This window comes from Ostrea edulis, chromosome 4 (assembly GCF_947568905.1).
Source record: "Ostrea edulis chromosome 4, xbOstEdul1.1, whole genome shotgun sequence".
Taxonomy (NCBI): domain Eukaryota; kingdom Metazoa; phylum Mollusca; class Bivalvia; order Ostreida; family Ostreidae; genus Ostrea; species Ostrea edulis.
The window spans coordinates 30,053,736-30,197,914 of NC_079167.1; the positions used below are offsets into that span (position 1 = coordinate 30,053,736).

General features: G+C 34.6%; 3 protein-coding genes, 1 long non-coding RNA gene and 1 pseudogene across 20 annotated transcripts; 3 read left to right on the forward strand and 2 right to left on the reverse strand.

The window, feature by feature from the left end:
- The first annotated feature begins 11,107 nt into the window (after positions 1-11,107).
- On the forward strand, positions 11,108-67,978 carry LOC125671785 (regulator of G-protein signaling 17-like). Of its 6 annotated transcripts, none has more exons than XM_048907692.2 (8): positions 11,131-11,255; positions 15,615-15,675; positions 31,104-31,206; positions 46,392-46,567; positions 58,053-58,130; positions 60,506-60,567; positions 64,741-64,907; positions 65,548-67,978. In XM_048907692.2, the coding sequence occupies exons 1-8, from the start codon at positions 11,243-11,245 to the stop codon at positions 65,716-65,718; spliced, it is 831 nt and encodes a 276-aa protein (XP_048763649.1). In that variant the 5' UTR covers positions 11,131-11,242; the 3' UTR covers positions 65,719-67,978. The 6 variants fall into 6 exon arrangements, with proteins under 6 accessions (XP_048763651.1, XP_048763649.1, XP_056017145.1 ...); XM_056161170.1 differs by having other exon boundaries at positions 46,392-46,543; XM_048907694.2 differs by lacking the exon at positions 15,615-15,675 and having other exon boundaries at positions 11,108-11,255.
- Positions 67,979-74,434: 6,456 nt separating this feature from the next.
- On the forward strand, positions 74,435-110,294 carry LOC125671775 (uncharacterized). 12 transcript variants are annotated; one of them, XM_056161173.1, is made up of 31 exons: positions 74,435-74,573; positions 79,450-79,544; positions 81,036-81,155; positions 81,688-81,789; positions 82,294-82,434; positions 85,008-85,101; positions 86,621-86,694; positions 89,363-89,497; positions 90,356-90,446; positions 90,522-90,556; positions 92,874-93,014; positions 93,705-93,792; positions 93,939-94,006; positions 94,771-94,893; positions 96,340-96,439; positions 97,680-97,753; positions 97,904-98,038; positions 99,222-99,321; positions 100,708-100,781; positions 102,231-102,365; positions 102,839-102,938; positions 103,113-103,171; positions 104,447-104,584; positions 104,901-104,991; positions 105,892-105,986; positions 106,157-106,288; positions 106,513-106,653; positions 106,747-106,843; positions 108,475-108,605; positions 108,754-108,816; positions 110,016-110,294. In XM_056161173.1, exons 1-31 carry the CDS (start codon positions 74,528-74,530, stop codon positions 110,118-110,120), a joined length of 3,123 nt encoding a protein of 1,040 aa, XP_056017148.1. In that variant the 5' UTR covers positions 74,435-74,527; the 3' UTR covers positions 110,121-110,294. The 12 variants fall into 12 exon arrangements, with proteins under 12 accessions (XP_056017148.1, XP_056017149.1, XP_048763622.2 ...); XM_056161174.1 differs by having other exon boundaries at positions 74,442-74,573; positions 85,008-85,113; positions 86,621-86,679; XM_048907665.2 differs by lacking the exon at positions 94,771-94,893 and adding an exon at positions 94,584-94,730 and having other exon boundaries at positions 74,459-74,573; positions 85,008-85,113.
- A 1,361-nt stretch (positions 110,295-111,655) lies between these two features.
- On the reverse strand, positions 111,656-116,363 carry LOC125671330 (uncharacterized). The gene is made up of 2 exons (XR_007368618.2): positions 116,263-116,363; positions 111,656-112,319 (listed from the first exon to the last, which is right to left on the reverse strand). It is a non-coding gene; the product is annotated as an uncharacterized LOC125671330 (long non-coding RNA).
- Positions 116,364-116,649: 286 nt separating this feature from the next.
- LOC125671327 (hairy and enhancer of split-related protein helt-like) lies at positions 116,650-118,896 on the forward strand. Its single transcript, XM_048906958.2, has 4 exons — positions 116,650-117,092; positions 117,201-117,308; positions 117,994-118,090; positions 118,349-118,896. The coding sequence occupies exons 1-4, from the start codon at positions 117,066-117,068 to the stop codon at positions 118,816-118,818; spliced, it is 702 nt and encodes a 233-aa protein (XP_048762915.2). The 5' UTR covers positions 116,650-117,065; the 3' UTR covers positions 118,819-118,896.
- A 21,460-nt stretch (positions 118,897-140,356) lies between these two features.
- Positions 140,357-141,433, reverse strand: LOC125670519 (uncharacterized; annotated as a pseudogene).
- Between the last annotated feature and the right edge of the window lie 2,746 nt (positions 141,434-144,179).

Genomic DNA, 144,179 nt, shown 5'->3' on the forward strand with positions numbered 1-144,179 from the left:
TCCCCAGTTTACTTGCGGAAGGTCTTGGGTCTCTTCCCAGGTACATTGTATCTGGGTTCTCTCTTCCACCAATAAAAACCTGGGCGCCACCATATAACTGAAAAATTGTTGAGTGTGGCGGAAAACATTAATCAATCAATCAATCACCTTTTCCATTGTGGTTCACCACCTCATATACCCAACAAACCTGACAGTGATCCCAACGTATCAAAAATACTGTCTAACAGAATTGATATGCACATAGAATTCCATGTTAATTTCCATAGTGATAATTTTTCCTGCTGATTGGTTGTATGAGGAAAGTAATACATGGATGCTTCAAGGGGCTACCACAGAGAAAGCAGCTGAAAATGTATGTATAGAACGGCCTAACAATTGGTAAGATAGAAAGCATTCAACCTGATGACAGGTTGAACTTGCAAATCACATAATCATAACAATATAATTTGCGATATTTTGGTTGATTGAATATTGTTTAACGTCCCTCTCCAGAATCTTACACTCATATGGAGACGTCACTATTGCCGGTTTAGGGCCCACATATATGCACGGCACTTACGGCCTTTGAGATGGGAGGGATCTTTATCGTGGCACATCTGCTGTGACACGGGACCTCGTTTTTTGCGGTCTCATCCGAAGGACCGTCCCATTTAGTCGCCTCTTACGACAATCAAGGAGTATTGAGGATCTATTCTAACCCGGATCCCCACGGGACCGAAACTGTTGAAACCCCTGTAACATTAACTTATTTGTCAGTAGTCTGTCGCGATTTAAAATCGGTCATGTGCAGATCATGTCCTCACACACCGAATCTGTTGAGATACATATACATCAACGCCATATGAAAGTAATACTGGCATATTGCTACATGGGTATATGGGAGGTTGAGGATGGAGAAAATTATATCGGGATGACTGTCATAAAGTTTATTTGTTAGTTTGCCGCTAACGTCTATGATCAATAAAATATCCAAAATGAAAGACGCTACAGTGTCTTTTATCGGAGTTAATTGAGATATATCGATTCGACATACACTTTATGAATGAAAATTATTATAATTATTAACAGATATAACGTCGTCTAGTTGAAGACCACAACAAGAGAATTTTTTCTTTTCATGTAGAAGCTTTTGAATAAATTTTGCCTCGTAAGAATAGGTTAGCTAATAAAGGAACACAATTCGTGCCCATGAGAATTCCAACAGACTGATGGAAGACCTGAACATCTAAAACTATGCAGATATTGTCAATGAGGAACTCCAGACTACCGGTATTTTGAACATCTACTTCAAAGTATTTCTGCTTAGAATCAAATTGGTGTTTAACAAAGTACTGATCAAAAATACGAAAGTAACTTATTTACTTTGTACTTATTACTACATTATGATATATTTACTTTGTACTTATTACTACATTATGATATATTTACTTTGTACTTATTACTACATTATGATATATTTACTTTGTACTACATTATGATATATTTACTTATTACTACATTATGATATATTTACTTTGTACTTATTACTACATTATGATATATTTACTTTGTACTTATTACTACATTATGATATATTTACTTATTACTACATTATGATATATTTACTTTGTACTTATTACTACATTATGATATATTTACTTTGTACTTATTACTACATTATGATATATTTACTTTGTACTTATTACTAAATTATGATATATTTACTTATTACTACATTATGATATATTTACTTTGTACTTATTACTACATTATGATATATCTACTTTGTACTTATTACTACATTATGATATATCTACTTTGTACTTATTACTACATTATGATATATCTACTTTGTACTTATTACTACATTATGATATATTTACTTTGTACTTATTACTACATTATGATATATTTACTTTGTACTTATTACTACATTATGATATATTTACTTTGTACTTATTACTACATTATGATATATCTACTTATTACTACATTATGATATATTTACTTTGTACTTATTACTACATTATGATATATTTACTTTGTACTTATTACTACATTATGATATATTTACTTTGTACTTATTACTACATTATGATATATTTACTTATTACTACATTATGATATATCTACTTTGTACTTATTACTACATTATGATATATCTACTTTGTACTTATTACTACATTATGATATATCTACTTTGTACTTATTACTACATTATGATATATCTACTTTGTACTTATTACTACATTATGATATATCTACTTTGTACTTATTACTACATTATGATATATCTACTTTGTACTTATTACTACATTATGATATATCTACTTTGTACTTATTACTACATTATGATATATCTACTTTGTACTTATTACTACATTATGATATATTTACTTTGTACTTATTACTACATTATGATATATTTACTTTGTACTTATTACTACATTATGACATATTTACTTTGTACTTATTACTACATTATGATATATTTACTTTGTACTTATTACTACATTATGATATATTTACTTTGTACTTATTACTACATTATGATATATTTACTTTGCACTTATTACTACATTATGATATATTTACTTTGTACTTATTACTACATTATGATATATTTACTTTGTACTTATTACTACATTATGATATATTTACTTTGTACTTATTACTACATTATGATATATTTACTTTGTACTTATTACTACATTATGATATATTTACTTTGTACTTATTACTACAGTATGATATATTTACTTTGCACTTATTACTACATTATGATATATTTACTTTGCACTTATTACTACATTATGATATATTTACTTTGCACTTATTACTACATTATGATATATTTACTTTGTACTTATTACTACATTATGATATATTTACTTTGTACTTATTACTACATTATGATATATTTACTTTGTACTTATTACTACATTATGACATATTTACTTTGCACTTATTACTACATTATGACATATTTACTTTGCACTTATTACTACATTATGACATATTTACTTTGCACTTATTACTACATTATGATATATTTACTTTGCACTTATTACTACATTATGATATATTTACTTTGCACTTATTACTACATTATGATATATTTACTTTGCACTTATTACTACATTATGATATATTTACTTTGCACTTATTACTACATTATGATATATTTACTTTGTACTTATTACTACATTATGATATATTTACTTTGTACTTATTACTACATTATGACATATTTACTTTGTACTTATTACTACATTATGACATATTTACTTTCTACTTATAACTACATTATGACATATTTACTTTGCACTTATTACTACATTATGACATATTTACTTTGCACTTATTACTACATTATGATATATTTACTTTGTACTTATTACTACATTATGATATATTTACTTTGTACTTATTACTACATTATGATATATTTACTTTGTACTTATTACTACATTATGATATATTTACTTTGTACTTATTACTACATTATGATATATTTACTTTGTACTTATTACTACATTATGACATATTTACTTTGTACTTATTACTACATTATGACATATTTACTTTGCACTTATTACTACATTATGACATATTTACTTTGCACTTATTACTACATTATGACATATTTACTTTGCACTTATTACTACATTATGATATATTTACTTTGCACTTATTACTACATTATGATATATTTACTTTGTACTTATTACTACATTATGATATATTTACTTTGTACTTATTACTACATTATGATATATTTACTTTGTACTTATTACTACATTATGATATATTTACTTTGTACTTATTACTACATTAGGATATATTTACTTTGCACTTATTACTACATTAGGATATATTTACTTTGCACTTATTACTACATTAGGACATATTTACTTTGCACTTATTACTACATTAGGACATATTTACTTTGCACTTATTACTACATTAGGACATATTTACTTTGCACTTATTACTACATTAGGACATATTTACTTTGCACTTATTACTACATTAGGACATATTTACTTTGCACTTATTACTACATTAGGACATATTTACTTTGCACTTATTACTACATTAGGACATATTTACTTTGCACTTATTACTACATTAGGACATATTTACTTTGCACTTATTACTACATTAGGACATATTTACTTTGCACTTATTACTACATTAGGACATATTTACTTTGCACTTATTACTACATTAGGACATATTTACTTTGCACTTATTACTACATTAGGACATATTTACTTTGCACTTATTACTACATTAGGACATATTTACTTTGCACTTATTACTACATTAGGACATATTTACTTTGCACTTATTACTACATTAGGACATATTTACTTTGCACTTATTACTACATTAGGACATATTTACTTTGCACTTATTACTACATTAGGACATATTTACTTTGCACTTATTACTACATTAGGACATATTTACTTTGCACTTATTACTACATTAGGACATATTTACTTTGCACTTATTACTACATTAGGACATATTTACTTTGCACTTATTACTACATTAGGACATATTTACTTTGCACTTATTACTACATTAGGACATATTTACTTTGCACTTATTACTACATTAGGACATATTTACTTTGCACTTATTACTACATTAGGACATATTTACTTTGCACTTATTACTACATTAGGACATATTTACTTTGCACTTATTACTACATTAGGACATATTTACTTTGCACTTATTACTACATTAGGACATATTTACTTTGCACTTATTACTACATTAGGACATATTTACTTTGCACTTATTACTACATTAGGATATATTTACTTTGCACTTATTACTACATTAGGATATATTTACTTTGCACTTATTACTACATTAGGATATATTTACTTTGCACTTATTACTACATTAGGATATATTTACTTTGCACTTATTACTACATTAGGATATATTTACTTTGCACTTATTACTACATTAGGATATATTTACTTTGCACTTATTACTACATTATCATATATTTACTTTGCACTTATTACTACATTATGATATATTTACTTTGTACTTATTACTACATTATGATATATTTACTTTGCACTTATTACTACATTATGATATATTTACTTTGCACTTATTACTACATTCTAACATATTTACTTTGTACTTATTACTACATTATGATATATTTACTTTGCACTTATTACTACATTCTAACATATCTACTTTGTACTTATTACTACATTCTAACGTATTTACTTTGTACTATATTTATACCCCCGAACGAAGTTCAGGGGGGGGGGTATATAGGAATCACTGTCTGTCCGTCCGTCTGTCTGTCCATCTGTCTGTCTGTGCAGATTCGTGTCCGGGCCATAACTTCTTTGTTCTTTGACTTAGGCATACCATATTTGGCACACAGGTGGATCACCATGAGACGATGTGTCGAGTACCTTCATGATCTCTATATGACCTTGACCCTTGACTTCAAGGTCAAAATTAAAGGTTGTTTTTTTTACAATGGATTCGTGTCCGGGCCATACCTTCTTTGTTCTTTGACATAGGCATACAATATTTGACATATGAGTGTATCACCATGAGACGATGTGTCGGGTACCTTCATGACCTCTATATGACCTTGAACTTTGACCTCAAGGTCAAAATTGATTATAGGTTTTGACATAGTCATACCATAAGACATGGGTGTATCACCATGAGACTATGTGTCATGTACATTCATGACCTCTTTATGACCTTAACCTTTGATCTCAAGGTCAAAATTATAGGTTTATGCCATGGATTTGTGTTCGGACTATATCTTCCATTTTCTTCTACAAAGGCATACCATATTTTTACACTCAGGAAAGAGGTAATTTATACCTATTAACAACACCCTTTGGGAGATTGGGGTAAGCGGGGGGGGGGGGGGGGTATTCTTAGTGAGCATTGCTTACAGTACCTCTTGTACTACATTATAACATATTTACTTTGTACTATATCATAAAAAATTTATTATATGTACTTATTACTACATACTATTCATGTGTGAAGTTAAACCTTTAATATGCATAATTTGTTATAAGGAAGTGAATGACTAATTTTTTATCATACATTTAACAGTTTAAATCTATCTAATATGAATAGTTTTCATTACATGTATATTTTAAAAGTATGCTGAAAACCTAATTTTAAATTTAAAGAATGTAGACCCGAAAGTTTTACTGCGTGTCTCAATTGAATTGGTTTTCAATCAGCGATTTCATCGGTTCTTTGAATTTGTTGGTTATTTTCATGAACTGTTTCTAATCAGATGTCATTTTATTTGCTTATTTTAGTTACTGTTTTTACCTGTGTCATATCGAGAGGTGTACTACGTTTCTGAATTTTTATGTTTAATGTCTTATCTGCATCAATTGTACCTCATGGTATGCGATTTTGAATATTTACCTACATGTATATTTCCATTAACAACAAAAGTTTCGATATTTGATATCATTTTCATAGCTAAGTTTTTGAATTAAAAATAAAATTACTGTTTACTTTGTTACATATGCTTATTATATCGTATAGCTGGATAAGGGTATTTAGAGTCACTGAGACGACTGCATGCACGAGGACAGACAACGATCTGTATTTCCGGTCACTCTACCGTGTGTATACATGTGTGTGGTATATGTTCTAAAATTAGAGATACCTTAAACAAATTTTTACATCATTCTATTATATACCTTGATGTTTGAGATGTGAGAGAGATGAATGAGAGAGATGAAGAAGATAGAAAGATGAAGGGAGAGAAATGAAGTAGATAGAGAGATGAAGAAGATAGAGAGATGAAGAAGATAGAAAGATGAAGAAGATAGAGAGATGAAGAAGGGAGAGAGATGAATAAGGGAGATAAAAGAAGAGGATAGAGAGATGAAGAAGGAAGAAAGATTAAGAAGATATAGAGATAAAGAAGATAGAGAGATGGGGAAGATAGGGAAATGAAGAAGATATTAAGATGAAGAGGATAGAGAGATGAACAAGATAGAGAGATGAAGATAGAAAGATGAAGAAGATAGAGGAATGAAGAAGGGAGATAGATAAAGAGGATAGAGAGATGAAGAAGGATGAAAGACTAAGAAGATATAAAGATAAAGAATATAGAGAGATGGGGAAGATAGGGAGATGAAGAAGATAGAGAGATGAAGAAGATAGAGAGATGAAGAAGATAGAGATAAAGAAGATAGAGAGATGAATAAGGGAGAGAGATGAAGAAGATAGAGAGATGAAAAAAGGAGAGAGATGAAGAAGATAGAGAAGACAATAGAGAAATGAAGAAGATAGAGAAGACAATAGAGAGATGAAAAAGGGAGAAAAATGAAGATAGAGAGATAAAGAAGATAGAGAGATGAATAAGGGAGAGGATGAAGAAAATAGAGAGATGAAGAAGGGAGAGAGATAAAGAAGATAGAGAGATGAAGAAAATAGAGAGATGAAGAAGGGAGATAGATGAAAAAAATAGAGAGATGAAAGAGGGAAAGATATGAGGAAGATAGAGAGATGAAGATACATGATAAAGGGAGAGAGATGAAGGGAGAGAGAGAGAGATGAAGTATGAAGAAGGGAAAGATAGATGAAGAAAAGAGATGAAAAAGGGGGAGAGATTTGCCCAACGTTAAAGTGCGGAGTTTGTTACACAGTTTAACACGTAACAAAATGAATATAAACATTACAGAATTTATCGGGTCTAACTAAATGTTTTTCATCAAAGTCGACGGTAAAGTACATAACCCTGATTTTCGCGGAACATATGATGTAAGATTAAAATGTAAATAGTCCAAGAAACGATGGTATTTTCCTTCAGTTTACACAAATCTTGATTAAAGTTTTAAACACGAAGCTTAGAAAGAAGAGAACTTTCTAACCCCTCCATGATAGATGAAGGTGTAATACACGCAATCGAATGATCTGGTTTTCAACAGTAGACCAAATGAAAGAATGTCCTTAATCGACATGCCAACGGCATATGAAAACTAAAAACATATTATCATTAAAATTGCGAAATGATATTAGACAGCGTCTTGGGCGAGTTGAAAGATTTAATGCAGCTCCTAAATGGCTAATTCTAAGCTTATAATCTCCAACAAATATACAGAACTAGTGTCCATAACGATGACCAAATGACCTTAATTCATGACCATACCACACTGTACATGTAGTAAGCAACCATTTGGTCAAGTATAGGCCAATCTTGATGAACTATGCAAACCCACAATACCAACTGCAATAAATCGCAACGGGGCCACATTTCAAACTTTGGGTTGGATAACACATGTTTGTTTCTTTAATCCAGATGCTTTGATCTTTCATAGATGTAACTTTGAAACTCGGTAGGAAACAAGGAATTGTTCTTACAAGTCTGACAAATGTGGATAAAAAAACATTAAATCTTGTACAAAAACCCCGCATGGTTTATTTTGCAACGTATGTATAATACAAACGTGAATTCATGAAATATAAATATGTTTTATACATCGTGTGTATGTTAGAAAAGTTGAATTATAAAATACACATGGTTTACTATAAAACGCGTATATAATACAAATGTTAACTTATAAAATCCCATTAAGTTTTATATAATGCGTATATTATACAATGTTAACTTAAAATACCATTAAGTTTTATACAATGCGTATATAATACAAATGTTGAATTATAAAATACCGTTAAGTTTTATACAATGCGTATATTATACAAATGTTAACTTATATAATACCATTAAGTTTTATACATTGCGTATATTATACAAATGTTAAATTATAAAATACCATTAAGTTTTATACAAAGCGTATATATTATTCAAATGTTAAATTATAAGATACAATTGGTTTATTATATATCCCGTGTCTTAGATTCAAATGCTAACTTATTTGATAGATATGGTTTATAACACAACGCGTATATGATAGAAAAGTTAACTTATAAAATATAAATGATCTATCATACAATGCATATATACATATAAAATGAATATGGACAAAATTAAGAAATACAGAATTTCAAATCTGAACCATACAATGCAAATAGAAAACTGTACAACACAAATAGAGAAATACAAATGAAGAAGTAGGAACTCAAAAGCTTCTCGAATAGACAAACAGTTTTATATAAAATTTATTTCCAACATCTGCAATCAAATGCAGAAATAAAATAAACATTACTTCAAAGTGTTTTGTTGTTTTTTTACCAGAAAAAAAAATCTTGTTCAGATGTGCTCGAATCTAAGATCAATCAAATTTATATATGCATATCAATTAGTTGATAAACTGCTTATCAAGCAATTTCACCCTTGTCTTACAATATAGTAAGCGGGAAAAAGTTATCTGGAAAATAGTTTCCGTGACAGTAGGTCCCAACGTGTTTAAGATAAACAAATTACCTTCTTAGAATTAATTAAAGCGTCACACGGTCTGTTCTCCCCCTACACCCAGCGCGAGCGTTCGATCGATACTTCACACAGCTAGTCGGTAGATATCTATAAATATCGTCCATTTTCATCCCAGTATTTATACAAAAAGTTTACAAGTAATCAGGTATAAAAGGATTACAACAATAAATCGATAGTATGGGGAAACTCCTTCTCCAATTAATGTATTGATTGTCGTGTCGTATGCGTTTGTCACATTTTCTCTCTCTATGCTGAGCAGAAGCTGCAGACGATCAGAGCCTCGTTTTCACTTCGAGGGTGATTTATGCATGGATGTGTTGATGCTGTTTTGAAGAACAAGTAGTCAATGTTGCAATTTTTTTTCTACCATTTTGCTGATTTTCAAGTCCAGCACTAAAGCCTATGTATGATGTCAAGTGATTTAGTTCATTGCGAAAAAAGCTTCGATTTTCCTTGACGGGAACACTGAAGAGGCACCTAGCCATGGGCTTCTAGATTATATTTTCTTAATTATCATTTTGGGATATTCCTTATATACTGATGCTTATACGAGTGAAAGTGATTCCATCAGCTAGTTTTAATGGTAAGTATTCATACGATCTCGGCATTCAATAACCAGACAAATACACTGAAGCGAAAAAGAAAATTCTGGCATTAAAACAGCATTATCAGCTGTTTCAGCATGCGTGCATAAATTGTTATGTGTGATAATGTTATTGATTTTAAGTAATCGATCACATCTAGATATGTAGGTCATTGCAAATCAAACCAATGCTTAATGGCCAAGGCTCCATCTTTGTCGTAGGACCATTGTGTAGGTAGACGTAACGGAGTATTAATTAACTCTCAACAATAAGATCAATTCATACGCCATATCAATTTTATCAGGAGTATTAGCTGAACCCGTTGCTACTTTTGATGAAGACTGATGTATGTTGGTATTTAATGTGTCGATAAAATTCCTACTTATCGAAAAATTTCATTATTAATTACCATTATCTGAATCTAATCAACTCCAAATGTCATAATACAAGGAACATGTGCTCCTGAATCGATTAACGAAATGTCGTGAGAGACGGTGTGCTCCTGTAAACGTCCATGTTACAGACGGGGGTGTGATAATCACCTCGTTGGGGTACTCCTAAGTTCCTCGTTTCCACCGCGTTACATTTTGCATCTTTCACATTTTGACAGTATCTTGGGGGTAACCTTTATTCGCGAAACCATTGAGATAGACGGCTTAAGATCTGCTGCATCTTAATGTTTATTTACATTTTAGCCGTCCGATCGATTCACGTGAATCCGCGGCCCTCCATTATAGCGCTGCAGCTGCCACCGTTATATTTTGATACGATTAAACACTTCTAAATCGCTGATGGAATATCATTGTACTCATAATAAGGATAAAGAGGTGGCGGATCTCAAGATGGAAGATACATTTCGGTGTTCTGGGATTAGAAAAATATCAGTTATAATATCTAATAAGAGGGCAATCTAAACAGTATCAAATAATCATAATTTCCCTAAATTTTGATCTAATCCATTGTGCCTGAAATCCGTTACCGTAAGTTAATTGGATTTTTATCAGGTAAATTCACACGCTTCCATGCAGATCACCTTCCTTCTATAGTCTCTTTTTGTAATCAGTCACTTTAAACTTCCTGTTTTCTTTAAATGATATCAGGGTGAAGTTTGTCTTGTGTATTTTAACACAGGGAAGTAATTATCATCTCATGTCCTGTTTCATAATAGCAAGAAAGGAAACAACGAAACGTTGTAATTTCCCTGTACTTTGGATCTAGTCGTAAATCCTATGTAAAACAAATGGCTGGCATAGGTAAGTAAAGCTCTGAACTCGTACAAATATAGATTTTTTTTCTCTATTTTTCATTATAATAGTGATCAATAGAAGAAAAAAGACAGATAAATCTCTTTTATGTTTAAAGTCGTGAGTATCTAAATCATGAAATTAGAAGCTGAAGCTATGATGGAGGTTCAATAATAGATCATATTTTTTGTATCTATATAACATAGTATTAAATTTATCATGGCAAACTATCCGTCCCTTAGAGACTGAATGGTGTGGAAATAACGAAGATTTGATACCCCCACCATTGTACATCATAGTAATGTTCTAAAACAAGTTGTTGTAAATCCAATTATAAAGATTCTCTTGTAGACCTAGTCTTAGAATACGTCATATTTACAGAGCTGTATGTGTCAGACAGGACAATGGCTCTCTTTTCTCTTGACATGCTCACGACTGGGGGAATTCCCCTTATCATATTCAGTGACTGACATCTACTTGAAGTCACAGAAACACCAGGGACAGTGTGTATTACATGTATATACATGTGTTACAAAGATGCATGATGATTATTCTTTATTTCAATTAAAACTAAACTGTCATTAGGCCAAAAATAAAATGCTATTTGTCTTCCCTTAGCGACCACCAATTTTGGCCTATAGACGTAGATGGAAATAGGAAGGTAGGGAAATGGTTATTTTTGGACAGAAATTTGCAGTGACATTGAGCGAGCTAGTCAGTTATATACAGCTAATCCAGTTTTCAATTAAAGCACTGCATCATTTAGTAAACAATTCTGGAAAAAAGGTTCGTATTCTAAGATAGAATTAATTTCATAAATTTGGAGACAGAGCAATTTTTTCAGGGGCGGTCGAAATAGGAAACCATTTTTTTTTCTTTAAGTTTAGCTAATATTTGTATCAAGCAGGGAATTTACTTTATCATAAAAGGTGCATACACTTTAAGCGTGCAGTTATGTTTTATACAGGTATTATTTTGTACATGATGTGAAAAGATCGATTATGTGACAAATTATATAACAATTTACATATCTCTCTCAATCTACTTCCATGAACCCTCCTAATAATTCACTCAAGGTCATCAATACGGCTAGACGTGGTTGTGTATGATCAAAATGTGTTTGTGAAACTCGGATGCCCACTTACGACAGTTAAATAATTCTGGAATCCAAAAAAGGTCTTTTCACAGGGAATACACATGTGAAATATGAAAGTCCTAGAGCGAACAATTCTAAAGTTATTGCCAAGGATAAGGTTTTTTTAAAACTAAACCAAACCCCAAAGTCATGGGGAAAAACATTTTACTACCAAAAGAAAGGTCTTGGCAAAAGGAATGTACATGTAAAACATGAAAGCGCTATCACCATCCATTCAAAAGTTATGACGAAGTTTAAAGTTTCTGCGGACAGACAAACAGATACACACAGACAGACGGACAGACCAAAATCATATGCTCGAATCTCCGATACGAGGCCATAGAATATTGGCAAAGGGTTGGAAGGTCGTTGATATGGATCATTTTTCATCTAAAGACATTATCTCTTTTACGTCACTTTTGTTTATTGCTTTTTATTTACAAAAACGTGGAAGAATACACGACAATTTTGGCACGCATACATGTACTCACTATAGGGACGGTTAACCTGAGTGTACTCACTACAGGGACGGTTAAATTGGGTGTACTCATTATAGGGACGGGTAAATTGAGTGTAATCACTACAGGGACGGTTAAATTGAGTGTACTCACTAAAGGGACGGTTAGATTGAGTGTACTCTTTATAGGGACGGGTAAATTGAGTGTAATCACTACAGGGACGGTCAAATCAAGTGTACTCACTTTAGAGACGGGTAAATTGAGTGTAATCACCATAGGGAAGGGTTAAAAGGGTGTAATCACTCTAGAGACGGTTTGATTGAGGTGCCTTGACATGTTATATGGATAGTTAAGGTGAGGCGGTAAGGAGATAGTAATTAAACAGTTGGGTGAAGGGCCAAAACTCACTATACAGATAGTTAGCGTGAGTAGTCATGAGAAGTCTTGACTTACTATAGGAACGGTATGATAAGTAGTCATGAATTATTATAGGAACGGTTAGGTTGAGTAGCCATGAGTTACTATAGGAACGGTTAGGATAAGTAGTCATCAGTTACTCTAGGAACGGTTAGGGTGAGTAGCCATGAAATACTATAGGAACTGTTAGGATAAGTAGTCATGAGTTACTGTAGGAACGGTTAGGGTGAGTAGTCATGAGTTACTATAGGAACGGTTAGGATAAGTAGTCATGAGTTCCTATAGGGACGGTTAGGATAAGTAGTCATGAGTTACTATAGGAAAGGTTAGGATAAGTAGTCATGAGTTACTATAGGAAAGGTTAGGATAAGTAGTCATGAGTTACTGTAGGAACGGTTAGGGTGAGTAGTCATGAGTTACTATAGGAACGGTTACCCCTGGGTCGAGGCCTCTGCTGGTGGACTGTTAGTCCCCGAGGGTCGCTACAGCCCAGTAGCTAAGTACTTCGTTACTAGCTTGAAAATACGGATGTATATTTAATTACTGTTATAAAATTCAGAAATTCATTTCAAAATTAAGGATTATCTCCCTCATGCATAGCTCTTATCCTTGGACGAATTTGGCTCCACTTTTTGGCATGCTGTTTTTGGCTATATTTAGCTCTAAAACTTCATAGTTATTTCGGATTTCAAACATTTCGGTTGAGCATCACTGAAGAAACATTATTTGTCGAAATGCGCATCTGGTGCATCAAAATTGGTACCGTATAAGTTTTACATTGGGATAAGTAGTCATGAGTTACGATAGGAACGGTTAGGATAAGTAGTCATGAGTTACTATAGGAACGGTTAGGATAAGTAGTCATCAGTTACTATAGGAACGGTTAGGGTGAGTAGTCATGAGCTACTATAGGAACGGTTAGGATAAGTAGTCATGAGTTACTATAGGAACGGTTAGGATAAGTAGTCATGAGTTACTATAGGAACAGTTAGGGTGAGTAGTCATGAGTTACTATAGGAACGGTTAGGGTGAGTAGCCATGAGTTACTATAGAAACGGTTAAGATAAGTAGTCATGAGTTACTATGGGACGGTTAGGTTGAGTAGCCATGAGTTACTATAGGAACGGTTAGGATAAGTAGCCATGAAATACTATAGGAACGGTTAGGATAAGTAGTCATGAATTACTATAGGAACGGTTAGGATAAGTAGTGATGAGTTACTATAGGAACGGTTAGGATAAGTAGTGATGAGTTACTATAGGAACGGTTAGGATAAGTAGTCATGAGTTACTATAGGAACGGTTAGGATAAGTAGTCATGAGTTACTATAGGAACGGTTAGGATAAGTAGTCATCAGTTACTATAGGAACGGTTAGGGTGAGTAGCCATGAGTTACTATGGGGACGGTTAGGATAAGTAGTCATCAGTTACTGTAGGAATGGTTAGGGCGAGTAGTCATGAGTTACTATTAGAACGGTTAGGATAAGTAGTCATGAGTTACTATAGGAACGGTTAGGATAAGTACTCATGAGTTACTATAGGAACGGTTAAGATAAGTAGTCAAGAGTTACTATAGGAACGGTTAGGGTGAGTAGTCATGAGTTACTATAGGAACGGTTAGGATAAGTAGTCATGAGTTACTATAGGAACGGTTAGGATGAATAGTGATGAGTTACTATAGGTACGGTTAGAGTGAGTAGCCATGAGTTACTATAGGAACGGTTAGGATAAGTAGTCATGAGTTACTATAGGAACGGTTAAGATAAGTAGTCATGAGTTACTATAGGAACGGTTAGGATAAGTAGTCATGAGTTACTATAGGAACGGTTAAGATAAGTAGTCATGAGTTACTATGGGGACGACTAGGGTGAGTAGCCATGAGTGATGAGTTACTAGAGAAACGGTTGGGATGAGCAGTCATGAGTTACTATAGGAACAGTTAGGATAAGTAGTCATCAGTTACTATAGGAACGGCTAGGTTGAGGATCCATGAGTCATGAGTTACTAGAGAAACGGTTGGGGTGAGCTGTCATGAGTTGCTAGAGAATTGGTTGATGGAGGAATCAGAATTGGTAATCCAAAACAAACTGACTAGCGTGGGATTAGCGGTTATTTCTTGGGGATTGGATGATTCTGATGGACCAAGGAGATCCCTTCAGATCTGCAAATCTGTTGGTAGATATCAGTTTTAAACAATCAGTTTGCAAACTGAGCGTGTCTGAAATACTTAAGAAATATTAGTTATACTCTTTCAACAGTGTGTTACATAGTGTGGCGTTTTCGATGAATTATTTTCCAAGACGTTTAAGGTACGTTTATGATAGAATGATTATTTGAATATATATTTTTTCTGTTTAGATCCATTCTTTGTCTTCCACAGAGAAGAAACTGAAATGAAGTTGGAAACTGATGTCACAATGTGAATGTCTCTATGTATTCTACATCAATTAAAAATATTTCATAATGGTTATAAACAGCAAATATGTAAATTTCAAAGGCTTCAACCGTTTCATTGCAGTATAGTTTATAGTAAGCCATAGACATGTAATAGAACATTATCTTCCTTTGATCAAATAACTTTTGATGGCGTTCTGTCCTCTTACGAGTACACACAGTAATTGAAAATATACTTTAAGACCATCTACTATATACTTTATTAGAAGGTTGAATATTAAAATGGTACCTTGCACAGACAAGATTATCGCCATTTATCAGGAATTGTTTCTACTAATTATAAGCCAAGGACCAAAAAGACTCTAAAGCGTGTATATTACGTAACTACGTAAAAAGAGTAGCGAGTTGAACACGCATAACCGTTCAATCAGGATCAGTTTTAAATCGAACCGACATTGTCTATGCTATAACAATTAACTATTTGACTTGAAGCAGCTAGTACATACTAATTATTAATGGCAGTGAATCAGTTTATAAACACCATTTGACGAATTAAAAAACCCATCTAAGTCTTTAAAGTTCAGTCAGAACGAAAGATAAAATGCAATAGTTTCTCTCACAATATTGGGATAACATGCAAAGTGTAACGGAAAAACTAAATACATGCTTGGTTTATCAAATTTTGAGAAAGTTATACGAACGTTTCATAGATATCAAATTATTTTCATGCAGTTTTGCACAACGATGTTCCTATAAATTTGAAACTTTCTTTGAAATTTCTGAAAGGACAGAATCATATCCAAGCAAGAAATTGTGAAACTGCTAAAATGGATTTTAAGCTTGATTGTTTTCATCGTAAGCAGTGCATAGACTGCAGGAAAAGGCAAGTAAATTTTGTTTTATTTTATTTTCTGAACATTTTACGAGAGGAACACACTCGCTGACAGGTGACATAGCGATATGAATATTATCTAGATTTCAAAATCACATTCCTTGCTCATTGGTAATGTAAGCGGTTCGAATCCTGGGGTAGTTAATTTTCTGTAGACTGGTATCGCTTTGGGACTGGCATTTTACACTAGAGCTGTCTTTGACTTGTATCAGCTTGGTGACACAGAGGCCGTACTAAGGACTGGATTTAGTTGCCTTAAAGCTTAATGTAAACAATATTTTATCAAAACTGTGTTTATATAGAACTGCTAAGTAATTACTGAATGATCATATATCAGATTAGAATAGTATGATCTTACATCAGTACGTGTCTATCAGTTCGTTTACAAAGATATATTAGACCTGTCCATATTGGGGCGATGCGCAGTATGTTACATTCTGCATATGATTGACAAACAATTAATAAAATTAACCAATCAATTAAAGGTAAATGAAGAGAAAATACTATGCATGATAAACGAATAATACACAGCAAGTTGGGGAGAACTAAAGCTTTGAGATGACTTTAATTATGTTCCCCAATATAGTTTTGGATCATGGTTTATTCTGTTAGATTGTGTAAAGCTTAGATTGTTTATTTATATACATAGACCAGTTTTAATAATCATAGAGGGCGAAGCCCTCTCATGGCCCGAAGGGCCGTGAGAGCGGAGCTCTCCCTATAGGTAACACGTATATACATGTTTAAAAGGAAAATATAGGAAAATAATGAAAAATTAAACCATACCTATGGAACTTGAAAAGTTTGGTACCAATGGCGTCGATTCGAATATTAGCGCGTGGAGATGTATTCCTCCATTTTGAATCTCGTCTACCCTAGTTCACGTCGTTCTGAGATGTTACACATAAAATCCGTAAAAGCATGCAAATCTTATTTTCTTAATCATATATAATCACTCCACGATTAACGCCATGTTTTTTTGTTGTGGTTCAAACGCTTTGTTTGTAAATTTGCTAAATAACGACGCTGAATTTGACGTCACAATGTACTGTTTACATCAATTGCGTTATATTTCCCGCGTTCAATATATAGGTGGATCAAATGTCCAAAAATTAGGATGCTTTGATACAGCTCTGCCCGCGTGCTAACTTCGGGTTGTTTTTGTCCTGTTTTGGATATAGATACTAATGTCAAAACTTTTTTGCTTCGCCCTCAAACACGGTCACGTCGTAAAACATATTAAAATATGTAAATAAATATGTTTAAAATATAGAAATATCTTAAAACTGGCTTAAAGAATTGAATTGTCAAATAATTGAATCCCTTTTAATGTAATCAAATCAACAAGCCAGTAGACGGAACAATAGTAACATCTCCGGTTAGTCCGACAAGTTTCGGGAAAGAAGCCTCGCGGTTGTTTCTCCGAAAGCACGAGAATGCGATTCTACACGAGATTGCTTGTCTTTTTCTAATTTTTTAAAGATTGGAAACCTTGTAAAATTGTTAAGTTGTACGTAAATTAGATCAGCACTAAAATAATTCCCTTGCAACTTTAGAACATCATTTCAAACACTGAAAATATTGTGGATTTTCACATCATGTATTTTCCACCAATCATTATTGAGAGGAAATGCATAGTCTGGAGACAGAAAGGAATTTCACGGAAGACTGATATAGGTATATAGAAGAACCTACAATGTAAGAAGTTTAGTAGTGATGAAATAGATGCACATGGTGTGTGTGTGTGTGTGTGCGCGCGCGCACGTGCATTGTTTTGGACCTCCTAGTTTGTTCTCATGATTTCCTCATTCTTCATTGAAATCTTTTAAATTCCTTAATCTTATCTTGATTTATATATGAAGACGAATTGGTGCTTAATTTTGAATAGATACTAGTTAAAACTTCTATACATTTTGTTTGTCAATGAAAGGTTTAGAAAGGTATACTGTATATATCTACTGTAAAGATTGACAGATTGGCATGGGGGGGGGGGGGGGTTACTGACCAGGAAGTGATGCACGTTGGATTGGATAACGTTTTAACTTGTATAACTCTCCATCAAATGACGGAAATAAAGTAAAAAAAAAATTATTGCATATAATATCTACTGGACAATTTGATAGAACTTACTACCGGTATTCAAATGGCACAACGTTTTGTATGGAGGACGTTAAGGGGGGCATCCGTAACCGTCCCGTTACAATTAGTTCTAGTTTTGAATGAATTAGTTTGAAAATTATACCGTAGAGTTTAACAGATTGACTTGGTTAAAATTACTGACCAGCATGTGCATGCACGTACAATTTATTTTGATTGGATAAGGCTTTGAATAACTTACAAAGTTCTCTTTTATAACTCAGAGAAATAAAGTGAAAGTTATACTGTTTTTGAAAAAGTGTATGTTAAACGATTCGATGGAACATGCTCAAACAAAGTGGCACTGTTTTGTGAATAGGGAAAGCTTGAAAGGTATCTGTAACGGTCCTCGTTACAATTAGAACTAGTTCAAAACAAAATATTCATGAGTAAAGGTACAGATTAGGCGTAATTTTCTCCTCGAAAATTCATGTGAAATCATTGAGAGCGAAAACCATAAACATATTTACCTGCGCTTTTGAGTCATTTGTTGCGATATGACATCGAAAATGAACTATTTTACTGTCTGACGGCGATTCTTTTTAAAGAAAAATAAATTGCTTTAGAAAATTCAAGTCATTTCTTTTGGGGATTTTTCTTTTTTTGGGGGGAGGGGGGGGGGTAAATTAAACGCAGTCCATATACAGTTCTTTTGTATTCAATATTGTAAATATGTTAAAAATCACGAATATGACATGCCATGCTATTCCTCACCTTCTTAAGCAAAATTATATCTTATCTCTCCATCTCTCAGTCTTATCTAGATAGACATAGTGCTCACGGCAGGTATGACCGTTCGACAGGGGATGCTTACTCCTCCTAGACACCTCTGGTGTGTCCAGGGGTCCGTGTTTGCCCAACTCTTATTTTGCATTCCTTGTGGGAGTTATGAGATTGATCACTGTTCGTTATCTTCACCTTTCATAATTTACATGTAATAAAATCAGTAGATTAAATACAGATCTTAAAAGCATACACTGCTAGATTGAATCAAGAAGTTGTTTAACCACTCAAAAACAGTAGTAATCGCAATCAATTCAAGATAACATTAAATCATTGGAAATAATCAAATTAAAACTTTTTTTTATCTCTTACTACCTACAGTATATAAAACCGAAATATTCCCACACTTGGATTTAAGCGACATAGGATAATCTTTGAGCACTGGATTGTCCTCATGCTCCTCCATCTTGTTTGTTTTAGTGACCTAATTGTTGATTAGACTTTTTCTAGCCAATCAAAGGCATGTCATTTTGGCTTTAAAAATAATGAGAGTCATTATATGATTTAATAATTCCGTGCGTTCCGGTTCGCTTAGGGGAAAAAAAGAACATTTCATTAACTTTCACGTGCCATCGAGATAAAAATAACATTTGGTTTTTCCAACATCGGGCAAAATAGAAATCGGAAATTTAAAAATGAATACGTGTGGTACAATGTATGTTATTTTGTGGGTACTCAATGAAAAATCGTTTTTCTACTCACTTCCTATTTCCATGCACTAGTTGTAAAGAAAGATTTACTTCTATCACGAACTGAGTATACAAGGTATCACATCGGTAATTGAATATGAACGTAGTCAATTGTAGTTCCACATGTATTTGAAAGAATAGCATTTTTCATGTGCGGTTATCATTTCCCCTTATGAAAGGTGAAGATAACGAAAAGTAATCAATCTCATAACTCCTATAAGCAATACAAAATAGAGAGTTGGGCAAACACGGAGCCTTGGATATGCTAGAGGTGGGATCAGGTGCCTAGGAGGAGTAAGCATCCCCTGTCGACCTGTCACACCCGCCGTGAGTCCTACATCTGTATAATTATTTTGATCAGGTAAACGGAGATATCCGTAGTCAAAATTATGTGCCAAGAACGGCCTAACAATCGGTATGACACTTGTCAGACAGCATTTGACTCAATGATAGGTTGTATTGGCAAACTAGATTGTTATAACGACAATAGAATTTGCGAAATGCTGACTGTAAACGCTGACTTATTCTTTTCTCTGAAATTTTTAACCCTTAATTTGGAATGTTAGTGTAATTTGTAGAAATAATCACTTGTTACAAAGGAACTATCTGATGTTGGTAGCTGAGGTTGCTTCCTGAGGGTGCACTCATGCTGTTTACACACATGTGAAAAACACGTGGATTTAAGGGTAGTCTTGTTTGCGGGTAAAACCTTTTAGAAAATCCCGCGTAGGGTGTTGTTCTTTCCATTGTCGACAATCGAGACAGGTATGCTAGAACATTTACGTCTGCATTATTTGGCATCAATGTAACAAACTGGCTTTAGGGATTTTCCCCCCTCTATAGTAGTATATAGTGAAAATAATTACCGGTGTGATACCTTGAAACAATAGCTGAATTGATAACAACGAACCCGATCTAAAAATGGCCGATCATGCATCGCTTGGTAAGTTTTACATGTTGTAGTAGCCGGTGTCGATGTTTTAAATCATCAAGTCATAAAAACTCACATCTCTTATCACTTTGAACTAGGTCTAGCTTTATACGATTCCTGAATATGCTTGACTAGGTCTTACTGGATACAAATATGCCTGACTAGGTCTTACTGTCTACAAATATGCTTGACTATGTCTTTCTGTATACAAATATGCCTGATTAGGTTTTACTGCATACAAATATGCCTGACTAGGTCTTACTGTATACAACTATGTCTAACTAGGTCTTACTGTATACAAATATGCCTGACTATGGTATCATTTCGTAGGCTCGAGTATCCAGTCTAGATGTTTTAAATTGAATCATATAATAAAAGAGATATTGACATTTTTGGTCAATACAATGCTTTAATGTATTCGGAGGATTAACGTGTATTTTAAGATTAATTACTACATGTATATGTTTTTAATTGCTGAGTTTATTGATAAATATTATCTGATTATTTGCTGTGACTTTAAGAATAATTTGTATGATTTAAAAATAGTTACTATGAGTTTGAGTATAACTATTCCGAGTTTAAGAATAATTGCTGTGAGTTTAAGAACAATTTCTATAAGTTTAGATTTAATTACTACGAGTTTAAGAATTATTGTTGGGACTGATGGAATAATTACATGTACCATGATTTAGGAATGACTGCTATCAGGCTAGGAATTATTGCTATACTAATAATTACTTTAAGTTTAAGAATGAATTTCTTTGAATCTAGGAATAATTACTATGAGTTTATGAATAATTACTATGAATTTTAGAATATTTACTAAGACTTAAGAAATAATTACTATGAATTTATGAATAATTACAAAGAGTTCATGAATAATTATCATGAGTCTAGAAATGTTTACTATGACTTAATAAGAAATAATTACTATGAGTTTATGAATAATTACTATGAGTCTATGCATAATTACTATGAGTTTGGGAATAATTACCATGAATTAAGGAATATATACTAAGGCTTAAGAAATAATCACAATGAGTTTATGAAAATTACAAAGAGTTCATGAATAATTATTATATTGCTCTTTTTACTGAAATATTAGATCCTCATATTAGCCCATGTTCAAACTATCGTCTACAATCTCTTTTCTTACATGTATGTTTATTCAAAGATTAATATTTCTTATTGGAAGAAGTTGGTATTGATGATTTTGTCACGTGACTAATCCAAATAACACGTCATATAAAATGTGTGTGTCAATTTGATATACATGTGTTTATTAGATATTATAAATCTGTGCACTCATCAGTCATTAAAATATATGTCTAATTTGTGTCGGAAATGAATCATTCAATTGATTCAAAGAGGAAACAAAGCATTTTCCTAGAGAGCGAAAATTAAGTACTTACGTGGGAGGAGAACCCCCTTGTTGAATACGTAATACGGCGATACCATTCATTGTGATATTGAATGCCGCGCGAGGATATAAATTCTGGTTCATAAATTCTAAAGGTATAGTAAAACGAGAGATCATTTACAATTTATGTCTAAGTCATATCAATGGGAATCTACAGTAAATTTATAATTAAGAAATTTTAATTACATGAGCTGGGTTCCTTAATAATATATTAATGACTGAAAGTGGCGTTTGTGCTTTAACATGCCAACGTTTCCAGGAGATAATTGATTTCTGGATTTCATTATTTCTCCCAAATTAAGCAAGTGCATTAAAAAAAGAGAAAGAATATGTATTATTCTTAAAGACATATATCCAGAATAGCTTAGATGCGAAACTAGGTTTTCAAGCATGTGCAAATATTAGGTACTGAAAATCGGCATTGATTCACATGACCTTGAATAGATACAAATGTAGGTGGTGTATAATCGCATCGCCATGTACTTCTCGGAAATTTTACATTTGATGAGATAGAGACTGTGATGAAATTGATTTTCAAGAAGGCGCTGGTAGCTCTCTCCTAGTCTAAGTATGTGTGACCACGAAAAGGAAGCCAAATCGATTTGGACAGCGTTATAAGTTTCCAACTATGTCGAGAATGACGTAAAATGGTTGCAAAACAAAAATAATCCAAGTATTTTTGGATGAAAAGGTGGAAATACCTCTATCACTTTAGTCACTGCGAGGAAACACTTCACAGACACGATTAGCAATTGCGATCATATGAGAGAGAGAGAGAGAGAGAGAGAGAGAGAGAGATTTGCAAAAACAATTTTATTTAATGTGAACGTACTGTATTCGCAATTTTACAATGATAAAGGTGAGATTTCATATAGAATGAAAATGTATAGGAAATTCGTAAATGCAATAAATAATAAATATTTTTAAAAGAAAAAACATTTAATAATAATAATAATAATGATAATAATGGATTTTCAAAGGAAATATTTAATGCATATTAAGTTATTTTTTCTTAGGTTGGGAAGTGTTCCCTCTCTCTCTCTCTCTCTCTCTCTCTCTCTCTCTCTCCGTTGATCATTAATTACACTTATAATGATGTGAGTTGTATCGATTGACTATTTCCGCGCGTTAAGCGAGTACATCCGATACGAAAACTTCTAGACGATCAATTGACGGAGACTACAGTGGTTTATTCTGCTATTGTTAACTCGGAGTAAATACTCATAATTAAAGGAACATTTGGGCTACAGGAAGTAGGTCAAATGATCTTTCTAGTGCTTCTTGTGTGTTGACGGAAAATTGACACATTAAGTGCGTAAAAAGGTGCGCAGCACTTGTAGCCCGAGTACTCAGCACTTTGGTCTTAAGAATTGTAATCTGATCATTTTCATTTGTTTTAAGGATGGAGTCTTGTCAGACAAGATGTGAATTTGTATTATTCAGTATTAAAACATGACGGTCGTTGAGACACATTCTACTTTTGATATACTTTTAGCTAACATGCAAATTGAGACGGAAAAATGAGAATCTGGAAACAGGAAACTGTATTTACGAACATCGCCGTTGTCAAGTATCGCTTGTTTTCTATCATGAATTTGAAAATGACAACTTTTGTCGTCGGTAAATCTAAGTAAGCATTGGAGGACCTAAGGTTTTATACTTGTGTGTTTACTTTTCAACAGTCAAATTCAAACAAATATGAACCATAGGAGAAGGGTTAAAAGATGCACATAAGGTCATCTAGTATACATTTTCTACCACACTCAATGCATCAGACAGACACCTCAACCCAAGTCCTTATGCAGATCTAGAGGGAAAGGGGTATCCCCTAAACTCTGACAATAATGCATATATTTCATAAATTTATTAGGAAATTACCAAACGTCATACGCTGGACCCCACTGGTCGAACTGGACCTCCTCCTCTTGCCTTGAAAAAAAAAATTGAATCCGCACACATAGCGAACGTGCACCTAAAAAAATCCATGCTACACAAAGGGTGAATAAGGTCAAATATAATGTGTTGTTTAGTGTTGTCTAAGCCACTGGCGACGATATTCACAAAATGGCACACCTGTAATTGTACGTGGTGCGCCAAATTTTAATTTCAGTTTGTTTACAGAATTTGAAGAGCAAACAGCCAAACGTTTAGGTAGAGCTGAGAGCAGTACCATCATGTACTATTCGCAGCTTTGGCTATACACACACATTTTCTGGTGACTCACTATCTACACCATTAACACAACTTCTACGAAAACCACTCATCCTTCCTGAGAAAAATACGCATATCATCCATAAACTTTCCAAGTACACGCGCTAAAAAAGATAAATGTTTGGACTGTCACGTTAGTGAGACTAAACAGAAAGCCAAAGAATAAAGCTTTAAGAACTTTTTATCCCCCCTAAATATTATTTTGCACCTGTCGGTCGATTGGTCCGTCCATCTGTAGACAAGGTCTTGCCCCGCAATATCTGCTGAACCCTTTGTTTGACTGACATCAAACTTGGTACACTGGTACATCTTAAGGAGAATATTGAGTGTGAGGTCAACATTATCATAGGTCAAAGGTCAATTAACTCTGGCTATAGGAAGATATTGTCTGCTCAATATCTTGACAACCCTTTCCGTGACAGACGTTAATCGTGGTACACTAGTACATCTAATCTTGGGTGAGATTCGGTTTGTCTGAATAGTTAGACTGACGCCTTCACCAAATCTCGGAGTAGTCTTTCATAATTCATGTCTGGAAATTTACTTTCAGCTTCGGTCGGTTCTAGCAATTAATGTGCACTTAGGTGACACTGCTGTCACTATGATGTACCGTGTAGTCCATAATCTAACTGAAATACCATTATAACTTTTTGTATTTCATAATCTCATTGAAATACCATTACAACTTTTTGTATTCCATAATCTCATTGAAATACCATCATATAACTTTTTGTAGTCCATAATCTCATTGAAATACCATTATATAACTTTTTGTAGTCCATACTCTCATTGAAATACTATCCTAATCTTTACAACCAACAAGTTCTACAAGAAGTGGACATTCTTATTGCTTTCTTTAGTCCCTAATATCAGGACTCATTCCCTGTCCCCGCCATTTACAGAAGTCACCTTCCACAACACATGGCGAACCAGACTGTTCCCTTGATATCAGTAGTGACTGTTCCTTTGATATTGGTAGTGACTGATCCCTTGATATTGGTAGTGACTGATCCCTTGATATTGGTAGTGACTAATCCCATGATATTGGTAGTGACTGATCCCTTGATATTGGTAGTGACTGTTCCCTTGATATCAGTAGTGAGTGATCCCTTGATATTGGAAGTGACTGTTCCCTTGATATCGGTAGTGACTGATCCCTTGATATTGGTAGTGACTGATCCCTTGATATTGGTAGTGACGGATCCCTTGATATTGGTAGTGACGGATCCCTTGATATTGGTAGTGACGGATCCCTTGATATTGGTAGTGACTGGTCCCTTGATATTGGTAGTGACGGATCCCTCGATATCGGTAGTGACTGATCCCTCGATATCGGTAGTGCCTGTTCCCTCGATATTGGTAGTGACTGATCCCTTGATATTGGTAGTGACGGGTCCCTTGATATTGGAGTGACGGATCCCTTGATATTGGTAGTGACTGATCCCTTGATATTGGTAGTGACTAATCCCATGATATTGGTAGTGACTGATCCCTTGATATTGGTAGTGACTGTTCCCTTGATATCAGTAGTGAGTGATCCCTTGATATTGGAAGTGACTGTTCCCTTGATATCGGTAGTGACTGATCCCTTGATATTGGTAGTGACTGATCCCTTGATATTGGTAGTGACGGATCCCTTGATATTGGTAGTGACGGATCCCTTGATATTGGTAGTGACGGATCCCTTGATATTGGTAGTGACTGGTCCCTTGATATTGGTAGTGACGGATCCCTCGATATCGGTAGTGACTGATCCCTCGATATCGGTAGTGCCTGTTCCCTCGATATTGGTAGTGACTGATCCCTTGATATTGGTAGTGACGGGTCCCTTGATATTGGAGTGACGGATCCCTTGATATTGGTAGTGACGGATCCCTTGATATTGGTAGTGACGGATCCCTTGATATTGGTAGTGACGGATCCCTTGATATTGGTAGTGACGGATCCCTTGATATTGGTAGTGACGGATCCCTTGATATTGGTAGTGACGGATCCCTTGATATTGGTAGTGACTGGTCCCTTGATATTGGTAGTGACTAATCCCTTGATATCGGCAGTGACTGATCCCTTATATTGGTAGTGACGGATCCCTTGATATTGGTAGTGACTGATCCCTTGATATCGGTAGTGACTGATCCCTTGATATTGGTAGTGACGGATCCCTTGATATTGGTAGTGACTGATCCCTTGATATTGGTATTGACTGATCCCTTGATATTAGTAGTGACTAATCCCTTGATATTGGCAGTGACTGATTCCTTGATATTGGTAATGACGGATCCCTTGATATTGGTAGTGACTAATCCCTTGATATCGGCAGTGACTGATTCCTGGATATTGGTAGTGACTGATCCCTTGATATTGGTAGTGACGGATCCCTCGATATCGGTAGTGACTGATCCCTTGATATTAGTAGTGACTGATTCCTGGATATTGGTAGTGACTGATCCCTTGATATTGGTAGTGACTGATCCCTTGATATTGGTAGTGACTGATTCCTGGATATTGGTAGTGACTGATCCCTTGATATTGGTAGTGACTGATCCCTTGATGTTGATAGTGACTGATCCCTTGATGTTGGTAGTGACTAATCCCTTGATATTGGTATTGACTGATTCCTTGATATTGGCAGTGACTGATCCCTTGATGTTGGTAGTGTCTGTTCCCTTGCCAAGGGCAAGATGTAGTGAAAGTCTTTGGGCTTTAGGACGTTACCTTAAAAGCGGAGGTCCCGTGTCACGGTATGCGTAGGCAAGATAACGAACTATCACTGCTCCTAAAGGCAGGTGACATCACTACATGAGTGAACAATTCTTGAATGGGACGTACAACGATATACAAACAAACAAAACAACACCTGGTGAATGACGTACAACGATATACAAACAAACAAAACAACACCTGGTGAATGACGTACAACGATATACAAACAAACGAAACAACACCTGGTGAATGGGACGTACAACGATATACAAACAAACGAAACAACACCTGGTGAATGCTATATTTTAGTTCTTTATACTGTAAAGGTTTAGAGGGCCCGGATCGGCGAATGCCAGTTATTCATATTATTGAAAAGGTGTCTATCGCAGGATTTAAATCTTTCAACAGTGAATATTGTACACTGTATATAATACATGTAGCGATAAGGGTATTCAAGAAAATCTTGAAAAAAGGGAATTTGATGCAAATGACAAGAGAAAAGAACACTTTTTTTGTTTCCCTTCTTGAGGTCATACTATCAGTGTCATTTTATAGAAAAGATTGAGAATGAAATGATATTTTTTAGTTACCCAACACGCCGTTTTATTTTATGTAATCATATATAGTAGCATCTATTGTATTGCATGAAAAAGTAAAGGGTGTATATACATGTTCTTAAAAGTTTGAAACATATAAACAACTCATATCTATTTAAAGGAGAGGGTACGTTGGCCTTCCTATTTTCCCCTTATAGAACTAAGGAGAAAGTACGGAAATTGTTCGTAACCTGTAAACAACTGACTAAAATAAAGGGCGAATTTCCGACCCATTCACCATGTTTCGTTTATTTTCCCTTTGTATAGAAGTCACTTCTTGTTACTAAAAGTAACAAATAAGAGGTAGTCCCATTTCACAGTCAAACACCGGGGACGTAGAGAGCTGTACAGTTTTCTATGACATCAGCTATAACGTTGTAAAAAGCTAGGGGTTTCAGGGTTGGGGGAGGCGACACACTATTAGCAGAAGATATTAAGCACTTTCAAAGTTTTTTTTAGCTTGAAAAAAAGTACCAAACACACACATGCAAAGCCCACAACCAATTAACATATATTTTTACTCATACACTTTTACATACAGTGTATGTACCAAAACACCATTGTATCATTAAACAACAATTACAAGAATTGAATGATTTATGCCTAATTTCTAAATAATGAATGGGGTGGGGGTATGTTGGTCAAGCGAAACGTTTTTTTTTTGGGGGGGTTAATCATTTTCGGAAATTTTATTCTTGATATTACTATTTATTTTATTTCTTTGTTTTATCACTCGGAGATACACGGTGGTATCGACGGAGGCACAAGTGACATCCACGGAGATGCGCGGTGGCATCCACAGAGATCCTTCGTGGACTTCAATATCTAGCTCGCTCGGAAAAATAGGACTTCAAATGTGCCGGCAATTTTAAAAGGTCCACCGTGTTTTTGGCATTTTTTCCCACCGCGTTGCGTGGAACACGCATAAAACTCGTGCGTGTACTGTAAAGTGTCTTTAAATGAGCATGGGCGACGTCTGTGGACAGCTTTTTACTTTTGAAAATTTGTTGAAATTTGACCATAAATGATTATCATTGACTTTTTATTGCTTTGCTAAACTGTAATGTAGGTTTGAATCTATCTTGATTTTTTGATAGGTGGTCATCCATCTCTCCTCTGTTGCTAATTCATCTACATCCATACCACGCGCTTCATAAAGAATGTCGGTGTGGAGCGTAGCAGCCCATACCCTCATGTACTTTCAAAAATGAAGTTTGTTTCTTTAAGAGATAAAATCTGTGTAAGATTGATTAAATTAAAGAGTCTAACAACAAAAATTATAAATCTGAAATTCTTCTCCCACTCATGAGATTGATCACTGTTACTTATTGTCACTTTTTTCATCATAAAGGTGTCAAATATTAAATTAAAAATTGCTTGTTTTAAATTTTCCGAATAGCTAAAAGTGTGTGTAGAAAACGTTAGAAAATGAGTTTGTGAAAATTATGTTTTTATTTATGATCAATACATTAAAAAAAAATTAGATATGACATATGAAATGAATATCTCTAATACACATCCGTCAGAGATATGTTTAAAGATTAGAATTCAAATTATGTAACAGTTACATAAGCATTCTTAAGTGTTCACACCTATCTTCAGTTTTCGGTACCATAATATTTACTATTGGTATGTAAACAGAATATTGATATTAAAAACACAGAATCAACACGACTAGTCATCCTCGCCAGTCTTGGCTGGATTTAGCAATCCCCTTCTCACCAGTCATCACTGAATTCAGCACCCCATCCCAATCAGTCATCGCTGAATTCAGCACCCCATCCCTATCAGCCATCGCTGAATTTAGCATGCCCATCCCCATTTCAGTAATAAGTGATAGGGAAGAGAGTTGTTGAACTCAGAAGAACTGGTGGGTAGGAGGGGCGATGAATTCAGCGATGACTGATTAAACAACCCTCATTACCATCAGTCATTGCTGGATTCAGGAACTATATCTCCATCAGTCCTAGACAAAAGCAACAGGAAAACTGGACCCTTCTCCCTCTGGAATTTTGCCATATAATGCTACTAATCGTGATGCATTTTGTAAGCCGTGGAATTCAGTAAGTGATTCGTTCAGAGTAATCACGGTGATCCAGGGGTTTAGTGTTGTATTAATCTGTTACGTTAGTGCGAACTCTTGATCTGATGAACAGCAGGACCAAGGTGACTCAGGCGAGCGTTGTGACCCATTGGCTTCTTGCATGTATACTAGCAAATAGGAATATGATCTGGATTTAGCTCACCTGAGCTGAAAGATCAAGTGAGCTTTTCTTGATCACCTGTTGTTCGCCTGTCTGTAAACTTGTCACATTTTCGACTTTTTTCCAGAATCACTGAGCCAATTTCGATCAATCTTCAGAAAAGGTATCTTTAGGTAAAGGGAATTCAAATTTGTTCAAATGAAGGGTAAGGCCTTTTCCAAGGGGAGATAATAGCAAAATAGTGAAAATACATTGACAAAATTAATGTTAAAAATCTTCTCCAGAACCAGTGGGTCCATTTCAATCAAACCTGGTACAAATCATCCTTGGGTGAAATGGATTCAAGTTTGTTCAAATGAAGGGCCATGTCCCCTTCAAAAGGGAGAATGCAAAATTAGGGTGGAGTCATTTAAAAACAATTTAAGAACCAATGAGCGAGAAAAGTACATATTTACATGGCAGCTCCATGACATACTGCAGATTCAAGTTAAAATCATGGCCCCCGGAGGTAGGATGGGGCCGGAATAGGGGATCAATTTTTTACATGCGAATATAAAGGGAAAATCTTTAAAAATCTTCATCTCAAGAGCCACAAGTCCAGAAAATTTCACATTTACATTGCAGATTCATGGCAAAGATTCAAATTTGTTAAAATCATGGCTCCATGGATAGGGTGGGTCCACAATAGGGGATCAAATTTTTACATGCGAATATAGAAGGAAAATCTTTGAATATGGGCCAAGGTGATTCAAGTGAGCGATGTGGCCCATGGGCCTCATGTTAGAGCATAGTGGTTATTCTAATATCAGACTGAACTTCGATTCTTTATATTATATGTATGTACCGAGTGGATTTATAAAACCTTTTTTTTTTTTTATTAATTTACAGTCCAATGTCTGAGCTTCCGCCAAATGCTGTTACCTTTGATTGGAATTGTCTTACGGGGGTGATCATTTGTGGGGCACACGTGGCACCGTTTGTTAAGAGAGGGGTGAGTACCATAACATTTTCTGTAAGAATGGTTGACCACTGTTAGGTTATTGGTAAAGAGGGGGGGGGGGGTTAGCTACCACCAGGTTATCGGTGAAAAGGAGTGACTACCATCAGGATATTGGTAAAGAGGGGTGAGTACCATCAGGTTATCGGTACAGAGGGGCAAATACCACCAGGTTATCGGTAAAGAGGGGTGAGTACCATCACGTTATCGGTAAAGAGGGGTGAGTACCATCAGGTTATCGGTAAAGAGGGGTGACTACCATCAGGTTATCGGTAAAGAGGGGTGAGTACCATCAAGTTATCTGTAAAGGGGGTGAGTACCTCAGGTTATCGGTAAAGAGGGGTGAGTACCATCAGGTTATCGGTAAAGAGGGGTGAGTACCATCAGGTATCGGTAAAGAAGAGTGAGTACTATGAGGTTATCGGTAAAGAGGGGTGAGTGCTATCAGGTTATCGGTAAAGAGGGGTGAGTACCATCAGGTTATCGGTGAAGAGGGGTGAGTATCATTAGGTTACATATATCTGTAAAGAAGGGTTAGTTGATTGGTTTTATATTGTTTAACGTCCCTCTCGAGAATTTTTCACTGATATGGAGACGTCACCATTGCCGGTGAAGGCAAGATTTAGGCCTATATTCGGCGCTTACTGCCTTTGAGCAGGGAGGGATCTTTATCGTGTCACACCTGCTGTGACGCGTGATTTCGTTTTTGCGGTCTCATCCGAAGGACTGCCCCATTTAGTCGCCTTTTACGACAAGCAAGGGTACTGGGGACATATTCTAACCCGGATCTGTAAGGAATCGTGAGTAACATCAGGCAATCTGTAAATTGTGATAATTGTTGATGGGGAGTTCAGGACTGGCTTAACTGCTAACTAGTAATTATGTACTTGTAGTTCAAACACAAACTATGAAAACCTGTTCCAGAGCGTAAAAAAAGCAAAACGACGGCGGAAAATAAGAGCGTCATCCGAGGATGTTTTTCATAGCTGTGACATTTTAGCTTTCATGTCATATTCATGTAAAGATACAGATGGATATATGACACAAGTTCAAATTAAGTGTCTTTGTAATTTCCTGTCCGCAATGCAAATGAATTTGTTTCTTAAATGTTTTATGGCCTGTTTTAGAATATGTCTGAATGCCACAAATTTGAACATGAAGCTTTGATCCTTAGCAGTGAAGGTTCGTCATCGTGCCAACGCGGCGCCCCGAGACCTCCATTTTTAAGGTCATATCCGAAATACTCGTGGCTTTCATTTCTAAATACCGGAAGTTTGGCGAAGGAACAGTTGCTCTAATAATAAACTCGGTGCCGGAACCCGAGCCTCCCGGTTGTAAAGCGAACGCTTTAACCACTGCTGGGATTTATTCACATGTGCTATATTCACATCACCACATGAAATAAAACTGGAGTACATTCAAAAGTTTTTAAACTGAAAATTACACTGTACATACAGATTTGTACACTCTCCCACTATTTTTCTACCCTAATGTGCACAAATCATCGAATATGGGTTATTACCAATATGAGACGAAGTTCATCTATCGATGTGGTACTTTCTGTCAATTCTATTGTTAATTAATCTTTGAATTACTTTCTAAAGTTAAGTAAGAATTCTCACGTAATGGAATGAGGTCCATTCCACTGAATGTAAGTCAGGTGTCTTCTTAACCAATAGGTTATTTAAATCAAATCAGTATTATAATGTAATCTTCTTTTTTTCAAGTGTGAGTCAATGATTTCAAAAATTACCCTGCAGTGGACATAATGTGTTTTTAATGTTAAAAGAAAATAAAGCTTGTGAAAACTGGTTATCATTGTGATGGCAAGCGTCACAAAGTCACACAGCTTTAGAACATTATTTCATAAGTTCAATGTCCACAACTCTTTCAAAATTAGGTCAAGAAAGTCCAAACTCAAACTTGTAATACAACCCGTTGATATGAATTCATGTATAAAGTTTCTGTCACAAGTTTTTAAATTTAAAAATTTATTTTTTTACATAGTCTTATGGAAATATGACAAACAAATCACAAAGTTAAAATTTTTGATATGGGGGCGTCGTGCCTCTCACTTACAGCTCAAAAGATTAGCACAGAGAAAATTCAAGTCCACATATATGTCCACTGAGATTTTAGCGTAAAATAGAACTCCTATAATCCTACCAACCGTCCTATTTGATCTCGCAAAGTTACATCTTGTTTATTTGAGATCACTAATTTACGTAGATTATCTCAATTCCATGTGTCTAAAAGCAGCAACTGCTCAGATCGAGGTTCCTTGGTACACATGGCCCAGTGATGTAAAATCTGGTGACCCCCACTTATGATTATATTCATAAAGTTCCTAAGTACAATTCTTAATTTAGTTTAAAGCAATACAAGCTGTACATGTAACTGACAGCAAATAAATTGAAAAATAAAAGAACAAATATTTAATATATTTGTGATTGAAAACATAAACCTTAATAGAATTAGAGTGAATCTGAAGCAATAAACCCGTCAAATCAGCAGGAAATGTCGATTCATGAATCATTGTCATCCTGTCAGTAATTCCTGCTCTTTATCTCCGATATGCATTGACCTCGAAGGTCACCAGTTCGGAAAGAAGCGAAAGAGAGGCACTGAGCACGTGTCACATTTGTAAACAATTTAACATGCCAGTTTTATAGAAAATTCACTATCAAAATTTTATTTGAATAGCACATTTGCGTTGTCATTACTTTCTTACATTTCTTGTCATTCATGAAACGTTGTAATATTTCAAAACAAACGACACGTGTAATTACTCACATCAGCTTCCGTCTTCGCATATAACCTCGACCTCAGCAACCCGATTATGTTCGGCAATCCTCGTTCCCATGTCCTTGTATACGACGCAATGGCGGTTTATACGAAACGCTCATTATAGGTTTGCTCTCAAACTATATTCCCTTGTTTATTTTGCTGAATTTTTCTTCAGATCTTGGGGATTATATTAGTTATACCGATAGGTATTATTTAGTACATAATTGGATAGTTGAAAAAATACCGTCAGTTATTGCTCCATAGCAAACGTATGTTATATCCCAAATTTTGTTTACTTACGGAGAATTACTTACATGTATCTGATTTTACTTTTAATTTTATTTATATTCAAATGTTTTGATTATTTACTTGTTTTAATTCAAAATTGTGACTATGGATATCATTTAAGTCTGAAGAGAAATATAACTTGTTCGGTGCACTATACATGTAACAACGTAAATGTATTTAGAATATAATGTCGAGTTCTATGCAACAGATAAAAAGATGAGGATAACGAACAGTGATCAATCTCATAACTCTATGGCAAACACAGAATTAAAAGTTGGAACAAACATGGACCTCTGGACATACGAGATGCCTAGGAGGAGTGAGCATCCCCTGTCGACCGATCACACCCGCCGTGAGCCCTATAGATCGTTATAACAAAATGCTGACTTTAAACGAGACCGTTGAAACCCTTGCACCATCAACTTGTTTGTCAGTAGCCTGCCTCGATTTAAAAACTGATCATACGCAGAGTATGCTATATCAGTTGAGAGATATAAACACCTTATGCAGGTGCTACATAAATATGGGAAGTTGACGATGGTGAAGCTGAAGTAATCCTGTTTGTCATAGATATGTAAAACTTATACGGTACCAATTTTGATGCACCATATATATATAAGGAATCATCTTTTAGCCGAAGTCGCAATGCAAATGATCACGTTTTCCGTTGTAATTAGCTAACTCACATACCCATCAAACTACACAGTAATTTTCTTTATATTCGTGTGTAAATTATATAATAGGATTCGTTACATATCAGCAGATGTTCGTCTAGGAAAACAAACATTCTGGAAGTATTGCGTTGCAATACAATTTCATGTTCCCTACTGGTCCCAAGTCGTTTGTGTAATATTTTGCGTGCGATTCCCTTAAAATTCAATTGTATCTGAATTCTTGCATTTATACTTTAATTTTCATTTCAACAATTATCTGTAAACGAAGATGTCTTTATCGTTGCACCAAACAACTCATCATTTGTATGCTCAGCCTCGAGTTCTATTGAAGTGTTGTACCTAGCGTCTTCAACATTCCCAACTTTCTACCCGTGTATATGTAGTCACGTGATGTAAATTCGAAAAAATTTATAATCGGATATTTTTGGATGATCGGGCTGATATATATATATATGTATATATATATATATATATATATATATATATATATATATATATAGGTAAAATATTAGATAAGATATGACAACACATTGTAAAACGTTAGCGCTTTCATTTTTAAAATCTTCAGACGTTTTACATTATGAAAACAAATTATAATCTGTTTTCATATAGTAACATAATTTACTTACGCAGAGTATACGGCGCGGATCTAAGAAGTCTGATTTTAATACGCCAGTTTCGAGATACGAACTCTTCTGTGTAGGAGGTGCATTTAGTGGAATTTTGAATGACTAAGTGGGACAGAGTGGGCCTACAGTCAGCGAGGAAGACGATGAAATGTATTAAAAGCATCTTCTCTTTTGATATGTAAATGTGGGAAATACAAAATACTATCGATAGAAATGTTTTACTAAAGTGAAAACATAAAAACAATGTCATATTTGCAAGTAATATCTTAGATATGTCCAACGAAATAACATGATATGATAAGAATTCTATGTATTTAATCATTCCCCAAATACTGATAACTTACTTAGTTTGTGTATCAGTCGAATTCGAGTGATCAAACAGTGTATGAGAAACTTACTGAGTACATTCACTTACGCAGTGATGAATATTAGTCCCACTCCCGCGTGTAAACAAATTGTTTCGCGCCTCACTATATACGAGAGTTCTCCATAGGGAAATAACTCGGGTGTATCTCGAAACCGGCGTATTAGATTGGGATAGATATAATACCTGAAAAATCCGCGAAGTTCTTTACATTGAAATTACGTCACATGGGTATTGTGACATCATATTTTCCTTATCGGCATCAGTTTGCTCAAATCCATCGTGTAAGAAAGTGAACTTGTCGAGTCCTATCGCAAATTTTAAGGTAAGTCATTGTCAACTTATCCGAAGAAGTAAACTATTTTTAAATGTTTTATTTCAAATAATTGTTATGGGGAAACGCTCATTTCAAGCATTTTAAATTCATACTTCATATTTTGTGTATAAGACACAGTATGATGTAGGCCTCATTTTCATTTTTCACTAGATTTATATGGGAAACCATATGTTTAAAAAGCAACATTCAATATTTCATTATCACCTGCATATGGTGTTTATATCTCTCAATTGATTCAATACGCAAGAGCTTGTTCTGCGTGTGGACAGTTCTGAAATCGAGGCAGGCTACTGACAAACAAGTTTATGGCACAGGGGTTTCAACAATCTCGTTTAAAGACAGCATTTCGCAAATTCTTTGGTCGTTATAACGATCTAGTTTGCCAATACAAACTATCATTGGGTCAGATGCTCTCTGACGTGTTTCATACCGATTGTTAGGCCGTTCTCGGCACACTGATTTTGACTATGGATAATTCCGTTTACCTTATCAAGATATAGGGCTCACGGCGGGTGTCACCGGTCGACAGTGGATGTTTACTCCTCCTAGGCACCTGGTCCCACCTCTGGTGTGTCAAGGGGTCCGTGTTTGTTCAGCTCTCTATTTTTATTGCTTATAGGAGTTCTGAGATTGATCACTGTTCGTTATCTTCCCCATTAATTGTACTTCAGAATATAATTTTCTTTTATGTCACACATACAGTGTAGTTTTATGAAAGATTCACTAATTGCAGTTGTCATTAATATTTACTTTCAAATTTATATGGAGGTGAAATCTGTGAGGGTGTCAATTTATATCACTATACTAAGTTGCATTCATTTTTTAATTATCATTAAGAAATAATTACAATGCTCATGTCTCAAAACTTTAAAGAAAATCGGTATCAAAGGATAACGAAATGAATAAAACGAGACATAAAATAAAAATACAAAAATACAGGAATGTAAACATGTGTATGAACATATATTGCATCATACAATATGTGTTTCTGTGCAGTTGTGTTTAGCCATGATGACCAAGCGTCAATTTTCTATATGCACCAAATACTAATACATAGATCTCTATGTGCGCCAATTCAACAGAGAGCTCTGAAAATTGAAGACAACATAATTCATATCTTAAAGAGGTTCGCATCTGAGATATGGAGTAATGTCAGTTTTGAGAAGTGTATTTTTGATTTATACATTTTTAAAAGGAGAAATAGGAAATAAAATAGAAAAACTGGATTCACAATGCTTGTTATTGAGCAAAACAGGTAAAACTCTCTCAAATTTTCCCAAGTCTCGATTTCTGTAATCGAGAGAGCTGGGGTGGGGGTGGGGTGGGGTCATCCTTGATTATCTGTCTTCATATGCTAACTTTTAAGCTTACATTCTTCTCATTTTCACTGCTACCATGAAAAATAGTGGGGAGGGGTTCCTAAATTATCTTCATTTGTTTATGAAAATAATAGATCATGATTCATGTACTGATCGTTGTCAAATGAGTGTCCCTACCCCCACCAATTCTTCATGCCTGTATTGTCATGTAAACTCCATACGATTTTAGCTGGAAATGTTCAAATTTTATTTTTCCTTTTTTTTTTTAAAGGTTTACAATGCTTATTCGTTCGGGCAAAATAGAAATTCGCTCTTTTGAAATTAGGATTTCTTCACATTATAGATACATACATGTATGCACTTCTAAATATAGATATATGTTTGTACTTGCTTGAAATATGTATATACTATATTATTATGTGTTGTTAATGTGTAAATGTTTATTTATTGTGCAAGCAAAAAATAAATGAATTATAAACCAAAAAAAATTCGTTCGGACGAAATAGAAATTATTTCGGATGAAATAGAAATTCGTTCGGACGAAATACTAATTCATTTGGACGAATTATCAATTTGTTCGGCCGAAATAGAAATTCATTCGGATGAATTGTCAATTGTTTGGACGAATTTGCAAATTGTTCAGACAAATTAATAATTTGTTAGGACGAATAAGCAATTTGTTCGGACAAAATAGAATTCGATCGGACGAAATAGAATTCGTTCGGACGAGTCATCAACTGCCCCTTTTAAAATCGATGCTATTGGAAAATAATCAGAATGACACAATTTTACAGTAAAATAGATATCTTTAAATACAAAGCTGATATTGCTTTAAATTATTGATTTCCAAGGGAAATTTTCCACGTTTTGGTATTGGCCCAAGCATGCACCTGACCCCCCCCCCCCGATTTTTTGGATTGTATCCCACACAATTAACTTTGATGCCACTGCACTGATTGTAAGTGGTGATACATGGTGTGGGTTGGGGGCTAGAGGCCTACTCCAAACTTTTAAGACTGAACTGGGTGTAGGGATTCCCACCAAATTTTAGCTTCTTATTGCAGAAATTTTTTCGAGGGGTGGTAATTATGTAGTTTACTGTATTTACCGTCTCCATCTGGATTAGCCCCGTGGGGATCCGGGTTAGAATAGGTCCTCAGTACCCCTTGCTTGTCGCAAGAGGCGACTAAATGGGGCGGTTCTTCGGATGAGACCGAAAAAACGTGAGACCCCGTGTCACAGCAGGTGTGGCACGATAAAGATCCCTCCCTGTTCAAAGGCCATAAGCGCCTAGCATAGGCCTAAATTTTTAAGCCCTTTACTGGTAATGGTGACGTCTCCATATGAGTGAAATATTCTGGAAAGGGAGGTTAAACAACATATAACCAACCAACCATCTTGATTAAAGAATATCTATATGGAATTTTTTGGAATTGAATCTCATTTTGGCGGGTGTCCTTATTTATGTTTTGCGCTGCCCTTCCCTACCATCACTTTCAGATGTGTGACTACGCCATTGACGTTGCCTTATAGTTACATGTAATAACAAATTCGTCCGAACAAATTACTAATTTGTGGGAACAAATTTACTTATTCGTTCGAACGAATTTCTGTTTCGTCTGACCAAGTTAATAATTCATCCTAATGAATAATATTTCCTCCGAACGAATTTGCTAATTCGTCCGAACGAATTTCTATTTGTTCAAACAAATTGGTAACTCGTTCTAACGAATTACTATTTTGTCCGAACAATTTGCTAATTCATTCGAACAAATTGCTAATTCATCCGAACGAATTTCTATTTCGTCCGAACAAATTGGTAATTCGTCCTAACGAATTACTAATTTGTCCGAACAATTTGCAAATTCGTCCAAACAAATTGCTATTTCGTCCGAACGAATTTCTATTTCATCCGAACAAATTACTAATTCGTCTGAACGAACGAATAATCTTTTTATTTTGCCTTTTTATGCCGGCATATTCGTGTGCCTGCTTGGAAGCTAAAAAAGTGTTTGAAATAATTAGATACTGACGTTATTACTGAATTATATAATATAGAGCAATTTTAAATGAATTCAATTTTCGGTGACAAAAATTACAGCTAATAATACCCCTTTAACTAAGATATTTCTAATGGTCAGCAAAAATTGAAAGTCATTTGTTTAGTTACAAAAGATATACAGAGCTCACAATTATTTATCATGTAAACAAGACTCGTGTCATGTTTTTGTTTACGTAGGTTTCATTAAACAGTCTCTAGGGTTTGTCACATCTCATTTTGTTTTAAACATGTTATTATCTATTAAGGAATCTATATGTAAACAAAAATCACAAAATGAGCAAAACATTTTAAAGAGTTCATTATGAAGTTTTCTTTAAAGATATTACGCTAATATATATTATATACAAAAAAAAAATGTACACCTAACTATATGTTTATTCATTTTTCAATACATACTTGTATATTTTGTGACCCTTTCAAGTAAGTAAACCTTAGTTTACATCTGTATATATTTATATATATTTGTTTGGACCTCGTGTATCAGTGATCGGGTTTAGAGTGAATAAATGAATTGAAATTGCTTCGAGCCAGAGCGCCATGCACAAGTAAACATTTTCGGCTCTTCACCTACAGCTGGTAAAATAAAACAACAATCAAATCACTAAACATAAAGGTGACTCGCCTTAACTTTGTATACAAAAACTTCGGCTTCTAACTTGATATTACTACGCCTCATTTGCAAAGTTTGGCGTTATTACTATTAGCATTATTACTCCCCCTTTTTCCTACCAATGAAATAATTTATTTTGTTTGAAATCATCTGAATTCGCTTTTATATCAAAACAGACCCTTTGAATTACCAGAATTTTTTTTATTTTAGAGGTAAATTCATCTTAGACCATGTACATTCATAATCTCAGGACAAAAGCTTTTACTATATGAGATCAAGGTTTACGATCGAGTTTGCAACCAAAACTATTATGGGAGCTTTACTGGACGTCGAAAATTGACTGCGTCAATTTACAGATTAACATTTCCGCTATCCATTTTCTTTAGAGCATATTTTGATTAATTGATTTTATATTGTTTAACGTCCCTCTCGAGAATTTTTCACTCATATGGAGACGTCACCATTGCCGGTGAAGGGCTGCAAAATTGCTTACGGCCTTTGAGCGGGGAGGGATCTTTATCGTGCCATACCTTGTGAAGCGGGGCCCCGTTTTTTCGGTCTCATCCGAAAAACCACCCCATTTAGTCGCCTCTTACTACAAGCAAGGGGTACTGAGGACCTATTCTAACCCAGATCCCTTCGGGATTAGAGTACATTTTGCTAACGGTCCTGTTTTTACTATGACAAAAAGTAAAAACAATGCCATATTAGCATGTGATATCTGCATGTGGTGCTTATATATTTCAACAGATTCGTTAAGCAAGAACATGCTCTGCGTATGATCAGTTTTTAAATCGAGACAGGCTATCAACTAATAAGTTGATGTTACAGGGTTTCAACAGTCGTGGTTAAAGTCAGCATTTCGCAAATTCTATAGTCATTATAACGATCTAATTTACAAATACAACCTTTCTTTAGATCAAATGCTGTCTGACGTGTTTCATACCAATTGTTAGGTCGTTCTTTACACACTAAATTTGACTACGGATTATTCCGCTTACTTGATCGAGTTATAGTGTTCACGGCGGGTGTGACCAGTCAAAAGGGGATGTTTACTTCTCCTAGGCACCCGACCCCACCTCCTGTGTGTCCAAGGGTCCGTGTTTGCCCTTCTCTTAATTTTGTATTCTTTATAGGAGTTATGGAGTTGATCACTGTTTGTAACTTTACTCTTTTTCATTCCTACTGTCATTGTATATAATAGGAACGAAATAACGTAATATGACCAGCATTTCTTGTGTTCCGTTACGACCTGAATGTTAATTATGTTGTTTTTGCATCAATCTAATTCAGGTGGTAAAGCTTATTTGTGCATTGATAAATGTAGTAATAGACATCTGTCTTACCCTGCATGTAAACAATTAAATATATTTCGCGCCTACCTAGTTCATGACATTTCTAGCATGGGCGTAGTTACGCATAAACAAATACGCATGTTTTTCCACATCAATTAGTAAAAACAAATATCATTGAAAACTTCATTGAAATAAGTGGCAACAACTAAAACGAATGAAATCTAGAAACAACAATACGTTACAGAGTTATCACTGTCCATTAAACTTATCATCCCGGTTTTGTATGTCTCCCATGCATCGATTGATGCTAACATTTGAAAATTAACAATCGCTTTCAGGGTGGGGGTGGGCGTGATAGCAATTGGGTTGGAGGAGGGAGTGTATCAACATTTTCAGGAAAAAAAACAAAACAAAGAACAGTTACATTTCTGTTTCGAAACACCATTACTTAAATAATGTAACACAATTGTGTTATTGCATTCTTCAGTTTACAGGGCACAATTACGTGACATGATCAATTATCAATGATTTATCTCTTTGATTAACAGTTTAAATGACAACTGAATATATATGAATGTTCAAGAATTGCGCGGAATTGTAATAACTATTGGGAATTCCCGTCAAAATTCAATATATTTTGCTTACTTTAGTAACTACTATATTTACTTGAATTTAGGATAAAAAAAAATAAGAGCAACAATTCAGATATATTTTTTGTATTAAAGTGAACTAAGATTTAGCCTCCAGAAATGCTAGATATTCACCAGGGTTCTGGGTCTTTGTCCATTGGTAATGAATGGATTTGCCCTGGACCCATTAAGGGTCTCAAGGTGGCCCTCAAACTTCCTGCCTTAATTTGCGTTCACATTATTCAGCCCTGAAACCAAAGAGAAGTAACTCGAATGCAACTCAAACCTTGCGTTTTTATTCACAGGAAATTGCATCGCTTGGGGTCGAATTTACTATACTCTATAGTAGTAAATTCGACCCCAAGCGATGCAATTGCCTGTGTTTTTATCGGTCCTTTGTCTCTGATTCTTGTTAATTCCATTCTATATATGAGGAATTCGTCTCCTAACATCATTTTTGTTTCTGATGGACATCTCTTGATAATTAAATAAAAACACAACATTTTTCCTTTCAACAGGAAAAAGTGCATGTATAGAAGGAAAAATAACTGTCTACATGAAGTCCTATAATGATTTCAAAAGATATTGTCAACAGAATAATTGAAAATCAAAAATAGATTTCACATACATCTTAATTCAAAGTATCATTAAGCCTTGATACAACTTGTTTTATCATTAGCGATTTGGACTGCAAAATTTTGGTTGTATCATTAAGCGTCGCAACAACACTGCAAATGGAATGCTTAATGATACAATTTACACTGTAGACCGTTAATGCGATAATTTGTATCATTAAGTGTTACAACTGCACCCCTTAATGTAGTTTGTATCACTAAGCGTAATTGTATCATTAGCGGTTTCTACAGGTCATGCACATATTTGATTTCCCAGCATTCAATTTTTATAAGTTTTTATAAGGGGTGGATCTGTTGCTCTCTGATCTGTCCCAATATTATCCCAGAGAGCTATATTTTTGTAGCTGGATTAAGTTTTGACCTCGTATGACTTAGGTGGGTTATAATGGAGGTTAATTTTTTATTTCATGGGAATAAAGACGGTAAAACAAAATTATTTAAAACTCTTCGGACCAGGTGGACTCGGGTGAGCGGCATGACCAATGGGCCTCTTGTTACATATTCATTGATCTCAGGTCGTTGCTTTCTGTTAGACTGATTGATATATCCCTAGGACGTTAATGGACTTATTCTATATTTCATTGTAGACGGTTCTTAATTGTTTGAATTTTTATAAATGTATGTGTATCGAATTAAACTTGATAAAAATATCTGTAAGGATTTTTTTTTTTAAAAAATGGGGATCGTACATGGTCTACACATATTTTCAATCGAATAATTGATTTTGAAAAAAATGATAGGGAAGGTTTAGCAATCAAGAATTCGAATTACAGATATTAGGAAATACTGAGAACCTTTGATATCAAATCGAATTATTGATGGATATCAAGAATTCGAATTATTGATATCAAATATTCTTTCCGAATCAAGAATTCAAATATTGAATTATAAAGTTTGGTTTATTGATATTCTTTACATAAAAATAACACATACCATCGGTTATCGATATCAACATTGACACCGATGTTTCAATTTCTTGACATATAAATTAGTGTCTGATAGCAATTGCAAGAATACAAGTTCGTGTTATTGATTTTTTTTACTAATACCAATAGGTATGCAATAAATATTTAAAACGACACTTCATAAATGGGAAACAAAAAGAAAATACATCATATGACAAGGGTCAAAGGTCATTATAGTGTTGCGAATAATCGATCTTTGAAATATACAGCTTTTATCCATTTCATAATGATTTTCCGAGATTTGCTGACGTGTTTGGTTCATCTCATCATAGTTGAATAATTAAATACATTTTGCAGATATTGTTTTTCCCCCGATCTACTCGTTTCTAATTTTTGGATCTTAGTTGGGTTAAAATCATCTATTTTTTATTGAGGCTTGGTAAAGAAAGTCAAGAACACACACTATAACATCGCGGTTCCAGACTCTGTTTTCAAAACATTATTCAGTGAGATTGTTTAATGTAGAATTCATCTCGTAAACGTCGACTCTATTTTTCAATTTTAACAAAGACCTCCATTATCATAGAGCATATCATTTTTATTATGTTGACAAACTTTTCTATGATCAGTTTATCTATTGCAAATTATTCCATATCCATTTTAGGGTCAAAATATAAATATCAACAACATTTGTCTCTTCATTTCAAATAGTATAGCCTAGCTGAGAAGCTCAGTGGGTTAGCATGTCACCTGCTGAACTGAAGGTCGCGGGCTCGAGTCCAGCAGGGATTTTACATTTTTTTTCAGATTGCTTTCTACTAATACTGTTTGTTTTTACTAAAGTAAATCTAAAAGTTTTCAATTTCAAAATATAATTGTAAATATCCTTCACTTTTCATCCATATCAAAGTTCTCGGTATAGCATTCCTACTTTATCTAATTTCAAAACGTAACGTCACAATCGACAATGAGCTTTGAAAGTAGCATTTTAGCTATAATTGATTTGATAATCGTATGCTTCAAGGCAGGAAAACAGTTTTTAAAAGTTCAAGGTCATGTTCACTTACACTATTTGTGATACACGGGGTACAAAGTTCACAAATTCATGCGGAAGTAAACACAGGGAAAGACGGGGAAATAGTTTTTACAAAGTACAAACAGTATTGTATGTTGTTTGCAAATAAGCTGGAAAAAACGTGGTTTAAGAACATAGCCCCCCCCCCCCCCCCCCCCCCCAAGTTTGTAAGAGAATTGTGTTAAACTATTTGTAAATGTTTTACCATTGCTAAAACCCATATTTACCAATGGGGAAAAAAACATTATCTAAAAATTAAAATCACGTCTTTTTATCGGTTCAGTCCATTACTGCTGACCGATTTGCATTGTTGTTTGACCAAATAATAGAAAATCAACGTAAAAACTGCAAAATCCTACTTCATTGGAGGCCTCCAAAACCTGGAGTATCTTTTAATCTTTAGATAGATGAAATACCTATTTGAAATGATTTTTCCCGATCAAAGCATTAGTGTATCAGAAATGTGATAATTTCCCTAAAATGGCTGGGAGAAACAGTGTAGTCTCTCTCCATCTGCTCGTCTTTCTGTCATACATGTATGATTCCAATGTTATTTGTTACAACTGTTTTGATTGGACAAAAATAAAACTGAACAATAGTTTACACATCAATAAATCCGAAAACGTGATGTATTCATACACGCCTGAAAACAAATAACGTATTGCGGGGAAACTATTCAAATTTTTGCAATTGTTGATAAAGTGAATGAATTGGAATTATAAGAATCAAACATTCTTTTTGAAGAATTTATCGATGTGTAAACTCCGGACATTTTACTCACAAACTGAATGAAAGTGCGAAGCAAGTAAAACGTCCGGAGTTTACACATCGATAAATTCTTCAAAAAGAATGTTTAATCTTATAGTATTTGTTGTTTTGTGGGCATTGCTTCACTATCGTGGTAGACATTGAAATGAGTTGTGGTGTGTGATTTTATATTGATTTGTTACAGATGAAGTGATAGAGTTTTGGCCCTTGGACTAGCTGAACAATTTCTCTGAATTCAATTTTCTAAATAGTTTTTCGCTATGCTTGTAAACATTGAAATCAATTCAATGTTCCTGACCGTTTTTCGCTATGCTTTTAGATTTGGTTCATTATTGTATAGTGTTGGGTTACAAATTAAGTTTAAGTTTCATTTCAACATTTACAAATGTAGCAAAATTACAACCCATGTCACAATTTTTACTGAATTCAGTTTTCGTTCATCATGGTTTTCTAGACGTTTCCCCGCTTTGTTTGTAGATTTTGAGATGATTAGTGGTTGGTAGTAAGTTGTATACTATTGAGTTATTTTCATTTCATTTGACCTACTTTCAGCAGAGGTTCGTTTCTTTGATTTTTGGGATTTCACCAAATTGACCGTTTGCGGACTGTGTTTCGATATGCTTGTAGATATTGTGATGAGTTTTGATATCTGTATTCCTGTACTGACCAGCAGCGGATCAAGTTTCAGTATAACAACTTTTCATTTCCCTTCACTTCTCAATGACCAGCATGCATTTACATCGACTGCTGGTATTCGTGTCTAAAATTGACAAATCAATGTTTATTTTTTATTTTGATGCAGATGACCACTGTTATGCGAAGACCCTCGGCAACATCAAATGATATACGCATAGGAAACCACAGATCATCCAGCTACACCACCCCGGGGGACTCCCCACCATCCAGCCCCGTTCAGACAGGAAGTCGTTCCACCAGGGCCTGCTGCTTTTGTTGGTGCTGTTGTTGTACTTGCTCATGGTGAATGCATGACGTCACGACGTTTGCTTTTCACGTCAATCTCTATCTTTTCTGAATGATCTAGATCAAACAAACGTTAAGAATGAATTTGGAAAAAAAATTGCGGTATTTATTTTAACATTTATTGAATACCACCTTTAATTTTCACTTTACTTGGGTTTTGTTTGATCTAGGTATGTTTCTTTGAAGTGTATGAATTACATTGCACCTCGCACTTCATCAATGAAAAAACAATCGCACTTCATCAATGAAAAAAAAATTGCACTTCACCAATGAAAAAAAAACCACTCGTACATATGTAAAGGCTTATATATATATATATATATATATATATATATATATATATATATATATATATATATATTAATTACATAATGACCAACGGCATGAACGATTAGGATGTAAAATTCGCGGTGCGGCCTGTCCCTTCGTCAGGACATGCGAAAAAGTTTTACATAAGATGGCTAAAAATGATAAAAGATTTACAAAAATCTAGCACTAAATCTACACTAAAACTACAAATGTATTTACAATATACATGTAAATTACTTTTCTCACTTGTTATTAAATATAAATTAAGTCAATCATATACACATCGCGCATTGTGGTTCGAATTATAGAGCGTGTTCTAATTCGCTCCTCCAGAAAACATACTGAATATCAAGGAATAGAAGCAAAGCTTTTATGCAAATGAGCGAATTAACAGAGCCTGTATTTTACTTTCGCTCACCCTAAGTCATCGTTTGATTGGTTGTAATTTTATGTTGTGACTCAGCTATAGCCACTGCAGGTGTTGCACCTTTCAACTTGACAAAAAAATCCTCAAACACCCAAGCTCGAAACCGATTAGACAGAAATTTCTTAAGTTTCCAGTATTTTTCTTTCATACTAACAACAACAACACCCCCCCCCCCCCAGCTTTTCTTCATTTGTGCATATGGAAATGAAAAATTTCGGAACGCAATTCACAGTATCAATAATAATTATGTACGATTCCAATAAGTCCCATTCATACTCAAGGTATGTGGCTCCGAACCTGAGGCTGCATGTCCACTTAATACTTGTAAAGGGTTGTGTGGGTACATATTGTCACCGTATATGCACACAGTACATATATGTATTTATTGTCGCCGGCGACAATGTATACCGTCTTAAAATCAAGGAAAGGGATTGTCTCGGCATATGTGCCAACGGACTATAATATTATTGTACCACGAGGGTGTATACACATGTATCATCGCAACATTTACCATGAGGATATGTATATATCATCGCAACATTTAGCACGAGGGTATTATATATCATCGCAATATTTACCATGAGGGTATTATATATCATCGCAGTATTTACTGTGAGGGTATTATATATCATCGCAATATTTACCATGATGATATGTATATATCATCGCAATATTTACTGTGAGGTATTGTATATCATCGCAATATTTACCATGAGGGTATTATATATTATCGCAGTATTTACTGTGAGGGTATTCTATATCATCGCGATATTTACCGTGAGGATATGTATATATAATCGCAATATTTACTGTGAGGTATTGTATATCATCGCAATATTAACCGTGATGGTATTATATATCAACACAATATTTACCGTGAGGATATGCATATATCATCACAATATATACTGTGACGGTATTATATATCATCGCAATTTTTACTTCGAGGGTATTATATATCATCGCAATATTTACCGTGAGGGTATTATATATCGCACTATTAACCGTGAGGATATGTATATATCATTGCAATATTAACCGTGAGGATATGTATATATCATCGCAGTATTTACTGTGATGTATTATATATCATCGCAATATTAACCGTGAGGATATGAATATATCATCGCAATATTTACTGTGAGGGTATTATATACCATCGCAATATTTACCTTGAAGGTAGGTATATATATCATCGCCGGCGACAATATGTAAATACACCGTCACTGGGTGGTTTGAAAAGTCATGATTTGTATATATACTTCAATTAAATTGATATGAATTAAATTACGACAAATGTAAATGTTATGAGTTACGAGTATAATTGTAAATAGCTTACAAGTATAATGTAATAAGTTATAAGTTTTAATGTAAATAAGATACAAGTATAAATGTAAATAAGTCACAAGTATAAATGTAATAAACTACAACTGTAATAAGTTACAAGTATAAAAGTAATAAGTTACAAGTATAAATGTAAATAAGTTACCCGCATAATTGTAAATAATTTACAAGTATAAATGTAATAAGTTATAAGTATAATTGTAATAAGCTACAAGTATAAATGTGATGAGTTGCAATATAAAGTGTAATTGTACTTACTTGTAAGTCAAGAAGTAGTCTTTTTAGGTTTGTCCCCCTAGTATTATTTACTGCTGTGACCCGGGGACTCGTTTTTTTTGCGGTCCTATTCGAAAGACCGCCCCATTTAGTCGCCTCTTACGACAACCAAGGGGTACTGAGGACCTATTCTAACCCGGTACCCACGGGACTAGTAGAATTTGGATCTGAATTATGTTGTATTCTTTCAGAAATATATATCTGTTTCCTACATTAATGGATAAAACAAAAAGAGATGAAAGGGATCACACCGCGCGTTGTAGGTGTGTTTAATTGACCATTTTGCGCTTAGAATCCACTTTTGATTTATCGCATAGACCAGTTCCTGTCTGACGGAGTCAACACGTCACAGACAACACACATTACAGTTTTGCACACTTACGTCTTCCAACAATATACACATGACGAAGTTTACTGCAAGTAGTACGAAAATAAAACAATTATCGTTCTGCACTTCAAATATGCACATACATGTACTTATAGAAATTAAATTATGTGTCTATTAGAGTAGTTTAAAAGTAATGTTAGCTTTGAAAATAGCAAATGTTTCAATTTTCAAGTAAATTTTCAAAACAGTTGAGTTATAGATTAATAAACTTTCATGCAAAATATTCGCTTATTAATCTAGACGTTAAAGAAAGCGTCAACCAATTTGATTAATTCACTTTCTTTAAATTAATTTAAAGTATCTATCATTTGTGAAATATATTGCAAATTATAATTGAGATTTGATGTTTTACCTGGAAAATTGCAATTTCTCAGGTGAGCGATATAAGCCATAGGTCTTTTATTTTTCATACTCAAGTACCGTAGGATTGCGCCGAAGTTTTCCTTTTCAATAACGAGCGGCGATATGTCGTTATAAGTGCAGTCTATATTAGGTATGAGATTCCCGTCATACTAGTACCACAATGGATCGTAAAATGCTGGTTACGATTTAATCGCATAGAAACGTCCATTTTAGACCGAGATTCACTTGCTTATGAGTAAGTTGTACTGAACAGAATGCAAGGGTATTTTTGGAATAAACCTCCAACTCAATATTGATTCCTAGATTCCATTCCTCAATTTTATGTACATAATAGCCTGCATATTGCAGAAAATGCATGGAAATCTACATCGCTGGTACATAAAAACCAAAGCATTTTTCATACCAATGAACTACAGATTGGCTGCAAATTCGAAGATTTTCACTTTTGTTTTCTAGGTCATTTTTTATTTAAGCTATCCATGTTAAACATATTGAGTACTAGTTTTTATCATGTAACAAAAGTGTGAAAATGAGACAGCGTATGTAACAAGCCTTTTAAAGTTTGTGCAAAAGAAATGATAATGATAATAAAAATGAATATATGTTAATATGAACTATGTGCTAAGTGTAATTGAGCGGAAATGGTCAAATATAGAATGATGCATTGCAGAGTCTTTATAACCGCATATAAAGAGAATCACAGGACAAAAACTCGATATAATGGTATCGTCATTCACAGATCTGGTGTTTATAGATTAATATTCTCTCCCTTCCTTTCCCTCACAACTTTTACTGATACGATCGATAGATTAAACCTTTCATTAATATCATGCCAATACACTTTTGCAAACATGGTATAAGCTTTAAACTTAATGACATAGATCGATTTGGGGGTTTCTACAGTCCTCGGATAAACCTGATACTCTCACCCAACGTTGTTGAGGGCGTTAAACAATGTGTAGAATGCGTTTCATATTCAGCAGTATTTTTATATCTTCCTTATCTATACACACCCATCAAACACCGGAGTTATTAATGGTAAGACGATATTCTATCGTTACCATGGAAGTGCGAGGATATAATGCATAAATTTGCTATCCAATGAAATCTTACCTCAAGTCACATGACGTGACGTATTTGTGGTACAGGAAAATCTACGGACTGTGTTATTCGGGGTGTTAATTTCTTGTATCTTTTTATGTTATGGATATGGTATGTAGATGTAGGCATGCTTGGCTGTGTAAACATTGATGGCATTTTTCAATGAATGAAAGTCAGTCATTGCTTCAGGAATTGTGATTCTAGGAACCCAACATCGATCCGATTTTTAGCATGTCCGTGAAATGCTACGATTATTGTCGTCTGTTTGCGAAAGGTCGGTTTTTCTATCTTACTCTTTTATATCTTAAGAAATTAATTATTGAGTGGTACTCTAAATGTTAATTTTTATTTGTATATTATGAAATATCATTTTTCTTTGTGCCATTTTTGATATAGTAGGTGTCGTTTATCCATAAAATATTCGCAAAGTTATCTGCAATTCTATCGATCGAGCAGCCATTGCTTCTCTCGTTTTGGAATCTAACACCGGAGAGTCTGCTGAATGGGTTGTCAGTCCAATATCGTTATAAATCTATAGCTTTTATTATTTTTACAGTGTAGAAGAAATGTATTCATAGGAATTATTATTTCATTACATTAATGCTAGGAAAACAGTATTTACAAAACTATAAAAAAAAAATTGTCAATGAATGCACTTAACTTTAGTCTTCCATAAAATTCTCTCTCTCTCTCTCTCTCTCTCTCTCTCTCTCTCTCTTTTCTTTCTCTATTACCCGAATTTGTCACTATTATTTTATTTCCTCTAGATTTAAGCCATGCAATTATTACTTACATGTTTTTGAATGCGATACCATCTCCCCTTAATAAATCAAATGATTTAATAGCATGGTAAAGTGTGTACGTGTACTTACAGTTTAGGACATTTGACTTATCCCATGAATTCATCGCTGTATAAATGGTTTTTAATTTGAAAGTTTTAATTACATTTATTAGATATCGGCATTCAAAAAGTTTTATTTATGTAATGTTCAGACCATTTATTACGTGGAACATAGATAGTTGAAAAAATTATACAAGTGGGATTTTGAAAAAAAAAAATTTTTTTAGAGAACATAAAATGTTTGCTTTTATGGATAAACGTCGCATATCGGAATATTTCTTAGAATTTGATTACAGATATAATGTGAATCTTGAACTCTGTTCAGTCAGAAATCTTCGTATATACTCCAAATGAAGTCTTGTCTAGTGTAGTGAAATATTGTCTTTTTCTCATATAAAGATGTGCATCATACACGTATAGATAGTTACAATTTATCGTAAATATTGTGAAATTAGTAAAGAATTCATGTGATTCCTTAGCACAGCATGTGTACTTTGCAACAGTCCAAAAATTATTTCTAAAGGAAGACGCATGTTGTTTTTCCCCCTTCGTTTTCATGGAATGATCATACATGTAGGTTAACGTTGTACTGAAATTTGATTGAAATCTCTATCGAAGAATATCTTAAAACTTTCAGTCAAAACCTCATACCTGGATAATATCCGTTACATTTAATAGTCATACAGATTTTTATAACATAATCTTTCCTAATAACCTACAGGCAATTGCATCGCTTGGGGTCGAATTTACTATTAAAGAGTACTCTTTAATAGTAAATTCGTCCCCAAGCGATGTAATTGCCTGTGTAATAACCTTATGATAAAGTTCATTATATATATGCTAATTAGATTTAGAATAAAATATATACTGATGTTGTTGCGAAAGTAAGACGAACAGAGTTCTCAACCTTTCTTCAGTCAGAAATATTTTATAGTTATAAAAGTGAACTAACAAAGAGATGATGGTGATTAATTTTGATTACGTAACCAAGACATTTTGTCTGCTTGATGCAGATGTGGATATACGACGTTGACAACAATGTTTTGGGGTAAATTTTTTTTGCTAGATTGCATCTTTCAAGCTCAATTAAACTGAGGAACCTGATAATTGCGTAATTAGGAATACGTGAGAAAAAAGTAAAACGAAATACGAAAGATAAAATTTATTACCAGAGAAATGAATGAAAATATTGGCCATAAAAGGTATTACGGGCTATATGACGTGGATATTGACATTTTGTATTGGGTAGCGGGGAATATGCCCGAGAAGCACGTTAGCCCCCATGCAATCAGACGTATGTCGTTTTGTACACTACCATATATGTTTGTTTATTTTGAATCTTAAATAGGCTGAACCTCATACCAGAAAGCAGATATTTATATTTTTTATATTTTAAGTTTGCAAAAAGTAGATAAAGCTGTTATCTAGCTGACCCATTAAAACAGCAATTTCAAAGTTGAATTGGGTAACGAAAAGGGAGAGGTACCATAGGACAAACTTTTCAAGAGTAATGGTATTTAAAGAAGGAACGATGGTTTTCCTGAAAATCTTACTCTGCGTAAAAACCATAGCAAAAACCATGGCGGGAAAAAAGTCAATTAAAAATGAAAATAAGGTACTGTGATAATCACATTGATATCTGATTATCACAGGAAATCAAAATATTGATATTCTAATAATCATATAGGGAATCAAAATACTGATATCTAATAATCATATAGGGAATCAAAATACTGATATTCTAATAATCATATAGGGAATCAAAATACTGATATCTAATAATCATATAGGGAATCAAAATACTGATATTCTAATAATCATATAGGGAATCAAAATATTGATATTCTAATAATCATATAGGGAATCAAAATATTGATATCTAATAATCATATAGGGAATCAAAATATTGATATTCTAATAATCATATAAGGAATCAAAATATTGATATTCTAATAATCATATAGGGAATCAAAATATTGATATCTAATAATCATATAGGGAATCAAAATATTGATATCTAATAATCATATAGGGAATCAAAATATTAATATTCTAATAATCATATAGGGAATCAAAATATTGATATCTAATAATCATATAGGGAATCAAACAAGAAAATGGAGTTATTTGATTATATCCAAAGTCGAAAAATTTAGGAGTGTAAACAATGCACAAAACAGCATTCGACAGTTTGGATACATTTTTTATGATTTAGGAGTTACAAAAAAGCCAGTATTTACAGACCAAACTGAAACGCATATCCATGATGAAAATGAACTAACGGAAAGTCTCACTTTCCAACGCTCTATTAACGAGTCGAAGTAATGAATCCACGCCTCTCGTATGTCCTTAAAATTCACTTCAATTTTCATCCTAGTTTCAATTAGAATGTACACCCCGAGAAAGCAAGCTTTATTGATGAGGTATAGGTCAGTGACCTTGAGATACAACCCTAGAGGAAGGTCATTTTGTTTTCATGTGGAAACTCAATCCAATTTCTTCACAAGCATACCCGCTGTTTTCATAGAACAAATGTGATACTTTTAATTGTGGCATCAATACGAAATTAAAATTCCACCCCTTTTCAAAAACTATGTGTATGGCTACTGTTTTTCAAAACCTGCAAACTGATTCTTAAAATTTGACATAGTGGATGGCACCCTCAGTTGTTTTGCCGTATTGTAATGTAACATTTGGAATTACAACATTTGAACCATATGTTTGTATCATTTCCGTAGAAGCTGGATTAGGAAGTCGGTCTATCTTGCCGTGGGACAAACGGTTTAGATAATTAAGACGAGTCTTGTTCTTAGTCGAAGAAAACAAGATATGAATTGTCTTGGGCATTGCATTAATGCTACAAAATCATGAGCCACATGATTATTGCATTCTTCAATGTTTATACTCATTTAAGCATGGAATTATTTTTGGTGAATTAATGATGCAAGTAATTGATTAATTTTTTTTAATTGAGACGATACATGGTTATTGACATAATATTGCTGTAATTACAGGTATATTGTATTTGATCTTTATATATACATGTGTAATAATATACATGTATGTATTGAAACTTAAATGGGGAAATTTTGTTCTTTACCACAGTCGCCTTGCATAAACATGGTTAACTGAAAATAACTATAAGATTTGAAAATATGTTAGGACGGCGCTCTTTCTGTAGTAGTAGTAGTTTATTTATCTATAGTGACGTGTGTAGAGTCACAGATATTATGTTAACAAGCAGTTTAGAAATAAATCAAACACCCGGCCCATCGGGCCTATTTGCCACTTTAAACACACAGCTTAAATGCAGCACATAAAGAAAAAGAAAAAAGGACAACAGCGTTAAGAAATAAAAGAACTATACATGAAAACATACACATTAGAAATATATGCATGTTGTATGTAAATACCTGCAGTACCAAGTTTGAAACAGCATTGTCTTTTATGATATATATATTTGATCTCAGTACGTACGAATATGTGTATACTATTACTGAAGTGCTGGTTCACGTGGAATTTATTGATTATGTGCTGCCAAATCTTTTCTACTGAATTTTTAACCCGATAGAAATCTGTAAGATATTCTAAAATTATTAGTGGGTATGCACTATACGAAAACGATCAAATTATTTCCACGGAGACCACAACTATACCGCGTTGCAAATGTCAGTGTTGCACCAGCTTACTCCGAAATACGCAGTGTAGAACAGTAAAATTGTAGGTCTGAGAGACGAGGGAAGACGGCTGGCTTAGTAGATAATCAATACATTGTTCGCTTCAAACATGAAGGCAAAATTATGGATTTTCGCACACTAACCACTAAGTGAGATTTGTGACGCCACCAGCTTGTGATTAGTGTTTAAAATCATTTATATTATGACGTCATAGCTACTTTTGAACAAGGAACAAACGAAATTTCAGTGTTTTATTTCTCCCATTCATCTTATAACCCTTTCTTCGTATTATTAGAGCTACGGAAACTTGTGGTCACAGTACGTCTAAATATGGGGTCATCTTTCCCCCCATTTAACGCTTAAAGTTGATAAACTTTTTTTTTTAATCGAAGAAAACGTCGAGTAAATGTTCCCTCGATTAATTTTCCTCAGTGGTTAACGACTATCATAGAAACTGTAAAAGAACTTGCTTTACTCCCACATAAGGCGTCATGGATTCTGTACCACGAGATTATGAAGACAAGCTGTCAAAGTGCAACGTTTGTTTTGAAATTAAAATAAAAATGTTTTCTGATTATTTCTTCATTCCGATTCGCTTTGGAGTAGAAGTTGAAAGATTTTTAAAAGCGGATCTGTATCTCGTCAATAGGAAGTTCTATAAAAATTAAAATGTTCAATTTGAGTGACGGTCATTTACCAGCTCTGTGTGTCACCTTCACGGCTGCCATGTTGGATTTTTGGTTTGAAATTCACACAAAATTGCCTGTATAATACGCATCATCTGTAAACATGGTAGTGAAATACAGCACGTGATACATTGCCTAGTTCCAAGCAATCTGGATTTTTTAAACCTAAAATAAATGGGGAACTTGACATTATTGTGTTCTAGATGATAATAGGTTCTATAAAACTGTAGACATTTTACTTCTAACTCTTGTTCGATTCTATTTGATAATTTTATTTTTTGAATGAACAAGAAAAAACTGGAGGCTATTCGAATGTCTTTTGAGAATTTGAAAACAAGTGAAACCTGTTTCTCCTATTACATTATTCGATTACTGCGGGGTGAAAGGTCAAAGTGAAAGATAACATGGGATAGATACACTGAGCGGAAGAGATACCACGTGGTCTTTTTTTCGAAAGGTCCACGTCAACGACATATACATGTAGTGTATTCGCGTTGGTATAAGGCAAAGACAACAATGAACATTCCGATTGATGGAAGAATTTAGTTAGGCATGTGCAATATCGTTAAGGTGTTACCAATAGCAACTGGAGAACCATTGCAGTTTATATAAAATGTGGAATTAACGTTACGTAATTACCGTGTTTTCGATTTTTCTGTAGGTAGCCATTCTTTGCAAGCTTTGCTGCTTTCTTCAGCATACAACAATGTTTTCATTATTCATATGTACATGTAAATAGCCCATATACCAAATTGACAAGAATTAAAATGGCAAGAAATATATAAGTGGTGCACGCAGAAAATCATGATGAATGGTTATATTAAGATTCACATATATCATGCAGGATTCTTGTATTTTGGTGGTATAAAACGATGGAGTTATATAGAATTAAGTATTTCCCGTTTTGCAAACAACTATTTCTGACATTTACATCTTTTGATAAATGATAAGAATTAGATACATATATAATGCCGAATACAGTTCTGTATGACAAAATATCAGATAGGGCTTAATTCAATCTGTCAGACATTTTTTTTTGTATACAGAACTGTAGGGAGCATATTGTAGTTTAAAATATTGCCCTTTAAATTTCATTTGTTGACCTGTTGATTTACCCGAGACAGTCTGAGTTTGACTGATATCAGTACTGAGACGGTCTGAGATTGACTGATATCAATACTGAGCCAGTCTGAGTTTGACTGATATTAATACTGAAACAGTCTGAGTTTGATATCAGTACTGAGACAGTAAATTGACTGATATCAATACTGAGACAGTCTGAGTTTGACTGATATCAGTACTGAGACAGTCTGAGTTTGATATCAGTACTGAGACAGTAAATTGACTGATATCAATACTGAGACAGTCTGAGTTTGAATGATATCAGTACTGAGACAGTCTGAGTTTAACTGATATCAGTACTGAGACAGTCTGAGTTTGACTGATATCAGTACTGAGACAGTCTGAGTTTGACTGATATCAGTACTGAGACAGTAAATTGACTAATATCAGTTCTGAGACAGTCTGAGTTTGATATCAGTACTGAGACAGTAAATTGACGGATATCAATACTGAGACAGTCTGGGTTTGATATCAGTACTGAGACAGTAAATTGACTGATATCAATACTGAGACAGTCTGAGTTTGAATGATATCAGTACTGAGACAGTCTGACCCGACTGCTCACAAATATCGGGTGGACAAATGTGAACGAACGAAAGAATGACGTCACAGAAATATTTTATTGAAAAATATATCTGCATCTTCGTTCTCCTCTGATGCATGTACTTTGAATGCATGATATTGGAAATGATTTATTACACCATAATTAATATAATTACTCTGAATAAGCGCTTTTAAACTAAATTCCAAATCACATATTCCAACTACTGTCTATTCTCGCCTTTTAACTTACTGGCTATTGAAAATAAACGTCTCAATGGATATCTGCATTCACGCATTGTTTGGCTTTTGAAATTTAGAATTTGTACTGAATAATTTTTCGATTTATTATGTATATATAAAAATTAAAAAATTGCCTGGGCCTGTTCATTTGTTTTTCTTTTACAGTTTAGCTGTAAAGACGGGAAACGGTTCACCAGGAGGGTCACGTGACAAAGCTATTACTGTTCAGAAACAGGACGAACCGTAAGTGATCTGGTGGTAGTAAGGAGGAGTAACACACCAGAGAAATCTGATATAGATGGAAAATGGAGGATATGTAAAACGATATTTTGAAATTGAAAACTTTCAAATTTACTTTATTTAGTTTTTAAAAACGAAGTTCTAATAGAAAGTAATCCGAAAAAAAATGTACAGTCGACAGCTTAACCATCTGAGCTACCAAGCTAGGCAATCGAATTTAAAAGGAATATACAAATTGCTGATATTTATATTTTCATTCATTTTTAACAGGAAGTCAGTTATAATGATATAGTGTACCTCTTTAAAATGAATAGCCTCTATAATTCAAGACTTATATGCCGGACGCACGATTTTAGAGAACATTGTAGAATATGAATTATCACGCCCCCCCCCCCCCCCCCCCCCCTCATGGTTCGGTAAAACTTAATACCGGATGCATACATGTAGTTGTGAAGCTGTGTAATCATAATAAAATTCAGTTTCCCCCAAATGAAATCATTTTAAACTGACGCATTTTCATGCATATTAGAATCATTCTGATATTCTTTAAGGTTAATGAAGTCTATTACGTTAATGTAATACATACTTCTTTATATTCATGTACAATCTTCACTGGTGAAGTATTAAGTGTATATTAGCACGTACATCGCCACGATCACGTCATTGTTCCAAACATATTTGTAGCATATACGTGAACAAACACGTGCATATTATTAAATAATTTGTCCTAAAACAAAGCCGCGTCATTCATTCATTCATTTTATTCGCTCAAACCACAATGGAAATGGTACATGAGGTACAATACAGAAATTTCAAGTATCACTGCAAGTAACGTCAGAGGAATGTATATAGGTATGCAAATTAACATAATGAAACATATACGTAAACAAATGCTAAACATAGATAGTGATTGCCCCTTCGGCAAACGCTCGGCATTTAGAAGTGAGAATCACGGGTCTTACGGGTTGGCACGTTACAAAAACGCTCACTGCTACGACCGTTAGCGCTAAGCATAGGTCTAAATTGGTTGTACTTCACCTCTCAATATAAGTGAAATATTTTTTAAGGGACGTAAAAAAATATAGCCAAATAACTAAAACAAGAAACAGACAGGGCTGCTTGATAAAAGTAATATATATGGTTTATACCGTCTTGAAAAGCATTTCGAATATTCGTCCAGTAAAATGACGATTCATTTAAGATTTGAAAATACAAGAGGGTGTGAACAGCGACGTTACACGCTGGCATACTTCATTAAGTGCGTCAGCTCTGCATATTAATTTACATTCTACTTTCATTTCTGTTGGAAAATTCCCAATCGTTAAGATAGGAACTATATTTATCAAGATTCATACGCGCATTCTTCACAGCTGCAACGCATTCATGAGGAAATGTCTATCATTACAATTTGTAAAGCTATCAAAGGGAAAAAAAATAGGAAATGTAAATATTTTATGCATTTCAGAGCATTAGGGATAACACATAATCAAAATTACAATGGAAATTGCTATGAAACAATCAATTATATAATAGTTTTTACAATGATGGCTGTTTAAGGAGGTATTCTATATCGTTATAATGGCTGACTTCCTTCTCAAACATGAATGAAAATGTATATATCAGCAATATCTGTCTATTCCTTTTTAGATATTTTAATAATTGCCTTGCTGAGTAGCTCAGTAGGTTAGAGTGTCGAAGAAAGAGTGTCGACTGCTAATTTGTAGATCTCGGGTCCGAGTCAAGCGGAAGTTTTCAATTCTTTAAAAGATTATTTTCAACAAATGCATATTTGTTTTTTCTAATTAAAGTAAATTTAATCTTTCTTTTTTCAGTTATAAACCTTTTAAGTTTTTGTTGTATATATCCTCCACTTTTCATCCATATGAAATTTCTTAAACTCCCTCTAAAGCTTCATATCGTAGGGTTAGGACGATAGTGATATACATGTAACCTGACTTCCATTGTCTACCCAGAGTTCCGTGCGCTACTCGTACTGAAACTTGCTTTACGCGCCTTCTGGTGGGAGAATGGTCCGGCTCCATGACCATAAACTCAAGTTAAATTTTCAAATAGATCTAACCCCTAAAATATTGATATGTATAAGTCAGTAAATTCATGTAGATTTTATATATGATTCAAATATCAATAAAGTCTTTGTGTGATTTAAACAGATGAAATAACTAATTTTTGACTGAAGCCTGTTCTTAGTTTATGGTTATGGAGTCCAAATTAAACCTACGGTTACTACTTTGCGAGATTTTTCTTTTTTAAGGATCTGTTTTCGCTGTAATAAAGCATTCATTTTGTGAGACATGAATTACGGTTAAATATTTTACCTTTATGTGCAGTAAGTTACCTGAATTCATTCTCTCTTTCAGACCAACACCGGAAGAAATCCAGAGTTGGGGAGAGTCATTTGACAAACTCATGAGGAATTATGGTATATAATAATACTAAATGAACTATTGTCAAAAATTATTACACCGCGTCACATTTTCCGTGTCTACGCAAAAAAGATCACATTGCAGAATTATTATGCGTTTCATGAATTCCAACATATGACCCAAACTCTAAAATCATTTGTTAATGTTAACCAGATATAGAAATTATGCTATCATTTTGCATCCTTTTACTTTAGGAGGCAAAAGAAATATTCACTTTTATTTATAAAACACAACCTGCTTTACATCTGTCCATTGTTTTTACAAATTCTCTGCATTGAATTGTTGAAATAAATTTAGAGTTACTTTTCTAGTATTAGTACAATTATATTCTTTGTCATGAAGATGTGATAAGTACTAGCAACCCCAAACTTAAATATAGTAATGTGCCGTTGATTTAGTGCTATAGAATTGTAAAATCAATAATAGAGCATTTGCTTTGATAAATGTTTTCGTTTGTCCACATTACTGAAGCCGCACTACCAATAGTCAGGGACAGTATCGGTAATACTCTCCTGTTTGGATGACAAACTGCGTCTAGTCTCGCAACAACCAAGACGAATATTGAAATAGATATTTTACATGCTGATCTAAGGAGAATAATCACAACTTGATAATTTCATGTTTTTAAAAAGGGTACATCTGGAGGGGTTGATGTAGATGATGAAATGAGGTGAAGATAAAACACCGTAATTAATCTCTCATAAATCCTATAGAGAATACAAAATTGAGAACAGAGAAAACACGAATCTTTCAAACTTCAGAGGTAGGATCAGGTGCCAAGGAGGAGTAAGCATCCCCTGTTGACCAGTCACACCCATCGTTAGAACTCTGTCTTGATCAAGTAAACGGATAAATCCGTAGTCAATATTAGTATGAAAAAACCCCGGCTTACAGTTAGTAGGAAACACGTTAGACAGCATTCGACCTATTATGGCAGGTTTTATTTGAAAATTAGTTCATTATAAGGGCCATATAATTTGTGAAATGCTGAGTTTAAACGAGATTGTTGAAACCCTTGTAACATCACCTAATTTGTCAGTAGCCTGCCTCGGTTTACATTATTGATCACACACAGAATGTCTCGCGTATCGAATCAGTTGAGAGGCTTAAACACCATATGTAGGTGATAACGAAATATTGCTTCATAAATATAGGAGGTTGAGGATGGAGAAGTTGGTGCCAACCCTTTTGTCATAAAGTTGCGTTGTTGGTTTGTATTTAATGTCTTTGTTCAGTAACATATGCAATTATGAAACAGTTGTGGAAGACTATACTGTGACTTTTATTTAAGAAATGAAACTTATAATTCTTTATTTGATGCATGCATCAAACGAAAAATTGGACGGAAAACTTCATCAATGCGCGCATTGATGAAAAAGTTTTCCGCCCAATTTTTCGTTTGATACATGCATCAAATAAAGAATTATAAGTTTTATTTCTTATCATTTAATTATATTTTAACATAGAAAACCAAATAGTTTCTCTCATCAAAAAGCTTGAATTAATGTTTTTGAAATGGCGCCTAAGAATACCTTTATGTAACAATGAAAACAACAACAAAACTGGCTGTGCGTTCAGGTTAGGTAGAGTTACTGTGCAGAATTAAAATGGATTATACGCCAAATTAAAGGTGCAATAGTTAAAAGCTGAAATAGATATAAAGGAAGAGAACAAGTGGTGACTGAATGTATGCTGCATTGCATTCGAGACGTTGAACACTGGTTGTATCGTAGGAACAGTGGAATGCGACTGGGCTCCATTTCAATATCAAGTAAAAAGCTCAACACCTCTTCATCTAAATTGCCCTCGTTAACTGAGCCCCATATAACGCAGTTATATTTCATTAATATTTACCAAATCAAAAGTCGCTGTTTGCTCCGTCATGTTATCGAACTCGTATAACAGACGTGTACCGTAATATGTCTATTTCTGCCAGTCAATGCCCTACGTCATTAAGTTGACTATTCTGCCACGTCATCACTAGGCCTATGTGTGTTGTTTCTTTAAATTGATTTGTATTTTATTCACATCTTTGGTTGTGTTTATTTTTGGTAGCATCAAACTTACAATGCATGTGTGGAAATTCCCGTTCTATAAATAGCGCTAAAATTAGAACGGTCGTTAATGGGGGAAGACGCATTCCAGAGAAAAGTAGTCCCGCGTGCTTAGTGCAGATGAACTCCGGACGATTTTGTTTTGGACACAGAAATCAAACGAATTTTTCATCCAATCAGAATCGTTGTTAAGTCATCACTTTAAAAGTTATTAAATGATTTCAAATTCACTTGGATATATCGAATCGACATATTCACGAATGAGATTGATTATTGTTAATAGATAAAACATCGTCGATGTATCTAAATGTCGAGTTGAAAGTCACCGCAAGAAATTTCGTCTTCTCAAGTAAACGTTTTTAATAATCAGATCAGCTAATAAAGGAGCTGAATGTGTGTCCATGGGAATTCCACGCTTATACTATTTAACGAAAATCAGTATGATTTATTGAATACTGCAGGGATGATCACGGTAGAAACATGGGGTATTTTGCGTAATGTATTTATAGAACTGTTACATGTACGGCATACACCCCTTTTTTATTTTGAATTAAAGACTAATAACATTCAAATTCTTTATCAAAATGCGATGTTTTCCCATAAAATCAAAAACTTTACAAGTTCGCAACTCGTGTTCTTCCATAGTAAGAGTGCTTTACAGGCTGAAATGTCTGCTTTATATCTATCTAAATCAAATGCGAATTTGAAATCTAAAGCTTTGAGTTGGTTTGGTTAGATAATCTTGGTATTTGGGATTTATTTCTCTGATGTGTAAGTTACTAACACACGACAGATTTGATGCTGTATAGCACAAAAGATTCTCGTAATGATTTTTACCAAGACCATAAACACCCCTTTAAAAGTCCTATAGGAAAAAATCTTAACCTGTAAGAGATTTTTGTGAAACTCTTTCCTGTAGAAAAAGACTATGCATGATTTTGGACTAATTTTGTCCTGAAGCTGTCTTTCAATGTGTGAAAAACAGTTTACTTTATTCTAATTATATATATATATATACCACTATCTTACATGTATATAGGTTATTCGTAGAAAATGGTCGGTATTCCTACGATATGATTTCATAAATCTTAGACATTTCCGGAGGTTTTGTAATTTTAACGATGAAGTGCACCCTAATACAAAGCGACATTATAAACAAGGTTCAGAATATCTTTCAAAGATATGCTGTTTTAGAAGTATCATTTTTGATCGCGAAGTTGCTCTACCAACAATTAAAATGTCGGGTAATTAGTTTTAAAATATGGGTGTTGTTATGTTTTAGATATGCCGTGATAATTATGATAGATATATCCCAGGTTCTTTCACATAGGGTTGAACTCGGAAAAAATTTAATTTCGCATTTTTTCTTTGGCAAAATTCGTTCCGAGACATTTTTAGTCGTTTAAATTTTTTAAGTGATCTATTTTACGAATAGGATTTATATTTCATTTAGAAAGTACTTTTTTATTTGGAAATTGGGTATTTTACAGTAGTGATTTTTATTGTGATAGTTATGATGAAGATATTCACTTATCAGGCTGATGAAGCCCAACGTCGACTATGCGAACGGTTCTCTTCTGGTTTGTTTGATGTCTTTCGTCTCGTCAAGAATTTTTCACTCATATTGATGCGTTACCAACTGTAGCTGAGCTACCACAAATTTAGACTAAGCATCGCGCTGTTCAGGACCGTAGCAACAAGGGCTGTTGATCGCGTCAACGCCTGTCGTGATACGCTAAGTACTTCGTTTTTTTATGGTCTCCCATTCGAACTATCACTTCTAAATTTACCGAGTGTCTGGCGTAGGAGCAGTCACAACATGTGTTTACGCCAACGTATGAGAGATGCTCAAACCCAAGACCTAACGGACACGAAGTGAACGCTCTAACTCTCTCATTTTAATCACTATGGCACACGACAATAGCTTTTATCTTAAAACGATAATTTTTTTTTATCTTAGTAATCATGTCTTTATCGTATATTAAGCCAGGATATATGCCTTGCGTTACAAGAACATTGCGTGAACATTTGTAACAAAACCTTTATAGCATGTAGTGATAGCAATTTATAACTCTATATATCACATGCTTTACAAATATACCCTTTTGTTTGCAGCTGGAAGGAAAGTGTTCAGAGAATTTTTACGTTCAGAATATAGTGAAGAAAACATGTTATTCTGGCTAGCGTGTGAAGAAATAAAGAGGGAAGACAACCCGGAAGTTGTAGAGGAGAAAGCTAGAAATATATATGAAGATTATATATCTATATTATCACCCAAAGAGGTGTGTATACATTACCAGTTATATGTTGTGTCTGTTGTTGTATACCGCAACAATGTGCAGTTCTCATCTCTAACAAATCATGTATGTTACCTACATAAAGAAATTGAGAAGTAACTGACCCCCCACCCCCTAAAGAAACTAATTCGAAAAATGATAGTATTGTTATTTAGCCAGATTTAGCATGAGAAGATTTACAGTAAAACACGCTTATAGTGAAAGTGCAGGGGGCGAACAATTACAGTAAAACACGCTTATAGTGAAGTGCAGGGGGCAAACAATTACAGTAAAACACGCTTATAGTGAAAGTACAGGGGGCGAACAATTACAGTAAAACACGCTTATAGTGAAAGTACAGGGGGCGAACAATTACAGTAAAACACGCTTATAGTGAAGTGCAGGGGGCGAACAATTACAGTAAAACACGCTTATAGTGAAGTGCAGAAACGTAATTTGTTATATCCAGTAAGATTATAATTTGTTTTAAAACTAGAGGGAATGAAAATCACTTCGCTGTACTACACAAGCATGAATTCATTAGAAGCGTGTTCGATGTATCCGTGTTTTATTGTATTTCTAAATGTCTAAAATGCGTATAATCTTATTTTATTTAGATGTTTAATTTTATTCTTTTCTATTGCAGGTTAGTTTAGATTCACGAGTACGAGAAGTTATAAATAGGAACATGGTTGATCCTACTCCAAATACATTCGACGAGGCCCAATTACAAATATATACATTAATGCATCGAGATTCTTACCCTCGTTTTTTAAATTCTCAGATATATAAAAAACTGCTACAGCAGATCTCTTAAACTTAGGATTTTCCAATTACCTTTATTGTGTTGCATCATGTCTACTGTGAGACGATGACGTCATGGAAGTGGCGGAAGAGGTGATGTGTGAAAACGTGTTAGTGCAATATATCTGGTTTTGTAGTCACGTGACGGACCACTGGTACTTCCTCCTTACCATTTACAAAAATGGCAACCTACGAGATCAGCAGGAACGATAACCCAAAGAGAGAAATATATATATATCGTTATGATTTACATAACGTGGTTCTACTTATATATACACAATGTGGCTCTTTTTCCATATCCTCAAATCGATATGATATTTTTCTTACCTATCAGTGTTGTCTTGTTCTAGGAATTGTGAGACGTGCTGAATATGATGACAGTTAGTATTTTCCAATAGATAGTTTAGTAATCGTCTGTTGCCCTCTCGTTAACTAATCAAGCTGACAGTTGGAGGAATGGAGTGTCAGAGAAATTCATATAAGAGATAAAAAGAAAGTCAACATTTGTATTTATTTATGTTCATATCGAAACTGCAGCAGAGAATTCCATGAAAATAGTGGAGAATTACATCTTAAATCTGTTTGCCTTTAAGACACAATATATTTCCTAGGTAACCAAACCTTTACATGATCAGATATCCAGGTATATCTTTCTCATTCCTTATATATTTTTATTTATTCCATATTTCGATTTTTTCTTGCATACGTTACAGGTACAAAAGTTTGTATAATGTATTCCAGTTTTTCCATATAGTAAATTGACTGGTTAATTTGCTCTTCAACTCTTGGGGATTACTTATGTAGTAAGGATTATTTACGTGTCTCGGAGTAATATAGATTTATTACCTAATCTACTATAAATTGATATTACATATTTTTATCTGTTTTTCAACTTTAATCTGCAGAGAAAGGTACACAAAATGAGCAGGGTGTGAAACGTTCATCACGTGACTATTTTCCGGTCACATGACGAACTGTTTGTCGATCACATGACAAACTATTTCCCATTAGCAGATTAGGTAATAAAACAATTATTTCATGCGTACTCGGGTACCAGTCAAAACTATTGCCCCTCGGTAGTGGTAAACATCTAGGAAACTGTTTTCCGCGGCCTACGGTCACTGAGAAGTTTTCTGGGTCATCGCCACTACCTCGGGACAATAGTTTTGACTGTTTCTCGAGTAGGCATGGAATAATTGTGTACTGCTGCATTGTAAATCCTCAAGATTTTCTCGTGCATCATTTCCCAAGTAAGCAATTAAAATTCATTAATTTAAAAAGTCAATGAATTTCAGGGGTTTCCGGAAACATGTTTACTTACACGAGAAATATCCATCTAGTTAAAATCACTGATGTGGATAGGATAGTGTTTGAACCGTTATATACTGTGATGAATTCGTTATTAGGGATAGTATTCTATAGATTGTGCAGGTTTTTGTTGGACTTAAATCACTATATCTGCGTATATGTCTTAACGTTTTAAACATGAAAATGTACAAAGATCAATGAAGTTATTGCGAACTAAAATGAAAATCTATCGTCTAAAGCTTTACAACAATCTGGAACTCTCACCAAAATATGTACATTCTTCTCGACTGATGTTTGGGAAATTCAATTGAGCTTGGGGCCAGTTGCACAAAAGTTAGTTGGATTTGACTGTTTGTTAATTTACCATTAACTCATAAATCTATATAGATTTTACTGAAAGTTAAGTGTCAGTTAAGCTTAACTAATTATTGTACACTGGGTCCAGTTGTGACAATCCTCTAGTTGATTGCAATTTAACTCTACATTTTTCTATCTATCCATTACAGTCGTCAGGATAGACGGTCTAAGGATTAATCACAATGTATTATTTTCGTGTATTGAAAAAATCAGTAGAGTTCAAAACTTCATGGACGTAAATATAACATAAAAATCATTCATTCATTAACAATATGTACTTACCTATCGTTTGGATAACTTTTTAAAACAGCTCAGTTTTGTTACTGCTGAATGGAGATTAATTTCCTGCAAAGTAAAGAAAACATTAGCGTTAAATCATTTTGTAATTTAAACCTGAATCTTTGTTAATATTTTATAGCGACACAGGTGTAATTTATAAAGGTTATATTTCATAGATTTTTGTTCATTTGGAAATGTATGTTTTGTACTTGTTATTACCAGATATTATCACATGACCAACTGTATTTATCGTACAATGGATACAAAGTGCGGCTCATTTGTATTATGTTGCATAATATATAGGAATTAAAATCAACGACTAAGACAAAGAGTTGTGTTTGTTTTTATATATAAAGTTTAGAACAAAACCTACATGGTAGATACCCACGTGGTGAATAATTAATAAACGTCTAGGTTGTTTCTTTTATGAGGGTATATTATAAATGATATTGTTATACACCTTTATATTTTTTCTATGTAAAACTAATACGATTTAGAACCAACATTTTAACTGTCAAACCAACTTTCACTCTCATGGACTATTGACCGGTCAAGAGTTTACGAACTGTTAAACGGGCAATAGTCTTCCCAATTTCTATTGGCTGCGCAAGTCACGTAATTCTTAATCTGTTGCTTTCTTTACGTAATGGCGAGGTTCACTGATTTAAATGATAATGAAATACAGAAATTATTCGATCAAAAATAAATCAGAAATATGAAAAATATAATGATCAATAAGGATATTGGGTAATGTTTTCTTTTAAACTAAAGGACATGGTGACAAATGTACGCAATCACATTGTTCTATTCAAACTCCAAAATTCTAAGTTTAAAGTCAGCAAACCATGCGCTTTTAAAAAAAGAAAGAAAATGTATACCAAAGCAATTATATAATGTGTCCTCGGACAACAATTGTTTTGTTTGACCCTCGAACGGATCTGTTGCCCTCAGCTTACGGCATCGTTCGTCCTCGAGTCAAACAAATCAGCTGTTGTCCTCGAACTCGGTCAATAATTGTATATCATTATGCTTTCATGTAAAATACTTGAATGTGATTGGTCGAGAAGCATTTGAAAAACATATTGTTACCCTCTGAGAACAGAAAGCACGTGCTCCAGGGTAATAGTATTTAGCAACGGGTAACAGTACTTGACAAACGGATGATATTATACAAATTATCACATACGTCAAATTTATGCGCGTACGGTTTGCCGTAGATTGTTAGACTACGTCGTTTGAGCGTTTGTAAAAAACACGAATACCCACATCGATATTTGAAATATCGCATGACAGTGATTGATCAAATATCAACGGACGTAAGGTTTTTTTTCTTCTGTTTTGCTGTTTATATAAAATCACCCCCACTACCTGCAATATTTATATAGAAGTATGGGATCGATTGTATAATCGGTGCATCTATCACATACTTCTGGGGTTTATAAACCCCTTACTGCAAACAAGGAAGACATTTCCTGTATTTGGGCTTGGTGATAAATGCATATATAAAGTTTATATGCCAAGTGGAAAGGTGAGTGATTTCACCACAAAAAGATATATAGAATAAACTAAATGTACATCGAAACAACCAACAAAACCTTCGTGAATATAAGTATTTATAAGATTCAGATCGGAAACATATCCAAAAGCAAGGCAAAGCCAAGCTATCTATTGGCATAATTTGTCTTGTGCATGTACATGTATTCTATAGAGATAATCCGACATAAAAGAAATAACGTTTTCCAATTCACATATGATAACACAGGTATGAATCGCTGTTCTGTATACTTATATGACTAAGTTTTGGTCTTGGACGGACGGGGACATTTCTGTCATTCCGACGTTTATCACGATAAATCAATTTCAATGTACGTCCATGGCATTCAATATATACGTGTAATACAGCAAATTTAACGATAGCTAGCGTAGCAAGCGGCCCAAACACGACAAGCAAGCTCCAATGGTAACGCGTGTATAAGAGAGAATTACTTAAAAATCCAAGTTTACCCCCCATTTCCTTTCAGTCGAGTCATGTGACCTCTGCACTACCAAGATTTTTCCATTGACTAGCCTTCAAGAACGAGACATTTAGGCTTTCCAACACGCTGACAACATTACTGTATTATACATTATTTAATGAATTTGAATATATCCAAGTGACTTCAAGCTGCTACAGACTACGATGTTAAAACGCGAAATATATCAGTATCAACTTAGGGGCGAGATCAAAAGTTCAATAACTGATAAAAGACTAAATTCACACAGTTTTCATTAAGACCCCCACCCCCTTGAAAACTAAATATGATGAATGTTGAAACTAATCGATTAACAAGTATTAAAAAAAAAACCGAAGATGCATAATATCACTTCTCATCATATGCATAGTCGTAAATTAGTCAGATGTCTTATACATACACAGACTTCCTTAAGGTATTCTCGAAAAACTTGAAATGTCAGGTTACCTTGATAGATTTCATATCAAGATGCGTAATATCACTCCTTGTCATATCTGCAATGGTAAATTAATCAGATATCTATTACAAATCACAGACTTCCTTGAGGTATTTACAGAAACATAGAAATATCTGAGTACCTTGAATTAAAAAATATAAGTAGCTGACTTCCTAAAGCGTGATAAATCAGAAAAGAGATTGCATATCAAGATGCGTAATATCACTTGTCATCATATATATGGTCGAAAATTAGTCAGATGTCTGATACAGAGACAGAGTTCCTTAAGATATTCAATCAGATGTTGAAATTTCAGGTTACCTTCGAATCAAAATATATCAGTAGCTGCCTTCCGTCATATGTATTGTCGTGAATAAGTCGGATATATATCTAAAATATACACCGAGTTTCTTAAGGTATTCACGCAATTCTTGAAATTTCATTGTACCGCCAATCAAAGAGTAGCTGATTAAGTGTGATATCTGAAAATTAGTTACATATCAAGATACCCTATATCACTCCGCGTCATATGTACAGTGTACCACCGTTAATTAGTCAAACATCGGCTGATATTCCATGGTACCTCGAATCAAAATGTATAAGTAGCTGATTTCCGAGATATCTGTAAATTGATGGCAAATTGAGATGCCCACTATCCCTCCGATCTTGTCAAATGTATAGTCGCAAATTCGTCAGATATCTACTTAAACACTGAGTTAATTATGGTTTTCGCACAAATATTGAAATGTCGGGGTATTTTGAGTCAAAATGTAAAAGTAGCTGATATCTGAAAATGGATGGAATATCTAATGAATGAATGGCTGAATTTAATTCGTTTCATTTTCAAAGGAAACACTCAGCTAGAAAAGTTTCTTCGTATTTTGCATTGCGAAGTTAATTACATATGTAGTTAGGGAAAATTGAGCATGAAGTTTGGAATTCATACGACTCCTCGCCATCTTCAGAAAAAAGCCCGATACATAATCATATTCAAACTCGGTAACCTTTATCTGGTAGCTGGCTATCAGTAATTATAACCGTTATATCTTGTAGTAGCTGGTTATTAGTACATGTAGATAACCTTTCTTACTTTAAGTAATTGGCTACCAGTAGCTAACTTTTCCTGGTTCAAGTAACTACTTGTACATGTAACCAACTTTTCTCTGTTTAGGTAGCCAGTTACTAGTAACTGGTTATACTAGTAGCCCTGATCTTTCCTGAAACCATGTGGAGATGTGGATAAGATGTAGATAAGATGACATCAGCATATGCAGAGTATGCAATGGAGCATTTATAGTGATAAAATTGGGTCAAGGGTGTTTTGAAGGGGATCAATCAAGATCTTAGATGAAACGGGACTAATATTGTCTCCTTGTTTAAACCCAACTTTTACTCTAAAAAGTAAGTCACTTTTTACCTATTCGAATACAGGGTTTACCTTGTGCATACAGTTTTATCTTCATCACACTGGCAGTGTCGAATTTTTTTTTTTAAATCAACAAAGCAAATAAACACCTTTATGAAGCTAATATTTGCATATTATGATTTTAATGAAAGACTTGTGATCAGAGGTACGAGCCTTTTTGTTTTAGTAAAACAAATCTCACAATCCTTAATTATGTTTTGAATCTTAACAAGACGATTATCACAGAGTTACCCATGTAGTCTGAAATTGTGATTTCTTTGTACATTGTATATGTTAGGATCGGCCTCGGCATTCGTTTTATGGATGGAAAATATATACATGTGTACTCTGAGATCCAAGGTTCCAGATTTAAGTAAGATATGGGTTGTAATAGATAATTTATAAAAACAAGTACTTTAAAAAATTTGCCCAGACTAGAAAAGAATACCTACACAGTAGGTACTACACAAGACCTAATGCCTTTAAATTTCATGAAATTATGTCAACCAGTAAGGTTAAAACACTAAAAAACTATGTATGTTATGTTTATCTAAAAAATCTATGAGTTAGTCTGTCCTCCTTAACATATTTTGAAAATACTTTTTCACTACATGTATATTGTATATTTGTACATACTCTGACCTTATTCTTACTCAAATGTATGTCTATTTAATGCACCTCATGTACCATATATAATGTGGTTTGAGTGAATAAATGAACTTGATTTCAACATGCTGTTTTGATATTGTACACGCCAGCTACCTTGTGTATTTTCCTGAAGAGACGACAGAACGGATTTTGTCTAGCAGGGTTAGTATCGAACTGAAGACCGTGGTGCTTGGACGCTAATAAGCCGCTAGCAGTCGTTTGAGTTTTACAATATTCATCTGTAAATAAATTCATTAAGGTTATTGAAATACTTTAACCGAGTGGGTGAAGATATGTTTGAGTTGTTAATAGTCAGCATTGATTAGGATTTGTATAATCTAAAGTTTTAATCTCTGTTTGAATTTTTTGCATTTCTTTTACTTGTTTTGGTTCATGCATAAATACCAATAAGGTTAAAATACTGATTTCTAACGGCTGGATCTTGGTAATGTATGGACTATATTCAGCTGGATCTTGGTGATGTTTGGACTATATTCGGCTGGATCTTGCTGATGTTTGGACTATATTCGGCTGTATTTTGGTGATGTATGGACTATATTCGACTGGATCTTGGTGATGTATGGACTATATTCGATTGGATCTTGGTGATGTAAGGACTATTTTCGGCTAGATCTTGGTGATGTATGGACTATATTTTCCTGTCACTGAAGACGTAATTTCGCGTCAAGGACAAATCACAATAAAAACATTTCTGCTTAATTTTCCATCTTGGAAACCATTTTATGTTTTTGATTGAATCGGCTAATTCCAGAGATTTATATCAATAGACTAGCTTCTGGGAGTATATATTTGTTTTATAAAGGTATTCAACATTGTTCGAAATTGGCTTGAGGACAGAACCCTTGAACACATTGGACCACACACAGCTTGGTCGTAGTTCATGTATGAATGTCTTCATTGATGATGTAGTCGACAGAAATTAAAGAATTCAGAGAAATGGAAATATTCATCATTAACTTGATAATCGGTGACAGTTTTAGGGTATGTCCATGGAAATAAAGTGATACACACTATTACACAAAACGTTGCTTACTAAGTGTTCACATCTAATAGACTGTGGTATACCTAGCTCTGGTGTGTTTCATATCAATTTTTAGACCTGGCTTTACACACTGATTCTGACTACGGTTTACTCCGTTTACCTAACCCAGATATAGGACTCATGGCGGGTGATGTGTTTACTCCTCCAAGCTGATTTCACTTCTGGTGTGTACATGGGCCCGTGTTTCGCTACTCTTAATTTTGTATTCTTTATACGATTCATGAGATTGATCACTTTTCGTTACCTTTACTTCTTTTCATCCACAGCCCTCAATATTCTCCTGTCACTTATTTAAAGAGGAGGAGAGAGGTTTAAATGTTTAGGTATCTGGTTGGATTTTTCTAGGCTCTGTGTGTGCATATACGCTACGCAGCAATGTGAAAGTTACCAGAATTCGGTATGACGCTTCAAATACCCTCTATTATATCACCAAAATCCATGCATGCCACTATACAGGTCAGTAAAATGACGTCAGGAATACTTCATATCTCACCATGTGACCCAATAGTTGTATCTTTTAAATTTGTGTCGGCGCAAGTCCAAGATGTCAAATAATGAAAGAGATGAGAGCGTTTTTGGATTTACTTGAAAAGTACTAGGGGATTTCACAAAATTTATAGCATTGTTAATTTTGAGCCAAAATATCGAACATTTTCAAATAAATGTGGGGGGTATTTTTCGCAAACATCGATCAATATGCAAGATTTTTAGAGATACTTCCTCGACTGGCGATACAAATGATGGAACTAAAATTACTAAATAGCCTATCAAAAAGTACGTTAAAATTACTAAATAACCTATCAAAAAGTACGTTAGTTGTATATAGTTTAACGTCCCGCTCGAGAATCTTTCACTCATATGGAGACGTCACAATTGCCGGTGAAGGGCTGCAAAATTTATTAGTCCTATGCTCGGCGCTTACGGCCTTCACAAAGTAAGTCACGACACGCTGGTTCATGGCTAACGTGAACCAGTGACCTAGATGTGATTGGTTTAACAGTCAGTAACACGAACGAAGTTAAAGCAAATAAAATATTATCTATATAGATGCAGAAATACAGCGATTTACTTCTGAATAGTTCCCTCTCCTACTACATGTACAGTTACATGTAAAACTGGGAGCTTCTCCACCCTGGGATCCGTCCCTTCTTCTGACATCGTGTACGTGTCCCACTATTGCGGAGTGGCCTGGTCACTGTACCCGATGCTAGTTATCGCGACAGTTACTCACATGATCAAATCTGAGCCTACCTCACTGATAATTGATTAAATAGTAGATCTTTCTGATTGTTAGAGAGACAGATTGACATAGAAATGTTGAGGGAAATAGTCGCGCTATGCGTGCTTGCTTCTGCAGCAGGTAAATGTTTTTGTCTAACCATCTCACAATTTCAGCGTATGGTCATTCTTTTACATTATTATTTCCAGAAATTCCATACTTGTATTCCCTATAAGAGTTATGAGATTGATCACAATTCGTTATCTTCATCTTTCATACTTCTGATGCAGGTTACAGCATCCAGTGATTTTAAGATGTAACAGGGGCATAAAATCTAATGCATCCGTTTAGAATGAGAATAAACTAATTCAACCTATGATCATATTTTATATTGCATTCATATAATGTATCTTTATATTATTTCTGTATATTGTATTTTATATTGCATTTCATATTACTGAGGTTAAATTGTGATATTTGAGGTGTTTAAAACGTATAAAAACTGACAATGTAATGGAACTTTATAAGGTTGAAATTTACGTAGGATTTACTTAGAATTTACTTAGGTACCGGTGTATATTCAATGCACTAATGATTACCTTTAAACAGTTACATCGTAATATTGCATTGAGGCTGAACATCAGTGAAAGAAATTATTTCAGACGAAGTTTAGTAAAACGAAATACTATAGTAACCTTATTTCGGTGAAAAGCGTTGTTCAGATTGTATCGTTATCACAGCTGTCTCCATTTGTAGCTTATCTTCAGAGCGACATACCTTGATTTAATTGAACTTTGAACTTATATTTATTTAAGATATCGCTTCTACAGGTACACTCGTATCACGAAAAACCACATACTTAGTCTATAAAACAAAATGAACTGATTTATGTCAATGAAGATTTGTCATTTTTAAAAAAAAAAATAGATGTAGTTTTGATTTCATCTTAAAATCCTATGATCACTATCGTCTTTATTATGAATTTCTTAGTATTTCTCTCAATAAAACTTTAAAATTTGAAATGTTAAATCCCCTAGAATAGATTGTAGGAACGTTTTATCTGTCTTTAGACAAGTAATAAAATAATTTCCTTTTCTAATACAACATATACATAGAAAAATCAAACTTTTCTCATATACATAATCTATATATGCATGTATGACGATAAAGGACTAATAATCTTTAAAAAAAATTCGTAAATTTCTATTTAAACTAAATAAATGTGCGTTAACTGGTAGATGAAATAAATAAGAACGTGGACATCTGAGTACGATTTTAGGCTGTATGCCGGAAAAAGCCCCCCCCCCCTCCCCCCCCCTCTCCTTCTCAATACAAAAATTAAACAAAAAAGAAAAAAGAAACTAAAAATAAACAAGAGGCACATGGGCCACATCGCTCACCTGAGTCACCTTGGCCCATATCTGAAGACTTTCCATATATATTTGCATGTAAAACCTTAGTCCCTATTATGGCCCAAACTACCCTTTGCAAACTTGAATCTACACTATGTCAGAAAACTTTCATGTAAATGTCAACTTCTTTGGCCCAATGGTTCTTGAGAAGAAGATTTTTAAAGCTTTTTCCTATATTTGTATGTAAAACTTTGAACCCCCCCCCCACTTGTGGCCCAATCCTACCCCCCGGGGGCCATGATTTGAAGAAACTTGAATCTGCACTATGTCAGAAAGTTTTCTTGTAAATATCAGCTTTTCTGGCTCAGTGGTTCTTGAGAAGAAGATTTTTAAAGATTTTTCCTATATATTTGTATGTAAAACTTTGATCCCCTATTGTGGCCCCATCCAACCCCCGGATTCCATGATGTGAACAAACTTGAATCTGCACTATGTCAGAAAGCTTTCATTTAAAAATCAGCTTTTCTGGCTCAGTGGTTCTTAAGAAGGAGATTTTTAAAGTTTTTCCCTATATATTTGTATGTAAAATTTTGATCCCCCCTTGTGGCCCCATCCTACCACCGGGGGCCATGATTTGAACAAACTTAAATCTGCAATATGTCAGGAAGCTTTCAGGTAAATTTCAGCTCTTCTGGCCCAGTGGTTCTTGAGAAGAAGATTTTTAAATGACCCCACCCTATTTTTGCATTTTTGTGATTATCTCCCCTTTGAAAGGGACATGGCCCTTCATTTGAACAAACCTGAAAGCCCTTCACCCAAGGATGCTTTTGGCCATGTTTGGTTGAAATTGGCCCAGTGGTTCATGAGAAGAAGATGAAAATGTGAAAAGTTTACAGACAGACGGACAGACAGACAGACGGACGCCGGACAAAATGTGGTCAGAAAAACCAAAAAAGTGCATGTACATGCATTTTAAAAATCATTTTTGTCTTCTCACTCGACCAAAATTCCCCTAAGTTTTGAAACTAATAAGAAAAGGAAACAGTTTTATGTGCATAATTCGATTTTATTAAAATATTTCAGATAATACAGATATCATATAGATGGATGATTATTGTTCATTCAATATACAACACACTATATTGATGAGATATGAAATATTGATACAAATGTATACGACATCATTAATAGATTTCGCATCTCACTCTAATTTACGTATCAACTATAAATGCAGTGATTGTGACGGAATGGTACAAACCTCGACCTCGTAACAGGACAATTCACACCTTGGATTGATTACTGATAAACACAGTTTTAGGTTATCGTCAACACAAACCAGACATTCGTTTGTGTGCGTCATTTCAAATTACTGGGATCGTGTGTTGAGGGTAGAGGAAAGGGGCGGGGGGGGGGGGGGGCAAGTTTAAAGAAATGACTTTTTACATATCATTATCAAACAATAGATAAATAAAACAATAGATACAACAATAAATCAACCACATACAAATTCTATTGAACTTCTCTTTCTTGGAAATATATCATACTCGGAAAATGTTGAATGAGGATACTCGGTTATAAAATGAAATGTAATCTTGAGAAAGAGTCAGTTAGAATACACGTATAGTATATCAATCTTTTTAATACCGTATTTTGAATAATGACAACTAACAGCACGAGTAGGTCTCTGAGAGTACTCACGATTTTGGTTAAAAACTTGTATCATCCTAGGGCACATAAAAAAGTACACCAGACACCTGATATCATTATAACAGGTTTTTTCATTTAAAGTATGCACACGTTCTCGGAAAACCTTCCATATATTAGGTGACAAATTCGGAAATATCCCTGCATTTCTTCTTCAAGAAATTCATTTATTAGAAATTACATTGTGTATAGACATCAACTACAGAGTGAAAAACCACTTCTGTGTTAGTATATGCAGCCTACCTTTTAAAAATTAGGACATTTCCCGATTTAATCCTATCTAGATAGAACCTTGAAGTGTTTTTACTTTCAATACAATCAAGGTTTGTTAGACCCAATCAGACGCCTTCGTCCGTATTTTAAGACGGGTTGGGTTAAGCGAGCTACTAATCCGACAACTGTACATGTACCACCATGCATACCGAGCACGTGTTCATTCGCGCATACTTACAATGTACATTTCCAATGTTTTTGCCTTTTGATATCTTTACCAATTGTAATGTTATCCTATCTTCATGAATGTGCTGCACTAGTGCACAATGCGCGTATGAATCTTGATAAATAAAGTATACGTCTATTTTAACAGCTTGGAATTCTGACAGAAACAAAAGTTGATATGAAATTTTCAATTTAGGAAATACATGAGGGTATGAACCGCAGCGCTTCATGCCGGCGTACTTCATGAGGCATGTTACTCGCTTTCTTGATATCTATTGGGATTTAAATGATCACACCTTCAGATATTTAGGTAAATACCAGCACCCGAAGCAGATTTAATTTACTTTACCCCCCCCCCCCCCCCGAAATTTAACTTGGTCGCTTATCCAGGAAATACGAGTCAACAACAACATTGGAATAAATCTAATTGAATGTGTGCATACAGATATAATGCATGCTAGTTTTTACCGTAGAATATACAATAACTGGGAGTTTACTGTTCGCATAAGGTCATCCAAACACATATAGATCAGGTGCAACAACTGAGTTATGCTCGTATTATAGTTTCTTGGGATTGAACCAAAACTTGATCATTCATCCGTGGACAATATACTGCACGTGTGTACGTGAATGGACAATATACTGCACGTGTGTACGTGAATAGACAATATACTGCACGTGTGTGCGTGAATGGACAATATACTGCACGTGTGTACGTGGACATATTTAAGCGGGATTCAAATTTTAGCGGTGAAACAAGAGCGCTAGTTTATAGTTGCATTAAAATATGAAAATCTCTGTTTATTCATACATGTATATATAACAAACGCTAGATCATGACTACACCAAATAGTGCATCAGCTGCGACTGCGCCAAGTTTTAAATACGCTAAAATAAGTACACATACAATAGTTCTACTGAAGCACCCGACACCTTGCTGCACATTTACAATCTAAATACAACTATTCTATGACGAAGTTGATGACATGCGTTCACGGGAATCCGACCCTCATTTTTTTTACGCCCAATGAGGACTCCTGGACTTAAATCGATATACATGTACATGTACATGTCTGATCATATGCAATAGGATAAATACCTATATTCCTATGAAATTACATAGAAATAAGGAATAAATGCGTAGTTTGTTTGTGTCATGAGTGTATGAATGGGAATAGTTCTGTATAACCGGCCTAAATTGTCCCATACTTTAATCTTTTTCATACCTTCATAATACAAACAATCTGAATATTCATTCTGTAGAAAAGATTATTTCTATCATATTATGATTTTCACAGAAACAAAAAATGAAATACTAAGTGCTTTGAATTGAGTATTTCATCATCATTTTCCCGTATGGAATATCGCCTTTGTTGCTAGAAAAACAAACTATAAATGTTGAATAATGTGTTGCCTTTTTTTCTAATCTTATTGAACGGTTTACAACCCTGCCAATTCATCAATTTTAAGGAAGACAAGCTATCATTATTTGAAATCAATGTTTAAAACGTATTCTTCTTTAGCTGCACCAAACATTCGGAGTGACCAGATCACGTGTGAAATCTGTCACGTGGCTGTCCATGATCTGCAGAAACTCGTAGCTGAAAATGCCACACAGGTGAGTGAACTGATATTACGTACGTTAAAACGTAAGCAGTGACCAAACTGTTCGCAGAATATCATAACTTTGGTGACTATTTGAATTACGTCGTCATCGAATGAAAGTATTTTTTTTAACTTGCCCTAATGGTAGAGCGGTCTAGCGCGTTGGTTACTGTACATGCTGTTAGGAGATTTGGACTAGCGCGCTGGTTACTGTACATGCTGTTAGGAGATTTGGTCTAGCGCGCTGGTTACTGTACATGCTGTTAGGAGATTTGGTTTAGCGCGTTGGTTACTGTAAATGCTGTTAGGAGATTTGGTCTAGCGCGCTGGTTACTGTACATGCTGTTAGGAGATTTGGTCTAGCGCGCTGGTTACTGTACATGCTGTTAGGAGATTTGGTCTAGCGCGCTGGTTACTGTACATGTTGTTAGGAGATTTGGTTACTGGTTACTGTACATGCTGTTAGAAGATTTGGTTACGCAGGCTGTGGTGGAAGTAGATATAATAATAAAGGGAATTTTTTCTGTGTTATATATCAAATATTTGTTCACTTAATGCAGTTATGTTTACCTAAAAGTTCATTACAAATTTTGTGCTTGATATAAACCATTTCAAATGCTGTGTGTCTTCTATAATCTTGTTAATTTTTTGCCTCAAATACATAGGCCAGAAGTGGTGTAAACTAAATATGGATTCTAAGAAATTCCAAAAAACTTTTAGTACATTTGAAATCTCAAAACATTTCTCAAATCAACATCAAAACGTATGACTTTACAACACTTTACACGACCATTCCACACGATAAATTAAAGACTGGGCTTTCTGATATCGTAGACAGCTGCTTCTTCCATAATAATGCAGAAAGGAAATATTCAAATCTCGTGAACAGTCATCCAAAACATAACTTTGTGAAACACAACTCTGATTCTACTTACAAAGTACTCTGAAGTTGATATTAAAACTATACTGGACTTCCTCACTGACATTATCTTCGTACTGTTTGGTGATCAGGTCTCCCAACAGTCTGTTGGAATTCCCATGGGCTCGAATTGTGCTCTTTTATTAGCTGATCTGTTTTTATATGCGTACAAGGCAGAATTTATTCAAAAGCTTCTACATTGTTACACCGTTCTTGGCACACTGATTTTGACTACGGATAAATCCGTTTACCTGATCAAGATATAGGGCTCACGGCGGGTGTGACCGGTCGACAGGGGATACTTACTCCTCCTAAACACCTGATCCCACTTCTGGTATATCCAGGGGTCCGTGTTTGCCTAACTCTCTATTTTGTATTGCTTATAGGAGTTATGAGATTGATCACTGTTCGTTATCTTCACCTTCCATTGCTATTTGACAATATTTAAACATAATTTCTGATTTTCCAACACTATCACCAATAGATCAGTCACTTTTGTGTCCGATGAAAGGGTTCAAAATTTGATTACAGTTAAACTGGTTTGAGTGAATGTCTTAATTTTCAATGATTAAATTATTATTTTAGGCTACAGTTGAAGAAAAGCTGGAGGACGTATGTAACAGACTCACTTCGCATGTCGACGATTGCCTAGGGTTTGTCAGATCTAATGCTCCAAACATTTTCCAAACACTCTCACAAAAACTGGTATGTGCTTCACTGGGAGTTCATTCAATTTGTGTCATGACTGCTCCAATCATAAGTATATTCTTAAAGTCTTTTGACTTCTCAAAACGTGTGTCAGTAGGACCTCTCGGTATATTTATTGTGACTTCCCCGTTTATAGGTTTAATATAGTGTTTTCATATTCACGCATTATATATTAATTGCAATGGAATGAAGAAACTGGGACAATCAAATTTAAGATCCTTAAATCAAACGAAAATGTTGAAATATGCAGTGTAAGTGTGATATAGATAAATTTAGAATCAACATATTAATGTCGTTTCATCTTTACTGATACAGTGTGTCTGATGCTTTCATTTTTTTTTTTACTAATTTACTGTAAAGCAAATAAGTATTTGATTTTACAAAATAGACGTAGTTGGATAATGTACCATATCAAGATTTCTATTGCTATTCATTCTGAAATCTATAATGAGTAAATCATTGTTAAAGAAGCAAATCGCATGCTATCTCTATGTGCACTTTGAAAGGCAATCTTTTAAAATAATTCTAGGATCCTGAGAGTATTTGCATACTGTTAGATGTGTGTCCAAAAGCGGGGAATCATGACGAAGAGACGACGGCTGTAACAGGCAGCGAGCTTTCACATGAACAAGTAAGGCGGAGATAACCGATAAAGCTATTTATAGAACGGTAACTTACACAGGCTAATTCATGGAATTAGTTGTAACACTATCAGAATTGTTCTAAAGACCTACAGTGGAGATTATTACATATAAAAGCTATAAAATTTTCATTTTTTGTTAAGTTGTATTGTAAAGGCGAATCTCGAGGTGACTCGAACTTCGATCTCGAGAACTTAACGTTCTCTTGAAGTGATTTAGTCCCGGTTTTTTCTTTATAAAACTAAGAAAATTTACTCTTGATCTTTCTAACTTTTGATCTCTCTGAGTTTTTGATCTCTCGAAGTAACACATAGGTCCCTTTACAACTACGACCACCATTTGTAAAGTATGTAATTGGGGAAAGGGATGATTTTCTCCATTAGAACTATTTAACACTTGTATTTTCAAACCGAAGTTATAATTCGTAGAAAATACTATGGTTAGTACCGTAGAATTCCAAAATAATCATTTGATATGATATGGGATGAATTTAGGCCAGTCCATTAGAATGTGAAATATGCAAGCTGCTGATCACCGAGCTGGATACGCTGCTGAAAGAGAACAAGTCGCAAGAAATCGTCATAGAAACTGTCAACAAACTATGCAGCGCTCTGCCAGACTCTTTCAAGAAATTTGTAAGTATAGACTAAACTACTGTGTTTGTTAATATTTTGCGACAGTATAGGTATTTTAGTAATTATGTATATTGTGATATGGATTTGTGATAGATTCTTTAAAATGCGTTCACCAGAATCAACTGAAATGATATCGCACCTGTCGAGTATTAAATCTAGAAAACTTATACAATAACGAATAAACAATAAAAATCAATTTTTAAAAAGATGAATATGCAGTACTTTGTACACATTTTTATATCGTCTAAACTACTGAGCTGAGCTCAGTGGTACTGTAAGACGTCTGGTACTGAGATGACGTCAGTGGTATTGTAAGACGTCTGGTACTGAGATGACGTCAGTGGTACTGTAAGACGTCTGGTACTGAGATGACGTCAGTGGTACTGTAAGACGTCTGGTACTGAGATGACGTCAGTGGTACTGTAAGACGTCTGGGACTGAGATGACGTCAGTGGTACTGTAAGACGTCTGGTACTGAGATGACGTCAGTGGTGTTGTAAGACGTCTGGGACTGAGATGACGTCAGTGGTGTTGTAAGACGTCTGGGACTAAGATGACGTCAGTGGTGCTGTAAGACGTCCTGGGACGAGTGACACCATACATGTGGTTATCCCGTTTCCATTTTGTTGCTATAGCAATATTCCTAATAAATTCAAATTTTCTTAATAATTTTTTGTCAAATTATATCAAATGTGTTTCACAAAATGAAATTATAAGGAATGATTGATTGATTGTATCTTGTTTAACGCCCCTCTCGAGATTCTTTCACTCATATGGAGACGTCACCATTGCCGATGAAGGGCTGCAAAAATTAGGCCTATGCTCGGCCTTTGAGCTGGGGGGGGGGATCTTTATCGTGCCACACCTGCTGTGACACGGGACCTCAGTTTTTGCGGTTTTGCGCTTTTTTTTTTTGTTTATAAACCGCTTATAAAGAAATTTTGTAACTTTTAAATGTAACTTCACATAGATTTTGAGTAAACCATCAACACTGTCCTTACGTTTTTTTTAAAATACGTCACGTGGTTTGTTGACGAATAACTTTACAGTATAACTGATACATTTTAACACCAAGAACAGGTGAGACGAAAACACATGAATCACTGAAATAACGAAAACTAGACAACACACGAATAATTAAAATAACGAAAACTAGAAAACACGAATCCTTAGAATAACGAAAATTAGAGAGACAATTCTACTCGAGGTTTCTCAATGATATATATTTTACTCCTGACATTTACGGTACAATTCACTTGCATCTTATATATCTTCTTTACAAAAAAAACCTCGCGGTATCTCATCTGCAGCCTCCACGACCATCAACTGAAACAGGTCTAATGCATAAGATATTGATATGCATTTATAAGTCAATAACATTCATGTTGAAATTAGATCTTAAACATAATAAAAATGTCAATATATCATTTGTTTGATTTCAAAAGTCAACATACAAACAATTTGTAAATATTAACTTGAGTCCATTCTCAGTTTATGGCCATGGAACCCGGGTTATTTTAGAGTTTGCCAGTTTTGATAGTTTCTGGTATCGGCAAGTAATAATACAAAGTCGGCTCTTTTGTATTACAGAAGGGCATTATTGAATTATTGCAGCAAAGAAGGGAAGAAAAATCTTTCGATCAATCGGAGATCGAACCCGGGATCATTGTATTAATTTATAGTTGGGTGATCTAACCACTGAGCTAACCAACTGGCCGATATTACTTACTTGTGCCCATCGCTTCTCTCGAAGCAAAGGTTGTCAACAACAGTCCGCCAGACTCCTCGGTCTTGGGCTGCCCTCTCTAGCTGTTTCCAAGTGTCTCCGCGTCTTCTTGCTGTGTGCCTCAAGATCGCGTCGCCAGATGTTACGAAGCATATTAATATTACTTCTATACGAAATTTAAACCTTATTCGGAAATCATACAAGAACTCTTCATAAAGAGGAGATAAAAAAATAATTTTAGAAAAAATGTCATAACCTTGAGCATGTTAACTGCTGATTTAATGCAGCAAGCATTACATTTCCGAACAAGGTGAGGGACGAAATGATGACCTGTATAATCATAACATAACCTTAAATACAAAAGATTGACAACCCCTCATTGCAATTCATATTGCTTCAGATTGCATACATGTAAATATATATATATATATATATATATATATATATATATATATATATAGATTAAAAAAATAACCAAGTCTCCCAGTATATGACTACAACCAAATTATATGAAATGACAAAATATGCCGTATCTCGAAAATACCAAGAAAGCGGGAGGCCATAAAAACCTTTCCATGAGGTCACAGAGTTCGGGCCCAAAACGGGCTTAGCCCCTGTGCATGAGGTCTATTTGAACACTGCAGTGTTTACACGCAAAACACATTTGTACGGGCATGATATTATCTAAACTTTTGAATATAAGTTGTAATTTTGTGACATTCAATAGCAAAAGTATCTACGCTGGAATACTTGTGAAAAAATGTTTTCAAACTACCTTGTTAATTGATTTGAATTTAATAACACTTTGAGCAAAGACGTGTTAATGAATTGAATTCATTTTGTTTAGTGTGATGCCTATGCACCGCAGATAATAGAACTCATAGTCTCTGGCGTCGATCCAAAGAAAGCATGTGATGACATTAAATTGTGCGCCGAAGGAGGTAATACACAAGGTAGATTATCTAATAATGTAGCAGTCAAATAATTTTATATATCACTATGTGGTAGGGCGATAAGGGTGTTAATATGATAAATATCATACCATATATTTTATTCTATCAATTTAACAAGAGACAGGTATTTAACTCACCTGTGCTGACAACTGAAGTGTACTTTCTGGTTGAGATGTCATGTCCGTTGTGTGCCTGTAGTTTTTTTTTATATTTTTATTTTTCGTTCCAAGGCTATCGAATTAACTCAAATGTAGTCGGAAAATGGTATGATCAGTATTAAATTGAGATAGGCTACTGACAAATAAGTTGATGTTACAGGGGTTTCGACAGTCTCATTTAAAGTCAGCATTTCACAAATTCTATGGTCGTTATAACGATATAATTTACCAATACAACCTGTCATTGGGTCAAATGTTGTCTGACGTGATTCATACCAACTGTTAGACCGTTATTTACACCCTGATTTTTACTACGGATTACTCCGTTTACATGATCAAGGTATGGGGTTCACGTCGGGTGTGACAGGTCAACTGGGCACGCTTACTCCTCCTAGGCACCTGACCCCACCTATGATATGTCCAGGGGTCTGTGTTTGCCCTTCTATTAATTTTGTATTTTTTGTACTTATGAAATTGATTACTGTTCGTTATCTTCACCTTTATAGGAGTTATGAGGTTGATGATTGTTCGTTATCTTCACCTTTATATGAGATATGAGATTAATCTTTGTTCATTATCTTCACCTTTATAGGAGTTATGAGATTTATCACTGTTCGTTATCTTCACCTTTATAGGAGTTATGAGATTGATCACTGTTCGTTATCTTCACCTTTATCGGAGTTATGAGATTGATCACTGTTCGTTATCTTCACCTTTATAGGAGTTATTAGATTGATCACTTGTTCGTTATCTTCACCTTTATAGGAGTTATGAAATTTCGTTATCTTCACCTTTATAGGAGTTATGAGATTGATCACTGTTCGTTATCTTCACTTCTCTCTCTCTCTCTCTCTCTCTCTCTCTCTCTCTCTCTCTCTCTCTCTCTCTCTCTCTCTCTATATATATATATATACCAGAGATTGGATCAGGTCCTAGGAGGGGTTAGCATCCCCTGTCACACCCGCCCTGTGGACATGACATGTGCATTGAAGATTTAAAAAGTTAAAATTACGTCTTGGAATTAAGTTTAGTCTTATTTATAAGGTCAATGGAACCCAGGTGAGCTTTGTGGTCCATCGAGGTCTTGTTGAATAATACAAACAACTGCAGATAACATTTAATGTTTTGATGACATTTGTCATAATCAAAACACTGAAAAGGGCAATAATTAAATCTCATAAAATTAAAGATCAACTTCATAAGATTAAGTTGTTGTCATATTCCTTTCTAGAAGATCCTCTTGCCATTGGGCTCTTAAGCAGCCAATAGATCTATGTGTTTTGATACAATCTTATAATAATATAATGACATTTGTTTGCTAATTATTTATCTCTTAATTAAAATGACAGTAGAGATTAATACCTCCACGGGAGAGAAGGAAACCCCCAGAACTCAGAGGACAACAGAGGTGAGGACATTGAAGGTCATTATCAAGTATCAGTGATCACGATAAACAAGTATGATGTGAAATTGCCTATGTATATATATATATATATATATATATATATATATATATATACAGTGAAACTTCTCTAAACCGGCCGGCTCTCGGACCGGAAAAAATGGCCGGTTTAGAGGGATGGCCGGTGTACCGAGAATTTAGCAATTATAGACATTTTATCTCAATATTCACAAAGTAGGTACTGTTCACTTTGATCTGGTGATCTATAATCAATTATCGGTGGAGATCAAATTAGTCCGTTTGTACCTAAATATAATTATGAATTACAAGAAATATTCTCGTTGAAATCATCTAATTTTAAACTGAAAATCTATAACAGGATACATAAAGAAAACACAGAGGCCTATTATTGGAATTCCTCTTACCTATAAAAACTCTGTTTACATTCATCGCTTATGTCATTAACAATTTTAAAAAGTACAGTAGTAAATATGAAATTGTAATTTGAATATTTCTTTAGAATTTTAAGTCTATGGAAACCAAGAAAATTAATCTATCTTTTAATAATTATCAATAACAGTCATGGGTTTGTTCTTTATTAACTACCGCTTATATCCATACGAAAGTATGGTAAAACAATATGGCGTTTGATACGGTATTCATTCAATAATTTCCTAACTGTTTTTAGCTCACCTGAGCTGAAAGCTCAAGTGAGCTTTTCTGATCACCCGTATTCCGGCGTCCGTCCGTCTGTCCGTCCGTCTGTCCGTCTGTAAACTTTTCACATTTTCAACTTCTTCTCAACAACCACTGGGCCAATTTCAACCAAAGTTGGCACAAAACATCCTTAGGTAAAGGGAATTCTAAATTGTTAAAATAAAGGGCCAGGCCACCTTCCAAGGGGAGATAATCAAGAAAAGGTAAAAATAGGGTAGGGTCATTCAAAAATCTTCTTCTCAAGAACCACTGGGCCAGAAAAGATGAAATTTATATGAAAGCTTCCTTATATAATGCAGATTCTAAATTGTTAAAATCATGACCCCCGGGGGTCGGATAGGGCCACAAAAGGGGATCAAAGTTTTACATACAAATATATAGGGAAAATCTTTAAAAATCTTCTTCTCAAGAACCACTGAGCCAGAAAAGCTGAGATTTATATGAAAGCTTCCTTATATAATGCAGATTCTAAATTGTTAAAATCATGGCCCCCGGGGGTCGGATGGGGCCACAATAGGGGATCAAAATTTTACATACAAATATATAGGGAAAATCTTTAAAAATCTTCTTCTCAAGAACCACTGAGCCAGAATAGCTGAGATTTATATGAAAGCTTCCTTATATAATGCAGATTCTAAATTGTTAAAATCATGGCCCCCGGGGGTTGGATGGGGCCACAATAGGGGGTCAAAGTTTGTTTTTTTGTTGTTTTTTTTCGGTTTTTTTTGTTGTTGTTGATATAGTGCAGATTCAAGTTCGTTAAAATCATGGACCCCGGGGATTGAATGGGGCCTCAAGGGGGTCATCAAAGTTTTACATACAAATTTATAGGAAAAATCTTTTAAAATCTTCTTCTCAAGAACCACTGAGCCAGAAAAGCTGAGATTTATATGAAAACTTCCTGATATAGTGCAGATTATAAATTGCTAAGATCATGCCCCCCCACCCCGGGGGGGTCGGATGGGGCCACAATAGGGGGTCAAAGTTTTACATACAAATATATAGGAAAAATCTTTAAAAATCTTCTTCCCAGAACCACTAAGCCAGAAAAGCTGAGATTTATATGAAAGCTTTCTGATATAGTGCAGATTCAGGTTTGTTGAAATTATGCCCCCCTGGGGTAGGATGGGGCCACAATAGGGGATCAAAGTTTTACATACAAATATATAGGGAAAATCTTTAAAAGTCTTCTTCTCAAGAACCATTGGGCCAAAGAAGTTCATATTTACATGAAAGCTTTCTGACATAGTGTAGATTCAAGTTTGCAAAAACCATGGCCTCCAGGGGTAGGTTTGGGGCCATAATAGGGACTACGGTTTTACATGCAAATACATGTAGATATGGAAAATCTTCTGATATGGACCAAGGTGACTCAGGTGAGCGATGTGGCCCATGGGCCTCTTGTTTACATTTTGTACAGAATTTGGAAGGGTCTCTTGGATTAGCTAAGTGTCAATTAACACGCTTGACAGCACAGGTAAACAATAGAAATTGAAGAGGCCACTAGTGTTTTTCACACCTCCGATGGATAATTTCATACCTGGCCAGTTGGTCAGTCAATTTGCACACCTGGACGATCTTATTTAACCTTTGGCCAAGATTTTCTTGTCTTCAAAAAGTGGCTGGTATGTTAAGGGTAAATTACACATGTTTGTTAACAAATGTACTTTAAAAAGTGGCCGATGTCCGGTTTTCAGGGGTGGCCGGTTTTGTAAGACTTTCTTTGTAAGGAAATGTTAAGATTTCTGCCGGGACTTTGAAAATCGGCCGATATTCAGGGAGAACCGGTTTTCTGAGGGGCCGGTTTGGAGAAGTTTCACTGTATATAATAAACAATGAATATTTGAAATGTTTTGTATAATATATCAAATTAGTATTTACAAAAGTGGGCATGTTTAATTCTTAGAGTTTCAGAATTTATATATGGTTTTCCATCTCGTTTAGATAATAAAGTTCTTTTGTTGATTAACAGGACCCAATATGTGAAGTTTGTAAACTGATTGTAACTGAAGTAGACTGGTACCTAAAACGGAACGCCTCGTCGGAGTCAATCAATGTGACAGTTAACAAAGTTTGCAACAAACTTCCATCAGCCTTCAAGATATTGGTATTCGTAACATATTTATGACTCTACGATACACTTACTTTGCTTAAACATGAAAAAGCAACATCGATTTAAGAAAATATATCATAATTAAGTCTTATTAACTTTGTGTTTTGCAGGGTAATGTACAACAGTTAAAGTACAACTAAATTCGTATTTTTAAAAACGTTCTGTGAAATCATTTATCACTTTCATATTAATTAACGAATTTAGTTGGCAGTGTATGCTTTATTGTACAAGACCTACTACAAACAAAGCATCTTCATAATCCCTAGTATTTGGTGTAAAAGGTAACACCTACATAAGAAACTGTTCACCGTTTATGGTGAACAGTATGACGTGCACATAACATGTATTCAATACAGGAAGACAACTATCAAGAATTAGCGTGGTTTTCTAAAATATACAAGACTTTCATGAAAAGTTAGTACGTCATCAGCTGCGGCATGTATTCTTATACCGGATATCGCCTGTCTATCTATCTATCTATCTATTTATATTATATATCTATCTATCTATTTATATTATATATCTATTATCTATCTATCTATTATCTATCTATCTATTTATATCATATATCTATCTATCTATTTATATTATATATCTATTATCTATCTATCTATATATCTATTATCTATCTATCTATTATCTATTTATCTATTTATATTATATATCTATTATCTATCTATCTATTTATATTATATATCTATTATCCGTCTATTTATCTATCTATCTATCTATTTATATTATATATCCATTATCTATCTATCTATCTATATTATAAATCTATTATCTATCTATCTATTTATATTATATATCTATCTATCTAATATAACAAGTATTACGATGGTTGTGTTGCAGTGCACTTCTATGGCCCCAGGAATCATCAAGCATTTGGAGGCAGGGTTTGAGCCCGCATCATCATGTGTGTATCTAAAACTCTGCACCTCAGGTAAATAGCGTTCATCTTCCATTCTTGTGAATTTCGATGCACCTACATAAGTTGTTTATTTTGTCTTATTTTTAGTTTCAGACCTAGTTCAGTTGAATCGTAAAATTGAGGTAAAGTATTAAAACTTACCGGTACATTTTTGTATCAATACATTCAACAGCACACTCGATAGGCACATTTTATTATTTACGCTTATGTACATCCATTAGGTACATTTAATTACAGTATTTTATATTGTCTACGCCTAATTGTACCGTCATTTGCTATTTTTAGCTCACCTAAAGGCTCAAGTGAGCTTTTCTGATCAAAATGTGTCTGTTGTCTGTCGTCGTAAACTTTTCAAATCTTCGACTTCTTCTCAAGGCCAATATTCAACCAAACTTGCCACAAAGCATCCTTGGGTGAAGGGCTTTCAAGTTTGTTCAAATGAAGGACCATGTCCCTTTCAAAGGAGAGATAATCACAAAAATAGGATGGGGTCATTTAAAGTTTTACATATAAATATATAGGATAAATCTTTAAAAATCTTCTTCTCAAGAACCACTGAGCCAGAAAAGCTGAAATTTACATGAAAGCTTCCTGACATAGTGCAGATTTACGTTTGTTCAAATCATGGCCCCCGGGGGTTGGATAGGGCCACAATAGGGATCAAAGTTTTACATGCAAATGTATAGGAAAAATCTTTTAAAATCTTCTGCTCAAGAACCACTGAGCCAGAAAAGCTGAGATTTACATGAAAGCTTTCTGATATGATGCAAATTCACATTTGTTCAAATCATAGCCCCTGGGTGTATGATGGGGCCACAATAGGGGATCAAAGTTTTACATACAAATATATAGGAAAAATCTTCTTCTCAAGAACCACTGAGCCAGAAAAGCTGAAATTTACATGAGAGCTTTCTAACATAGTGCAGATTCAAGTTTGTTCAAATCATGGCCCCTGGGGGTTGAATGGGGCCACAATAGGGGATCAAAGTTTTACATAGAAGTATATAGGATAAATCTTTAAAAATCTTCTTCTCAAGAACCACTGAGCCAGAAAAGCCGAAATTTACATGAAAGCTTCCTGACATAGTGCAGATTCAAGTTTGTTCAAATCATTGCCCCCGGGGGTTGGATGGGGCCACAATAGGGGATTAAAGTTTTACATACAAATATATAGGAAAAATCTTCTTCTCAAGAACCACTGAGCCAGAAAAGCTGAAATTTACATGAAAGCTTCCTGATATAGTGCAGATTCAAGTTTGTTCAAATCATGGCCCCCGGGGGTTGGATGGGGCCACAATAGGGGATCAAAATTTTACATACAGGTATATAGGATAAATCTTTAAAAATCTTCTTTTCAAGAACCACTGAGCCAGAAAAGCTGATAATTACATGAAAGCTTTCTGACATATTTCAAATTTCAGTTTGTTAAAATCATGGCCCCCAGGGGTAGGATGGGGTCACAAGGGGGGATCAAAGTTTTGCATAGAAATATATAGGGAAAATGTTTAAATATGAGCCAAGGTGACTCAGGTGAGCGATGTGGCACTTGGGCCTCTTGTTAAACAATTACATCTATTGTACGATCATTAAAGACGTATAGGTGTATATGTCTAATTACATGTTCATTATACACATTTTATCGTCGACGTCTAATTGTGCATTCAATAATCACATTTTATTGCTACGCCTTATTGTACATTCAATAGAAACATTTAATTGCCCATGCTTAACTGTACTTTTTTTTTTATTGTCTATGCCTAACCGTATATTGATTAGACAAAAAGTGTCTACGCCTACTTGTACGAGAATGACCCACTTCATTGTTTGGTTGTTACTGTACTTACAGTATGCACATTTAATTGTCTGGGTGAAAATGCACATTTACATTTAATAGGCACATTTTTGTCCAGGTCTAATTGATTCGCGAAAGAATTGTTATCATCACGATTTAACATGCAGCATAAATAGTACGAATTTCTGGTACTGAGTTGCGACTTTATGAATTGTTGCTAAAGAAGCGTGAACACTTTAAAAAAGAACTTTCATTCTGATAATTATTGGCAGAATGCTTTAAAAAGATAAAACAAGGTGCGTCTCTCATTTATACTCTTTTACATGCATGCATGTTCTTTATGTATTGCGAATGCATAGGTGCATGTATATGTGTGTGTATGTATATGTATTTTATTTTCTTCGTTTTTTACTCTTTCCCCCCTCTTTTGTTATACTCAGGGTATTGACTCTGTGTATTGCAGTATTTGTATTTCTCTATATCTTTTGTTATACTCTGGTTCCTGACTTTGTGTGTTGTATATTGCAGTATTTGTATTTCTCTATATCTTTTGTACTTTGGTTTACGAGAATAAAGCATCCGATCTTAATCAGAATAATAATGTTTTGGGATGATCTATATAGTGGCGTATGGCCATATTCTTATAGGCCAATCCCTTGGAGTGTGAGATTTGCAAGCTGCTGATAAATGAATTGGACAAATATTTGATAACTAATGCTACCACGGAGAAGATTGAAGAAGCCGTGACGAAATTCTGTGACAGTCTGCCGGCGGAGATCAAAGCATTTGTAAGGATATTGATCATTGCCAATCTTTTAATGAATTTCAAGTTTTCCAAAAGACATTTCATGGAAACTAATTAACACTTTATGAAATATATCATCTGATGTTAGTTTCATCGAAACCTTATTTTACAATATCTTTATTATTCTTAAAGTGGCTCATTTCACTAAACTTTTATTCATTGATTCGTTAAAGCACCTCATATAAAGCATGATTTCATCATCGAAAGATTGATAAAATCTCTCAATTATTTTATCTGAATTTAAAAAAAAAAAATAATTCTCAGAATGATATAAAGGTGTTTTGCTGACAAATAAGAAATTTTAACGTTCATAGTTTGCTGTGATTTTAGCGTTCATATTTTGCTGTGATTTTAGCGTTCATATTTTACTGTGATTTGATGAATGATATGAAAAGAACAGAGGAACATTCTGGACAGGTTTTATTAGATGTTCATATCAAACACAGCAAAGTTTGGATTTTAAAATCTCTTATTACAAACAAATGCCTTTTTTCATCATTCCGGAAAAATCACATGAAATGATGGAGAGCTTGTAGATTTCATATGAGGTGCTTTAACGGGCCATTAAATAAAATGTTGGTGTAATGTTTCTTCCTTGCATAAATTAAAGAGATGCTTAAAAGAATTATTTTCATTCATTTGATTTTGATCAAAACTATTTCAATTCATTTAGTGTGACGAATACAAAGATAAGATTGTTCAAGCTTTAATCGATGGAGTGACTGGAGAGGAAATTTGCAAGTTAATCAAACTGTGTACTGGTATGTACAAATGTATAGCAACATCGTAATAATCACGTGTGTAAATAATGAAAATATGTATAGCAACAACGTAATAATCACGTGTGTTTAACGAAAATATGCAGTGTGGATGAACAGATATGTAGGCTACACCATTTTATTTATAGCTACAAAACCCGAGGACAATTTCATTCAAGTTGCTGTTCCACAAAAAGAACCAAGTGATGAAACCCGGGTATGGAAGACTAATCTAAGGTTGATTTCGTGTTAGACTGAAGTTACAGGTTTTCGTTCATCAATCAGAATTCATCACGTTCCTTTGTTTGTTATAATGGGGTTTATCTAATATGGATAAACTAGGTTATTTCGTGCAGCTTTATCTTGATTAAATTGGAAATGCATCGGGTTCGTCGTACGAAATTCCTATTTTCATTTCTGCGCGCATGTCATAGATTACTCCTTTTCATTTCGTCATTCGAACAGAGCAGACGCTAATTTTTTTTTAATGTTTTCTGGTCAAGTTTGTGTCTGTTGTCCATGTCAAGGCAGTAACGAAATAACTGATGGAATCGAGATTCTTTAATTTGATACATGCAGTTTTGAGATTGATCACTGTTCGTTATCTTCACCTTTCGTGCAGTTGAAGAATGTCGTTTATAGAGTAACTGACGAAAAAAATAGGGAATGTATTTAAACTCACGATTTTCTTTTTCAAAATATGTGTCTAAACGTTTGTGTTTTGTTCAAATCTTAGAATGATTATGATTCTGATAGTAATGTATACCTTTGACATATTTGCCACAATTAACCAGGTTCAAGATGGAGGGAAATATTGCGATATTTGTGAAATATTGATGGGAATTATAGACACACAAGTCACCATGAACAAAAGCAGTCAAGAAATAAACGCCACCATCTTCACCATCTGCCACTTGTTTTCACGTGACGTCATGATAGTCGTAAGTGACGTCATACGCAATGCTTTTGTTCTTCTTTCAGGATCTGACGTGTGAAGTGTGCACGCTTATCACTAATCTGTTTGCCAGGAATTCCATCACTGTCACTGCTCAAACCACAGTATACGCCCTTTGTGATCGTCTTCCCGCCGACGTCAAACAAACCGTGAGTCGGGGTGGTGATAGTCAATACAAAATCCTTTGCCTATTTTTCACAAAAAAATCTTTACTACTAAGATAAAATGTTTGTCTCTGCCTTATACTCAACTAAGTGCAACTGTGTTCCGAGTGTAAGAATAAAGTTTCATCACCAACGTCTAAACTTAATTTTGGTTATTCAGAATATAAAAAAGAATTAATTCTTAATCGGGTATTTAAAGGGTCATTACCTTTTCTTGAACAAAAGGTAGCAAAGAAGCTTCATCAGGTTGTGGATTTGGAACTATTACATGCTTTATTTCTCCTGATTATTATGCTTTTATTATCAATCAATTCCCCTTTCCTTATGATTCAAGATCACTGTATATTCCATGTAAAGGACATTACAATGTTGTAAGTGTTACGTTTCCGTGTGCATCAATTTAAAGGGAAAGGCAACCCAAAACAATTTTACATGATAAATGATAAGATTAGTTATATAATAAACATTTGTCATACTATTCTATTGATATACGGCCTAGGTAAGCTTCAGTACTAATATGAAAACGTTAAAAATTGAAATCCCCGCTATCTATAGAGGCTGCCATGATGCGGAACTCTTTTGTATTCAAGACCACAAAAATCAATAATTTTGACGTCACACCGTTTATTCCGGTTTTGATGAGATTCTAAGATCATCAAAGATGTGCATGTGGTAGATTTTACGAATACATTGTAAATAATTGGACGCCTTCCTTTCAAGCAGTTAATTACACTAATGCGAAGGGGAGATGTGAAAAAAGCCCCCCCCCCCTTGAAATTCCTGACCCAACAAAGTTATTTAAAAAAAAAAATACTATGTAAACTGTGGATCCATCATTTGCGTAATGACAAGTTGAGGTTTGAGACATTTACATGTATGAAGAAACGAGTACCATCTTCCTAGTCTGCTACTTGACTGAACGTCTTCTTTTCTTAAATTCTTCTTGCGAAAGAACGGGCTCAAATCTATACGGCTCCAAACTTAACTGTTCGTGACTTGTCATGTTTACAGTGCTGCTGATGGAATAAACCGGAACCGACGGTGTGACGTAATAAATTAAACTCCAATGGCCGCTCTATTAGCGGCGGGTAATTTGAAATATAAGATAGATTAATATTGATTTAATTGTTAAGCAAAGATTTTTGTTGTTAAAGACTGCCATTTACGATATCACTAAGTAATACTTTATTCATAAAGACAACAATGTGGTTAGGGTTGCCTTTCCCTTTAATGTTATTTTATGTCTCGTTCACACAGATGTGCATTAAATTTTGCTTCGCATTAAATTTAATGCGAAGTAAACTAATGCGCATTAAATTCTCCGTGTGAACACTGTTCAGATTTCGTTTAGCGCGAATTGAATTCTTCGTGTGAACGAGGCATTAAAGACGTGAGTAAATACATTTTTCTTTCTTTTTCTTTGTATGAAAGTGTGAAGTAATTGCACCAGTTATTGTGAAGGAAATAGAGGGAGGGTTCGACCCGCAGACTGCTTGTAAAGATATCAAACTTTGTACACAAGGCTTTTCAGGTGAGAAAATTACGTTTTAGAGATGTACGGTGTATGTACTCATTTTAGCGAATTTAAAAATTTGATGCCGTCGAAGCTGATGCAACGTAATCATGATTTAGCGTTGCTTATATATATATATATATATATTGTTGACATTCTTGCTGTGTTATAATATCAAGCAATTACAAAGCAAGGGTATATGAAAATGCAACTACTATTTAGTAAATAGTAGCATGGCATTTAATGCAAAGCATACATATATACATATGGCAGAGGTTCAACACAGGCATGTCGGACATAACTGACACACAGGTAATACATAGAAAATACAATACGTGTTAATGGTTAAAATTACATGGTTTGACTTCGAGTGAGTGTCTCAGTGCGGGGAACCCGCTCATGCGCAAAGTCGTGGTTCTATACGCATGACCCGTCTATTTATGGACACCTAACTCGACTACAATATAATTTCATATTTTAACGCTACTACATGTATAAGTTGGCGCTTTTATTTTACCACCAAAGCCCGCAGAAATAAGTGTACATACAGTGTTTTCTATTTACCTGTTCGGGGCGGTCGTGAGTTCGAGTCTTTCAGATATGACCTTAAAAGTTAAATGTCGCGATAGGCGTTGGCACGATAAAGAACCCTCACTGCTACGAGTTCGAGCTCAGGTGTACCTTGACCGCGTCAAACCTGAGACGTAAATATAGCCAGTGACTGCTGATTTACTAAACGCTCAGAGGTGAGAGTCGCGGGTCATTCTTTCCAAATTCATAAATATAATTCACAAGAGAGTTCCCCTTCTAGGTTAAAAATGATAAACTCTACACTCTTCCATGCATTGCATCAACTGAATTCTTTGTTTAACATTGTGCATATGTATATCTTCTCTATGTTGTTTTGTGCAATATGAGAATAAATTGAATTGAATTGGAAGATGCTTAAAAGCCGATGTCCCGTGTTGCGACAGGCGTTGATAGATGAAGAACAATCGCTACAATGAACTTGCGCACTGTTTATAGGTTTAAATGTGTGGCATTTCACTTATAAGTTGGTGACGTCCTTTTATGACTGAAAAATCCTTAAAAGGATACAAAACAAAGAAAGAACAATATCCCAACACACGAACAATGAATGTTAAATATAATGCATGTTTTTACCGTAACCATTAAAGTTTATCTTTAAGCAATACTCTACGCATGCATATATGTATTTGATATCAAATCAATTTAATCAATATCCAATACCTTTAAGGCGTTATTGATGAAACTTTGGCAGAAGTTGCAAATAAGTTCAACGAGGAAAGGGAAAAGCAGAAAGAATTGGAGGTACATTTATATAGTTTTGTAGCTATGTATAGTTTTGTAGTGTAGCTATGTATAGTTTTGTAGCTATGTATAAGTTTACGTAAATTGATCCATTGGTCTCTGTTGTTTTTTCCTATAAAATTCAATACAGTCCCTTGTCTTCCATTTAAGGATGCAAAGTGTGAACTTTGTGAATTTCTTGTGAACATAATAGACCAGGAACTTGGGAGGAATGCCTCGTTGGATAAAATTAACAACACCATGTACTCCCTTTGTAATCTACTTCCAGCCACCATTAAAGAAACGGTATGTATTTGTCAATTTTCATTTTCAGTATTTAAATATAGATACAAGAAATGAGAAAAGTTTTGTGTTGATTTGTAAACGATGGTGAGATACCTATCATGTATACAGAAAGGTGTACACTGTAGGGGCACAATAATACTCGTGTTTTGACGAAACTACATATAATTGTTTCGTGAGCTATATGGATGGAAGGATTTTGACAAATCACAACGCTACCAGATTAATTAAGAATAGAAAAGAATTGCATAACAGTCAGCTCTCTGTATTGTTTTCTGCTGAAGTGGTGGCAATGCAATGTAATGTATCGATGTATGAAGATTAAAGAGATAGGAAATATTTGATGATTATTATCGAGCAGGCTAATGTATGCAAGATTTTTTTTTTTTTTTTTTTTTTTTTTTTTTTACATTTCTAATGTTTTGACTTCGATTGCTTTACCGATTGTAACGAGAGTCATTAGCATAATACTTTCATTTCTGTCTGAATTCCCAGCTGTTAGAATAGACCGGGATCTACTACATCTATCAAGATTCACACATGCAGTTAAAAACTGCAACACATTCATGAGGAAATGACTATCTTTTCTATTTGTAAAGATATCAAATGCAAAAATATTGAAAAGGTAAATATTGTGCGTATTAATCTTGATATATATATAGAATGTTTATTTTCAACTACTGGGAATTCCAACAGATATCAAACCACCACATTACTATAAAAAATAAATCTAAGGTAACACACTTCATGACGTATGCTATAGTGAAGCATTGCAGTTCATGTCCTTACTTCTCAAATTAATCTCATTTTTGAGATTGATCACTGTTCGTTTTCTTCACCTTGCATGTACATGCTAAAACGCTTCGTGACGTTTTCTTTCCCTTTGATCATTCAGAAAATGCACTGTGCTTTTACTTTTAAACTAACATTTGATGATATCTTTCGTATTTCTAATCAATGGCTCTACACGTACATGTAAATCTTTATGTAATGGTAACAGGATTTGGTTTTTTTTAAGATAATAAATTATGATTATATATGTTTAAACGAAATAGCATTGAATCATATAAGATTTAAGATAATTATTTTTACTTTATTCATTAATTTGGCAACATTGTTTTGCGTGACACGAGTAAGGGTCTGTGGGCATTGTAATCATCATTCTTCGTCTTGTTGGTATTTGCAGTGTGACCTCATAGCGCCATCAGTAGTCAAAGAACTTGCCCATGGACTCGATCCTCTAAAGACTTGTGAGACGTTGAAACTCTGTACAAATGGATCAGTGTGTAAGTAATGTGTATTGTACGATATCTTAAAAGCATTCGACTCAATAGTGAAATGAACATTACATCCCTTCAAAGTATTCTCCGCGGTTTGAAATACATAATTTCAATCATAATTGAATCCATTTCGGAAATGCGTCACGGTACGCTGATTTAGGAAGACCTCTGAGGCACTGACTGATGGCTGAGCCAAGGGCTTGTAACGACGACCAGATAAGAACTTTTTAAGTTTTGGAAAAAGGAAAAAGTCGCATGGGGCTAGTTCTGGAGAGTATGGTGGGTGTGGCAAGACGGTAACCTTCTTCGACTTCAAAAATTGCTTCACAACCTCAGATGTATGTGATGGAGCATTATCATGAAGTAGACGAACATGCCTAAATCCTGACACAGGGCGTCGTTAATGATAATGTTTCTTGAGATTTTTTAGTATAACATCTCGGTAATACCGACCTGTAACACTTTTGCCCTTCGACACCGGAATTTGTACGGCTATACCACCACATGAGAAGAATATGCAATAAAGAACCTTCTTTGTGCTTATGGTTGTTTTTGGCAACTACGGACCATCGCGGACCTTCTACCGTTAGCCATATTTTGTTTCCAGTTTTTCTTACTGGTTCGAAATAGTGAACCCATGTTTCGTTACCAGTAACAATGTTTGCAAATTGTCTTTGCTTGAATTTGGGAAACATTTTGAGCAATTGCTTAGCGGTTTGTGCTCGTATCCGATTTTGGTCAGTCTATCGGCATCCATCTGGCAGAAATCGTTCATACTTTCAAAATACGCTTCAAAATTAAATGCACCCGCGATAACGTTATGTCAACAGCTTTGGCAATATCACGAATCGTGTATCTGCCATCACTTTCAATTATTTCCCTGTCTTTTGAGACATTTGCCTTTCCTGTTACATTCACAGGTCGACCAGATTTTGCTGCATCTTTGACGGACTCTGTGCCAGTCAGAAATTCCTTTCTCATAAGATACCTTATCAGCCCCATAAACTTCCCCAATTCAGTAAAAATCTGCATTACCGAATGACCTAGTTGTGTGCGAACTTTTATATAAGCTCTAATTTCTTCAATATTCTCAACCCGTTTCCCAACCATTTTCAAAACAGTGGTCAACGACTGGCTCTCCTGAAATGACTATAAGTTTAAAAATATGTGGAGCTGAAAGCCCGTGTTTATACCGTTGGAAAGGTATTGAATAGAGCTATTCAAGCGTATCATCATCCACGCAAAGCGTTATCACGCTGTGGTACAATACACATTACATATACTGGCATTACTTATCATATAGATTTGACGAAGTCCACAAAAACCAACAGGAAAGTTTGATTTTAACTATAGAAGTGACAATATTTGAGGATATGTTGCTTGTAATTTCAGCTACGGACTTGCTACGAGGATTTCGGGAACAAGCAAACAAAATAATGAGAATTCCCCCTGCAGCATCACCCGAGGTATTAGCCAATTCCATCAATTGTGTAAACCCTGTATGAATACTCTTTTATGTATTTACCCTTCCTTACAAACTACATGTTATTCCATTACATCCTGGATTTCACGACCGAGTAATGGGGACAACAGTAACTTGCCTTTTATGTATTTACCCTTCCTTACAAACTACATGTTATTCCATTACATCCTGGATTTCACGACCGAGTAATGGGGACAACAGTAACTTGCCTGTCTGTGTGCTTTCGAAACAATAGATAAATATCACATACGAAGGCTTGATCTGTTAGTCTCTTACTTGCAAAATACAACGAAATGGCAAAATTAAGAGACACTTTCTTTTTGGCGATCACAGGGTTAATATTCTACACCAGAGTTAAGGATACGATTGACGATTATTTTGGGACAATACACTCAGTACGGTACCATATTACTTTCACAATCTTAAATTCTCTACAGAGGTATAAGGTAGCAGTCAATTTAGCTCGGATATTGAATCTCACGTATGTCCTATCCATGATAGTCATATTCAGTGACAGTCATATTTAGTGACTGTCATATTCAGTGACAGTCATATTCAGTGACTGTCATATTCAGTGACAGTCATATTGAGTGACTGTCATAGTGAATGCAATAAGCTTGATAGATGAACAAGTGAAGATAACGAACAGTGATCAATCTCATGAATCCCATAAATAATACAAAATTAAGAGAAGGGCAAACACGGACCTCTGAATTGATTGAATGTTGTATAGTGTCCCTCTCGAGAATATTTCGCTCATTTGGAGACGTCACCATTGCCGGTGAAGGGCTGCAAAATTTCGACCTATGCTTGGTGCTTAAGGCCATTGAGCAGGGAGGGATCTTTATCGTGCCACATCTGCTGTGACACGGGACTTCGGTTTTTGCGGTCTCATCCGAAGGACGGCCCCATTTAGTCGCCCCTTACGACAAGAAAGGGGGTACAGAGGACTTATTCTATCCCGGATCCCAACGGGACCCCTGGGTATACCAGGAGTGGGATATTACATGTAGATGTAGATATTAGAAGGTTAAAGGTTCAGGTCATCGTCATTACAGAGTTTCAATGTTGATGTCAGTAATTTGATCTTTCAATCATTTGCTTTAAAAATACAGGGTAATCATTGGTGCAAGTCATTTTAGTTTTTGATCCAACAAATGACTCTGAAAATGTTGTGGACAAAATTAGAAAACTAAATAGCGAGAGACAGGTGGTGCATTTTTTTAAAAGATCAACATTATTAACCAGTTTGAAATGGGAGAGTATCAATTAAGGCACAGTTTAGGAGAAATTTCACTCGTACTTCAGAGATAGATGTAAAATGGGATATTTGAAGGTCAATGGTATAGATATCATTGTACGATTTCTAAATAATGCTCTCTCAACATCTTCAATGTCTGAATGACTGTTCATATGCCAGTTTCTGTTTCAGGATGCAGTGTGTGAACTGTGTGAATTCGTTGTGAATATAGTGGACCAAGAGCTTGGACAAAATGCATCAGTTGATAAAATTAACAATACTATTTACAGTCTATGTAATCTGCTTCCGGATGCAGTTAAAGTCACAGTGAGTGTTCTTCATTAGTGCAAATCTTTTACTGGACTACCAATTCCTTGTCTGATGTTTGGACATGCGTGCAGCATATAGAAAACATGTTTAAAAATCATTATACTGATGTCATAGTGAATTGTAATTGCTTTTAAATAAAGAAAGAAATTCCAACTATGACAATGTGACTGAAATTACATTTGCTTTATTTGAAAATATCGATAAGAATTCATCTAAATTATTTCTATTCCGATTCTGAATAACACAAGTGCAAGAAATCCTGTTTGTTCTTTGTTGACTTATCTACCATGAGCATGAACCAAACTTAGACGTCAGCTAGAATTTGTTTTACGGTATATGTAAGAAATGTGCCCTCTGCACAGATTGCTACTTGATTGGTACTCGAGTCGATGATCGATCAGAATTTATGTTATTCTAAATGCAAGTCGTGTTCTCTGTAAAAAGACTGATAGCTATTTTTTTCTTTCCAGTGTAATCTCATAGCCCCAACTATTGTCCAGGAGTTAGCGAAAGGTTTGGATCCGCTGAAGACTTGTGAAACCCTTAAGTTGTGCACCAATGGAACTCTTGGTATGTTTTACCTGTCGGAGTAAAATTCGATTTTTAGTAGCAAATGCTGTTAATGTTTTCTTGTATCAGTTCTTTTAAACTAATATGAAATATATACCTATCAATGAACATGAAACATGTTTAGATATCTGACGATTTAAGTATAAAGTCGGGTTAAATTTTGATATGTTTCAGCTCGCGATGTAATGGAGTCACCTAAAAATGAGCATGCTAATGAAAGTGAAAGACCACAGGTGTGTATTCTCTCTTTATATATATATATATATATATATATATATATATATATATATATAATTTCATCATTTATTAAAAAGTATACATACTATTTGGGATAAAATATCCTCGGATACTCCCTCTTAATTTTCACTAATGGTGCCAGGGTCCCATTGGATTGAATGTATTATATATGATTATTATTTTATATAAGGGGATGCTTACTCCTCCTAGGCAACTGATCCCACCTCTGGTGTGTCCAGGGGTCCGTATTTGCCCAACTATCTATTTTGTATTGCTTATAGGAGTTATGAGATTGATCACTGTTCGCTATCTTCACCTTGCATAAGGCATATATATAATTTATATAAAAATACATAATATCACTATATGTATAATAACAAATATTTTTCGAAGTCATAAAAATATCATATACAACGTTGATGTAGATATATCAACAGTAGAATAACATAGAAAGTACTCAAGGAATAATATATAAACAATGTAGTCCTAAGTTGACCGTATAGTTATAATGATAAATATTTAAGGATAGTATATACTGGTCTCTTCACAGCAGTCAAGTTACATTTATTTATTTTACAAAGATGTTCAAAAAAGTTATGCTCTTTTGCATTTATATACTTCAATACTGATGTATAGAAACATAATGATTTTTTAACATGATTATACATATTAAAAGTCGTTTCACTTAAAGAATCTAATCTACATAACATTTTATGTTTGTATATTCTGTAGGCTATATAAATAATAAGTGAATTTAAGGATTTGGTTTAATTATTTTGTTGTAGAAAAAATCCGACAACAATGTGTTTCCATTGAACTTTGAAGGATAGATAACTGCTAACAGTGTTCCATATATTTAAAACATTATCACACTCGTAAATCAAATGTTTTGTAGTCTCAACTTGCTTACAATGTGTACATTCATTCTTTACATCTTTTTTCCATTTGCTAATATATATTCATTATTACATAATATGTTATTCAATAACTTATAACTGAATTCCGCTATCTATTTGTCTTTCCAATCTTTAATTTTACATTTATAAATGTTTATCCAATTTAAATCACCGAATATTCTGAATTCTTCAGACAGTAATGCCTGAAAATTGGGTTTGCAAAACTTTTTTTCAACTAAATTTTTATAAAAAAGATACAGGTGCGTATTTTCAGTACACATCTACTCATTACATGTGCGCGTTGTCATCGAATTTTACAAACCTTTATGATATTTTGTACAATGGTCACAGAAGAAAATTCTTGTAATTAAATAGGACAGTGCCGCATGTGAGCTGTGCGAGTTTGTGGTTCAGATTCTGGACGAGTACATTCGGAATAACTCCACCGGGGAAAGTATCAATGCCACAGTTTACAAAATATGCGCACTTTTGCCAGAACCTTTTCAAGATTTGGTACGTACACTATTTCATGAAATATTATCATATCATGAATATTATAAAAATTAAAAAAAAAAATGAAGAAAAAATCCCAATAACAATACCACGCGTATATCATTGAAATATCTAACTCTGAAGCAATACAACTCCTGTGTAAAATGGTGCATTCAAGATGGGAAAACAACTAATAGTTGTAAATTGAAATAAATGTATTTTAATGCTTTTTACATTAGTTTGTATTATTTCGAAACCATCCGAATATCAAATATCAATTTTGAATCAAACTATCCATGTCAAAATGAAGTTGAACTTATGATTAAATATCTTTAAGTGTAATAACGTAGCACCGAACCTTGTGAAAACCATTGAAGATGGGGTGGATCCAAAGAAAGCGTGCACGGAAATCAAGCTATGTCAAAATGGTAAGGTAGTCTGGTTCACTTAGAAAAGCCTATGTGCTGAACATTACGCAAGATCGCGACTGCTTTTTCCGTCTTGGTTTTAAATATTACTTTCCCCTTTCAAAGTTTCGCGAGACCCAGAGTATGCGAGAATTTGGGCATGTTGGTAAATAATACCAGTTCTGCAACTTTTGTCGTGATCGATTCACCCGATTTTAACAATGGTGTACTATCATTGCATTGCAGTAGACTGTAGTAATGATTCAAGAAAGAAACATAATACGCAGAAATATTCACAAATGATAGTTTTAATGGAAATGTGGTGGATTGTTTTCCCACTGCTGTCAGCCAGGAAATTCACAAAGCTTGCGTCAGAATATATAGCTTCGCGAGCTAAATTCAGAAGTTAATTTTTCCTGTATCCAGACGTTTTACACACTTTTCATTTAAAAATGCTTTTAATTGTGGAAAGCACATGGAGGTTAAATCGTCTTCCGATGCCATGTTTTGAATAAACAAAAAATGCCCAAGATCGACACACTTTTCCGGACTTCTTTACAAGAGAGTTCCGCTAACTCAGTATTTACGATCTTGCGTATTATTATTATACACAGAAATGATCGATTCTTGAATAATATAATTCACACTGTTGTGGAAAAGTACATTTAAAATATACATTTTTATGTGACATTCTATATAAAGAAAACTTTCAAAGATAAAAAAAATAATACTGTTAATATTTATTGAAATTGAAAATATAATTTGTGTACACTCTGTGATTTCTTATTATAAAATCTACGAAATTTGAAAATATATATTTGAAATAATTATTAAAAATAATAAAAATTAAAATAGCATCATTATGAATACAACAACAAAAAACCAATTGAATTTTTATCCTACGTATTACGGTCATTCTAGGGACTTATGCTATGCCTGCGACTTCACCAATTTTGTCCTGTGAGATGTGTCACGGGATGGTGGAGGCTGTTTTACCTAGCCAATTCACGGAACAGGTACTTGCAAGTAATAAATAAAGATTCTTGCAGTCAGTAAATCAACACCGTTTCTCCGAAGCTTGAATTAAAACAATTTGCAGTTGTTTAGAACATGAATAAAACAAATGAACGAAATCCTAGATTTTGACAATGAATAAAATTGATACTTACATTTGATTAATCTGCAGCTCGCCCTGAGATTATGTGAGGTCAGGTGTCCACGTGAGCACGTTAGACGAGAAAGATCTGCAGTGAAAAAGCTTTCACATTTTGAATCCGATGTTGTTCAAATAATGGAAGGAAAGATGAAGCCCAAGATTGTAAGAAATCAGAGTATTTTATGTTTTATAATCGTGAAATCATACCAAATTCACCATAAATAGATTTACTCATAACTATATACTAGTATTCACTCCTTTTTACAATGCATAGGAATTCAGTAAAGAAATAATATTATTATTGTATGGACAATTAATAATTTATAATTAGGGGGCGTGGTTCAATATGTATGATAAGTTATATTTTAGTATACGCTTTGTAACAGGGTAATGACATTGAATGCGATGTGTGTACTTGGATGGCAGAAGCCACAAATATATTCCTAGAAGACAACAAGACAGAAGACTCCATTGAGTCTTATCTTCGTGACATTTGTAAATTCATACCGGAACCCTATAGCAAGACGGTAAGAAAGACAACTCTTGTATTTACTCCGCTCATTGGCCTTTGTCTTTGGTAGATGACGTATACATATTCAACTTTTTATCTTTATTGGCAGTGCTTAACCACAGTGCCGTTGATTATCAAAGAATTAGAACATGGATTTGAACCAAGGAAATTGTGCAAAGAACTGTTTCCCGACGACTGTAAAAATGGTATATTTCGACGGTTAAGATATCTCTGTTACAGCTAGTAATTTAACAATATGAATGAATACGAGGGCTGTTCGATATGTAATGTGCATTGTACAATATCTCAAAAGCATTCGACTCAAATAGTGAAATGAACATAACATCCCTTCAAAGTATTCTCCGCGGTTTGAAATACATAATTTCAATCTCTGAATCCATTTCGGAAATGCACCATGGTACGCTGATTTAGGTAGACCTCTGAGGCATTGACTGATGGCTGAGCCAAAGGCTTGTCGGAACTTGTAACGACGACCAGATAAGAACTTTTTAAGTGTTCGAAAAGGGGGAAAAGTCGCAGGGAGCTAGTTCTGGAGAGTATGATGGATATGGGAAAACGGTAACCTTCTCCGACTTCAAAAATTGCTTCACAACATCAGATGTATGTGATGGAGCATTATCATGAAGTAGACGAACTTGCTTAAATCTTGAACAGGGCGTCATTTATGTTAATATTTCTTGAGTTTTGTTTGTCTAACATCTCGGTAATACCGACCTCTAACACTTTTGCCCTTCTGCACCGGAATTTGTAAGGCTATACCATCACATGAGAAGGATATGCAATAAAAAAAACCTTCTTGTGCAATTTGTTCTTTTGGCAACTACAGACCTTCTACAGTGTATAAGTTAGTCATATTTTGTTTCCAATTTTTCTTACTGGTTCGAAATAGTGAACCCGTGTTTCGTCACTAGTAACAATGTTTGCAAATTGTCTTTGCTTGAATTTGGGAAACGTTTGTAGCAATTGCTTAGCGGTTTGTACTCGTACCCGTTTTTGGTCATCTGTCAATCTATGCGGTATCCATCTGGCAGATATCTTTCGTACTTTCAAAATATGCTTCAAAATGAAATGCACCCGCGACAACAATATGCCAACAGCTTTAGCAATATCACGAATCGTGTATCTGCCATCACTTTCAATTATTTCCCTGCCTTTTGAGACAGTTGCCTTTCCTGTTACATTCACAGGTCGACCAGATTTTGCTGCACCTTTGACGGACTCTGTGCCAGGCAGAAATTTCTTTCTCCACCTACGAACTGTCTCATAAGATACCTTATCAGCCCCATAAACATTCCCATTTCTGTAAAAATCTGCATTACCGAATGACCGAGTTTTGTGCGAACTTTTATATAAGCTCTAATTTCTTCAATGTTCTCAACCCGTTTCCCAACTATTTTCACAACAGTGGTCAACGACTGGCTCTACTGAAAAGACTATAAGTTTAAATCTATGTGGAGCTAAAGGCTCTTATTTATACCGTTGGAAAGGTATTGAATAGATCTATTCACGAGTATCATCATCCACGAAATCGTGCAAAGCGTTATCTCGCTGTGGTACAATACACCTTACATATCGAACAGCCCTCGTATAACTAAAAATTGTATTCTATGAAATTTATTTCTTATATTAGTAGTTTCGGTGGGAAATACCTAGCCATTAGAATACACGTAGTATAATTATCAAGATCAATATGAGTATTGTTGACACCTACAGTGCATTCATGAGAAAATGGCTATCATTAAATTTTGTAAAGAACATTGGGAATGTAAAAATGTGAAGAATTGGCGTGGGTTAGATCGATGTTTTGTATTTCAAGTGACCAAAGTACATGGAGACATGCCAGAATTGTTGATGTCTTTTATTGGTGAAGCCAACCTGCCAAGTCAGAAGTGCGACCTGTGTAAACAAGCCATGACAGTCTTAGCAAAAGAGCTGGATCAGAGTGACGTAAATGTCCCTATTTTATATGAAATATTCCATGAGTTTTACAAATATATTCGCAGGAAAGTCCATAACGATCTTCTCTCTAGATGTATATTTTATATATTGGTGAAAATTAAGTTTTTCAAAACTTAATAATCTCGTTTGTGTATAGGAGAAGGTCTTGGCATACGTTGAGGACATCTGTCATCGCCTTCCAGAACCAACCAACAAAGCTGTAAGTATCTCTGTTAACCAACAAAGCTGTAAGTATCTCTGTTAAGAAATTGTCTTCCCGGATTTTCTTCAATGTCGCATCTATTTCACTTATCAGTCCGGCGTTTATTCCATGTCACATCTATTTCAGTAGTCAGTATATCGGATTTTCTTCAATGTCGCATTTATTTCACTTATTACACGTAGTCCGGCGTTTATTCAATGTCACATCTATTTCACTAATCAGTATATCGGAGTTGTTCGATGTCACATCTATTTCACTTATCAGTCCGGTTTTTCTTCAATGTCACATCTATTTCACTTATCAGTCCGGTTTTTTCTTCAATGTCACATCTATTTCACTTATCAATCCGGCGTTTGTTCAATGTCACATCTATTTCACTTATCAATGGATTCCCTCATCCGCCCCCTGACTTATCAATATATCTTACCACCCATTTCCCTTTCATTCCCTGTATTTTAAAAGAATGAGAAATGACATAACTAACGAGAAAATCAATAAAAATAATTTTCGAGGATGGATGTGCGTTGGTTTGGAATTTTTCCAATCAGTGATGGTCGCAATAGTTAAACTAATTGAAATAATGTCGCTGTATTCTTGTATCGCCGTCTCAAAATTTTCAATGTCACAAATTCCTAGCACATTTTTTTCACTTCTCTTGTGTCCAAACATTTCATTAAATCCCCATGCGAACCAAAAGCTCACACGTTTAAAAAATCCTCCTGTTAACGTACATGTAGCCATGTTAAGTTGCCAGTCACTTCAATTCGATCTGCAACTAACAATAAGGTAGACCGAGAAACGTGATAGAAAAATTACATACATCTGTATCCATGGTATGTAAAACCATTATGTATAATTCAACAGAGAGCATGTTCCCATGAAATATAATTTTCAAATTGTCATTTATTATCCTGTAATATGAGCTGAAGTGTAATCGTAAATGTCCACTATTGCTTAATGATTATATATACTTAAAGTCATGCATCCTCTCTAAGTGAAATGATTCAGAGATAGGGTAGACCTTCCAATCCATTACTTCTTCCAATCAGAACTCGCTCAAGTAAAGTCTACATTTTTAAAATAATTGTGCAGCATTGCTCTTATTATATACATATTAAGTAACTTTGAACATCGCCAGAAATTATGCTTTACAAATGTGTTTCATTTTCAGTGTTGTTTATTCTTTTTGTTTTCAGTGTTCAAACGTAATTGATAAAGATTACCCCAAGATACTTCAGAAAATCATTCAAATGCTTCTGGATCCCACAAAGGTCTGCGAGATGGTAAAAGTGTGTCCATAAGGGTGATATGACAAACATACATCAAATCGCTGATATCACTTGTAATTCAGAGATCAGAGGTGCTCTTTGTGAACATGTAATCTACAGCTACCATCTTGACATCCATATTCATCGTTTATTGTGAAATACACTATAACTGGACAAGTACATGTAATAAATTCAATTCTACATTGATATGTTCTTTCTTTGTGTTAAACTCATGTTCCTCCAATGCCTTTAGTTCATAAGACCCAAACCATTTTTGTGCTACACATGTGCACCATTCAGGTCCCAAATTTCATGGAAGTTTGGCAAAATGGCATGACATCCTGAACACAGGCAATTTTATCGCTCGGGTTCGAATTTACTATTAACTGCTCTTTAACATATAATTGCCTGTGGTCCTGAAGGGAGCCCTGGTTACCTTACGTGTGAATTATTTTTCTTTGTTTGCCGTATGACATTCCAGGAGCTAAGATACCACAGTAAAAGCCCCTATAATCTGCCGTATAAGTTTCACAGGCCTTTTACCCGCCGTAGACAACTTCTCACGAACACAGTACAACCCCATCAGCATTTGTCCGAATACCGTATTCTGGGACGGACTATTCAACTTCTCAAGTCATAATCAGCCGTACTTTTTCCTTGATGCATACAACTAATACTCACATTTCCATTTTAAACGACGGATATCTTCAAAATCAGGTTTCAGCTTTAAACGCAGTCAATTTGACTATGAATGAATTGAGTAACCGTGCCTTGCTAGATTTAAAAATTCTTGCATACAAATATACACTGTAGGATCCAGCAAATGTCCTATCAAGCCTCTATCTTACTCCTCACGAAAACCTTAACTGCTGTGAGGAAGAATCTTCAGACATACTGTACCACAACGAGAAGTGGTGGAAATGATGTAGCGAAGAAAACGAACATTGATCAATCTCATAATTCCTATAAAGAATGCACAATCAAAAGTAGGACAAACATGGAGCCTGGACACACCAGAGGTAGGATCAGGTACAAAGGAGGAGTAAGCATCCCCTGTTGACCGGTCACACCCGCCGTGATCCGTATATCTTGATCAGGTAAATGGAGTAATCCGTAGTCAAAATCAGTGTGTAAAGAACGGCTTAACAATGATGGTATCTCGCGATGTCCATGAAGAGTACTGATACCTGATGACGTCCGTGCAGACTGATGGTACTTAATGATGTAGGTGCAGACTGCTGGTACATGTACCTCAATACGTGCAGGTACCATGAAGGTGTTCTGCTCTGCCAATAACATACACAGGTCTAATACATCTTGTAATCATTAGGATCTCGTATTTTAGCTTCGTATTTAAATTCCGTACTCCTACTTTAAATCCACTGTACTACATATAATATTTGGAAGGGACTATATTGTAAGCTCCCCAAGGATGGCGAGATAGATGTGGGGACTACAAAATAGTAGAACTCAAATTCAGGTCAGGTACTAAGTACCGTGGCTCTCGGGTACTGTTAATGAACTCTCCAACCAAAGGAGTCTCTGGTTTGATATAATATGATTATAGGTGAAGGTAATCAATGTTTTAATTCAATACATGTGATTTCATACAATTGACAGGTGATAACACAAATAGTGAAATACTCATATGGTCTAAGACGTCTGCCGTACAGGTTTAAGTGCAAAAAGGGAAATTACTGGTTAAGGTCACAAACTACCAGGAAATGGAGGAAAATTCGCCTTCAGACGCCCATGTTTTAATTTTCAGATTTTATTACCATGGCAACCAATTTTCAAAAATAATGTATATGGTTCTTGAAAGCACACATGTGAAAGATTTTAAAGGTCCATCATGACATCTGATGCTAGCCTGGAAATGGGTCGAGATACACTCAGGCATCTGCCATCCTGGAAGTAAAAAAGCAACAAAAATGAGGAAAATATACCCATTTTCAACCCCTCCTAATTCCAAAAAAAAAAAAATTCCCCAGTATAATGACAGATATCAACTTTCAGCAAAATTCCTAACCTTTCCAACAAGGCCAAATTTGCAATAGGGTCCTTGATTCCTTTTCGAGATATTTTACATCAAAGATGCAGCATGCTCTTTTCAACTTACCGTTTAAAGTGAAAGTAGAATTGCCCGCCTAGAAGTCAAACTCTCATACATCTCACAGTCACAGTTTCGAATCCCATAAAAAGGCACTGGATCAATGTAGAATGGTCACCTCCCTATATTAATACAGATATCAATAACAATGAAACTATTTAAATTCTATAAAATACTCTTTTAACATATTTACATTTTAACCCTGGTCACTTTAGCTTCGTATTGGCAATTCGCCAGGTATATTGAGACTTAAAGGAATATTTGTTGATATTAAGTAAAACAGGTGTCCAGTGTGTTGGGAGATAAATGTCTTATCAAACCTCTAACCTAATCATGAAATCCGGATCGTATCCGAGGAGAGAAGTTTGAATGTTGCCGCCAATACAACTTGCAATTATCTGAAATCTATGTCGCTTGCGCTGTATATATAGGTTTCTGAAATATAACACGTAATGGGGCTTAACCAATGGAATTACTGTACGGAGACGTCCAACCAATCACGGCACTGTACTGTACCGTACAGACATAATATTGTCAAACAGTGTCAAAGCTGCCGTACAAAATGATAAAGAACGTGAAAAGGTGTTATAAAATCAGAATTGGTGATGGATTTAAACTAGGAGATAATTCAGGAAGTAGTCATGCACTGTAAGTAAACATTTATGACTGTAAACATTCGCATTACGTTAAACAAAATGTCAATCGTCGAGCAGACGATGTTGTCGCCGTACAAATGAGCAACTGCATTCTATTACAATTTCAGGTAAGGTTTTCCGCTAAAAACATCAATAAAATAAATGTGCACAACAGCTTTGTAATATTTACAAACGATTTACATAGCAACATAACCGTAAAATGAAACACGTTCTTAAAAACGAAACAGTGCATACATGTAAACACATGGGAGAAAGATGGCGGACATTACGTATACAAAGTGCTGTCCCAATAAACTTCACGCAGGAATAAATAATCAGGGCATCTTCCCGCTTACAAAAACGATGCTTAAAATACCTGTAATGTACACTAAATTGAAAGGTATGTATCTTAACCTACATGAAATAGATTAAGTACAAATATAGAACAACATGCTTTGTGATGCTACGGAGACACGAACGTGTATTTCTGAAATATGTAGCAACCATTATTATATTTATATAAAATCCACCCACAATTATTCCCAATTGATTCACAACATTGAAATACTGAAATGTAACTGCCAGGTCCTTACAATATCTTACGATGTGTGTTAACAGACAAAAAGGATGGGCATTGTAATATAATTTTCAATTCAATAGAGTTCCTTATCTGCTAGTTTACGGCTTTGGAAGTTTTTAATGGAAAATATCTGTTTAAAATCCATTAAGAGTTGAAGTACAAAAGGGTCACAACTGATACATTTTTTGTTAATGAAATACATGTATGTGTATGGCGTGTAAAACGTTGCAATATTATACAAATCTTGATTTATATTCGATAATCTTAATGTTTATATGTGCAAATCTTGATTTATATTCGATAATCTTGATATTTATATATTTCTTTAAATGTTTCATGACCAATCAGCTTCGAGTACTTCACATGAAAGTATAATAAAATAAAACATATATGGCGTGTAAAACGTTTCTTTTATTGCTTAACTAATGTAGTTCCTAGGTAGCCATTTGCTCTCGCTATTCTTGTTTTAATACGCGCTCTCTGATTAGTCAATAACATAGGTCAATGAAGTTCATAAATGCGTAATGTCACTAGATGGCGCACTAGCAAACCCGTCTTACTCTGCCTATTCGGTCAAGGGTTTATTATATGAAGCGGAGCGGAACAGAAACCCTTGACTTGAGAAGATGGGACGGAGATTGAGAAGGAAATCCTTTTACAGGTTAGGGAGGTCATTCTATTCGAAAAATTTAAGGGTGGATTTGGTGGGAAATTCGAATTGACTGGCAACCTTACATAGCTACGTCAACGAACGAAATCATTAAAAGCTGTGAATTTTCGGGTTGCATGGGCTTTAATGAATATTTGAAGATATGTTTGGGCACAGGTATAGTAGGAAAATAATTCATGAGACGGCAATACAAAAATACAACGATATGAGGCCTAAACTGTGCGCATTTTTTGTGCGCCGTAAATGGAAGGTTTTTATAAGGGGTAAATCTGTAGCTTTCTGGTTTGTCCCAATATTTTCGCAGGGAGCTACAGTTCTACAGCTACTACTCAGGTTGCATGGATTTCATGATTGTGGTAAAAGTGTTATCAATACTATCACAATGCACTGATTGTAATAGAAGCGCCATTATATCACATGTACTATCATAATGTACTTGGTTTGGCTGTTTGATGTCCAGGATTCCAGAAGATATTAAAATATGCATTTTCATTACATAAGCCTTAAATTTCCACCCTTCACAACTCGATCCATGGACCATGAATTTCACAATTTTGTTAGAAGCTTATCTTTATCTTATTACATGTGTTACAATATTCGCAGTTCCATTGATTGATATGCAGGAGTTGAAGAAAGAGATTTAGATAGATAGATAAATTATATTAGATATGTAGGCAGGTAGATTACATTTAGATAGATAGGTGTGACGGAGCGAGCGTTGTGTGCGTGTAAAGTAAGGTTTTTACTTCGCCCCTTAGGTATCAAGGGTGCAGTAACTACACAATTCTAATTTGTAATTCCCCTTATCCCGGGGATGTTCCACGCCAACTTCGATGAAGCTTGTACTTTCAGGGAGGAGGTTGATTATGTTCAAATATGAACACACGCCAAACAATTACCAGTCACAATTGGTCACCTGTGTACAGGATCCTGAAATTTCAATGTAACTGAGGTTTTAACAACAGAGTTTCTTTCTCTAAACAGAACTTTTTCTATACGTATCCTAATATCAACACAATGTGCGACTCTTGTAACATATTAATAAAGATGGGATGAAGTCCAACATTTGTTCCATTCAAATAAAATTGTAAATTATCCGAGTAATCTGAAATCAAAGCGAAAATTAATTAATACGACAAATCCTTGATCAAAGGTAAATTTCTTATATTTTATCAGGACAGTGCACAATACGGTCTACGTCTTCGTGAGGATTTCACGCCGTTTATAATAACTGTCTTTAAGATATCCATTTTTCATCAATCTTCTTTGCAGATACAGACACACGGTTCATGGTCATCTACAGCTGAGACGAGGACTCACGTTATCTTTGCATCATCAATGTAACAGATTTGTATATAATGTTCGTAGGTGAACTGTCTAGCGTCAGACATAAAAGGAATACTGAATAACGATAATCTTCGTCCACCGCCTTTGATCACGTGATCAATTTTATGGCGGATAAAATCGACTTAGTGCGCAGGGTGGGGACTGTTACATAATTACATGCAGATATAGGTCAAGGTCTGAACAGAACAGATAATGGTCAAAATGTACGGACAAGCTATAGAATGGTACATTTATTTTCGTTTGTAATTTGTTTTTAATCTTAGAATCATATACGAAACAAAAAAAAAGTATCTGAAATGTGTTTAATTAACATATATTTACATTTCTAATGTCTTGTCTTTTGTATCTTTACAATTGTAATGACAACCATTTCCTCGTGCATGTAAACAGTGTGCGTATGAATCTTAATAAATATAGTACGACTATACTCATTCTGAGAATTCCGACAAAAATGAAAGAAAGAAAATTAAATTTCATATTTGAAAATACATGAAGGCATGAACAGCAACGCTTCACGCCAACATACTTTTCATAAATTATCAAAATTCTAAATTTATTTATTTCAAGCGATTACGAATTATTTATTAAAATTTATTCTTTCAAACTTATCGACTGAACAACAGTTTAAAGTTCAATTTTCTGATCACTTCTTCCTATTCAGTATTTTGTTTAAAGATATTGTCGTTGATTCATTATTTTGATATTCCACTGAAACAGTCTACACCCTCTATAATTGTTCTGATAAATGTGCTAATCGAAAGAATATCGTTTACGAAATGATGATGAAAACAAGGATTATGTAATATTTACTACATAATGGAGAAAAGGCATACCTCTTTGTATAATCGCAAATCGAGGTGCAAAGCTGCTATGAAAATTTACACGTTTATGGACAAATCAAGCGTACCCAATACAAATATATGCACACCCGTGAAGTGTCGACTCTAATAACAAGCTTGATAAGTTTAATGGACGAAAAAAGCCATCAATACCGTTATCGTTCACAAGTCACGCGAGATCTTAAGTACCGGCAAATCTGTCAGGGTAACCCAAGCCGTTATTGTGTGCCGAAGTCGATGTAACATTAAATCAATTTGAAATATTACTCAATACCTTGGGAAAAACTTAAATGTTGTCTATCGTGTCATCCGATGAATGTATCTTTTCTCTCAGCTGTTACAAACTCTGATATTTATTGATCCGTGCTATCAAAATAATTATACATTTTACCAGCTCGCGTAACACGGGCGGGGGTAGTCGGCGCAAAGGTTGGCTCGCGTGAGCATTTCCGTTGTCTCGCGTGCCGCTGCAGTCGTTGGCTATAAAATCGTGCGCGTGCGAGGAGTCCCAGCACGTGCCGTTGCATACTAACAACCATTAGACCCTCTGTTTCGCTGTTGTCCTAAAATCACGTGAGGTAATGACTCTCCGAACGATTCAGTGACTTGAAAAACGGCACGTGCTTCAAACGCGCTGATTTGTGTTCCAAGAAAGCGCGGAAGTAAAGAAGATTGGATTTTGGTGTAGTGACTACGTCGAAATCTCGAAAGTATAATTCATTCTCATTACATTGACTCTTACTGAAGTTACAAACGAGAAACAACACAAACCCAAAGGAGACAGACGAATTTAAAAGATGGAAAAAATATGTAAAAAGGCACAGGTAAATATCATTTAAAAGTTTCAATGTGTTTATCTTCAGTGAAATGGTTTCAAGTCTATGTAAGAGCTATTTTTCTTGATCTAATTTTTTAAAAATTATTTATTGCAGGTTGCGGAACAAACATCACATAAAGTCATTGAAAAGAGAAGGAGAGACCGGATCAATTCTTGTTTGTCCGAACTCAGTCAAACTGTCCCCGCAGCTTTTTCTAAACAAGTAAGTAAAAAAGAGAACGACGTGATTTGTTTAGCTTATCAAGGATGAGAATATTCTAAATCTGAATATTTCATTACTGTTTACTTTTATTCTTTGCTGTCAACAGAGTGTAAAAGTTGATTTACAAATAAGAATATAAATAAACTTAAGATGTTTAAGAGATATCTGAACTATTATCACGAAAAAAATTAATTCAAGGTTAGATGGATTTAAATCATGTTATGTATAAAATTACCATATTCATCGCAAATTTAAATTTCATAAAATGTACTTTAATTCTGCGCTTATTCTGTGTGAATTTAATTCAAACATATGACAACACTTTTAGTTCTTAAACATGATTTAGATGTGCTTTTATACATTTCAACTGCTACAATATGATTGCTTCAAAATATTAGCGACACGACTTTTCCCACAGTAGCGGAGTATTATACAAGATTTATGTATCATTATTTTTACTTTTTTCTGATAATCATATGGTCATTTAAAGCGAATGCAATCATTACGTAAAAAAACCTCTAAAGATTGTTTTAAAAGTATTTATGCTAGGCGAAATCAAAATTATCCAGATATACCCAACTTACACTGTTTGATAAGGGTTTTTTTTTTTATTTTTTTTTTTTTATAGAAACGATCAAGTTTTATTCTTGTGGGCAAATAAGAATATATTTTTTTATAATTGCAGACATCTGGAAAACTAGAAAAGGCAGAGATCCTAGAAATGACAGTGGATTATCTGCGTGCAATTCAAGCAACAGAAATTGGCCTACGTTTCGAAAATAGTGAGTATTCAAAATGGCGGGCATCTGTCAGATTATGCGCTGCAATCACGTGTGACTTATGTCACAGCACGTGTCATTCACGATCCAATTATTATCCCAAGATATAACAAACACGGACTTTAATGGGCAGCATCATGTTCAATACAAGATAAAATCAATAGTTTATTACCCCACCCGTACTCCCAGTGGTATTTTTCACAGCTGAAGAACGGATTTGACAAATAAAAATTTAAAACAATAGATTTCTTTGTTATGTAGGTGAATGGTATTCCTCGGACATTTGGGCTGACTTTATGCATCATTACCAAGTGGGATATAATGACTGCATACGGGAGATACAGCGATTCATGACAGACGTGGAAGGTTTGAATGCTGCAGACGACAGGTGTGTCCGCTTAGTGTCTTACTTACAGACACGTTTCCGGCCGGAGTCGTCTGTGGCAGGTGGCGCTGCGTATAGAGACCTGTTACAGCGTCTAATGGCGTCCACGCAGTCCAGGCGCAACATGTACCTAACCAACTCCACGCCACCCGCAGGATTTACATCGTACCTGTCCACAGGTACCCGGCGATTTTCACCTTATATCTATCCAAAAATATCCACAGTTCCCTCACAAGAAATCCATACGCCCGGAGCATTTCATTTGCATCCTGCATACTCGACAAGTAAGACAATCTGTGCTCGAACGGACAATCTGAACTTGAAACAAAATTCAATGCATATGTGAACAAATTAGATTTCCTATGCTGAAATACTTTATTTATAATGTTTGTGTACTCAGTAGAAGTAAATGTTTGAAAACGAATTCTTTATAGTGTTGATTGTGATTTATGGGAAATCGTTCGGCCTACTCACTTTACCATACAATCAAATTAGATTTGAGAATTATCAATCTTCCAATTTTAAACGACTAAAATTAATGTTCACCATCGGTATGTTATAAATAATGTTTCTAGAGGTTCCATGCCGAGGCGTCTACTGAAGAACCAGCTACTCTTGAAAACAAAAATCGATAACCATATTTTGAATGATTCAATTAAAACTTTGAAGTATCGTTTTTATCAGTTTCAAACATTCAATGGTTTCCTTAAATCGATTATTCATGTTGTCAGTCTAGCTGATGAATAATGAATGCTGCGAAGCACGAATTTAGATTTATTTCTTTACGTTTTACATTTCGTCATTTTTCCATATTTTCCGTAAATACATTTCGCGGGTATTTGAGCTCATGCACGAGAGCTTTTGCGCTTAGTATATAAACTACTACTGGTCAGTTTTCGGGCAGTGCGAAGTTCGTTACAAGCAACAAAGGTCGCTTTTGTATTTCTGTGCCTTTGCCTTCCCTCCCACCCAGCCCATTTTCAGTTTTGAATTCATATGCTTTCAGTAGTGATTTTTCTGCTTTGTTGATTTGGTATTTGCTTATTAAAAGCGATCTTGTAACGAACGTAACCAACCTATTCACTTTTTCTGTTTTGTTTTATTATTATTATATTTATTTTCGGATGAGGGCACTGAGGGAGAAAATAAAATATGTGAAGTGAAGTTCAATAAAAAAGATTCCATGAGGTGAAAATACTAGTACATGTACACTGACCCTCTAAAGTTCATTTCTTAAAAGCCGCGGTCAAAAGAATCAGTGTAGCGCCTAACTCGTATTCATGGGCGACATGAATGATATTGAAGTAGATGCACTACTTTCTGATTTTTAAGAATTTTTTTAAAATCGTATTTTGCAAATGGGAATAATCATTTTAAGAAACTACGAAACGGCAAGTACAGAAATCATATTCTCCCATTTATCTTCTGTTGAATTTCAGAAGATTGTCACATATACGTTGAAATATCCGTTATGGATCGTTATTTTTTGGTCGATGTCAAAATGTTTTCCAAGATTAATTTCCTTTTCTTTTTAAATTTCTTTACACATCTTACTCAACATAGCTTTGCTTGGCGCTTCATTAAATGACTATTTCTCCCGTTTTATCCACCAAAAGTTGTACACAGATATTAGCATATATCTATATTCTGTTGTGGTGTTTGGTTCCTGGATATGTCATAAAAGATCGGATAAATGTACTCAATTCAATTTAAGGAGGCTTGAGTTAATATATATTTTGGCTTAGTTTGGTTGTAATGGCTTAGTTTGGTTGTAATGGCTTAGTTTGGCTGTAAAAAGTACAACTGTAAAATTCATGTTAAAAAAGAAGGAACTTGGTTTTCTATGATGTTCAAAAGTTGAAATATATTACCCATCCCTATTTAACTATGTACAATTTCCCTCCGCTGTTTTGGACTTCATTGACGAATCATGAGAATAAATTGCATTCCGCACGGTAATTTGTAATCATTTTACCTATAAAAACAAAAAATTCATTTCATTTTGGGAAGAAAAGTTTGTAGCAGATGTCGTTGTAACTACATTTTTTCGCATGGATTATCAGATTAATTTCTCTCCCAACTTTTCTTGCTGTCATTACGGTGGATTCTAAAATTCAAATATCAGAATCAACTAACAAAAGTATTATCAACCAGTCAACACCTAAATTAGAGATTCAAATACCAGAATCAACTAACAAAAGTATTATCAACCAGTCAACACCTAAATTAGAGATTCAAATACCAGAATCAACTAACAAAAGTATTATCAACCAGTCAACACCTAAATTAGAGATTCAAATACCAGAATCAACTAACAAAAGTATTATCAACCAGTCAACACCTAAATTCGAGATTCAAAGACCAGAATCAACTAAAAGAAGCATTATAAACACGTCAACACCAAAGTTAAAGATTCAAATGAAAGACGAGGATAACGAACAGTGATCAATCTCATAACTCCTATAAAGCAATACAAAATAGATAGTTGGGCAAACACGAAAAACCACACACACAAATATCAGAATCAACTAACAGAAGTATTATCAACCAACAACAATAACAACCACACCAAAATTAAAGGTTTAAAATCAGGATCAACTAACAGAAGTATTATCAACCAACAACAATAATAACCACACCAAAATTAAAGGTTCAAAATCAGGATCAATGAACAGAAGTATTATCAACCAACAACAATAACAACCACACCAAAATTAAAGGTTCAAAATCAGGATCAACTAACAGAAGTATTATCAACCAACAACAATAATAACCACACCAAAATTAAAGGTTCAAAATCAGGGTCAATTAACAGAAGTATTATCAACCAACAACAATAACAACCACACCAAAATTAAAGGTTCAAAATCAGGATCAATGAACAGAAGTATTATCAACCAACAACAATAATAACCACACCAAAATTAAAGGTTCAAAATCAGGATCAACTAACAGAAGTATTATCAACCAACAACAATAATAACCACACCAAAATTAAAGGTTCAAAAAATCAGGATCAATGAACAGAAGTATTATCAACCAACAACAATAATAACCACACCAAAATTAAAGGTTCAAAATCAGGATCAATGAACAAAAGTATTATCAACCAACAACAATAACAACCACACCAAAATTAAAGGTTCAAAATCAGGATCAACTAACAGAAGTATTATCAACCAACAACAATAATAACCACACCAAAATTAAAGGTTCAAAATCAGGATCAACTAACAGAAGTATTATCAACCAACAACAATAACAACCACACCAAAATTAAAGGTTCAAAAAATCAGGATCAATGAACAGAAGTATTATCAACCAACAACAATAACAACCACACCAAAATTAAAGGTTCAAAAAATCAGGATCAATGAACAGAAGTATTATCAACCAACAACAATAACAACCACACCAAAATTAAAGGTTCAAAATCAGGATCAATGAACAAAAGTATTATCAACCAACAACAATAATAACCACACCAAAATTAAAGGTTCAAAATCAGGATCAATGAACAGAAGTATTATCAACCAACAACAATAATAACCACACCAAAATTAAAGGTTCAAAATCAGGATCAACTAACAGAAGTATTATCAACCAACAACAATAACAACCACACCAAAATTAAAGGTTCAAAATCAGGATCAATGAACAGAAGTATTATCAACCAACAACAATAACAACCACACCAAAATTAAAGGTTCAAAATCAGGATCAATGAACAGAAGTATTATCAACCAACAACAATAATAACCACACCAAAATTAAAGGTTCAAAATCAGGATCAATGAACAGAAGTATTATCAACCAACAACAATAATAACCACACCAAAATTAAAGGTTCAAAATCAGAATCAACTAACAACGGTAACATCGACTACACTTTAATCAAATTCCTATCTTAGTAAAAAAAAAAGTGTTTAGTTAATGACCCTCTTTATAAATAGATGTGTCGGCAAGACTCGCGGGTGCCCGCTGGCATTTGAATAATAAAATGCTTTCTTTGGTTTCTTACACACGATATAAAGGTCGTAAAACATTGCAGACCCGCGTTATGCAAATCTTTTTCTGCGATGTTTGCGATCTTCTTAACCAAAGAAAGACCTTTCATTATAATGAATACATAATTTTGTGGATTTCTTGTATAAACACAAGTAGATACAAGATAAATATTATTGCCCTGGTCCGGTTTTTCAAAAGGTGTTAAACTTTTATATGGTGTTATCTTGGTGTTAACGTCTGTGTTAAAGTTAACCATGTGATTAACTGTTTTTCAAAAGCGAGTTTGCGTTAACAATTTGTTAACGATGTGTTAACTATAATCCACCTCCAGTACCCATGAGTCTTAACACAGTGGTTAAAAGTGGACATTGACTTCATTTTCTGTCCATCTCAGAATAAAAAATATGAAAATTTCAAGGGCTCAGACAATTTGAGGTGTGAACTGATGTTGAACTATGACGGTGCATCGTTTCTGTTGTCATGAATTATCTATATTCATCAAACCTCATGAAATTGACCTTGAGAGGATAACTAATGGAGAATCTAGGACAGTTGTGCGATAATGTTACACCTTTCTGTCAGTGGCAATATCTTGCAAGTATTGGTAGACACTCGGCATAAAATTAAATGAGGGTTGTGGGTTGAAGTTGGAGTTATTTAAACGTACATAAATGTAACCGTTGAAATCACCTGACCTGGGCTTGTTTCCATATTCAGTAATGATTTCTATGATTGAAAGATGGTAAAGACTAAACGTAAATCAAACTCTGTATACATAAAGTAGATCATCATATAATACAGGTATATTAAGTCCTAACAAAACAAAAGCAATGTTTTTTACCATGAAAAAATCCGTAGATCCCCCCGAAACTAGTGTTTCAACAATGTTAGCTTGAATATGTTACGTTCACAAACACTTTGGTCTTACCTTTTCTAATGATTTAAGCTGGTCTGTGTATATTGAAAACATTGTTAATAATGCGTATAAAAAACTTGGTTTGCTAAAAAAGTTAAAATTTACTGCAGGAAGAAACACCTTATCAACAATGTATACAACTTTTATTAGACCTGTATTAGAATATGCCTCTGTAGTCTGGGATGGATGTGCGGGTTTTGATTCTCACCAGTTAGAAAACGTTCAGTTATTGGCTGCCAGGACAGTAACTGATCTTCCAATTTTCGCCTCAATAGATTCACTTTATTTTGAAACTGGGTGGGAACCCCTTTCTGATAGAAGACAATTTTATAGCTAAATTAACAAATATGTTTAAAATCCATAACAATTTAGTACCCCAATATCTGAAAGAAATTTGCCCAAATATTAGCAGAAATTTACCATCATATGATACCCGTAATTCTAGCGACTACACACTTTCTAGATGCAGACTTGAAATATATAAAAAGTCATTTATTCCCAACACAGGTAGAAAATGGAACTTGCAGAGTTCAGAAATAAGGGAGATAACTTCAATTGATAAATTTAAAAACACATTAAGGTAGTACTCTACATCGTCATAATGGCTGACTTCCTGTAAAAACATGGATGAAAAAATCGATATCAGCAATATTTGACTTTTCCTTTTCAATTTCAATACCTAACCGAGTAGCTCAGTAGGTTTGAATACCAACTGCTGAACTGTAGGTCGCAGGTTCGAGTACAGCAGGGGTTTTAATTTTTTTCCAGATTACTTTTTATTAAAACTGTATTTTTTGACAAAATAAAGTAAATTTGAAAATTTTCAACTTCAAAATATTGTTGTACATATCCTCCACTTTTCATCCACATCAAATTTCTCTGGTGTAGCATACCTCCTTAAAATAACACCTTCAAAACCACCTTTATACTATTCATATGGTCAGCGATATGTTAATATTATTCATACCAAATTAAGACATTCTTGCATTTTAAATAATGATCTTTATCGTAAAAACATCATTGCCTCTCCAAATTGTATATGCGGTCATATTGAAGATGCCCATCATTTCTTCTTTGCTTGTAAAAAATACACTCTAGCAAGAAATTGTTTTTTTCAATGAACTGCTTCAGCTAAATTATATTGCTATTGTTGATACCCACCTTTTATTATGGGGAAATTAATATTTTTCAAATGATGTAAATTTTTATATTTTCAGAGCAGTTCAGAAGTTTGTTAAGAACTCTAACAGATTTTATTCGAACCTATATAAATGTATCAAAATTTTAAAAATATGTTTTGCATTTTATGCCTGATTATGTACTTACATGAACCGAAACATATATTGTATATTATCATAATTGTACATTAGATCTATAACTAATATTATATTTTCTGTGGTACGACAATCTTTATTTGTACATGTATAGCATAATATATTTTGTATACGGGAGAGGTTGTCTAAGTTGCTAAAACTTGTAACCAATCCCTTTTTATATTTATGCAATAAAATATGTTCAAATAAAATCACAGGTATATAAGCGTTATTTATCGTATCGTTGATTGCCCTATTTCGGGGACTGACCAGAATCGGTGACCTTTTGTTTACGTGTGCGCGTTGTCGTTTCCGGGTGTAGATTGCGTCATCAATTTCGCCGTAGTGTTTGCAAAGGGGTCATCCATAATTGTCAACCATTTTCCGAAGTGTGCAAAAAGCACACTTTTTGAGATACCCCCCCCCCCCCCCCCTCAAAAAGTGTACATCAACCATTTTCAAATTCCCAACAAGAAGATCGACAATCAAGTTTATGAGCAATTTAGTTCAAACAATGAGTTCTTTAATATTGGTACCCCTCTTTCTTGTTATACATGTATATGAATGATATAATGTTTTATAAATATGCAAATCTTGTGAACATAATAGATTCTTGTTTTTATAGAAAAAAATAAAGATGTCTCTGTCTTATCTTGTCGTCTTTTGTTAAAGGCATTACACTTTTGTAACATGACCAATACTTTTATGTTTTTATAGTCAATAGGTCTATATAAAAGGAACAGAGCTTTCATGTACATGTGCTTGGTATGCAAATTCATTAGGTAAAATCATTTACTGTACCAAAATGCAATCACTTTCTGTAATTTTATTAGTTTACCTTTAATACTCAATATTTTATTCATAACCAACATATATATTCCAACCATAAATTATATAAAAATACAACATAAGGATACGGAAACAAGCAAATATTGCTACATGTAGATTTATCCATCCCCTGTACATGCTGTAATTTATTTTTAACAAGTATAAACTACCTGGTTATGTTGACTCGGGTGACTGATAATTGTTTTTTAATAGTTTCATACTTATATTTTTTTCAAACTGAGGTTTTAGATTCAGTTTTCAAACAAACTATGAGTTTGCTTTAAATGCTCTCAGGTATTGGTTCTAGCATTTTGTTCATAATTGAAAATTTATAAGGGTCCAGGACTGTTACGGTGTTACATAGCAACTTTTTTCCCTGTTGTGTAAGGTACTGGAATAAATAGTAATAAATCATTGTCCAGAACATTAATGCTTTATTTAGTTTGTAAGTCTGACCTGTCTAAAACTACCAAGTGAAAATTACAGTATGTGTGATCAGAGAAAACTGACAATTTTATCAAAGCTGATCTCCATTCTGATTAAGAATGTGACAAAGTTATGTGAATCTGAATGGGCAACTGGAAAGAAAATAATTCTCCTTCAGGACTATCAGTTGGGGAGAATGAACGTGTGGCTGTATTGACCGTATGGGCCGGACAAGAATGAAATCTTGGAGCCTTAGCTTGTTTTTTTTTTTTAATTTGGTTACCATGCATTTCCCCATTTCCATATTCCCTTTTTGAAATGTTTATCCAGGGATATATATATCCATGTCATCCCTCCCATTTGACAGTTATCAAATTATACATTTGCCAAATGGGAGGGAGACATGGTTTTGAAAATATTTATTATTTTTATGTATTGACTTTTATAAATTTGTAGAAAAGCAACAGATGCCGTAGGGATTGTTGGAAAGGGGGGTAATCAAATTATACTTTTATTGTAATAGGGGAAAAGTACCATAACATCAGTGTTTGGCTCCAGAAATGTGAAATATCTTTTACTACTTGACGGGGGGCATTCCTTTTCAACTTGTAGATCCTGATTCTTAGCTCTCCATAACTGATTGGCCTCGTTCACGAGATCCTCTTTACTGCCTCTGGCTGTGTTTTTACACACGTATCTGTAAGTGAAAATTTAATATTTCGTTCTAGGCGTTCTAGGCGTTCTAGGCGTACTAGGCGTTTTGTAAACAAGATTTTGTTTTTCGATCGGTAAAACCTTCCCAAAGAGGGTGGTTTGTCGAGCCATTCCTCGTCCACCCCGTGGCAAAAACAATCAATGTGAAAAATGAATGCCGGCAATGTGTTGATTATGCGTTACATTCAAGCGCACAAAAGACGTAGATGAAATCACGATAAAATAAAACCGAACTCCGCGGATACGAAATAAATCCGGAAGAGAAAAAAAGAGCGTAGGGTAAAAAATTGTCGATTCCCCCTCCCCCCGAGCGTGAGTTTTGCACACTTTGGAAAATGGTTGACAGTTATGGACGACCCCAAACATATATAGAGTTTTTTTTCTTCCGAAAATGAACTACTAGAAGGAGAGTATGCAAAAAATCACCACGAGCACCCCAAAAATAAGCCCATTTACTTATTATTTTTTCAAGCAAACCTTCAAATTGATATAAAGTATACCAAAAGTCTAGAATTCTACACTATTTTATCCATTGACGTTTAGTTGCACATTCCTAATGTTTACCTTTTAACAGTTACAAACTTTTGGCAACCCTATACTAACAAGACCATCCTTAAAACAAGAGGCCCATGGGCCACATCGCTCACCTGAGTCACCTTGGTCCACATCAGAAGATTTTCCATATCTCTTTGCATGTAAAACCGTAGTCCCAATTATGGCCCCAAACCTTCCCCTGGAGGCCATGGTTTTTGCAAATTTGAATCTACACTATGTCAGAAAGCTTTCATGTAAATGTGAACTTTTTTGGCCCAATGGTTCTTGAGAAGAAGATTTTTAAAGATTTCCCCTATATATTTCTATGTAAAACTTTGATCCCCTATTGTGGTCCCATCCTACCCCAGGGGGGCATGATTTTAACAAACCTGAATCTTCACTATATCAGAAAGCTTTCATATAAATCTCAGCTTTTCTGGCTCAGTGGTTCTTGGGAAAAAGATTTTTAAAGATTTTTCCTATACATTTGTATGTAAAACTTTGACCCCCTATTGTGGCCCCATCCGACCCCCGGGGGCCATGATCTTAACAATTTATAATCTGCACTATATCAGGAAGCTTTCATATAAATCTCAGCTTTTCTGGCTCAGTGGTTCTTGAGAAGAAGATTATTAAAGATTTTTCCTATATATTTGTATGTAAAACTTTGACCCCCTATTGTGGCCCCATCCGACCCCCGGGGGCCATGATTTTAACAATTGAGAATCTGCATTATATAAGGAAGCTTTCATATAAATCTCAGCTTTTCTGGCTCAGTGGTTCTTGGGGAAAAAGATTATTAAAGATTTTTCCTATATATTTGTATGTAAAACTTTGACCCCCCTATTGTGGCCCCATCCGACCCCCGGGGGCCATGATTTTAACAATTGAGAATCTGCATTATATAAGGAAGCTTTCATATAAATCTCAGCTTTTTTGGCTCAGTGGTTCTTGAGAAGAAGATTTTTAAAGATTTTTCCTATATATTTGTATATAAAACTTTGATCCCGTATTGTGGCCCCATCTGACCCCCGGGGGCCATGATTTTAACAATTTAGAATCTGCATTATATAAGGAAGCTTTCATATAAATTTCATCTTTTCTGGCCCAGTGGTTCTTAAGAAGAAGATTTTTTAATGACCCTACCCTATTTTTACCTTTTCTTGATTATCTCCCCTTGGAAGGTGGCCTGGCCCTTTATTTTAACAATTTAGAATTCCCTTTACCTAAGGATGTTTTGTGCCAACTTTGGTTGAAATTGGCCCAGTGGTTGTTGAGAAGAAGTTGAAAATGTGAAAAGTTTACAGACGGACGGACAGACGGACGGACGCCGGAATACGGGTGATCAGAAAAGCTCACTTGAGCTTTCAGCTCAGGTGAGCTAAAAATGTTTGTTTGGAATTGCTGCCGGGGGGGGGGGGGTTAAGACCCAGAAGGGCGGGAGGAAATTTATTTATTTTTTCATTGAAGTTGAATTTAAATTCAATAATAGAAATCACAACATAAAACAGTATTAAACATTTATTTTTCAGATGTTTCTCTGTTGAATTCGGAACCAATCAATCCGAAAAAGGGTGAAAAAAAAATGATTTCAAAATCCTCAAAACTCCAACAAAGGTGACAGTTCCTATCAATAATTTCATCAGTCTATTTTAGTGGATTTCTCTTTGAAAATCTCTGGCCCTTCGACAAGACAATCAGCACGGACTGGGAGAACCCCACATAATTTCTTTAATAAATTTTGGTCCTTTGGAACTGACATCAGCTGATGCACAGTAAAAGCATTAATCTTTTCTTATGCACTTAGCTGCGTCAGCATAGTATGCAAACTCCATGTGCACAGTGCAATTCAAATTCAAACGCGTCAGTTACACGTAACTCTGGTCGATATTGCCCGTGCCATCGGCAAGCGGTAAATGTAGTACGGCCGAAACCCGAAAGTCCTGGATAACGATTTTTGCATGATTTCTCTCTTAATAGTATATAAAATGGCATCAAACTATTTGTGATAACTGTTTGTGGCCTATTAAACAAGAACTGTATAACTTTTTCTGAGAATTCCATAAAGAAGGTACTGAACCAGAGTTTTCAGATACCAAAAAGCGGTAAATCTAGTACGTTTTATAAATGCCGAAACCTGAACAAGGTCGCTGATCATGCGATCTACCGAAAGTCCGCGTTTTAGCATTATAGACAATATTGAATCAGACTGAGTTCTAGATCTCTTAGGTAACTTAAATAAATCGTACTTGCAGATATGGTGCATTTATATGCACATTTTATTGTGTCACCCTACATATTATTTGTAATTATACATGTTTATTACACGCACTCTTTTGCAATATTTCAATCCACTTTGATGTATACTATAAATAGTGTGCTTCTTTTTAAACTTCGGTTGTTGAAGCATATTCGTTATAGAATTAATTGAATAATTTCATAATTCATTTATTATTTTGATGATGCATACGAAGTGTAATTTAAAGTAAAGGACATGTAATTTATCGAAGAGAAACGACACAATTTTTAACATTATCATTTCATCATCAAGACGATTAAAGACTGCATTATCATAATTCCTTCTTTCTTTTTTAATAGAAATGACAAAAGATTGTAAAAGCACACTTTTTTGGGTTACATTATTTACTTTAGAGAGTGTAGTTTTTTTATTTTCGGAGTTTAGATTTTTATACAAAATTACATGGCTCTTGGGTGAATGGGGGTATCTTTGCGTGGCCAGACCTGGGCAACGGAAGCAATAAAAAAAAAAAAAAAAAAAACGAAATAAAAACTAATGTATAAATAATTTTGTCAATAAAATGTTTCCAGCGTGGGTGATTTTAATGAGCGGGCGGCAATTCCAAACGAACTATAGATTTATTTTGGCCTAACAATGATCACCGAAATAGGTGACGTTACCGTTTTAGGAGCATAAAGTGACATGTTTTTTTGTTACGAAAATATATTCAATTAACGTACCAATGGAGTTGGAATTTTTGGATGAAAGTAAAGGAAAATCGCGGTTTATCACTAAGGTCATCGAAACTGGTCAGTCGAAGATACTTACTCAAATAATCCATCATATGTTGTAGGTAAGCGTTATTTATTATACATGTACTTACTCAGATAAAAAGGTTTTTAAAAAAAATAACCAGAAACACATTTTCTAACAATTTCAACCAGACCATGAAGTAGGTCGCGGAGTTCGTGCATGGAATTTATGCATGTATATTCGTACGCGGATGCACGGCACTAAAAACCGGATCTACCTAGACTGAAATAAAAATGTGTCTTCATAATCAACAGATTCCATAAGCATCTAAGCAGAATACTCAAAGTGAATGTAAATTCACTTAGTGTCGAATCAAGAGAGGCTTCTTTAATGATACACTTTGTAGCTCTAATATCAACCATCCCAAACCCCCTGTATACTTTTCATGTGGTTCTCGTCTGTTGATCATACAGTTCTCATTTTTTAATATAATTCATACCAAACTAAGACGCATCTGTGTTTTGAATTATGATCTTTATAGACGCAATGTTGTTGATTCTCCATTTTGTTCCTGTGGCATGCGTGGAGACGCATATCACTTTTTCTTTATTTGTAAGATACAAATTAATGGATAGATTGCGAAGGTAAAATGATTCGGTTTTATACTTTGGTGTGATAATGTTTTATCTAGCGAATTAAATAATTGTATTTTCTCTTATGTTTATACGTATATTCATGAAACTAAAACCATTGTTTATCTATAGAACACTGATCATTATTGTATTCTCTGTAATAAAAAAAAAATCAATGACAATTCTTTGCTACATGTTTTAGGTTATAAGGAAAAGAACTTTCTTCTGATCCTTTTGTGTATATCATATACAATAAAATACGTTGAAATCAAATCAGGGAATGTAAATATTCACGTGCGTTTTATCATGAACCATTTGAAAATCCAATGATGTGAAAATAGCTTGGATGAAAAGGTGGCGATAACGAACAGTGACAATCTCATAACTCCTATAAGGACTGAGAAATTAAGAGTTGGGCAAATACGTACCCTGAACATATCAGAGGTGGGATGCAAATTAAACAAAATCATCAATAAAGGGAGACATGAAAAAAGTCAGTTCAATATCTACAAGTCTACAAGCACACTATAAAAGTCCGGAAAACGGTGAATAATTAGAGATTTAAAAAAAAATTAAGAGCAATTGACAGGAAGTTTTCAATTGATTTGTTGGTCATCAAATCAAAGAAATTTACAACAACAAAAATCAACAACAAAAAATCAGCCCATCCTCACAGCATAAAAAGTTGGAAAACAGAGAATGATTAGAAATTTTCAAAGTCTAAGGAAAATAACTTTGGCGAAAATAGGTCAAACCAACATGAAACCATAGACCTTGATCTGTAAGTCCTCAATCTAAAGATCTATACCAAATATTAGCTCAATATCGTTTTTTTTAAAAAAAGCTTTAAAAAGTCCGGAAAACTAGCTATGACGTAACAATGGAATGACGTAATTTAACGGATTGAATGGGGTTATACTACCGGTACGTATCCCAAGTATTTTATGGCGGGGGCATAAACAAATTACTTCTATTCCGCTATGGAAAATGCATACTGTAAACACTAATCTCCTAACAATGCATATTTCAAGTAACATTGTTAACGTTATTGCTCTGATATAACTTCTAGAATTTAATCGATTCTCCGAATTCATTGTCCCAATTCCCGAAACACATTGGAAAGAAAAAATAATAGCCAAATTGTGCGGCATCTTGACCCCGCCCTAACTAATCATTTAGTCACTCGATCTATTTATTCTTTGCGGGAGGATCAATGCATATTGATATGGACTCTGTCAACCTATACTTATGTAAATTGATAAAGAAAATTGGAATATTTACATCTGATATATGGTATGAATGATATATTTGCTGTCTCTCTATGTCTCTGCTTTGATTGGGGACACCATGTTGTCGTTAGGGAGGCATCACGTTAACACATGTGTTACCTCTTATCGTCTTATCCTATCTGTAGTGATGATCCATGCAAGCCCTAAGAAGCGATGACCTTTGACATATTGCGTGATATGTCAGTGCGCCACCTTGGAATTTTGAGACATGCTTTATGTGATCGATCGTTACAATGAAATCTAAGGTTCACTTTATCTTGTCTGTGAACAGGATGATTGATGAAACGCCTGGAGATGTGTAGCTTAATCCTCAGATAATAGACAGCGTTACGTTAACGGCAAATTATCAAAGCTATTTTCTACTGCTATAGATTTATTTATATCAATGATATCTTACTGTATATTAAGAATATGCCTGTTGATGCTTTTAAAGATTAACTTACAGGAAATTTTACTAGTGTTTCAAAATCAAACATGTTTTATCATAAATATTCAGAAAAGCTCATCTGCATGTCAAAGAATCTGAACTGTGTCCTTGATAGTGTGCATCTTGCAGAATCTTATAAACGAGATAAGTCTAAAGTTCCGTTAAGCTTACGTTCTCAATATATTTTTAAGATTGAATATTCAAACTTTATTTCCCGTGATATCTATGATTATTTGATCGACATATTACCTGCAATATATAGTGTGATGTGATGTTATATGTCATATTACTGACGCTTTGAATCTTCTCTTTTTCTTTCTACATCTCTATCGAAAATTGCACAAACATCTAGACGTTCTTCGGTTGACCACGACTGCGAAGTTAAAACTTGATTCCAGTAAAAAGTCCCGAGGATACAGGTATTTCCTGAATGAAGGTTATTGTGATTACCAATGAAACCGTTCAGTATTTTAAGACTATCTGTTCAGTATTGTATGACTGTGTGTTCAGTATTCTATGACTATCTGTTCAGTATTGTATGACTGTGTGTTCAGTATTCTATGACTATCTGTTCAGTATTCTATGACTGTCTGTTCAGTATTCTATGACTGTCTGTTCAGTATTCTATGATTGTCTGTTCAGTATTCTATGACTGTCTGTTCAGTATTCTATAATTATCTGTTCAGTATTCTATGACTGTCTGTTCAGTATATGACTGTCTGTTCAGTATTCTATGACTGTCTGTTCAGTATTCTATGACTATCTGTTCAGTATTCGATGACTGTCTGTTCAGTATTCGATGACTGTCTATTCAGTATTCTATGACTGTCTGTTCAGTATATGACTGTCTGTTCAGTATTCTATGACTGTCTGTTCAGTATTCTATGTTCAGTATTCTATGTTCAGTATTATATGACTGTCTGTTCAGTATTCGATGACTGTCTGTTCAGTATTCTATGACTGTCTGTTCAGTATTCTATGACTGTCTGTTCAGTATTCGATGACTGTCTGTTCAGTATTCTATGTTCAGTATTCTATGTTCAGTATTCTATGACTGTCTGTTCAGTATTCTATGACTGTCTGTTCAGTATTCTATGACTATCTGTTCAGTATTCTATGACTATCTGTTCAATATTATATGACTGTCTGTTCAGTATTCTATGTTCAGTATTCTATGTTCAGTATTCTATGACTGTCTGCTCAGTATTCTATGACTATCTGTTCAGTATTCTATGACTGTGTGTTCAATATTATATGACTGTCTGTTCAGTATTCTATGTTCAGTATTCTATGTTCAGTATTCTATGACTGTCTGTTCAGTATTCTATGACTGTCTGTTCAGTATTCTATGACTGTCTGTTCAGTATTCTATGACTGTCTGTTCAGTATTCTATGACTGTCTGTTCAGTATTCTATGACTATCTGTTCAGTATTCTATGACTGTCTGCTCAGTATTCGATGACTGTCTGCTCAGTATTCGATGACTGTCTGCTCAGTATTCTATGACTGTCTGTTCAATATTATATGATTGTCTGTTCAGTATCTTAGGCTGGCTTACATTTGGCTTAATGCGATGTTCGTATCCTGACCGTATCTACTTTGCCGTGTGTGATGACAGGCGGTGACTGCGATAATATTGTACCGAATCACGGACTCTGTGGCCTCTACGTTATTGTTTAATTTAACGTCACGTGAATTTGTAAGAAAGTAATCTTCTAGCCTGTGCACAGGTCGTACAGTGTATTGCACGATTTCCGCACGGTCATTTTACAGAAGAAGTGCGCTAATCGGACAACAAACGCACAATATCTTCAAGACATATAGGCAAAACATTAATTGTAGTCTCGTGGGACATTCGGAAGTCTCTCGCAAGGGTTCCGTACGATTTCCGAGAGAGACTTGCTGAGATTATTTTATAATGGCACGATGTTCGAACAATTTCCGCACAGCCATTGTACGGATTTAACCGGCCTCTTTACGATTGTCTGTACAAAAAATGGCACGATATCCATATATAATGTAAACATAAACGCCGTATGTAGCCCGTAGCCTCCTACGATGTCCTAAAATTCGCACGGAAAATCGCACTCAAATTAATAGCACGACCACCTTGGCAAATGTAAATAGTCTGTTCAATAATTTATAACTGTCTGTTAAATATTGTTCAGTGTTTAATGAAGGTCTGTTCAATATTATATATTTACATTCCCGATGTTTTTGCCTTCGATAACTTCACCAACTGAAATGATGGTCATTTCCTCATGAATGTGAACGATGGAGTTATGGGTAATGCTAAATATAGTGCAACTATTATAACAGCACCAACAGAAATCAAAATAGAATGTAAAGATAAGAAATTTAAGTTCATTTTTAAAATTACATGAGGTATGAACAGCAGTGCTTCACACCGTCATGGTTTTTATGAAGAGCTAGCGCTCATCACGAAGTATGCCGGGTTGAACATCATGAAGTATGCCGAACATCACGAAATATGCCGGGTTGAACATCACGAAGTATGCCGGGTGAACATCACGAAGTATGCCGGGTGAACATCACGAAGTATGCCGGGGTGAACATCACGAAGTATGCCGGGATGAACATCACGAAGTATGCCGGGGTGAAGCATCGCTGTTCACAACCTTAATAAACTTATTTATAAAAAATTAATTCATGTCTTAAATGGCTGTCTGTTCCATCATATATGGCTGTTGGTTCAGTATTCTATGACTTCTTTTATGATTGTTGAATATTTCTTTAATGTCAATTCAGTGTTTCATTAGTTCTCAGGGTTCTTTTTTCATGAACATCCTTCAGTATTTTATGACTATTGACCTGTATACTATTTTATGAATATTTACCTGTTTATTATTTTCTGACTATTTACCTGTTTATTATTTTATGAGTGTTTTTCCCCAGTATTTTATGACTATTCAATTGTTTATTATTTATGACTGTCTTTTCGGTATTTTATGACTATTGACCCGTTTATTATTTTATGACTATGTGAAGTGGTTAATGTTTTATGATTGACTGTTCAGTATTTTGTGATTGACTATTCAGTATTTTGTGATTGTTTTTACTGTATTATGTGATTGTCTTTTCAGTATTTTTGTGATTGTCTTTCCAGTATTTTTGTGATTGTCTTTCCAGTATTTTTGTGATTGTCTTTTCGGTATTATGTGGTTGTCTTTTCAGTATTTTGTGACTGGCTTTTCAGTATTTTGTGATGGTTTTTTCAGTATCTTGTGATTGTCTTATCAGCATTTTTTGTGATTGTCTTTTTGATATTTTGTGACTGTGTGATGTTCCTCGCAGATCTTTCAGTTTTCGTTTGCAGTAGTTTTTTTTCCCCAGTTGTCGACTTCTACCTTGTTAAGGATAGAATGTAAAGAACATGAAACACCTATTATACACGGGTGTGTCTTGACGTAATCAATCAGACGAATTTGTCAAGTAATCCTAGTCAGTCAGTTTAACACGAAAATCGTCATGGAACACGCATACAGCTCTCCTTCTTTCTCTTTTTTTTCTCGTTAAATAGTGTATTGTTTTGTATGCCGAAATGGTGGTTCAAATGTATCCACGTCCCCTGTCAACAACTAAATGTTTCAAATTCGATGGGGGGAAAAAATCAATTTTCGCACCTTTAATTTCCTTTGCATATCATTTTTACCTTTAACGAAATTTCCAATTTATTCAAATAAGTTGTTGTTACAGTGGTTTCAACGGACTCGTTTACAATTAACATTACCCAAATACTATGGTCTTTATTAACAATGATCTCATTTGCAAATACAAGCTATCATTGGGTCAAGTGCTGGCTGGCATGTTTCATACCAATTGTTTGGCCTTTTTACATACTGATTTTTACTACGAATGACTCCGTTTACCTGATCACGATTTGGGGCTCACGGCGGGTATTGACTGGTCGATAGGGGATGCTTACCCCTCCTAGGCACCCTGATCCCTCTTCTGGTATATCCAGTGGTCCGTGTTTGCCAACTCTTCATTTTGTATTTTTTTTATAGGAATTATGAGCTTGATCATTGTTTGCTATCTTCATTTGTTCATTCACAATGTTTCAAAAGAGAGATATTTTCGTCCTGCTCATCAATTGTTTTATATTCGTATAATGACAAAGCAGTCTCCTGGAATATAACATGACAATAGTATCAAGATGAAAAATGACATCCTACTCTGATGACCCAATTTCCACTATAAATCAAAAGGTTTTGTTTGCAAGTTGATGGATTTTATTTACACACAGGTGATCATACAATTTACAATTAGTGGTATCTAATACACAACACCATATTCATTTTCTGCATCTGATTACTCCTTTCTTTATGTAGAACCTTTCAAATTCTCGTGGAATTTGTTTTGACATTCTTTTCAAATGCTGTTCATATACTTACTTGTATGTGTGTTTCAGCCAAGAGTGTAAGACGCCGCTTTAATCTTAAACACCTCTGCAATCTCGCGGCTTTCGTTTTTTATCAGTATTTAGCTTATCTGATTCTGGTAATTTGACTGGCCATGTAATAACGTGGATATGTGGTGCAGGTGTGACGGAAAACTGCTGTGTCAGTTTCTCCAACTTTCTAGGTATTTGTTTTCTTTTTATTCTTGAGTTTGACACCATGGATAATTTGCAGACCACGTCATTTCGGAATCACATCTGTGCTCAGTCAATCGATACCCAAAATTGTTATATAAATCTTCACTGTTGATTATCTATCACTGAATCAATCAATCAATCGGACTTTTCCGCCAATCATAAATCATGTAAGCACCTGTCTTTGCTATTCTATTTAGTGTTTTCACTATGAGAAACATGCATACATTCTACAGTCAAGTTCAGTTGATGCTTAAGTAAATGGTACGAAAGCCCGAGATTAGAAATCCGAAATTTGAATTTCGGTATTCAATATGAAAGGTGAATATAAGGAACAGTGATCTCACAATTCCTATAAGCAATACAAAATAGATAGTTGGGCAAACACGGACCCCTGGATAAACCAGAGGTGGGACCAGGTTTCCAGGAGGAGCAAACATCCCCCGCCGACCGGCCACACCCGCCACGAGCCCTATATCCTGATCAGGTAAACGGAGATATCCGTAGTCAAATTCAGTGTGCCAAGAACGGCCTAACAATGGGTATGAAACACGACAGACAGCATTTGACCCAATGATGGGTTGTATTGACGACCTAAATCGCTATAACGACCATAGAATTTGCAAAATGCCGACTTCAATCGAGACTGTTGAAACCCCTATGCCATCCACTTGCTTGTCAGTAGGTTGCCTCGATTTAAAAACTGACTATACGCAGAAATAGCGAATCAGTTGAGAAATATAAACACCATTTGCAGTTGATAATGGAATATTGCTACATAGATATAAGAAGTTGATGAATATCTGAATCAACCACTTAGGATATTCATTAAACTGTGGTTAAAACTATAACCAATCAGAAACTTAAGAATCACCCTCGTTTAAAACGAGCAAGACCTTGTTATTGTGTCGTGTTCTAGAAAATGGAGCAACCACACAATATAGGTAGATTTCTCCGCCGATCAACTTCATTTGAACAGCGGCTAACAAAGGAGAAAACTGACTATTCAGAATTGCTTATGAACTTGATCAACAGGAAAATCTCGTATTTGGAGAAATTATTGATTTTTGTCTATTTTGTCAGGTGGTTGTTTTATACATAACACCTATATATTGTAACGTGCTAATGTCCAAGAATAAGGCAGATGTTATATTTACAGTTTATTTACAAATATACACATATTTACACACAACATTTATGTTGAACAACTTCAAATAGTTGAAGTTCAATATACACATCAGTCCATCTGCTTACGGAGCAGAACTGACATCCATCTGTATTAAACTCTAATACAGAACTGACTCAGACTTGGGCATGCCCCTCAAACTTCAAGGTTCCCAGCCAAAATCATAAAGCACCGATAATGGCTAACCTTAATCAGGAATATAAACAATTAATCCTTATATTCCCATGAGAACATCGGCGACCACTAGTGTAGGACGCTGACAGACATATCCCGTTACCCATTGTGATAACAGTATAGAGCAATAAATGCTGAGCATGCATACAAGATAAACAAGTGAACAGAATTAAATTATGACAATATGTACACGCTATCCGCATTTTTGGTGTCTGTAGCTGAATCTATATAGCCTAGTCTAATTCTAGCTGGCTAATATTATTGATATACCACACAAACAGTTCTCTTACCTAATTCCTTCAGACTTAATATCATAATTACTACATAAGTGTACTCAATCCCGGCCTTAGATCCGCCAAGTACTGTGATACTCGTGGCACCGTTTCTCCATATTTCTGTGATTTGTACACTCGTTAAACGATAAAGCTTCTGATTGGTTATATATTGTTCACCAGAGTTTATTGAGTATTCTGATTGGTTGATTCGGATATTGAATCTCGGATTTAGAATGTCGAATGAACCTTCTGGGCTTTCATAATATAGGCCTATATACATTGATGTAATTTTGTTGTCATCATTGAGGGATAAAGGTCAAATACGATTCCGCGCATCATTTAAGTTACCCATAATGCTTGTGTACCCCTGACGATGACAACAAAACTACGCTTCATTGTTTGATTGTTGGTAAATCCTTATTTTTGTCATTTTACAGCATGTAAACAAGAAATCGAATCTGTAATGAACAATGCTGAATATCTGCAACCTGTCTTCTACAACCTGGTTGAATAGTGTTGAAAACTTTGAAAATAAAGAACGTAGCATTCTATCATAGATAAATATAGTAGACTATAGTTTATTTGTAAGAGTATTTTACTGGCAAAAGTTTCATTCACTAAAGGTTCAGATTTACCACTATCACACCTCCTTGATGACAGGGCTTTTATCCCATACATGTAACTACAAGAAAGGCGAAGATAACGATCAGTGATCAATTTCATAACTCCTATAAGCAATACAAAATAAAGAGTTGGGCAAACACGGACCCTTGATACACCAGAGGTGGAATCAGGTGCCTAGGAGGAGCAAGCATCCCCTTTCGACCGGTCACACCCGCCGCGGGCCCTATATCTTGATAAAGTAAACGGAGTTATCCGTTGTCAAAATCAGTGTGCTAAGAACGGCCTAACAATCGGTATGTAACACGTCAGACAGCATTTGACCCAATGATAAGTTGTATTGGCAAACTAGATCGTTATAACGACCATAAAATTTGTGAAATGCTGATTTTAAACGAGACTGTTGAAACCCCTGCACCATGAACTTGTTTATCAGTAGCCTGCATCGATTTAAAAACTGACCATACGCAGAACAAGCTCTTGTGTATCGAATCAGTTGAGAGATGTAAACACCATAATATGCAGGTGATAATGGAATATTGCTGCATAAATATGTGAAGTTGACGATGGAGAAGCTGAAATCATCCTGTTTGTCATACAGTTGAGTTGTCAGTTTGTCGTTAAAGTCTAATTTCAATAAAATATCTAAGTATGAAGCAGAAGTGGACGACTCTTTGGTGTCTTTTATTTCGAGTTCAATGGGATATATTGAATCGACATGTGAATGAAAATTAGTATTGTTAATAGATGATACATCGTCAATATATCTAAATGTCGATTTATTTCCCAGTGGTTTGATTATTTGTTGCACCATGTCAAAATTAAGAATCGCCCAATAATCAAATTAGGATTTCAGATACCTCATATCTTTAATGAAAGTTCTTCTGTTCAGAAATATGATTTTTCAACCCCAAAAAATCGAATTAAGATAAAGTATCAGATCAACTCTAGCAACCATTGTTTTATTGCTCTAAATGTCTCGTTATGCCAACAGCCAGCCACTGAAAGATGACTGATAGTTTCCAGAGCTAACGATACTTCCTGTGATAGAGAATGTGGGATGTGTCCTGACGTAAACAACATCTCCCTGGTTGATCTGAACCACCACAGTACCGCTAGAACTATGGTCCTCGTTAACGGTCGCACTTTCTGAACGTCTACCGCCTTTTTTGTGAGGAGTTTACCATCAAATCGGACACGTGGTCCCCATGATAAGAACTGTACAGGTTCCAGCTGATGACATATACGCCATTAGTTGGAGCGGTAAAAACGCCATCATGATGATTATAAGCCGCACCGACGTTGGTAATGACGGTATCAAATATCATGGTATGGTGTTGACTTGGATTTCTCTCAGATTTACTCATGTATGCGTAAAATGCAATGGCGTGAGCTACAAGGAATAAAAATATTGGTGGTTGAGGAATCAATCAATTGCTATGTTATTGGTATATAATAACTAGTAGCGAACTTACTTGGAGAAACACCCCCGTTCAGAATTCTTTTCTTTTTTGGTTTTCCTAAGACATCGACTTGTCTAATCTCCGTATCATTCTTTGTGTCGTGGTCATTCAATCGTTCAGATATTGTCACAGTTTGTTTTTTATCACCATGCTCTTCTACTTTGCTTGTTTTCACAGTGTCCACATTTCTGGTTAATAGTTCTAAGATTTCCGTTTTCAAATCAGCTATTGTATCTTCCAATTTCTTTTGTCTCAAATCTGATCGTCTTATCATTTCTTCCAAGAATGAATTTTTTCTTTCCAAGTCTTTTGCATTTGTTTCTATAGCGGCGATTTTTTTGTTCTGATTTTCAATTCTTTTCAGCAGAATTTGGAAAGTAGATTCCGTTGAAATTGTATCGTCCCGTTGTCTACAGGAAACCACATTGGCCGAGAGATGGAAAGAAAAAGTTACAACAAGAATTAAATATGCCATATCGATTACCATAGCTGGAAAACTTTTCACAACTGAGAAGATATTGACGGTGCTTACTAGTTCGTTGTCTTATCTGTGTGTCGTGTTACCCACCTATATTCTATTTATCACGTTTAAGGTCACCATTTCGCGAATCCTATGGTCATTATAACGATCTAGTTTGTCAATTCAACCTATTATTGGACCAAATGCTCTGACGAGTTTCATACCGTTCTTGGCACACTGATTTTGACTACGGATAACTCCGATTACCTGATCAAGATATAGGGCTCACGGCGGATGTGAACGGTCGATAGGGGATGTTTACTCCTCCTAGGCACCTGATCCCACATCTTGTATATCCAGGGGTTCCTGCTTGCCCACCTTTCTATTTTGTATTCCTCATATAAGTTGTGAGATAGATCACCGTTATGTTCACTTTTCATGTACGTCATAATTACTTTACTTACTCACTTAATCCACTTCGTCCAATGTGGGACATAGGGCACTACGTCATAATTCCCACACTAGAATTATTCTATTGAATCCATGAATATTGTAAAATGTGATGTATAATTTTCTTGTGTGTTAGGAATTCTAAAAACACACTAAGGAATATCTATGGTCAATCGGAACCACGTTTGCACTTTCATCAGAAATGTTCTATTCAGATCGATCAAGAAAATGACCAAGTAGTTACGATTGTATAGTTCGACCAAGGAATTTTAAGAGTGATATAGACCTTATATCGCCCCTTGAAATGGATTTCTATCTTTTAAAGCAAATTCTATGTAATTTGAAGAATAGTGTATGCAAATCATCCCCGTATATATTATTCATAAAACTGGTGGCCATTATATATAAATCTATTTCGTGTTGTGCATGGCAGAATTTACGAGTTTCAAAACAGTAGTATTCACGCATATTTTCCCATTTGAATCATCATCGCCATTGAAAGAAGAAATAAAACGAAATGCAATACAAAAATACAGAAGAGTTCGGATTCTGCAAACTTGTAACCTACACCTTGATTGAGGAAACCATCTTCCCTCACATCACGGAATATTGTCTCCCCAGCAGAAACTCCTTCCAGCATTACTATATCTACTAATCTTGATATCTTCCCTACAGAAATTGACCTTTAAAGTAGATTTCTCACTCAAAAATCCCAATCCCGAGTCCGATTTGATTTATTTCTTCTGAAAGTTTCCCACAGCTGGATTTTTTGAAGTTGTTGATTCTTCGCTGACATTCTTACGACGATGTTCAAAACTTGAAGACTATATATGAATATTTCAAAAAATTTATATCCGCAATTTTTAAAGAATATATTGTTGTTACCCGGGTTCGTCCGTCCGTCTGTTACACTTTATTCGTCCTTGAATTTTAAGCAGTAACCAATTAATCTTTGGGAATATGATAGGCGGTGTCCTGTGAATATACAATAAGGTTTCAGAATTTTCAATTTTACTTTGGGATGCAAATGGGGGTAAAACAATATTTTTTCTAAAAGCAAAAAATTGGCTCCAAGAAATTTTAAACAACAGCCAAATCATCTTTTTGGAAGATGATTGGTGGTGTCCTGTAGATGTGCAATAAGGTTTCAGAATTTTGATTCTCATACCAGAAGCCAAATGCGGTTTAAAACATTACAAGGTGTTTTATATATATGTAACCTCATCCCTGATTCCAAGAGTTCCTTTTACATTTTAAATAGTAGCCAAATCATGTCCTGTATATTATGCAATAAGGTTAAAGAATTTTCATTTTCACCTTGGGGCCGATTGGTGGTTGAAAAATGACGTTTTTCTATAGAGAATCCTGGTTCCCAGAACCCCTTTTACATTTCTCTTACATTCAGAAGCAAAATCATCTTTTAGGAGAAGTTTAGTGATGTCCTTTAGATCTGCAATTTGTTTTCGGAATTTTATTTTCACCTTGAGGAACAAATGGGGTAGAGAAACGACGAACAAAAACCTAGTGCTCCGTGCATTGTATCATCAAAGAAGAATATAATTTATTTAAGGGTTGGAATATATAAATAGATATGAACAATTTTAAAAAATGATTGGGATTGGGATTAACCCAGGCCACTTGCCCATCAGAATACTGAATGAATCTTGATGTGTGAAGCAGGAATATATATGGTTTAGTGACCAGGGCCTAAATTGTTTTAGACAATGTTTTTGTTCAACAATTATGAAATGGTTTTGGGATGATCCTAGGGTACTTGCGTAATAGAATACTCCATGAATATCAAACTGACATATACAGCATTTCATCTTTTTAAAGATACTTGAGCAATCATAGAATAACGGGGTGAGTGCAAATGACCCAGAGCATATGCTTAAAAGAAAAAAATCATAAAATATTGATGTGTAAATAAAGAAAATACATTTTGGCAATACAGCGGTAATGTATTTCTCCCAGAAACCCAGAGGTCATATTCTCCTCTGTGAAAGGCGAAGATAACGAACAGTGATCAATCTTATAACTCCTATAAGCAATACAAAATAGAGAGCTGAGCAAACGTGGACCCCTAGATTTACTCACGTAGAAGTTTTTGAATAAATTCTGCTTCATATGAATATAAAAACATGTCATCTAACGAAGGAGCACAATTAGTGTCCATGGGGATTCCAACAGACTGTTGGAAGACCTGATCACCGAAGATCACGACGATTTTGTCAATGAGGAACTCCAGCATATTTTTATTTCAACCTCAGAGTATTTATGCGTGGAATCAGAGTGGCGTTTAACAAAGTATTTTTTTTTGGATGACTGATCACTAGATAGGAACATTTGTGTCTTCCATTTTTGTTGAAGAAGCAACTGTCTAT

Coding starts and splice junctions, on each gene's coding strand:
- LOC125671785 (XM_048907692.2), top strand. Junction 31,207..46,391: donor CACCGTTTGTTAAGAGAGGG/GTGAGTACCATA, acceptor ATTTTGATGCAG/ATGACCACTGTTATGCGAAG. Junction 64,908..65,547: donor CTATATTATCACCCAAAGAG/GTGTGTATACAT, acceptor TTTCTATTGCAG/GTTAGTTTAGATTCACGAGT.
- LOC125671775 (XM_048907665.2), top strand. CDS start 74,528: ATGTTGAGGGAAATAGTCGCGCTATGCGTGCTTGCTTCTGCAGCAG. Junction 81,790..82,293: donor GCGAGCTTTCACATGAACAA/GTAAGGCGGAGA, acceptor GGATGAATTTAG/GCCAGTCCATTAGAATGTGA. Junction 97,754..97,903: donor AAAAGCAGAAAGAATTGGAG/GTACATTTATAT, acceptor CTTCCATTTAAG/GATGCAAAGTGTGAACTTTG.
- LOC125671327 (XM_048906958.2), top strand. CDS start 117,066: ATGGAAAAAATATGTAAAAAGGCACAG. Junction 117,093..117,200: donor AAATATGTAAAAAGGCACAG/GTAAATATCATT, acceptor TATTTATTGCAG/GTTGCGGAACAAACATCACA. Junction 117,309..117,993: donor CCGCAGCTTTTTCTAAACAA/GTAAGTAAAAAA, acceptor TTATAATTGCAG/ACATCTGGAAAACTAGAAAA.